This window comes from Onychomys torridus, chromosome X, assembly GCF_903995425.1.
Source record: "Onychomys torridus chromosome X, mOncTor1.1, whole genome shotgun sequence".
Taxonomy (NCBI): Eukaryota; Metazoa; Chordata; class Mammalia; order Rodentia; family Cricetidae; genus Onychomys; species Onychomys torridus.
Genome location: NC_050466.1, coordinates 2,685,818 through 2,825,896, shown reverse-complemented (window position 1 = coordinate 2,825,896; position 140,079 = coordinate 2,685,818). Strand labels below are relative to the sequence as shown.

Below are 140,079 nucleotides of genomic sequence, written 5' to 3'. Positions count from 1 at the left end.
TCTATATACCCCAGGACATGTTCAGAGTTGCCAATGTGGTTGGGAGTGATTGGCTACTCAGGGTTGGGGGAGATACACAAACTGTCAACAAGCCCAGCTGGAGTCATCTTTTTACAGGGCTGGGGAGGCACAGCTGAATGCACAGCTGAATGCACCAAGATGGCTGTTGTTTGGCTGAGAGGATAGTCACTCACAACACACTTGAACAATGTGGTGAGAATTATCTGAGAAAATGAAAAACGTAGAAAAGGGGCTTTTATTATTGACTTTTCTCACTGTTGTGAGAAAATCAACTTAAGGCAGGGCTTACTTGGGGGATGTACAGTTTATCTTATCATGGCTGAAGACATCTGAAGGGCTGAGGACATGGCTTTCACAGTCAGGAAGCAGAGAAAGAGAGATGGATGTGGGACTCCATTTGCTTTCTCCTTTTCCTTTTTATTCAGTCTGAGGCCTCATCTCATGGGGAGAATGTTATCCACACTCAGGGTGGGTCTCTCCTCCTCCTCAAACCTATCTGGAAACACCTTCACGGACAAACCCAGAGGTGTGTCCCCTAGACATTCCAAATCCCATCAAGTTGACAAAAGCAACTGCGGTGACTGAAAAGAAAATGTCCCCCAAAGGGAGTGGCCTTGTTGGAGGAAGTGTGTCACTGTGGGGGCAGGCTTTAAGGTCTCTTTTGCTCAAGCTTCCCTCAGTGTGACTGTGAATCGATTTCCCTTTGCCTGCAAGATGTAGAATTCTCAGCTCCAGCGCCATGTCTGCCTGCACACCACCATGCTCTTCATTATGATAATGGACTGGACCTCTGAACCTGTAATGGAGCCCCCCAATTAAATGTTTTCCTTATCAGAGTTGCCGTGATCATGTGTCTCTTCATAACACTAGAAACCCTAACTAAGGCTAGGCAGTGGTGGCACACGCCTTTAATCCCAGCACTTGGGAGGCAGAGATAGGTAGATCACTCTGAGTTCGAGGCCAGCCTGGTCTACAGACCGAGATCCAGAACAGGCACCAAAAGCTACACAGAGAAACCCTGTCTTGAAGAAAGAAGAAGAAAAAAAAAAAGAAACCCTAAGACACCAACCATGGGGAGAAATATTATTTATTACTAATGGCCTATGTATCCATAAAGATTATCAGGGAGGCTTGGGATGTAGCTTTGATAGAGTATTCACCTAGCAGGTATCAAGCCTTTGGTTTTATTCTTGGCACAATAAATATTAAAAATATAAATTATCTGGGAGGATAAATGTCACCTAGCATCTGAAAATTTCTTCCATAAATATGTAAATGTAACAGCAATACCATTTTGATCTATTAGATAGCCAATGATATGTTTTGTAACTCAGGATTCTTGACAAAGCTGTGGTGAAATCAGCCCTTATAGATTCATGCTCGCTCCTCCTTACTCCCTACTCATGCTCAGACCTGCTCTGCCCGTGCATGCCTCAGGGACTTTGCACTTGCTGTGCCCTCTGCTTGGAAGAGTCTTTGCCAAAACAATCATGAGGTTTACTCTTTCAATCCAAACTAGGATCCCTGCTCTCTGGCCCCTCTTGAGTGAGGCCTCCCAGACAGGCTCCTTATACAACAACTCCAAACATCACATATATAGTGGTGTTTCAGTTCAAAATGATGCTTCAGTGTTCAAAATGATCCTTGATGAGGCTGGAGAGGTGACTCAGCAGTTTAAGGGCACTGGCTGCTCTTCCCAGAGGACCTCAGTTCAATTCTCAGTGCCCACAGGACAATTCACAGCTGTCTGTAACTCCATTCCAGGGGATCCAATGCCCTCTTCTGGCTCTATAGCCACCAAGCATGAATATGGTGCACATACATACATGCGGGCATTCATATACAAAAAATAAATAAAAATAGAGTTGGGCAGTGGTGGTGCATACCTTTAATCCCAGCACTCAGGAAGCAGAGGCAGGAGGATCTCTGTGAGTTCCAGGCCAGCCTGGGCTACAGAGCGAGTTCCAGGGCAGCCAGGACTGTTACACAGAGGAAACCTTGTCTCAAACCCCTCCTCAAAAAAATTAAAAAAAAATAAAAATAAACTTTTTAAAAAGATTTATGTGTGTGTGTGTGTGTGTGTGTGTGTGTGTGTGTGTGTGTGTGCTCTTCCTGCATGTAGCACCTGCATGACAGAAGAGAGCATCAGAGAGAAGAGGGCACCAGATCTCATTACAGATGGTCGTGAGCCATCACATGGGTGCTGGGAATTGAACTCAGGACTTCTGGAAGAGCAGCCAGTGCTCTTAACCTCTAAGACATCTCTCCAGCCCCTAAATATTTTTAAAAGTCTAGTCATGGTGGAATATGCTTTTAATCCCAACACTTGGGAGGCATAGATAGAGGCAGGTGGATCTCTGTGAGTTCCAGGCCACCCTGGTCTATACTGTTAGTTCCAGGCCAGCAAAAACAATGTAGTACAACCCTGTCTAAAACAAACAAGCAAAAAAGATGTTTTTCTTCCTTTCCATTAAGTCAGCATTCAGCTAATTTTTTTTCTGGAAAAGGCAGGTGAGTAAATAATGTAGGCATTGAAGGCCATATGGTCTCCTAAGCAACCCCTTAGTTCTGCACGAACAACCATGAGGAGTCCACAAACACACGCAACTAACCATGTTAAAAGAAAAATGTACAGGCACTGAAATGTGACTTCCCTGCAATTTTCAAGTGTCAAAAAAGCGGTGTTCATTTTTTAACATTTATTTATTCATTTGGGATGTATGCGCGCACACACACATGCATGTGCATGTATTTGCATGTGCACAAGTGCCATGACACTCAAATGTCAGTACACTCCTTCCAAATCAAACTCACTTTGTCAGGCTTGGTAGCAGGTGCGTTTTACCTGCTGAGAGATCTTGCCAAACTAGAAAATCATATTCTTCTTTCGATTTTTTTTCAATATTTTAGAAATTTGCAAAACATCCTTAGTTCAAGGGCCACCCAGAAGTACGAAATAGACCAAATTTAGCCCATTTTTCTCTCTTGTACTGAAGCACTATGATCCGCTTGATTTGTGGCTCTATCTCTGACACCTAGAACATTCACTGCTATATTCCCAAGCTCACAAACCACTGTTGAGTAAGTAAATAGGCGAGTGATTACATTGAGTGCCGAGTCACTGGAGGAATGGAGAAAAGAGAACGGTTGAGAAAGAGCACAGTTCTACTCACAGCCTCAGTTCACCCCTGCCTTAACTTGGGCAGGTTTCTTCCAATAAGTCTTTGAGAAATATCAGAAGGCTCAGACCATGGTTGCATTGAGCATCTTTATTCTTCCTTGTAGCTCCAGGATAACCCTGACAAGCAGCTTCATCCAGGAAGAAGGACTGTGTTGGGTAAAACCCTTCTAAGGCCCTGACGCCCCCGCCCCTCCTCTCATGGGAATGGCAGGGGGTATAAAGCGACACTAAGGAGAAGGAAAGGGGACTACTCTACAGCTTCTATTGTCCCCATATCTGACAGCAATGTAATAGAGACCAGCCACCTCCACATCCTGTGCAGGAAAGTGACTTGGACTCCTTCATATACATGCCTGAGAACATGGGGACTGAGTGAGGCAGGACACGCCAGGTCAGTGTCCAGACATACGGCTCTGGCCTGTGGCCCAGTTGGCAAACATAAAGCCCAGACTGATGGCCATGAAGAGGACTCCCAGGATGCCAAAACACAGGGCCTGTGGCAAGAGGAAGAAAAGGTGGAGTTGGCCAGGATCGCCTACCAAAGCATTCCAGAGAATGCTCCTTCCATTTCTGGCCCTCCTCTATTCTCCCTGTCCCTCAAAGCAAGCATCTCTTCCATCTTTTCAGAAGTCCCTCCTTTGCTTTTTCCGAGTGCCCCTGCCTCTCTCCCAGTAGTGCTCCCTCCATCTCTCAAGAATCCTCTCTCTATACTAGCCCCCTCCCCACCTTGCAGTGCTCGAGACAGACCCCAGAGATTTACAAATGCTAGGAAAGCCCGCAGCAACTGAACCACAAGCTCAGACAACCAGTCCCTTCTAGAGTGTTCTATCTCTTCCCAAATGTTGCTTGGGTTCTATCTACTCTAGCCCTTCCTAAGGCAATCACCTCCATTCTTCCTGACAATCTGTCCCTCTTCTTGGATGCTCTTTCCTCTCCCAACCCCATCTCGATAATATTCCCTTCATTTCTAGCCATCTTGGAGCAAGAGGTCCCTCTTCAGAACACTATCTCTTTCCTGAGATACTCACCTGGATCTTGGGCCAGGAAAATAAGGGTTCCACCTCAGTAGGAACAATACGCAGGTAGAAGACACTGGGAAGGATGAAGATGAGGCTAGGGGCTGAGGTAGACCCTAAAGGACAGAAAGGGACACCAATCAACCTAAGCTTGATGGCAAGCCCCATATTAGATAGGGCAAGGAACTGGGGTTGAAGATACTGACCAATAAACCCAAAGATATCTCGGATGGTTGGCACACAAATGACAAGGACATTGACCAAAATTAGCAGGATCAGGGCGATGGCCACATGCCGTGGCCAGCTGAAGGCCTTGCTTGGAAAGAGCAGCTGCTGTAGGGCTCGGCGGATCTGCAACCAAGGAAGGGCAGGGCATGGGTCAGGACTCGCATGCTGGCCCTCTGGCATGTGATCCTGTCTCTGTCTCTACCCTGTCCATAATCCTTGATTTCCTATCCCACTATCTGTCTCCAGCCTGTCTGGCCACATATCTATATGTTTCCTTCTTCCTTATGACCGTCTATTGCGGTTTCCACCACTACTGAAATCCTGTCTCTTCTATCCATTTCCTCCTCCCCATCTGACCATTACCTATCCTTTTACCCTGTCTGAAAGCCCTGACTCTATCACTGGCTACCTCTACCACCATGTCCCTCCTTTGCTTGTGGGTTTTGTTTTTGTTGTTGTTGTTGTTGTTGTTGTTTTTGAGCTGAGGATCGAACCCAGGGCCTTACGCTTGCTAGGTAAGTGCTCTACCACTGAGCTAAATCCCCAACCCCATTGTGGTTTTTTGAGATAAGATCTCATGTAGCCCAGACTGGCCTCAAACTCAATATGTAGTTAAGAATGATCTTGAACTCCTAATCCTCCTGCCTCTACCTCCAGAGTGCAAGGATTAAAGGCATGCACCACAATGTACTGTTCATTCAGTGCTGGGGATCTCACCCAGGCCTTCATGGATGTTAGGAAGTACTCTACAAACTGAGCTACATCCCTGGCCCCATGTCCCATTTTGCCTAACCATCTGTTTTTGCCTTCTCTGTTCACCAGGTCCTTTCTTGTGTGTCTATCTCTGCTTCCTCCATCTACCTGTCTATCTGCTCCTGTCTCCACCTTCTTTCAAAAGGTCCATGCTTCTTCCTTCTGCCCATCCATCCGTATCCCTTCACTACCCAGGCCCTCCTTGCCCCCACTCACAGGGAAAAGTACAACCGGCACAGTAAGGGTCACTGCAAGCAGCACAGCCAGACGCACACAAAGAATGAGCAGGTCCTCCTGGGTGTACATTTCCAGCATCTCTGCCTTCACAGTGCCTGGGCCATGGGGAGGGGACATGAGATGCAGCACCACTGGGCTCACTAGCCCAGAAACCATGACATACATACACGACGATAAAGTCTATGCACATGATGCTCACTCTCCCTTTGGAAACTGATGGGCCCAAGGTCCTGGAGGGAAAAAGCTCAGAGGCTTCTGCCCTAGTCCAGATTCAGTCTCTGCACCCAACCACAGCCCCAGCCACACTCACTGTAGAAGGTAAGGTATCCAAAGGTAGCTGTGAGTCCATACATGATGAACATAGCCCCGATGGACATGTTGGCCACAGCTTGCATCCTGCGCTGGGAGGGCCTGAAGTGTATAGATCATGGAACTGTCATGTTCATACCCCTGAATTTGTCCCAAGACCCTCAAAACTGGCTTCCACCGTCCAGAGTCTCCCTCCTCCTGGGTCTGCCAATGTTCAGCTGGTACACACTGATGTTCTATCTCTGCCTCCCTTGTGTAGCTAACCAAGCCTCCCCTATCTGTCCATCTATATCTCTGCCCATAGGACCATCTCTGCCTCTTCCTCCATCTGTCTGTCTGATCCTCCAAAACTTCCAGTCCTGCCTCCCTTCTCTTCACCTGTCCCTCTCCAGCCATCTGATCATCCTTGCTTTCTCGACCTCATCTTTGCAGATCACCTCTTCCTTCTGCTCCTCTGATTCCTGCCTCCCAACTCTGTTCATGCACATTTGTTCTGCTCGGTACAAGAGTGGACTACTTAAATCCAATCGGTGAATAGTCACTGCTCTGAATCCCTGGGGTTTCCATATCCCTCCCTTGTCACAAGCAGCCACCCTCAGGAGACCATACCAGGGTTGCTATGGAGACGGGCAGACATTATGGCTACTGCCCCATCTCGATGGCCCGCCACCATGCCTCTCTACTCTCTACTCACATGTGCCTCTCTACTCACCGGCACAGCTCTGTGTAGATGGGCAGCACCTCAGGATGGCAGACAAAGGCAAAAGCCATAATAGGGACTGTGTAAGACATCTGGGGAATGGTCCATGAACACAGAATTAGAATCCCCCAAGTACTGGTGATCCCTTTCTCCCCATTCCCTTCGAAGTAGGGCACATGACACAGCCCCCAAAGCCCAGGACTCTAATAAAAATGAAATGTTGGGATAAAACAAGAGGACCCAGTGTGGTACAAGCTTCTACCTGCCTGCATACCTACCTGTGAGTCAACTGTGAAGAGCTTGGCCTCACAGCTGCTGTTAAACCCCTGGATGGGAGGCTGCCCACCCTCCACTGCTGTGTCATTGTGGCTCACATCACAGCCAAGCTGGAATTTCTTATAGATGACCTGGGTATCCCAAGTAAGGAAGCAAAGTCACAAAGAAGGCTTTGCCTCAGTGTCTCAAACTCTCCCCCACAACCTCGCCCCCCGCCGCCCTCCCCACCTCCCCATCCCACCCCCTACCACTTCATGTCCTCTCTGACTTACCGAAACGAGGAAAAACAACATGCATGTCAGAGAGAGGCTGCTTGTATACCCCAAGTAGCCTACAGGAAGTGACAACAGAGGCTCGGAAGTCAAGGAACCCGGTACACCAAACACCAACGCTTTACTCTGTCACACATATGCCTTCTCTCTATATAGAAAACTCCTACAAACCCACTAAAACCCAAATCAAACAAGCCCTCCCCACCCTCTCAGTGTCCCATAACCCTTGAAAATGTCTTTTGTTTTTTTCAGACTGGCAATAGAGCTCAGTGGTATTGTCCTTGCCTAGCCTGTGTGTAGCCCTGGGTTCAGCCTCCAGGACTAAAATAAAAAGAAAATAAAACGTTTTTTTTTTCCTAGTTAGTTCCCATGCTCTAACCCTGTCACCCAATGACCAAGCCAGGAAGGCTCCTTACCCAGGTGTTTCATGAGAGCCAGAGGCAAGATGATTAGCATGCTGACCAGGATGATGAGGAGGTTTCCCTTCAAGAACCAGTCCCTGGGTAGAGAAGATCCCAGTACCCACATCAGATGGCTCACAAATGCCTACATTTCAGTTCTGACTTTCCCTTCTGGCATCTGGGGCCACCATATATATGTGGTACACATACATATATTCAGACAAATACATAAACTGAGTAAATAGTTTTTAAACTCAGGGCTGGGAAGATGACTCAGTGGGTAAAGGGCTTGCTATGCAAACATGAAGACCTGAGTTTGGATCCTGAGCACTCCTGCAAAATCCCTAAGTGCAACAGTGCACATCTGCAACCCCAGCACTGTGGAGGTGGAGACAGGAGCAGCCTGTGGGCTCACTGGCATACTGGTACAGCCTAATTGGTGAGTTTCGGGTTCAGTGAGAGACTCTGTGTCTCAAGAAATAAGGTACAGAGAGATAGAAGAAACACCTTACACCAATCTCTGGCCTTTACACATATGTACACACACGTGCACATGCACAAGAACACACACATACAACACATGTACCCTTTATTGACTGTCTGCTATGTTGCAGGAATTCACATATTCTCTTCCTATCACATAGACAGAATTGAATAGAATAAATCTTGGTTACATAGACAATGGGACTTAAGTATAATTGATACAGCAGGGGAATGTCTCCCACTGGTGAGGCACTTGCCTAGCATGTACAAAGGCCCCAGGTTTGAACCCCAGTGAGGTGGAGAAAAAAGAAAACTTGGACATGCCTAGTCATATCCAGTTGGTCTCAGCATCAAACCAACCATTTCACAGGATACATACAGATAATAAAAACCAAACTCTTAGTTAAAACTGTCAGGCAGGCATATAAGACTATCCCGGAGTTTAACTAACAAAACCATACATGCACATCAAAGTCCACAGGGCTAAGAGCTGGTCCCGAAACATACAAATCTGTATGTCAAAATATACAGAGGCACTGGGCAAGTGTTGCACACCTGTAATCCCAGCCCTTGAGAAGCCAAGGCAAAGTCCTGGCCAGCCAGGGCTACAGAACAAAGCCCTGTCTCAAAAAGGTATACAGAAAGCCAGACATGGTGGCACATGCCTTTAATCCCAGCACTTGAGAGGCAGGTGGATCTCTGTGAGTTCAAGGCCAGCCTGGTCTACAAAGTGAGTTCCAGGACAGTCAGGGCTACATAGACAGACCCTGTCTCGAAACAACAACAAAAAGTATACAGAGGGAGTTCTGGGGGTGGGGTTGCAGTTCAGTGACTGAGCACTTGCCTGGTACACACGAGGCCTTGGGTTCTATCCACATTAAAAAATACAAATAAGCCGGGTGGTGGTGGCGCACGCCCGTTATCCCAGCAATCAGGAGGCAGAGACAGGTGGATCTCTGTGAGTTCGAGGCCAGCCTGGTCTACAGAGCTAGTCCAGGACAGGCTCCAAAGCTACAGAGAAACCCTGTCTCGGAAAACCAAAACAAACAAACAAAAAAATACAAATACAAATAAATAGAGGCAGAAAGGTGTATGCAAATGAAGAAAAGTACAGCGTACAGCTGTGTGCACAAATGAACACACCTGGAATCTCAATGTGTATATACAGAAAATAACTGGGAGGCAGAGCCAGAAGTGTGAATCTGGATTCTAACAGTCTGAACATACACATGGTTGCAACCATAATCAAGAGGACTTGCACAGTTACAACCCGTGAGCGCACACACAAACAGCCTGAGAGGATCTGTCACAGAGTAATCACCAAAGCAAACAAGGAGATGGAGTTGACAGAGCACAAATAGTTGACACGGCGCACAAACCACTAGAGTCAGCAATGACACATTTAGAGCGAGATCGAGCCCAACAGCCTGACGGACCCGGAATCAGCTAAACAGGGACAATGAGAGTAGCCAAGTGTCAAACACATATGGTTGGGATCAATTGCAGCATACAGGAGCCAGCTGTCATCCATCACATGGCTGGCCAGAGAGAATCGGCCAGTACAACAGTCACTGAGTCCAATCCAGAGTCCACATCTACTGGATCTGTACAGTCACACACACATGGTCAGCATCAGCACGCACGAGGCATACACAGACCGCTGCCAGCCAGAATGAGCCCGAAGAAGTCTCAAAATCAGCACATGGTTTACCAGAGTCCTAGGGTGAGCTACAGTCCCATGTAATATTGACTCATAACACACAGGAATCGTAGTCAGTCTCAGTTACCTGCAGCAGTCTCAAAACAGAGCACCTGGGGCCAGGTGGACACAGAGGTGGAGATGATTCCTGGAATCCAGGTCAGCCAGGGAGATGTTGTGGACTTACCCCTCAGGGTCCATGTGCAGGAAGGTGCCAATAACCAGAGGGAGTTCAGATTTGATGATGAACAGGTAACTGGACATAGCTGGTGCAGGTAGGGGATATTTAATTAGGATTGCCCCTCCCCAACCCCCCCTGGGAAAACCGTACCTCACTCTACCCTCTCCCCCCTAGTGGACCCTCCCCAAGTCCTCACCCCCAACATTGTGCAGACAGATGATGACGGCCACCACCACTTTCCCGGCAGGTCCAAATGCTCTCTGTCCCAGCTGCTCATAAGCTCGGATGCCTGAGGAGGCGGAGGCAGGAAAGAACAGCCTGTGAGTTCGGGAAAGCCAGGCTAGATGGGAGAGGTGTAATTCAGCTGTGACTGATAGAGGCTGGAGTTGAGGACTATGCAGTTCAGGGTAGAGTTTGTGAGTAGAATCCAGGAAACGGTCTCTGAGGCCAGGGAGACGGTAAAGGCTGAAGGCAAGGTGTTGGGGTTTTAGAGGCAGGCTATGGCCTGAGATCATGGAGGGAGAGAATCTTGGGACCATGGGAATCAGGGGTCTGAGGATTTCAGAGCTAGTTTCCAGATTAAGAGGACCCAAAGGCTGAGGGATGGGAGTCAAGTAGAATGTAATAGTCTGAGAGTGGTCTGGTGGGGAAGGTCTGATGCCCAGACTAAGGGATTGTTATTGAGAATTGGGGGGGGGGGAGGTGATGATCTAGCAGCCCAGATAAAGACTGAGTGCTGGGGTTAAATATGGAATCTGTCATACAGGGAGTTGAGTGTGGGAACTGGGGTGCTGAGTTTGGAGTCTGAGGTCAGAGTAGTTATGTCCAGAGTCAGATTTGAGTTGCAATCAGACATCAGGGAAGCGGCTCTGGGTCTGGGGCTCAAGGTCCGAGTTGCAGTCTGGATGGGAATCTCGAGTCCGAGGTCCACAGAGGAAGAGATGGAAATGGGGACCTAGGATGGGAGGCTCACCTACAACACTAGCACAGGTCAGCAGCAGGTGGATCGAGTACGAGGACAAGAGGGCAATGCACAGCAGCAGGGCCCTGCAATAGACGGCATAGCTCAGACTTGGCCCAGGCCTCCCATTTAGCCCTCCACACCATTGACCACCCCGCACCCCCAAAGGCTACCTATAGACTCACAGAAAGAAGAGGACTCCCGTGTGGGCCATGGCGTAAGCCAGCCCCAGGATGCCACTCCCCATGATGGCGTTGCTGAGGTTGAACACTGACATTCCGAATGATGTCCTCCCCTCAAACTGTTGGCAAGGGGCAAAGTCCGGTACACATCGGGAGAGGGGAAATAGGACAAGAGACTAGAAGCTGGAGCCAGGGGAGGGCAGGAAAGTTAAGGCAACTGGGGACGGGACACATCCAGGAGGAGTGATGGGAAGCAAGAGGAAAGAGAAAGAGAGTTAATGGGGAGAAACTGGAAAAAGAGCTCAGAAACGGGAAACTGGGAGAAAGAACGGAGGGAGTGCCTGGAAATTCAAGGGGGCTGCTGAGGAGGAGATAAACAGTAGAGGAAGGAGTATTCAGGGCGACACTCAGTAGGCAGGGGCAATAGGTGGGAAGGGGAGTATCTGGGCAAAAAAGAGAGAGCCAGAGCGTGAGGACTTGGGGAAAGGGAGTATCTGGAGTTGGCAGCGACTGCGGAGCCAATACCTGGGGCAGGGAGATAGCTAGACAAGGGAGCAGCTAGGGAGGAGAAGGAGCTGGGATTAGATAGGGGAGGGGAGACCTGAACAGGTCCTGTGGGCTCACTTACATCCATGAACTGGACAGGTTTCCTCCCAGGAGTAGGGCCCTGGGTGGGCAGGAAGCCCTCGCGTTCCTGCCTGTAGCTGGATAGGGCAGGAAAACAGGCTGGTGAAAAGGTAACCCAGACCTCTCCCCACAAGCCTGCCTCCGTGGAGAGCCCCACTCACCCTGCGGCACCCGCAGAGAGGGCTCCGTTCATCTTTGGATCCTGCATTTCCATCCTGCTGGGGGAAAATGGGGGAAAGAGGGTCAGGAATGGAGCAAAGGGACTAGAAAGTGAAGAAGGGGAGAGGAGGCGGACAGATGGAAAGGTAGAGCGACTGGTCAGAGAGAGAGAGAGAAACCGCAACAGAGAATGAGGGGCAGCGGCGAAAATGGAGAGTTGAGAAAGGTAGGAGAGAGAGAGAGATGAAGATCAGGGGAGGAGAAACGAAAACAGCCTCTCAGAGTGACCCAGAGAAAAGAAGGCAAAGAGAGATAAATAGCGGGAGGGAGAGACACAGAAAGATACAGAGAGACCCACCCCACAGCACATGAAATGGCCATTTGGAGTAGGAAACAGACTTTCCTCCCACACGGCAGACTCTGTCTCTCACACGCTGTGTGCCTTTTTCTGTCTCTTTCTGTCCCTGATCTCCCGCCCCCCCCTCCCTCCGGCTGGCTCTTAGCAGGGACACGTGTCACCTGTGTGCCCCACCCCTCCTAACGCCGCCCTGCCCCCCAGCTTAGAGACCCCAGCCCCAGCGCTGCAAACTGCTCTTAACTCTTCCTGGGACAGAACTGACCCGTCAGTCCGTCTGTCCGTCCGTCCGTCCGTCTGTCCGCATGCGAGTGTGACTAGGTGGTGGAGCGCTTTCAATCCTCAGGACTACAAGGAAAAAAAACTGACCTAGGGACTCCCATTGGACTTTACTTCTAGGTTCTAGAGGAATTTTCTAGGAAACCCCCCCCCCCCCATCAATTCTTAAACTCTCCTCTCCTGGGAGAAAGAGTTTAGGAGATACTTCCAGACTTGAAACCCTTTCTGGGCTTGGGGTGCCTCAGAAACCAGTAAGACTTTGTTTGAACATCTCCCCACCTGATAATGAGCTGCCAACAAGCCCTGAGTCCCCTTCCCAGGTCCTCATGTGTTTCTCAGGGTGAGAGTGTCTGCAATCCCCATCCAAACCTGGGTACTCTGCCTTTTTTAATTAGCATTTATACATTGTAGGGCATAGTGGCTTTCACTATGACATTTCATATACATAGGAAGTAGGCTTTGATCGCCTCCATTCCCTATTACCATATCCTGCTCTGCTTCCCACTGTTTTCCTTCCTCTACCTCCAAGCCCTCCTTCGGCTTTCATGTGTTATCTCCACTCTTTTCCTCTAATTATTATTGTTACATGCATACATACATATATAAATACAACCTGCTGAGTCTCTGTAGTGTTGCTTGAATGTATATGTTTTTAGGACTGACCGTGGGTATTGCGTAAGTTGTTGGGGAGCTCATCCCTGAGGAATACTGATTCTCCCTCTTTCAGCAGCCATTTACTGCCAGTAGCAACTGTGACTTCATTTACACGTGAGGCCTTTTGAGAGTTTCCCCATCTATATGAACTGGTGTCATTGTATAGGCAACCATACTGTTGAGATTGTATGGGTATAGCTTCCTTGTCCTATATAGTCTCTCAGCCAATGCCCTGAACCTCTTGTTCTTACAACCTTTCTGACCTCTCTTCCATGATGTTCTCCAAGCCTTGGATGTAGAGGTTATGCTGTATGTGTATCAATTGGGAATGAACACACCACGGTCAGTTACTTGTTCTCTGCATTTTGACCGGTTATGGCTTTCTATAATGGTCTCCCTCTGCCATAAAAGAAGCTTCTTTTATGAAGGGTGAGAGTTATGCTTACCTGTGGTTATAAAGATAACTACTTAGAATGTAAATAGAAGTTATACTGGTATCAGAAATGGGCACTAGGACATTCTCCTCTAGGTTCCATGACCTTACTAGCCATGGGTAAGTTGGCTAGTTTTGCAGTACCAGGCTTGACTGAGCCTTTTAGTCTGATTAGACAGCTGTTGGTTACCCCCAAAACAGAAGTACCACTATTGCCCCTTTGGATGTATCTTGCTGCGCTGGTCATTGTGTTTCATAGTCATCACAGATGGGTAGGACTACTCCTGTCCCTCCCAGGGCAGCTTGCCTTCCAGTACTCTAGAAGTTAGTCCTCACAGACGATGACGCTTCCAGGTCAGTTCTGGCTCAGTTCCTCCAAGCCTTGTGTCCAAAGTGTGTGGTGTCTTCAGCAGCAGGGATTTACCTTCAAATTCTGGGAGGCAGCCAAGGACAATGGCAATAAGCCTATATTGTTTTAGGACTCTCTTGGACTTCCCTGAGCAATGACTTGTAAGGAAGCTTCTCATGTTTGGAACTGAGGATTTCGTTAGATTATGGCTCTTGTAAGAAGCATTATCACCCCTAATAGTGTAACTTCATTTAAATGTGTATGTGTGTATGCATGTATTTGTGTGTATATGATATATATGTAAATATATATATACATATATATATATATATATATATATATATATATATATATATCACATGTAATTTTTTTGTTTTTTTTTTTTCAAAACAGAGCTTCACTGTATAGCCCTGGCTGTCCTGGAACTCATTCTGTAGACCAGGTTGGCCTTGAACTCACAGAGATCCTCCAGAGTGCTGGGACTAAAGGCATGTGCCACTACCGTCCAGTTTATCACATGCAATATTAGGTAAATATAAAATGGCAATTCCTTATGGCTTTTTCAAACATACTTAGTGTCATTTATCCTTCCTCCCTCCCTCTCCCTCTGTGTTGCCCTCCTCCACAGTTAAAGACACCCCTTGTCCCATTTCCTCCCTCATAGCACCTATGACCTGCTATTTCCCTCTCTAGAGCTCTTCACACACACACCCTCATTCCCCTTCCTGGCCCCTCTTTTTCTTTCCTGCTTTCTTTGGTTATACTAGGTTATATACTCATATCCAAAGATTCAGAACTAGGAACCACAAATAAGAGAGAGCATGTGAAGTTTGTCTTTCTGGGTCTGGGTTACTTCACTTGGTATAGTATTTTCTGTTACCATCCATTTATCATCTGCAAGCTTCATGATTTCACTTTTCTTTGCAGCTAAATAGTATTCCATTATATATATATATCACATTTCATTAATCCGTTCATCAGTTGGAGGGCATTTAGATTGTTTCTATTTCTAGCTAGAAACAGAATTGCAAGGAGTAGTGACTAGAGTTGCAATGACCAATAAGTTGAGTGAAAAAGTCCATGCTTTGAGTTGGTGAGGAGCTTTGCCAGCTATACAAGAGTACACGGATCCTTGGGTAAGATAGACATGATAAGATACCAAGTCCTTTGCATATGCCAAGGAGTGGTTCAGCTGCATTACATGATAGATCTCTTTTTAGCTCTTTGAGAAATCAAAGATTCTGATTTCCACCAGCGCCGCCAACAATGAATAAGGGAAGTTATCGCTTACCCCCTCCAGCATTGGTTGCCTTTTTTCTTTCTTTCTTTCTTTTTTTTTTTTTTTTTTTGCAGAACAAGTTATTTTGCCAGTTTTCTTGATAGCCACTCTGACTGGGGTAAATGAAATCTCCGAGTAGTCTTAATTTCCATTTCCCTAATTGCTAAGGATGGTAAACACTTTTTGAAATATTTCTTAGCCATATTTATTTTTTCTTCTGAGAACTGTCTGATCCATACTCTTTTTCATTTTGAGACAAGGTCCTGCCTATTGAGAACTCACTCTGTAGACCAGGCTGGCCTCAAACGCACAGAGATCTGTCTGTCTCTGCCTCCCGAGTGCCACCATGACTAGCTCCCTAGTCCATTTTTTAATTGGGTCATTTGTTTTCTTGACTATCTGTTTTTGTTGTTTTGGTTTTTTTTGTTTTTTTTTTAGTTCTTTATAGTTTCTGGATATTAATCCTCGATCAGCTGTATAGCTGGCAAAGGTCTTTTCCTCATTCTGTGGACTCCATCTTCACTCAATTGTTGCCTTTGATGTATAGAAGGCTTGTAGTTTGATAAGGTCCCGCTTGTCGATTGTTGGCAAATGGAGTCCTATTCAGAAAGCCCTCTCCTACACATATATACTGTAGCATGCTGCCTGTGTTTTCTTCTAGCAGTTTCAGTGTTTCAGGTTCCACATTTAGGTCTTTGCTCCATTTGGAGTTATTTTTTCTGCGGAATGATAGATATGGATCTAATTTCATTCTTCTATATGTGGTCATAGAAATGTTTTCCAAGAACCATTTGTTGATGATGTCTTTTCCCCCAGTGTGATTTTTTTTTGGGGGGGGGCATCTTTGTCAAATATCAGATGGCTGTAGTTCATGTGCATTCATGTTTGGGTGTTCTATTTCATTCCATTGCTCTGTGTTTTTGTGCCAATACCATGTTGTTGTTGTTGTTGTTGTTGTTTAATTTTTCAGCCACCATGTGGTTGCTGGGAATTGCACTCAGGACCTTTGGAAGAACAGCCAGTGCTCTTAACCTCTGAGCCATCTCTCCAGCTCCCATGTTGTTTTATTACTATACGCTTTAATTTGCTTTCTGTTGCTATGACAAAATACCATGATCAAAAGCAACTTGGGGAGTAAAGGGCTTATTTCATATTAATTAGAACTCTCAAGTCACAGTCCATCATGAAGAGAAGTCAGAGCAGGAACTCAAGGCAGAAATCTGGAGGCAGGAACTGAAGCAAAGGCCATGAAGGGATGCTGCCCACTTGTTTGCTCCTCATGGCTTGCTCAGCTTGTTTCTTTTCTTTTCTTTTTTTTTTTTTTTTTTTTGGAGCTGAGGATTATTGAACCCAGGGCCTTGCACTTGCTAGGCAAGCGCTCTACCACTGAGCTAAATCCCCAACCCCCAGCTTGTTTCTTTATACAATCCAAAACAACTTGCTTTGTGTTGATGCCACCCACAGTGAGATGGGGCCTTCCACATCAATTATTAATTGAGAAAATGCCCTCATAGTTTTGTTTGTTTGTTTGTTTGTTTGTTTGTTTGTTTTTCAAGACAGAGTTTCCTTTGTGTAACAGCCCTGGCTGTCCTAGATCTCACTCTGTAGACCAGGCTGGCCTCGAACACACAAAGATCCACCTGCCTCTGCCTCCTGAGTGCTGGGATTAAAGGCGTACGCCACCACTGCCCGGCCTCTAAGGGAGTCATATGGAGGCACTTTCTCAATTGAAGTTCCCTCTTTCTAATTGACTCTAGCTTGTGTCAAGCTGACAAGAAAGTAACCAACACGCTATAGTGCCATGGTAGACTTTGAGAACTGAAAAGGTAATCCCTCCAGCTCTTTTTGCTCAGGAATGCTTTGGCTGTCTAGTGTCTTTGTGTTTCCATAAGAATATTGCTTTGGCCAGACGGTGGTGGCACACACCTGTAATCCCAGCACTCGGGAGGCAGAGGAGGTGGATCTCTGTGAGTTCGAGGCCAGCCTGGTCTACAGAGCTAGTCCAGGACAGACTCCAAAGCTACAGAGAAAACCTGTCTCAAAAAAAATGCTTTGAATCTATACGTTGCTTTTGGTAAAATGGTCTTTTTCACGGCCGGGCAGTGGTGGCACACTTATTGGAAAGATGGGGAGATGGTGGCCAGCCCTGTCCCCTTCCTGATCTTAATGAGATTGCTTTGAGTTTTTACCATTTAGGATGATGTTGCCTGTGGATTTTTCATACATGGCCTTATTGTGTTGGGGTATGTTCCCTCCAGTCCTGCTCTCTAGGGCTTATCATAAAGACATGTTGGGTTTTGCCAAAGATTTTTTTTTCTGCATCTCTTGAGATTATCATGTGTTTCTTTGTTGTTGTTGTTGTTGTTGTTGTTGTTGTTCCTAAGTCCATTTTCATGGATTATTACATTTATTGACTTAGGTATTTTGAAGCATCCCTGTATCTCCAGGATAAAGCCCACTTAATTATGGTGGATGACCTTTTTGATATATGCCTACATTCGGCTTGCAAGTATTTTATTGAGGATTTTTACATCTCCATTCATCAGGAGTATTAGCCTATAGTTTCTTCCTTTCTTTTGTCTTTACCTGGTTTGTATATTAGAATTATACTGGCTTCATAGAGTTTGGAACTGCTCCTTTTTGGTTTGGTTTTGTTATTTTTTGGTTTTATTTGTTTTTGGTTTTTTTGAGTCAGGGTTTCTGTAACAGTCCTGACTGTCCTGGAACTCTCTGTAGCCCAGGCTGGCCTCAAACTCACAGAGATCTGCCTGCCTCTGCCTCCCAAGTGCTGGGATTAAAGGCGTGTGCCACTACCATCTGGATTTTCTTTCTTTTTTTAAAATAATTTAAGAAATATTGGTTGTAGATCTTCTTTGAAAATCTGGTAGAATTCTGCTGTGAATTGATCTGGGCCTGGATTTTCTTTAGTCAGAAGGCTTCTTTATCACTGTTTCAATCTCTTTATTTGTTATAAGTCTGTTTAAATTGTCAGTCTCTCCTGGGTTAATTTTGGTGGTTAGGATGAATGTAGGAATTTGTCCCTTTCTTTTGTTTTCCAACTTAATGGAGAATATATTTTTAAAGTACTCCCTTATAATATTCTGAATTTCAAAGTGTCTTTTTTGGCCTGCAGTTGTCCATTACTAGGTGTAAACAGTGAGTACTCAGTTAAAGAATGTTAGGTGGCCTGTCATGGTGGTGCACACCTTTAATCCCAGCATTCAGGATACAGTGGCAAGCAGATCTCTTGTGAGTTTGAGGCCAGCCTCACACTCCACACAGTGAGTGTCAGGCCAAACAAACCAAACAAACCATTAAACAGTGGCGCCAGCATCTTCATTTTCTCACCTGAGGAAGTTGCATACAGCTGGGGAAACCTCTTAAGTGTCTTTTAGAATCCAGAAGCTACATTCTGTAAAAAAAAAAAAAAAAAAAACTACCTCAAAACCCAAAGAAATTAACTATAAAAAGAGATCTATAACAAACCGATTAAAACTATCTATACTTGCACCACGTGTAGTGGCACATGCTTTTAATTCCAGCACTCTGGAGGCAGAGACAGGAGGATCTCTGTGAGTTCGAGGTCAGCCTAGTCTACAGAGTGAGTTCCAGGACAGCCAGGACTACACAGAGAAACCCTATCTAAAAGAGTAAAAAAATAAAACTATCTGTACTCTATGATACCTTTTCATGGAGGTCTGGTATTACCTCTTTAGCCTGATACCAAAACAAACAAACAAACAAAACGTGTATTGACCTTATAAGGTCAGTAAGAGACACCCAGAAACATTATGTAAGTACAGAACCAGACAATCAAGGGAAGAAGCCTTGGATGGGCAAGATTGAATGGGGCCCATTATGGAGGGAGTATTTGTTTGGTAAGTCAAGTGAATTCAGAACAGGGAAAGGGCAGACTCACATCTTTGTGTGCCTCAGTTTACCTGCACAATGAGATCAGCACCGTGAACAGGTGTCCAGAGTAACTCAGGAGCTAATCAGGGAGAAGGAAAGGATGAACAGGAGTTCTTGATGAGCCAGGAAAGGTAGGGGCCAGAACCCCAGGAGTAAGTTAAAGAGCCCAGCAAAGAAGACGGGCCATTAGGACCCTGAGAGCAGGACAAAAGTGCAGAAGAGCCACCAGGACCCTGACAGTAGGGTAAAGTACAGGGGGGCCACCAGGATGCTGCTCTGAGGGAAAAGCTGGGAGGGGCCCCTAGCACTCCACCAGAATGTAAAGTTGATGAGAGAAAAGGGCACCTGAGGGTGGGAAGAGACACAGTGGGCGCGAGCTGAGCATCCTAAAGATGTAGAGAACAAATGGAAAAGTTAAGATTTGAGGAGTGTTTTATTATTGTTATTTTAGAGGCAGTTGTAGAAAAGGCATCATTTTAATAGAGGATTAAACATCTCTTTAAAGTTAATCCCATTTTGAGTTTTGATCACAAAAATGTTATCACAGGGACTGGAAAAATGCTGCGGCTAAGAGCAGGGCCTGCACTTCCAGAGGACCCTTGTTAGATTGCCAGCACCCACACGGCAGATCTTAAATGGTTTCTGCTGTAACCCAGTCTGGCCACCATACCCCTCCGACAAGGGTTACGACTGGCCAGAGAGCAGCAAGCTTTTGACTTCCAAATTCAAGGACTGGAATACTGTCTAAAGCCTCCTGCATTCAGCCTCTTCCTCAGCTTCTGCCTTTCTCTCTGCTCCTCCTGATCTGCCTTTGAGGTTCTACAAATGTCCTAGGTCAGGTCCCACTCCCAATGTGTGATGAGTATGTTTTCACTTGCCAAAAAGGCCACCTCTTCTATCAGTTGTATAGAGCCTGTTACTAAAGCTCTACTTCTCCAAACAACCTTTCGTCCTGACTGAGGGGCAACTGCCCAGCAAAACCTGCTTCCTAACCAAACTCCTGCTCTAATCAGATAACGAGGCTCAGCCAGGCTCACTTTGTGCTCTGTCCTCTTCCCCCACTCTGATATACTTCAGCAGCTACCCACCCCTCCTCTGAGAGTTTCTCTGCCAAATCTCCTCATTTCTGTCTGCTTCCCACTCATTTTTTCCCCCTATCTGGTCTGAAACTGGAACGGGCAATTCATCTCCATGTGGGCATCTCGCCCACATCTGCCTGCAGGGATCAGGATCGTTCAGTGAGAAACCCCATGATGTTTACACCTGCAGTTTCTCTAGCTAGACTGATAGATCAAAGCAAGCACCAAATTCTCTAAACTGGCAAGTCTGTCTTCACCCACCTGGCTGGCTGCCCTGGAGAGAGCAACTGGAGGCTCCCCTCTTGCTCACCTTCTGAGTTACAGTTCAGAATTCTATTTCCAACATTTTATTACATTTTTATTTATTTACTGTGCTGGGGGGGGGGGCTGGTGGAGGCCCAAGGACAACTTGCAGGAGCCAATTCTCTCCTTCCATTATGTGGATCCCAGGGGTAGAACTCAGGTCCTCAGACACCGCAACAAGTATCTCCCTGCTGAGCCATCGACGAGCCCCTACATTCATTGTTTTGGGGGGAAAAAAAGCTAAAATAGTTCAATCTGCAGACTTCTCTAGCCTGCAGGGGTGCGTCGCACCTCTTTCTCTTTCTGACCATACCCTAGCTTCCTGCCCCACCCCGGCCTGCAATACATCTCTCAGCCAAGCTGCAGTAGATAAGATGTTCCAGGAGAAGTGGGGGTTAAACTGCTCAAACTAACTCCCAGCTCTACTTCTGTTTCCCAAAAGCCCACAGTCTGCCCAGATATAAAAGTTTTACACTATTTTTGCCCTTCATTGATTAAATGTGATCATGTTATTTTAAGGTGTTATCATTTTTTTTTTCAAGATAGGGTTTCTCTGTGTAGCCCTGTCTGTACTGGAACTCACTCTGTAGATCAGGCTGGCCTCGAACTCACAGAGATCTGCCTGCCTCTGCCTCCTGAGTGCTAGGATTAAAGGTGTGTGCCACCACCGTCCAGCTAATGTGTTATATCATTTGTGTATGTCTACAGCTGTGTGTTATCTATGTTCATAGTGTTCTGTGTTACATGCGTATAAATTGTCTTTATGTTTCATAAAACCAGTGGCCACTGTTAAGAGTGCTGGCTGGGCAGTGGTAGCGCATGCCTTTAATCCCAACACTCAGGAAGCAGAGGCAGGCGGATCTCTGTGAGTTCGAGGCCAGCCTGGTCTACAGAGTGAGTTCCAGGAAAAGGCGCAAAGCTACACAGAGAAACCCTGTCTCAAAAAACCAAAAAAGGGTGTTGGGGATTTAGCTCAGTGCTAGAGCGCTTGCCTAGCAAGCACAAGGCCCTGGGTTCAATCCTCGGCTCAAAAAAAAAAAAAAAAAAAAAAACCAAATAAATAAATAAATAAATAGATTATTAGAGAGTGCTATATACCTGATTTAAAGATGTGTCTTGAAAAACAAAAAAAAAAAAAAAGATGTGTACACATAGGAGGTGGGGCTGGAAGAAGTAGTTTGGTGATTAAAAGCACCCACAGCTCTTCCAGAGGACCTTAGTTCGGTTCTCAGCACCCACCTCAGTTGGCTCACAGCCATCTATAACCACTAGCTACAGCTTCAGGGGATCCCACACCTTTGGCCTCCATGGTCACCTGCATTATTCATAATGCACTCATTTGCACACACACACACACACACACACACAATTACAGACAATAAAAATAAATCTTAAAAAAGAGGTGTGTATATGGGGCTGGAAAGATGGATGGCTCAGCTGTTAAAGGATTGGTGCTCATGCAGAGGACCTGGGTTCAATTTCTAGCTCACAACTGTCTGTAACTATACTTCTAAGAGATTGGATGAGCTCTTCAAGTCTCCACAAGCACCAGGCATGCATGTGGTAAACACATATGCATGCCAGCAAACACACACATAAAATGAAAAAACCTTTTTTTAAAGGGTGTGATTGTGTATGGACATGTATGACTAGATACATATGTAAACAAATTAAGGTGACTTAATTTTAAAACTGCATATAAAGTTTTCCTATTCAGTATATTTAAAATGATTACTATATTCTTCTTGTACTGTTAATGTATTTTCTAGTCTCAAATAAAATTGATTGTATGTGGTTGGGTGCTTTGCCTGCATGTATGTCTGCACACTACATGTGTCCATTGCCCATGGAGGGGAGAAAAGGGCAGTGGATCCTTTGGAACTAGAAACTAGAATTACAGAAAGGTTTTAGCTGATATGTGAGTGCTGGGACCTGAACTAGAGTTTTCTACAAACATAAACATAAAATACAATTGTTTTTTAAAAGCTGTTACATTTAAACAGATACAAAATATAAAGTACATAATTGATAGAAATATTTTTAAAAGATTTCTTTATTCATGTATTTTATGTATAAGAGTGCCCTACCTTCATGCATGCCAGAAGAGGTCATCAGATCCCATTATAGATGGCTGTGAGTCACCGTGTGGTTGCTGGGAATTGAACTCAGGACCTCTGGAAGAACAGCCAGTGCTCTTAACTGCTGAGCCATCTCTCCAGCCCCCATAAAAAGGGGAAGTTGGGTTGGGGATTTAGCTCAGTGGTAGAGCACTTGCCTAGCAAGCACAAGGCCTGGGGTTCGATCCTCAGCTCAAAAAAAAAAAAAATCTGGTATATCCATATAAAACTGAAGCCTGATTCACTGTTTACAATAAGGTTAAGTACTGATCTGCTCTTACTAATGTTTATCAAATCTTAGTAGTTAGTGTTTACAAAAACTGTCTTGCAAAACCATAGATTTTAGGGCTGGAGCTTAGGCTCAGTGGTTGGGAGCACTTACTCTTGCAGAGGACCCAGGTATGTGCTTAGTGTGCACAGGGGTCAGAAGAGAGCATCAGATCCCACTAGGACTGGAGTTACAGATGGTTGTGGATCATTATGTGTGTGCTGGGAATGAAACCTGGTATAATCTTGTTTACCCAGATTCCTATCTTATTTGGGGGGTACTTATACTTGAATTCTTCTAAGTTAGAATGTCTGTCTCCATCTGCTATCTTTGTTTTTAAAATATACTATATTTTATTATTTCCATATTAAATATAGTACTTCTATGCTACATCTATGCTAAAATGTCGACATAAGTATAAAGAGTTAAATGTTAAAATGTTACAAGTACAAAGCCAAAATTATCTTAGACTATCTTAGCCTTTTTGTTTGTTTTTGTTTGGTTTTTCAAGACAGGGTTTCTCTTTGAAATAGTCCAGGCTGTCCTAGAGCTCACTCACAGAGATCCGCCTGACTCTGCCTCTCAAGTGCTGGGATCAAAGGCGTGCACCCACTGTAGATGAATCTTAAAAGGTCTTATTAATAAAAATAAACCCAGAGCCAGGTATTGGGGTGAACGCTGAAAGATCAGAGAGACAGAACAAACCACAGCTACCTCACCTTGCCAGTTCCTCAGCTGATCCTGTTTCCTCACACTGGAAGCCTCTGAGTCCTCATCCGAATGAATCTCAGCTGAACTTCTGCTAAAAGCCTAAAAGTTTAAAAAGCTAAAGTTCCTGGTCCTCAAGCCTTATATACCCTTCTGCTTCCTGCCATCACTTCCTGGGATTAAAGGTGTGTGTCACCATGCCTGGCTGTTTCCAGTGTGGCCTTGAACTCACAGAGATCTGGATGGATCTCTGCCTCTCAAATGATAGAATTAAAGGCGTGTGTGCCTCCGTTTTCTGGCCTCTATGTGGCTGTTCTGTTCTCTGACCCCAGATAAGTTTATTAGGGTGCACACAATATACTGGGGGACACAGTATCACCACACACCACTGCTGGGGCTATCTAAGCCTTTTAAATAGTCGATCTAGTACCTTCCTGTTTATATAACAACATTTTGTTTTTTAGATTTATTTATTTTTACTTCATGTGTCTGGGTGTTTTGCTAGTATGTATGCTCCTGCAGCATGTGTGAGCACTGTGGAGCCAGAATGGGGAGCTGGATCTCCTAGACGGTCCCTGGAGAAAGGAAGGGTATGAGGGCTTGGAGAGGGACCCTATGGGAGAGCTCACAGACATTCACTCCCCATATGGGACACCAAATGAAAGGTCAGTGAGAAGGACAAACAGACAAGGGAAAAGTGACTTAAGACACCGCTGGCTTTCATGGCAGGGAGAAACCTTCAGAGGGGCCTCTGTTAGATGCAGAGTCCACTGTCCCCTTATAAGCTGGGTTAGTAATAGAGGAGAAGCCGGAAGGAAAGAAGGTTAAAAGGTTTCCATTTGGACCTGCAGTTGACCATTGCTAGGGGCAACCACTGAGTAGTCAAAGGATGTTAGGTGATCCGTAAACATCTGTCCTAGCTGGCCGTTGGTTACCTGGGGGTCCATGGAGTGAGGCAGTGAAAATCTAGAAAAACAAGTTAATTTACTTCTGAAAAACCAATTACTGTAGTTCCTGGAATTCTCACAGCTCAACCCAAATGGAATTTTACAGAATGGTGTACCCTGGCAAACATCCTGAATCCCTCTCCTCCCCAGCCATGAGTACCCTTTGGAGGTTCCCACCACTTCTAAATTCGATTCCTGTGCGGAAGGAACCAAAAGGACACCCTCTTTTCATTCAAAATGCCCCCAAGGAACCCCTGAAACACCCATCTATCCCCACAGTTTCTAGGGCCACCATCTGCATACCTTGCCCTCCTCCTTCACCTTCATGCTTCTCTCAAATCAGACTTGGACTGTGGGACCTCAGTGCCAGGTTGGCTCCCTACCGGGGTGACTCCTGCCTCTATCTTGTCCCATATCAGCCTGCTTCCCAAGTGCCATCACACCAGAGAAATTTTTTTTGGTTAGCTGGCTGGTTGGTTCGGTGTTTCTGCTGTTTTGTTTTGCTTGGAGGAGAGGGAAGAAGTGCTGATTTTAATTGAGTTTCACATCTTTGAACAAGGGGGAGTAGCCCATTTGGACCTATGCGAAGGAAAATGAAGGTATTAGGTGTGTGTGTGTGTGTGTGTGTGTGTGTGTGTGTGTGTGTGTGTGTCTTGGGGTGCACTGAATGGATAGACTGAATGATTGAAGGAGTGGAGCCACATCCAGAGACAGGGACAGGCAGAAAGAGGGAACAGACTCAGACAGCAGAGGAGAAGACAAAAGAGAGTGTCTCAGACCAAAAGGAAGAGAAGAGACAGAGCACCAGGGCAGAAAGGCCGTGGATCAGAAAGACAGATGGGGTAGGCACAGGGAACGAGGCAAACATTTGGAAGGATAGGAATGGAAGAAAATACCATAGAGGCAAACTCTGACAGGTAGAAATGGGTTCATACCGTAACCAGGTGGAATGCCAAAGGCAACCAGAGCCAGTCACAGGACATATATATGTACAGCTAAATGCGTCCCGAACACATGTGGCTCAGACACATCACCCCAAAGAGACAAAGGGTCAGGGGTGATAGTAGATGGGTAAGCCTTAGGACAGAAGCACAGTTAGATACAGCCAGGTCACTAGAGGCCAATCTAAGGCAGCCTAGCCTGAAAAAGACCCTAGGTAGGGAGAGCATTGGTAATTGAGTAAAGAGTATGGACGGTATCTGCAGATTGGGTGTGTCTCAGAGTCTTGGAGCCTAGCCTAGGCATTGGGTGGGGCCTGTCCATACCCTAATTGAAGAGTCTCACAGTCTATCTCACTGTCATAGATGGAGGTCTATCTGTTCTCGTCCATCCAAAGATGTGACAGGCATGTCTGGCCCAGACAAGGCATGAGTTCCTTACAGGGAGTCAGCCATGAAATCCTAGCTTAACTAGACTAGGCTGCTTGAAGCCCAGGTGGATGAGAAGCCTCTATGTGGAACCTGGTCTGCCTGCCTACCCCCTACAGGGAACATAGAATTCCCGGAAAGGCCAGAAGCTGGCTGTGCCTTCAAAGGTAGCCTAGATGCCCCCACCCCCACCTACTTCCCCACAATAGAAAAGACTCTTGCACACTCAGGGATCACAGCTGCACAACAGGCTCCTTCCTAGCTCCATCCAAAGACCTCATGATCACCCACAAATTCAGGCTGAGAGACAGGAACACGCTATGGACTCATGACTGCACATGGAGTACCTAGGCTTAATGGGACAGCCATAAACTCACAGCTGTGCCGAAGACTATTGGTTCTACAAGTGTCACCCACAGAATCAAAGCCTCACACAACACTTAAACTGACAGCAAGTTGATTCAGAGACAAAGTTGCCCATGGACTCACAGGCACACCAAAAGAACCAGCCGATTGATCCCACGCACACTTGCAGCTGCTCAGCGTGCAAAGATGGGCGCACAGATGAGTGCACAGAGCACAGTGTATTCTTACATCTTTTCTACACTTGAGGTCAGATGGTGCCAGAGGCCAGTTTCCTCATCCCAGCCTCCAAACGCTACCTCTGTGTCTGAGGGCTCTTGAGTGTGCCCTTGTGGCCACATGTAGCCACACACAGCTCTGGTCAGAGAGAAGCAGGCAGTCACAAGCAAACAAGATGGTACAGAGAAACCCAGGGCTATGCACACCCACGTATCTGCATTGAAGCACATGGTCACACACAGCCCAAGCACAAACACCGGGATTCAGAAATCAAACATCCAGTGAAACCATACAAAGGCATATAAGTGAGAGCTGCGGGAATGCAGAAAGCACGCTTATGCTGTTGCAAAGGGGAAATCAGAAAATATACCTAGTGCAAGAGGAAGAAACCAGGATCGAGATAGTAGAAATGCAATAGCTCCAAGAAATCCCCATACTACACACACCTGTAGCCACTCACCAAAGAAAGGCATAACCACAGCCACACGGAGAAAATACACATGGGAAATGCACCCACATGTCTTACAAAGAACACACATAAACACCTAAGCCACACATACCTCCCTCCATACAGATGAACAGCACAAGTAGATGGCACTGCACATTGGCTGCCAGAAAAGAACTACGTTCAATTGGGGAGGTGGCGTAGAAGGAAGAAGACACACCAGGCACTAAATAGGAAGGCACGCATGCAGCTTGTATCCTTGTGGTCATGGCTGAAAACATGACCAGACACATAAGATACCCCCACAATATTCACACACACACACACACACACACACACACACCTCATATCACACATGGGGCACGTGGGGTGGGGTGGGGGGCGCACTCCAGTAGCTGTCTCCTTCACTTTTATTCAGGCCTACTCAGATTTCTCTCTCCTCTGATACCCTCCCCCACCTAGACTCATTACACATCTGTACTTCAGGCTGGCCAGGGAAAAAGACACCTGTCAGCAGAAGCCTTGGCCCATGTGACTAAGTGGGAGAGAGGCAAGTATTTACACTTCAAGAAAAACCTAAAGTCTCTTGTCTAAAGAATTAATGTACTTTGGGGGGAAAAATAGACACCCTCACCCACCCATGCAACTATCCATTTCTCAGCCACAGCCTATTGCTCTGATCACTCATCTCCCTTGCCAGAACCTTGGTCAGCTCTTCAGTATTGCCCACCACAGAGCTACCAGGCATACACAAAGAGTCAAAAAATTCCAAACATCAAGTGCAATATTTATTATTATTATTATTATTATTATTATTATTATTATTATTAATCTGTCAAAGGAGCCAGAATGGGGCAGTGAACCATCAGCTAGCCAGTCAGCTCCATTTTTAGCCTCTCAAAGTTTCAAGAGCACTGTACACATCAGAAGCGCAACATATATTGGCACAAACCCAGCAAAGGGCGAGTGGGATCTGGCTGTGTAGGACAAGCTGTGATAGAAGGAAAAGATTGTGCCAGAGAGCAGGACACTTTGTTAGTTCGTCAGAGTGGGGCTCCTACTCAAGGTCATTTAAGGATCGGCTGCTTCAGTAAAGCAGGGCTTTTTGTGACATTTGCCATTCCTATTTTGACAAATAAAAGTCATTTTGGTAAGCACGGTATGGCGACCCATGCCTGGTCACAATGGAGGCTGAGACAAGATCTTGAGTTACAGACATCTTGTGCTATATGATAAGACTGTCTCAAAATAAATTAGAGCAACAGAAAGAGTACCAGTTCTTCAAGAAGAGCCCCAATTTTCATTCAAGAATCCAGGAGCAGGGACAACATAGTGGAGCATCTCTTTGGCGAAGCTTTCTCTGCTCAGCCACTCCTTAGCTCTGTGGACATGAGAAAGTCCTGAATTTTGCCTTGCCTCAGCTTTCTCAAGAGCAAGACAATGCCTAATTTAGGAAGTTATAGGGGAGATACATTTCTTTCTTTCTCTCTTTTTTTTTAACATCAAAACTCTTTATAAAGTACATGTGACACCTTCCATAAAGATGGGTGTTATACATTGACTACATACGACACCTTCCATCAGGATAGGTTCTATAATCTGATAAAACTTATAACAACGCTCAGCCCATCTTACTTGCTTGATTATATATTTTTGAAATGAATGAATGGTCTGTAAAGCAAAACACACACACACACACACACACACACACACACACACACACACACACTCTTCTGCATTGAGGATTTTAATCTGTCCTTTCATGCAGGCACCCCACTGGGGAACTCTTTTCAATCCTTTCCTGTCCCTCAAAGTTGTCCCCTGCTTTCCCCACCCCACCCCTGCCCTCAGCACAGTGATTGAAGCTGGTCTAGGCCCAGGCTTCCTCTTCCCCTCATGCTCTTCCAATGCCCTCTCTGGGAAAGAGTTGGTCTGGCAGCTGCACCCCTCCTTGACCTCTTCAGGAGGTGGTGGGGAGGACACCTTTACACTCAGTGGGGTGCTGGGTGGGAGCCTCTGGCTCCGGGAAGAGCCTGGGTGGAACTGGCTTGCCTGGCGGGAAGGAGGATATTCCAAAGAGACACTTGTGTCCTTTCCCTGGGCTATTAGACGATTGAAACAATGCACCCCAAGAAATTGGAATTTCCCCAGGAACCTCATGCTGGGTAAAGAAAAAGGCTGAAATCTGGGGCCAGCCAGGGGGAAAACTTGTCTCGAGGAAAGAGGTTTCCTAACTTGTCAAGCTACCTTGCTGGAGAGCCTGGAGAAGACAAGCGAAGGTCTGACGAAGCCGCTGAAGCACACCTTGACTGGGACTGCACAGCTATCCATAGCTCTGACCCCCTTCTTAAACCTGAACCCTATGTCAGGTCACCTAGGCTAGACTGGGTGGAAGATTGCCACTGATCTCTTTGTTCTTCTTTCTGAAGTGCCCATGGTGATTAAATCTCCTTTTCCTGCTTTGTCCTGTCACTTTGTCTCTTTCATTGGCTTATTGAGGACAGGTGGCCCAGTGTGTCTTGTTAGGAGACACTAGTTACTCCAGTGGCATGAGGAATTCAGAGCCTGGCTCCTGCCCCCCAAACCCTGAGCCCTGCTGGAGGAAGCAAGTTTCTTTGCTAAAAATTAAACATCCTCTTTGTGACCCACAAGAAAACAGGACATAGGAAGGCATCCAACAGGATGGGACATGGCCCCCGATGCCTGGCACCTCCTCCTCACTTGTGGAGCAGTGGCCTGTTGGAACCCTTCCTGCCTCAATCTTGTTTACTGTAGCGTGGGAGCCAGCTTCCTGTACCACCAGACTCTTGTGCTCCGCTGACGACACTGTTGCTTTGCCTTTTCATTTCATGCAACATTTGTTTCTTTTGTGGTGATAGGGCTCCACTGAGAACCCCGGTCCTAGACCCTCACACACACCGGGCAAGTGCTCGACCACTGAGCTGCATCTCAAGCTGTCCCTCCTTCCTTGGCTCTCAGGTACCTTGAGTGGTTGCCACACAACAGGGCCCCATCACAGCCCTATCCAGGGAACTAAAAAAAAAAAAAAAAAATTCTCCTTCAGGAATCTTTCTGTCCTTAGGACCTCTCAAGAATGTAGAATAGAGTCTGGGACATGGTTCAGTGCATAAAAAGCACTAGCCACACAAGTGAGATGACCCAAGATCGATCTCCAAAACTCATGTAAAAAGCTGCATGCAGTGGTATTCATCTGGTATCCCCATATAGTGCGACAGGAGAATAGCCCAGGAGTTAACATGCCAGCTTCCTGGGCTACGTAGAACAGCAGTAAGAGGACCTACCTCGACAAAGTAGAAAGCAGCAACAAATTCCCTAAAGTTGTCCTCTGACCTCCAGACAAGCACCATAGAAATGTGTGCGTGGGCAGGGCGGTGGTGGTTCACGCCTTTAATCCCAGCACTCAGAGGCAGAGGCAGGCGGATCTCTGTGAGTTCGAGGCCAACCTGGTCTACATAGTAAGGTCCAGGAAAGGCACAAAGCTACACAGAGAAACCCTGTCTTGAAAAACCAAAAATCTGTGCATGTACACACACACACACACACACACACACACACACACACACACACACACACACTTTTTTTTCTGAGACACGACCTTGCTTTGTAGCCTTGACTGGCATGGAAAGCACTCTGTAGACCAGGCTGGCCTCAAACCTCAAATTCACAGAGATCCTCTTGCCTCTGCCTCCAGAGTGCAGAGATTAAAGGCGTGCCACCAAGCCCTGCCTTTAAAAAAAAAAAAAAATTAATCCAGAAAGCCAGGCTGGGGATGCAGCTCAAAGGTAGACTGTTTACCTTATTTGCATAAGACCCCACCTGGCGGGGGGACGAAAACAGACCATACTGAGAAGAAAATGAAGGAATAAAGCCACAAAAAGACAGTTTCAATAAACAGCTGTGAGCAGGCTCTGTTTTAGGCAGTGGGAAGGAGCAGAGAAGATGACTAAAGGAACCTCTCTCCACCCGATGAACCTCACCTTCAAAGGCACGAAGAGTCCATCTTTCAGTTCTCGTACTGAGTACTCTCCAAACTCCTTCCCACTCTGCTTTCTGGATCTGTTCTTCCCTCTTCCTGCAATGCACTTCCTCCAGATATTCCTTCTGCAGGTCTTAGCTCGGGAGAAGCCTTACCCAGCAGCTGACTGTCCATATAAAATAATGACATAGCTCCGTACCACAGTGCAAACTACATATAGTCCAAGCTCCTCTGAAGGCTGAGGCAGAAAAATGGACTGAGCCCACCAGGTGGAGGGCATCAGCTCAAGATCTCATCTAGAAAGGAAGGAAAAGGCGCAGGGTGGTGGCGCACGCCTTTAATCTCAGCACTTGGGAGGCAGAGCCAGGAGGGTCTCTGTGAGTTCGAGGCCAGCCTGGTCTACAGAGCGAGATCCAGAACAGGCACAAAGCTACACAGAGAAACCCTGTCTCGAAAAAGAAAGGGAGAAAAGGCAACGTAACCCTTTCTTCACTGCCTGTTCTTCTCATCCTCCTGAATCACCACCTGACAAAGCATCATACATTTGCCTAGGCATCAAATGTCACACTTGTTATCTCAACAGTTGGGAGACTGAGGCTCAAGGACAGCCTGAGTTGTATAGCAAGACCTTATCTCAAAAATAAAATAAAACAGTTTTGTATCTATTTATTTAGTAGCATATCTGTATTCAATGCAGTTTACTTTACTAAATGTACAGAAACAGTACCATATTTGTATTATCAAATACATTGTATATGTGTAGAATGATACAAAATATATAAAATATTACAATTATATATTTTTATTTACATGTGACCTGTTTTTACTGTTTGTTTAATGTATGTTTAGACACTTCCCATAATATGTATCCTTTCCTTGCCTCAGTCTCCTCCTTGTAAATTAAGGATAATTAGCTCCTGTGTCGTAAGAATTAAATTGAATTGGGGGGGGGGGATTCAGGAGGCTGGCGAGATGGCTGAGCTATGAAGGACACTTTTGGTCTTCCAGAGGACCCTGGTTTGATTCCCTGCAGCTGCAAGGTAGCTCACACTCATCTGAAACTCCAGTCCCAGGGAGTCCAGTGCCCTCATAACCAGGCATGCAATGACTCACATACATACATGCAGGCAAAACATGAACACACATAAAATAAATCTAAAAATAACATTTTAAGAATTCAGTTGTTTAACTGGAAACAACTTTATAGGTTTTCACAAGTAAGCTAGTTCAATTTTCAGGGATTTTGTAAAGTGATTGTTAAATAACTATTGTTAAAAATGAAACAACGGGGCTGGACAGATGGCTCCATGGTTAAGAAGATTTGTTGCTCTTACAGAAGACCAAGTTCAGTTCCAGCACCCACATGATGGCTCACAACCATCCATAACTCTACTTCCAGGATCTGACACCTTCTGACTCCCTTGGGCAGCAAGCATGAGGGTTTTCTTCACATACATGCAGACAAAACACTTATACACACAAAATAAAAATGAATTAATCTTTAAAAAACCAAAATAGTGATTAACCTCAGCATTCAGGGGGCAGAGGCAGGTGGATCTCTGTGAATTTGAGGCCAGCCTGGTCTATGTATTGAGTTCCAGGACAGCCAGTGCTACATAATGAGACCCTGTCTTAAGGAAATAAAATATGAAATACTGAACAGTATATGAGGGGTGGGGGAGCACCTCAAACTTCAGCACTTGGAAGATGGGGAGTGGTTCATGAGTTGGAGGCCTGCTTGACCTACACTGAAACCATGGAGAAAGAAAGAAAGAGACAGGGAGAGACAGAAAAGAAAATATAATACTGTGAACTTACCAATGAAGTGGATTGGATTTTTAAAGGTAATAGATATTTAACACTTATCACTTCTTAATTCTCTTACTGTATCTCGTTCATTTTCTATGCTTTTGAAGTCATTTCTCCTATTGTACGGTCCAGTTAATACATAATGTGTTCAGACTACACATGGATGACTTAAAATCTGACCAGATGATGGATAATACATAAACCATGGAAACTAACAAATGCTACAAACAGACCCAACTCCCTACCCTGCCAAAAGCCAGTTAACCATTTACCAGCATATCACTGACAGCACTTAGTGTCTAATACACGGAAAATGCTGTTTATCTTTTGCACTAGGTCATGACATATGAGCAAACACACACTAATATATGCACAGACACATATGCTTTAAGCTTTTTTTTTTTTTTTTTTTTTCGAGACAGGGTTTCTCTGTAGCTTTGGAGCCTGTCCTGGAGCTCGCTTTGTAGCCCAGGCTGGCCTCAAACTCACAGAGATCCACATGGCTCTGCCTCCCGAGTGCTGGGATTACAGGTGTGCGCCACCACCACCCGGCTGCTTTAAACTTTTATTCATTCATGCTTACTTATTAATTAATTTATTTATTTGGGGAAGGGCACGTGTCACAGTGTGCATGTAGGGGTGGGAGTCCCGTGAATCAACTCAGGTGGTCAGATTTAGCAGCGAGAGCCTTTACCCAATGTGCCGCGTCACATTCATAGATATGCTTTTTAGTGGTGCGTGGGGGTTAAAATGTTTCCCAAAAAGTTGGAAAGTATATATAATTAGGAAAGGATGTACATCTTCCTAACTCTCCAATTAACACTGTGAATTTTTTAAGAAAAACTTTTTTTTCAAACACCGTGAATCTTCATCAGTAATTATCTACATTTCTCAGATGGGGAAACTAAGGTTCTCAGATGGCAAAACTGAAAACACTGCAATCAACCAGTACAAGTGGAATTCAAAATTGCACGCGGTAGCTTCTCCTTAAGCGTACTTTCGCAACAAGCTTTCCTGCGCCGCCTAGTGACGCGCCACCACCTTGCGTAATTTCCCTTCCCGCCAGACTTAAAGAGAATAGGCGTGGTCATGTCTCTGAATTCTGGGAAATGTAGTACATAGGCTTAATGACCACCAAGATGTAAAAAGAAGCGGCTAAGTAAGTTATCTTGGCCCCCTTTTTCTTGCTTTTTTTTTTTTTTTTTGTGTGTGTGTGTGTGTGTGCGAGTGCGTGGAGCGATGTGGGGGTTTCCCATTCCAAGGTCTCTCTATATAGGTCAGATAAGCCGAGAACTAGCGATCTTGCTGCCTCGCCCTCATGAGCGCCGCTAAACGACCTTGGCCTTGAAAGAAAGAACAAAGAGCGGGTTCAGTTGCCTTGCAACACTATTGGCTAATCAATGTCAGTTGCATTCTGGGAATAGAAGTTCCTGTGGCCCGGATATGTCGACAAATGATGACGAGACTAACGTCATACGTTCTGCTCTGGTCTGGACCTCCGTGGAGCTTAACTGTTTCACAATGCTAAGTTTGCCACGTTGCGACAACCTCTAGGTATGTGCAACAGGCCTTCGGGTCAACTCCGAACACCAACTGAAGCCCTACCTTTTCTCACCGGTTTGCACACTCTTCTTGAAGCTCGTGATCCAGCCTCCCACCCTATCCGAGAGCTAAAGTAGGTCCTGGGGCACCGAGTTCAAACTAGGACCAAGACTGTAGGCATGCCTACCCTGTTGGGATGGGGGAGGTTCATTCTCGATGGTGCAGCTGCATAGTTCAGTCAAGCCCTGGGAAGTTCACCTAGAGCAGGAAACTAGAATGCTGGGTGAACTCAAGGGGGTGCAACATGTAGCTACACCACTGATCTACTAACCGCTGGACCACCTTGAAGGATGTCTGGTGATCCTGATAGGGTGATGATCTATGAGGTCATGAAGATGGACTTAGGGCTGTTAATAGAAGAGTCTTTAAGGCATTAGACGTGCGGTGCTGTGTCCACCAGAAAATTAATGAAGGCTGATGATATTTTAGTTGAGTTGTTCATGGAGACCGATAGAGTGCACTCACTGGTTGGCTAATGAAGGAACTACTAATGAGAGTGTGAGAGTTCTGGATAGTCAGCAGTCTACATAATAATCGATGACGGTGAGGCTATGGAGAGAATAACAGATGGGCAGGCAGAGTGACAGAAGGACTCGTAGGGGAAGTGAAGGAAGAGGAAACAGAAGCTGGGTGAGCATTCGGGGTAATGTGTGTGTTGATGAAAAGGATACTGAGGGCCACTAACTCGTGCGATCTTTGAGAGGTGGGTTGGAGAGCTGAGTTAATGGAGCTAATAAATGCGCATAATAGAGACCTAAGAGGTCATGATTCTCTAGGCACTAGTGGAGATTGAGGTGGCAGTAATTTAATGGCTGGAGGCCTGATCTTTTAAGGGATTGATGGACTGCAGAATGGAGAGAGAGATTAGGCTGTGGGAGGTGGAATAAGGTTGTGTTGAGGTATTAGGTGTGAAAAGCATGGGATTAATGGTGGGTAATAGGGTTCTGTGAATCTAGAGCTACTGGAAATAACTAGAAGATGGCTGGGTGTTAATAGAGATAAAATGAGCAGAGAAAATAGTTCAGAGAGAGGTTACTTGTGTAGAGTGTCAGTGAGAGTAGGAGGTCATTAACTGTGGAGTCTGTGGTACCCACAGCGATGGGAGCCTGTGTGATGAGCAAAGGGGCCTGAGAGCCCTGTCCAGGCTTCGGTCTCCATGTGTTGAATGAGCTGTCAGATGGGTCACATGAACTCAATTAAGTGTACTTTGTTTTCTCTGCCCCGTGCAGGTAGGTGGTATCCTATTACCTACCCTGTTTACTCCTACAGGACAGTGTCAGCTCACCGCCTACCAGCAGAGTAAGATGGGACGGACATCAAAGGATAAACGGGATGTCTACTACCGCCTGGCCAAGGAGAATGGCTGGCGGGCCAGGAGCGCCTTCAAGCTACTTCAACTTGATGAGGAATTCCAACTCTTCCAAGGTGCCTAACTTGGTGGCCAAGTGACCTAGGAGTGAAGAGAAAGCTGCTTTTCTGCAGAGGTTGCGGTAGCAGGGTCCTCAGGTGAGAAAGGTCTATGCTGCTGACAAAGTATGTTTTCACTGTGTATGCGCAGGTGTGAAACGAGCAGTTGACCTGTGTGCAGCCCCAGGCAGCTGGAGCCAGGTGCTGAGCCAGAAGGTCGGGTGAGTGGAGGTCTGGGAGGGTGAAGCAGTGGGAAGCAGGAGGGGCTGGGGGTAAAGAGTGTGCTGACAGGGACTGTGCTGTCCACAGGGGCCAGAGTTCCGGTCAGGTGGTGGCTGTGGACTTGCAGGCTATGGCTCCACTGGCAGGCGTCATACAGATACAGGGGGACATCACTCAGGTGAGCGCATGATAGAGTTATCCTGGGAGAAGGCTCTACTTGGGGCCTATGGAAACTGGAAGAGAAACAAGGAAATAAAAACAGTGGAAGTGGGCTGGAGAGGTGGCTCAGAGGACTGCAAGGTGTCTTGAGTAGGTAAGGGTGCTTGCCGACAAACCAGGTGACCAAGTTCAATCCTGAAAGTTGTCCTCTGACCTCCGTGTGCATACAGTTGTACATGGACCTAAACTTTACACACACAATAAATAAATAAATAGATGCAGTTTTTAAAATATTTTAGGGGCTGAAGAGATGGATGGTTCAGCAGTCAAGAGCACTGGTTGCTCTTGCAAAGGACCCAGGTTCAATTCCCAGCACCCACACAATGGCTCACAACTGTCTGTAACTCCAGTCCCAGAGATTGCCATGCCATCTTCTGGCCTGTCCGGCACCAGACATACATGTGGGGCACAAACATACATACAGACAAAACACCTATATACGTTTTTAAAAAAGAAAGAGGAAGGGAGAGGAAAATACAATATTTTTAATGAGTTGATTAATTTTGGTTATTATTTGTCGTGTGTATGTATGTGGGTGCTTGTGTGCTATAGTGTGCATATAGAGGTCAAAGAACAGCTTGGAGGAGTCAGTTCTGCCCTTCTGTTATGGGAGTTCTAGGAATGGAACTCTGGGTCACCACGCCTGGCAGCGAGGACCTTTACCTGCTAAGCCATTTCAACAGCCCCTTAAGATTTTTTTAAATAATAAAGAAAGAGGAGCTGGGCGGTGGTGGCGCACACCTTTAATCCCAGCACTCGGGAGGCAGAGGCAGGCGGATCTTCGTGAGTTCGAGGCCAGCCTCGTCTATAGAGCAAGCTCCAGGACAGGCTCCAAAACCACACCGAGAAACCCTGTCTCGGAAAAAAAAAAAAGAAAGAAAGAAAAAAAGAAAGGAAGGAAGGAAGGAGGAAAGGGAAGGAAAAGAAAGAGGAAGGAGATTGGAGGTGTAGCTTAGCACTCGAACACACATGAGTAAAGCATACTGAGTTCTTCCCTGTATCCGAGACAGAAACTGAGAAAGACAGATTAGCAGCAGACAGCCAGTAGATCATATCACAGAGACACCAAAAGATGGTGAGGATGGGTCGCTAGAGATGGAACCTGGTCTTGGGCAGGCAAGGCCTAAGAACACGGCCGTCTCAGAGGCTAGGGCTGTGGGCAGGTGGGCTTTGAAGGTGAGGGCAGCAGAGGAGCACCGAGGTCACTCATCCCTTCTCTCCATAGCTTTCCACTGCCAAGGAGATCATCCAGCACTTTGAGGGCTGCCCTGCTGACCTGGTAGTGTGTGACGGGGCTCCTGATGGTAAACAGGGTGTGGGGGGACCTCTCCCTCTTCCCCTCTGCTTTCAGCATTTCCTCCCTTCTGTCAGTCTCCCTACCTCTGCTCCCTGCCCTCATTCTCCAGCTTTCTTCTCACTGCCTTTCAAGTTTTTTGTTTTGTTTTTAACTATTTCATGGTGATGGAAATGGAGGGACCCTCACGTATGCTAGGCAAGTGTTCTGCCCGCTATGAAGGCATACCTCTTGCCCTCCAGCTTTGTGCTTTTTGTCCACCCACCCTTCTGCCTTTTCATACGACTGCCTGTCCCATCTTATGTTCTTTGTTTTCAGCCAGCTGTCTATTCAAATCATTTTCTAAGCACGTGCTGTGTTGGGAAAGTGCGCATAAATAAATTCCACTGACCTCTGGCCTTGTGAAGTCAATGTTTTAGTGGGAATACATAGAAAAGAAACAGCTGAGCTGGCGGGTCAGTGCCTCTACTTCCAGCTCTTAGGAGACTGAGGCGGGAAGATCACTAGAGTTCAAGGTCAGCCTGGACTAAAGAGAACTAAAAATAGGTGGGTGGGGAGCTGGCTTAGTGGTTAAGAATGCATGCTGCTCTTCCAGGGACCCCAGTTCATTTGTGAGCCATCCATGCCTGGTGGCTCACAACTTCCTATAACTTCAGCTCCAGGGGGGATCTGACACCCTCTCCTGGCCTCCATGGGCACACACATGTGACAAACACAGACACACATCCACATAAATTTTAAAAATTTAAGTTTTAGAAATATATAAAAACTAATAGCAATTTACAATTTTTAATATCCAGATAATTAAATAAACTAAAAATGGTAATAGGTACTATAGGGAAGTCACTGAAACAGGCCAAGGAAGTAAACACTACCTGTTGGGATTTTAAATAAGTAGACTTGACAGCCAGGAGAGCTGATAGGGCATGTGCTGATGAGCCATCAGTTAGGGTATTGCTCTTCATACTGAGAACTTGCAGCAAACCCTGAGGGTTGGGGACCAAGGAAGCCTGCCTGGCTGGGATGGTGATTGTATCCCTCAGGCTGCTTGAACAGTGTGAGGAGGGGCAGAGGTGGAAGCAGGGACACCAGGAGGCAATGGGCACTGCAGTTGTGCAAAGGAGTGAATGATACCAGAGGTGGTTCCAGCGACAGGCGAGGAGAGTCACATTTGGAAAACCGAGCTGGCTGGATTTGCTAACGTGTGGCGTGTGAGGATGACGGGGGCCAGAGCTGGTCACGGGACTAAGGTTTTTGACACAGACAACTGGAAGGATCAGAGGAGCCTGTAGAGGAGGAAGAGCAGTGGAAAATTGGCTTTGGACTTGTTGAGCCTACAAGGCCAATCTAAATGAAGCTCAGAGGAGCCATCTGGGCTAGAGGTCGAAATGCCAGTACTGCTTGTGGGATAAGTAGTTTCCAGAATTGGAGTGACTTCCCAGGTGCTAGGGGTCAGAGTTCAAATCCAGTTGGTTCTGTTTTCAGAACCTTAGCAATAAGAAATGTCTGTAGTGTTCTAATCTCTGGTACAAGAAGACATATCAAATCAGAGGGTCCTCTAATGCTGTTCCTCTCTGTACAGTCACTGGCCTCCATGATGTCGATGAGTACATGCAGGCCCAGCTTCTGCTAGCTGTGAGTAAAACTGGTGGCCGCCCCTGCCCCCCTTTAGCCCTCTCTTGGCTGCCTCTGCCTCAGCCTCCACTGTACCCCTCTGTCCTTCCCACAGGCTCTCAACATTGCTACGCATGTCTTGAAGCTAGGGGGCTGCTTTGTAGCCAAGGTGAGCCTTGGGGGACCTGGGGAGAGTTGAGAAAGGTTCCTGGGAGGGGGGCACCCTTACCTCTCCATCTTGCCTCCCACACCCTACAGATATTCCGAGGCCGGGATGTAAGTCTTCTCTACAGCCAGCTCCGTGTCTTCTTCTCCAGTGTGCTCTGTGCCAAGCCCAAGAGCAGCCGGAACTCCAGCATTGGTCAGTGGCGTGGAGGCCTGATAGGCAAGGGGGTGACTGGCATGTGTTCACATAAGGTTGAGGTGACAGAGAGTCACCTCTCACTCCAGATTCTCCCCCACAGAGGCCTTTGCTGTTTGTCAGGGTTATGACCCTCCTGAGGGCTTCATTCCAGACCTGAGCAAACCCCTGCTGGACCACTCATATGGTGAGAGCCAGAGCTGGTGGCCCGTGCCTGGGGAAACTGCACTGCCCACATGCACCTAATACCTCTTGAGGGCCCTCAGCCTCCCGCCCTGATGGCAGTTCTACCCGCTTAGGGATAGTTTGTACTAAAGGGAGCTTCAGATAGTCCTCCAGTGGTAGCTCTTGGTCCTGGTGGAAATTCTGTTGCCGCAAACTCCTAAGCATTCACCCAGGGAAGATCCTACCTGTCTATCTTAGGAAAACTCTCAGTCACTGCCCTCAGGTGGAAACATCTTCCCTGTCCAGGTCTGATGGGCAAAGGCAGATCCCATTTGAGTGAGACATGGTCCTGATAGGATGTGCTGGTCAAATGCTGGGTGGGCATAGTCCGGTGAAAAGCCAGACCAAGGGCTCAGACAAGCCCCTATGTAGGTGATCTGCACTAGAGGGATAGTTGATGATGGACCAGTGGGGCTGGGTGGGGGTGGGGGACTTAATGCTCTTATAGCCTGTGTCATAACTGGCTTTGCCCTCAGTCTTCACTCTGCCTCTTTTTTTTTTTATTATATTTGTGTTTTAATTTTACACTCTGCCTCTTTTTAAGACTTAGATTTCAACCAGCTGGATGGTCCCACCCGTATAATTGTGCCCTTTGTGACCTGTGGGGACCTCAGCGCCTACGATTCAGATCGCAGTTACCCTCTGCATGTGAGTGTCCGATCATCAGGACATGGGTCAGGAGACCATCTCGGATTCTCATCTCATCATCTCCCTGCCTCTTGTGTCCTCCAGCTAGAAGATGGCTCCGAGTACAAATATACTCCGCCCACACAGCCCCCCATCTCACCCCCATACCAGGAGGCCTGCAAGTTGAAGAAGAATGGACAGCTGGCTAAGGAGGTCCTCCCGCAAGACTGCTCCATCAACAGAATAGACAAGTTGCCCCAGCCTCTGACCGTTCCTCATTGTCTAACTCTGCTAGCCCCCAAGGTATGGCTAGTCACTTCTGAGCCTACCATGACCTCTTCCCAATATGCATGTTTCTGTCCTGACTCACGTGGTTCTTTCCTGCCTTGCAACAACTGTAAGAATCAGTAGGTCAGCCCACTGGCAAATGGGAAAATGTAACCAAAAAGCTGAGTCCCTTTTCTTTTTCTTCGGCAGGTGGAAAACAATGAAATGAATTGTTTGCCTTAACACATTAAGGTAAATTTGCCTTTTTTTTCCTGAAGTTCAAATAAAGGGCACCTTTAAGAAAAAACTGACTGCAAGCTGGCTCACTAGCTAAGAGTAAGAGTAGGCACTGCTCTTGCAGAGGATCCCAGTTTCGTTCCCAGCACCCATGTCCGGCAGCTCACAACTGCCTGTGACCCCACCTCCATGGGATTGGACATATCTGGCCTGCCCGGGCACCTACATTCACAAGCACAGACCCAGGACACACATACACAATTAAAAATTATAAAAATAGTTGGGCATGGCGGCACTCACCTTTAATCCCAGCACTTCGAGGGGTGGACAGGAAGTAGGCAGGTCTCTACAAGTTTGAGGCTAGCCTGGGTCTGAACAGTTCGGAGGTCAGCCAAGGATACATAATGAGACCCTATCTTTAAAAATCCTTCAGTGGGTTGGAGATGAGCTCAGTGTGTAGAGCGCTGCTTAGAATGCACAAAGGTTCAATCTCAAAAAACCAGGCAGGCCAGGTAGTGGAGGTACACGCCTTTAGTCCCAACACTCGGGAGGCAGAGGCAGATCTCTGTGAGTTCAAGGCCTGGTCTACAGAGAAACCCTGTCTCAGAAACCAATAAAATAAAAGGCCTAGGAGTACAAGACAAGGATCAGAACATCCTCAGATACATAGCAGGTTTGAAACCAGCTTGAGCTACATGAAAACCTGTCTCAAAAGATGGAAGACCTCAATAAATTTGGACTTTAAAAAATTTTTTGTTTTCCTGAGACAAGAGTTTCTCTGTGTAGCTTTGGAGCCTGTCCTAGAATTCACTCTAGCCCAGGCTGGCCTCGAACTCACAGAGATCTGCCTGCCTCTGCCTCCCGAGTGCTGGGATTAAAGGCGTGTGCCACCACTGCCCCGCTTTTTTGTTTGTTTTTCTCTAATTTTTTAAAATTGAAACACAGGGATTAGAGAGAGAGATGACTCAGTGGTTAAGAGCACTTGTTGACCATTCAGAGGACCAGGGTTTAGTACCCAACACCCATATGGCAGCTAACAACCATCTGTAACTCCAGTTCCAGGGGATCTGATGGCCTCCATATTTACCAAACATGCACGCAAGCTATTTTATTTACATACATGCAGGCAGGCAAAACAGTCATACACATAAAATGAAAATAAATCTCCTTTTTTTAAAAAAAATTGGCTCTTAGCGACCAGCAGACAGCAAAGATCTGCCCAGTGGAGGACAGCAGACATCATGGACCTCTCCACCCTTTCCTCAAGCCTCTGAATAAAGTGTTTTGACTCTTTAAAAAAAAAAATTGCCGGGCCATGGTGGCGAACACCTATAAATCCCAGCACTCGGGAGGCAGAGGCAGGTGGATCTCTGTGAGTTCGAGGCCAGCCTGGTCTACAAAGCGAGTTCCAGGACAGCCTCCTAAGCTACACAGAAACCCTGTCTTGAAAAAACAAAAAAAAAAAAAAAAAAAAAATTGAATGGTTGGGGACTTAGTTCAGTGGTAGAGCGCTTGCACGCAAGACCCTGGGTTCGATCCTCAGCTAAAAAAAAAAAAAATTGCAGGCCAGGCGTGGTGGCATAGGCTTTTAATCCTAGCACACGAGAGGGAGTCCAACCTAAGCTACATAGTGAGACCCTGTCTTAATAAGAACAAAACAAACACAAAACAAAACACCAAACCAGGCAGTGGTGGTGGTGCACACCTTTAATCCCAGCACTCGGGAGGCAGAGGCAGATGGATCTCTGTGAGTTTAATGTCAGCCTGGTTTACAGAGCGAGTTCTAGGACAGCCAGGACTACACAGAGAAACTGTCTCAAAACAAAACAACAATAACAACAACAACAACAACCCAAACAGTTCTGGGGTACAGGTCAGTGATAGGGCTTGCCTGGCATATATGAGACCCTGGGTTGCTGGGTTATAAAGATGTGCACTATCATACTCAGCCCCAATTATACGTCTAAGAAATTAGTTCTAGGGCTGGAGAGGTGGCTCAGAGGTTAAGAGCACTGACTGCTTTTCCAGAGGTCCTGAGTTCAATACCCAGCAACCACATGGTGGCTCACAACCACCTGTAATGAGATCTGGTGCCCTCTTCTGGCCTGCAGTCATACATGCTGTATACATAATAAATAAATAAATCTTAAAAAATCAGTTCTAGGGATGGTGGGATGGCTAAGCCTGAGAATCAGAGTTAAACCCTTGTAACCCACAGGATAGAAGGAAAGAATTGACCCTTTTTTTTTTTTTTTTTTTTTGCTTTTGAGACAGGGTTTCTCTGTAGCTTTGGAGCCTGTCCTTGAACTCGCTCTATAGACCAGGCTGGTCTTGAACTCACAGAGATCCACCTGCCTCTGTCTCCTCAGTGCTGAGATTAAAGGCATACACTTGAATGTTTGTAGCACCCCTGTTAAATCAGACTGTTCACAGTGGGGAGCTTCATAGCACTTTGGAGTTAATCTTGACAGACTTTTTTATGCATTGTCCTTTATGTTGGGATTTTCAATTAAAGTCCAAATAATACAACTCAGAAGCTGCTGCCTGTCAGGAAAACCAGAAGCCGGCTTGAGGATCTGTAGCAACTCCATAACAACAAAGAAACTGAGGAAGTCTGCCGACCTGCAGGAGGAATTTCTGGAGACGGAACACACGCCTCTTCTTTCAGCCTCTCCTGGGGTGTCCTGAATAGGTTCAGGATTTCCTCCCCTGCAAAGCGGGGGTTCTTACCATGGCTACATATCAGGGACCTCCAGCAACTTGATTGAGGAAAGTGTTCCACCCTCAGTCTACCTGAAGTTCAGCTTTATCCCCAGTCAGTGAACATCGGCAACCAATCAGCGGTAAAAGCCCTACCTATGCAAGCCCCTCCCTTTTTACAGGCATCTGAAATACTGCTCGTGTTCCTCACTGCTCTGGATAATAGCAGATTTTATACATCAGTCCTATCATTAAACATCCCATCTATTACTGCATCCCAATTTTTACTGATTGGTTGGTCGGGTATTTTTAAGACAGTATCTTCCTATATAGCCTAGACTGCCCTCAAACTCAAGATCCTCCTGCTTCGGTCCCCTGAGTGCTGAGATTACAGGCCTGTGTCCCCAAACCTGGCTACTGTATCCCAGTTTTACTTCAATTAAATAGACGGTGATAACTGTATTTCAGTGTAATTGGCTTTCATGATTATTCATATGCATTTGTAAACATATGCAGATGTGCTTTCGAACATTTCTAGTGATGGGCTGAGGATGTGGCAGAGTGTGTGCCTCGTATGCACAAGGCCCTGGGTTCTGTCTCCACTACCACACACACAAGAAGAAATTCTGTTAGCTGGGTGATGGGCTACCACCTCCTGTAGTCCTAGCTACTCAGGTGCCCAAAATACGAACATTCAAGCCCAGAAGTTCAAGGTCAACCTGGGCAACATAGCTAGGCCCCATTTCAAAAAGAAAGAAAATGTGAAGCCAAATGTAGTACACACCTATAATCCCAGAATGTGGAAGACTGAGGGGGTTGTGAATTTGAGGCCAGCTTGGGATGCATAGTGAGACCCTGGTTCAAAAAACAAAGCCAAAAAAATCTATGAAAGAGTCCACAGGTATAAGCAAGTTTTCAAAGGAATTCTCAAACAATTTTTTTGTTGTTTTGTTTTATTTTTTTGAAAAAGAGTCTCATGCCAGATGGCAGTGGCACAAACCTTTAATTCCAGCACTTGGGAGGCATAAGCAGATGGATCTCTGTGAGTTCAAGGCCAGCCTGATCTACAGAGTGAGATCCAAGATGGCCAAGGCTGTTACACAAAGAAATCCTGTCTCAAAAAAAAAAAAAAGAAAGAAAAGGAGGAAGGTGTCATGTAGCCAAGGCTGGCCTCAAACTTGCTGTATACCCAAGGATGATCTTGAAATACTGACTACCTCCTAAGTACCGGCCTTAAAGGTATGTTTCACCATGCCTAATTTTACTGGAACAAGCTTCAGGTTGAGAGTCTTTCCTTTACGCTTAGCTAACATGTACAAGTTCTTGAATTATATCTCAGCACCACCCACGAGAAGGTATGGGAGGGAAACCTGTTTCCTTTTTTTTTTCTTTTTTTTTTTTCCTTTGAGCTGAGGATCAAACCCAGGGCCTTGTGCTTGCCAGGCAAGCTCTACCACTGAGCTAAATCCCAACCCACCTGTTTTCTAAAGAAGTGTCAGAAAGTCTTCCTTGACTGCCGTCCTGAATTTCTACAGCCCAACAGGCAGGAGCTGACATGAGCTCCCTAAACTGTACAGTGCGGTCTTCAGTGGCTCTATCCTGTGTCTTTACAAACCCACGACCATAGGTGCATCTGCACTTCAGTCTGACCGCAGGAATGAATAGCCACGCCTCTCTGTGTGATTCCAGGAATGCCTGCACCCCACTCAGTCTCAAGGTGTTCACACCACAGTGATTTAATACGCGATGAGTCTTCTCATTCAAATCAATGTGACCACAGGAATGTCCACAACCCAGGCTATCTGACTCCAGGAATGCATGGCAGGAGTGTCCACACAAAAGGTGGTGGATCATAGGTGTTTCCACACCCATTACAGCATAAACTCCGCAGTGCCCAGGAAAGGAAGCCGAGAGACATCACGAGTACCTCTGTGCCAGGCTGTGAATCTTAGGAGGGCTATGGCTGGAGCAAGTCATCCAGGCAAAGGGGAAAGCCTGTGCTTGGCCCATTCCCTGAGCAGCAGGAAAAGAAGAGGAATGGAGCTGGAATAGAGTCAGCCAGAGGACCAGTAAGTAGTGGGACATGACATCAGAGATGGTCTATAGGAGCAAGAAACACCTGAATAGAATCAAATAGCACCAAAAATAGCCCGAGAATGGAGGCTGGAGAGCTGGCTCAGCTGTTAAGAGCATTCATTGCTGACCTGGGTTCAGTTTCCAACACCCAGAAGGTGGCCAAAAAATATCCATAACTCCAGTTTCAGAGGATTTGATGTTCTCTTCTGATCGCTACAGGTACCAGGCACTGCATGTAGTATACAGACAGAAAGAAAAACCACACAGATGTGTAAAATAAAATAAATATTTAAAGAAAAGATTTGGGGGCTGGAGGGATGGCTCAGAGGTTAAGAGCACTGACTGCTCTTCCAGAGGTCCTGAGTTCAATTCCCAGCAACCACATGGTGGCTCACAACCATCTGTAATGAGATCTGGCGCCCTCTTCTGGCCTGCAGGCATACATGTAGGCAGAACACTGTATACATAATAAATAAATTTTTTAAAAATGTTTTTAAAAAAGAGTTGTCACCGGGCGGTGGTGGCGCACGCCTTTAATCCCAGCACTCGGGAGGCAGAGGCAGGCGGATCTCTGTGAGTTCGAGGCCAGCCTGGTCTACATAGTGAGTTCCAGGACAGGCGCAAAGCTACACAGAGAAACCCTGTCTTGAAAAAAAAAAGAGTTGGCAAATGGGATGTTCTGCCTGCTGTACTTCAGATAAAGAGTTCATATCTACAATATATAAAGAACTGCAAAAATTAGGGACCAGAAAACCTTGCCAATCAATCAATAGGCCAAATGAACCAAACAGGTAATTCTCAAAAAATAAAAAGGAAATACAGACGGCTGATTTTTTGTTGTTGTTTTTCGAGGCAGAGGCAGGGTTTCTCTGTGTAGCCTGGGCTGTCCTGGAACTCACTTTGTAGACCAGGCTGTCCTTGAACTCATGGAGGTCCTCTGGCCTCTGCCTCCCAAGTGCTGAGACTAAAGGCTGGTTCATTGCCATCACCTGGCCTCAGATGGCCAACAATTTGTTTTTGTTTTTTAAAACAGGGTTTCTCTGTGTAACAGCCCTGGCTGTCCTGAAAAATCTCTGTAAACCAGGCTGGCCTTGGTACTGCCAAGTGCTGAGAATAAAGGTGTGTGCCACCACACCCAGCTGCCATAAATACTTTTTAAAGTATTCAACATCCTTAGTCATCAGAGAAATGCAAATTAAACTACTTTGGGGGCTGACAGGATGGCTCTATAGGCAACGGTTGCCAACACTAACACCCTGAGTGCAGTGCCCAGGGCCCACATGGAAGAGAGAGAACCAACTCCTGCAAGCTGTCTTCTAATCTACACATGCACGTTGTAGCATAAGCACCCCCACACACATACAAAAATAAATAAATAAATGGAAACTCTGAAGGACTAGGAACTTGGCTCCTTTGGGTAGGTTTCCCTGGCATGCACAAAGTCCTGTGTTCAACTCCTCAGGCCTGCTTAAACCAGCCATTGGGGCACACGGCTATAACCCCAGCACAGCGTGGGTAGCAGTTCAAGATCATCTTTAGCTACAGTTCGAGTTAGAGGCCAGCCCAGGCTACATGGGACCTTGCCTCAAAAAATCCAGATAAACTACTTTGAGATTCCATCTCACCCCAGCCAAAATCTCACCATCAAAAAACCAAATGCTAATAAGGAAGTGTGGAAAGAAGGACCTTTATTATTGCTAGGAGTGTAAACTGATGCAGTTGCTATGGAAATCAGCAGGCTTCTCAAACACCTAAAAATAGAACTGCCGTATGATCTAGCACTCCTGAGCTTATTCCCAAGGGACTTTTCAGTCCTACCACAGAGATAACACAGATACCCCCTTTACTGTTCCAGGATAGTATATTGCATTGGACTGCTGATTTTGTTTGTTTGTTTTGTTTTTCGAGACAGGGTTTCTCTGTGTAGTTTTGGTACCTGTCCTGGATCTCACTCTGTAGACCTGGCTGGCCTCGAACTCACAGAGTTCTGCCTCCTGAGTGCTGGGATGAAAGGTGTGTGCCACTGCTGCTGCTGCCTCCGTCACCCATCATACATCCTATTTGTTGCTGCTATATTCATAATGTCGAGGAAATGAAGTCAGCCTAGATGCTCAACGTGTGAATAGAGAAGGAAAATTTGGTATATTTACACGCTAGAATTTTATTCAGCTGTAAAGAAGAATGAAATTTGCAAGAAATGATGGCACTGGAAAACATTAAGCCAGCCTATCTCAGAAAGACAAATACCACACGTTGACACTCATATATGAATCCTAGCTTTCATCGTTAAGCGTGTGTTTCTACGTTAGCTTAAATGTAGACAAAGGCCATAAAAGTGGAAAGGTGCCCATGAGACAGGATAAAGCGCTTTAAAGGCAGAGGAGGGGTGTGTGATAGAACACAGGAGATAGAAAAGTAGAAAAGGGGACTACTTGGGGTAAAGGGGAACAGTGAAAAGGAGAGGCAACAAGATGCAAGAGGGGCTGGAAATCTGGCAATCAACCCAAACTAAACATGTATGAAAATACCACAAACAAACCTGTTACTTTGTAAGCTAATTTTCAAAGGTGGTGGGGTGGCCAAAGAGAGGACTTTGACTTTTTCTCTGACACAGAGCCACTCAGGGCAGAGCTATGTGCACAGGGATCATTTAGGTCATAACAGGATTCCTCTGGCTGCTGTGATAGTGGTTACCCAACTTTATTTATTTTTTTTTTTTGGATAAAAACTCAGAACTGGTCTAGGTATAGTAGCACACATCTGCAGTTCTAGCCAGTCAGGAGGCCAGAGCGGAATGATGACATCAGCACATGTTACATAGTGAGACCCTGTCTGAAAAAAATAAGCACAACTGCCGGGCTGTGGTGGCGCACGCCTTTAATGCCAGCACTCAGGAGGCAGAGACAGGTGGGTCTCTGTGAGTTCGAGGCCACCCTGGGCTACCAAGTGAGCTCCAGGAAAGGAGCAAAGCTACACAGAGAAACCCTGTCTCAAAAAACTAAAAAAAAAAAAAAAAAAAAAAAAAAGCACAAAATCATGAACACAAAAACACCAACAGGTCTGGGGATGTTGCTCAGTTGATAGGATGTTGTCAAACACGCATGAAGCCTAGATTCAATCTCCAGCATGGCATGAACTTAGCATAGTAGCACATACATACCTATGTAATCTCAGCCCTTGGAAGTGGAAGCAGAAGTCTATGGACAGCCTGGACTATATGTGACACTATCTTCAATACGTATGACATTCACTGAATATAAATTCCTTAAAATTAGAACATTTTTTATTTATATAAAAGAAAGAATCCAGGGTTGGGGATTTAGCTCAGTGGTAGAGAGCTTGTCTAGGAAGCCCAAGGCCCTGGGTTCGATCCTCAGCTCCAAAATAAATAAATAAACAAATAAATAATTAAATAAATAAATAAATAATAAAATAAATAAAAAATAAACAAAGAATCCTTGCATGTTTCAGAGGTGGTTTGGTAATTAAAATCACTTGCTGATGCTCTTCCAGAGGACCTGAGTTCAGTTCCCAGCACTTATGAGCTGCTCAAACCTTCCAGTAACTCCAGCTCCAGGAAATCAAATCCTTTTTTGTTTTTTTAAGAATTTTTAGCCGGGTGGTGGTGGTGCACGCCTTTAATCCCAGCACTCGGGAGGCAGAGGCAGGTGGATCTCTGTGAGTTCAAGGCCAGCCTGGTCTACAGAGCGAAATCCAGGACAGAGGACAGGCACCAAAACTACATAGAGAAACCCTGACTCAAAAAAAAAGAAAAAAAAAATTAAATGTATGTGCCTGTGTGCACATCACATATATACAAGTGCACTCAAGAGACAAGAAGTGGGGGGACATCCGGTATCCTGATCTAGAGATAGAGAACTGTAGTTACAGATGGTCTAGCACTGCCTTATGCGGATAGGTCCTCTGCAAGAGCAGTAAGTACTTTTTGTTTTTCAAGACAGGGTTTCTCTGTGTAGCTTTGCGCCTTTCCTGGAGCTCACTTTGTAGATCAGGCTGGCTTCGAACTCACAGAGATCTGCCTGCCTCTGCCTCCCAAGTGCTGGGATTAAAGGCCTGTGCCGCCAACGCCCAGCAGCATAACTATTTCTAGGCTAGCCAGAGTTACACAGTGATACCCTTTCTCAGCATAAAATTCATCTTTAAAAATAGAATTCCTGGCTGGCCAGACAGCTCAGTGGTCTGGGTGTTCTTTCAGAATCAGGGCTGGAGAGATGGCTCAGAAATTAAGAGTTGACTGCACTTCCAGAGGTCCTGAGTTCAATTCCCAGCAACCATCTGTAATGAGATCTGACGCCCTCTTCTGGCCTGCAGGCATATATGCAGACAGAATGTTGTATACATAAAAATAAATAAATCTTTTTTTTTTTTCTCTTTTGTTTTGTTTTGGTTTGGTTTGGTTTGTTTTGGTTTGGTTTGGTTTTTCGAGACAGGGTTTCTCTGTGTAGCTTTGGTGCCTGCCTGTCCTGGAACTCACTTGGTAGCCCAGGCTGGCCTCAAACTCACAGAGATCGCCTGGCTCTGCCTCCCGAGTGCCACCACCACCTGGCAAAAAATCAATAAATCTAAAAAAAGAAAAGAATTCCTGAGTGATGAGTCATTTGGAGTCATTAGGAATCGTTTATTGCTATGTTCATTTAACACAAGAATAGTAGTAGGTTTTTCCCTGCGTCCCATGAGCTATCTATCTAGTCACAGGTTCCTAGTCACTTTAGTAGCCATTATGAGTCCCATCTCCTGGACTGGGCCTTAAATCCAATAAAAAAAAAAAAAGATGGCTAATTAGTCCCCCAAAATCCATGTCATCATTGCACCATTGGACATACCTTATTCTAGCATATATTATAGCGCACAGAGTTTGTAACCAGGTGATGCTGATGCTTTCTTTTCTCTGCTAGTAGCATGTGTAGCATCTTCTAGCACTATGAACTCTAGCCAGTAGGGGTGATGCTTCCAGTTGAGTACCAGCTCCATTCTCCATGTTCTGTACCATAAGTATGTGGTATCTTCAGCAATGGAGCCTTACATTAACTTGTGGAGGGTAACAAATAGCGTTGACAATAACCTATAGTGTTTCAAGTAAGATCCCTTTGGCCAATGACCCATGAGGTAGCCCATTCTTGGCACTGGAAGTTTTACTTGGTGTTATAAGATGTCTGGTTGGGATATTGTTTCTGTTATTTGGTGACTCCATTTAAATTCCTTTGGTTTATGTATATATTTTAGGAAGCTTCTACAGACACCTTACCTGAAACCAACCCTTGTGATTGCCTTCATTTTAGACTTTAATCTTCTAGAACTATGAAGAAAAGAAATGCATACTGTCTTAATCAATCTTGTATTGCTATGAAGAGACATCATGACCATGGAAGTTCTTTTTTTTTTTAATTTATCTTTTATTATTTATTTCTGTATATGAGTGCTCTATCTGCATGAACAACTTAATTTTATTATTTTTTGTTTGTTTGTTTGTTTTGTTTTTCGAGACAGGGTTTCTCTGTAGCTTTGGAGGCTGTCCTAGAACTCGCTTTGTAGACCAGGCTGGCCTCGAACTCACAGAGATCCACCTGCCTCTGCCTCCTGAGTGCTGGGATTACAGGCGTGCACCACCACTGTCCGGTTGCACAAACAACTTTATTCCAGAAGAGGGCATCAGATCCCACTAGAGATGGTTATGAGCCACCATGTAGTTGCTGGAAGTTGAACTCGGGACCTCTGGAAGAGCAGGCAGTGCTCTTAACTATTGAGCCATCTCTCCAGCCTGGAAATTCTTTTTGTTTGTTTGTTTGTTTTTGTTTTTCGAGACAGGGTTTCTCTGTGTGGCTTTGCGCCTTTCCTGGAACTCCCTTTGGAGACCAGGTTGGCCTCGAACTCACAGAGATCTGCCAGCCTCTGCTTCCCAAGTGCTTTTTTTATTGTTGTTTTTGTTTTTTGAGACAGGGTTTCTCTGTGTAGCTTTGCACCTTTCCTGGAACTCACTTGGTAGCCCAGGCTGACCTCGAACTCACAGATCTGCCTGGCTCTGCCTCCTAAGTGCTGGGATTAAAGGCGTGCGCCACCACCACCCGGCTTCTATTTTTACATAAACAGTGCATTGCTAACTTTTTAATTCCTTCCTACACGTTGGATGGGGTCTTTTCCTTGGGTCACCAATCCTATTATTCTATTCAGCACCAGGCCTTTCTTTAAACTTTTTCTCTCGTACTGGGCTTAGCTCCATTCCACTTCCTGGTGCTCTTTTTTCCTCAATCTGTACATTTTGTATTTTTCCTTGCTCAGCTTGCTCTTTTTTGTTATAGATTTGCATAAGCATAGGCACTAATAACCAAGCAACACAATCAATCTTAGGCTGTCTTGGAATCTCCTCTGCCAAATCTATGAATCCATAACTCTTCAATTTAGCCCCAGGCAGATTTTATGAAGAACAGAAAGCAGTCACGTTCTTTGCCAAAATATGAAAGGAACAGTCTCAGGTTGGGGATTTAGCTCAGTGGTAGAGCACTTGCCTAGCTAGCACAAGGCCCTGGGTTCAATCCTCAGCTCAAAAAAAAAAAAGAAAGAAAAGAAAAGAAAAAAGAACAGTCTCTGGATCACTTACTAATGTCCCTCTCTGAAACCTCTTGGACTAGGCCATCACAATTCAAGTCACCCTGAGCACCACTGTCTTCCATGCTCCTACTAGGATGGCCCATTAAGCCCCACTTAAAGCATTCCACTGCTTTCCTTAATCATAGCCCCCAAGTCCACATTTCTCCAAACAAAAGTATGGTCAGGCCTATTACAGCAATAAATACCCTGCTCCCTGGGATCAACTTCTTCCTTAGTCAGTGTTCTGTTGCTGTGAACAGACACCATGACCATGGCAACTCTTACAAGAGAAAGCATTTAATTGGGGCTGGCTTACAGGTTCAGAGGTTTAGTTCATTGACATCATGGCAGGGAGCATGCAGGCAGACATGGTACTGGAGATCCCATCCAGCAGAAAGAGATCTACTTCCAGATCCCAGGCAACAGAAAGAGTAGCACAGGCCCTGGCTTGGGGTTTTGAAACCTCAAAGCCCACCCCCAGTGCCACTCCTATGGACCAAGCACTCAAACACCTGAGTCTATGGGGCCGTTCCTATTCAAACCAGCCTGTTAGCCACCTGTGCTGCCTGAGTGTTCAGTCTGTATGTGTACATGTTCCAGCCAAAGTGCTTACAGCTGTGTGTGAATTCAGAGGAGTCCACTGACCAAGGCTGGGGTGTCTAGTATATGTGTGGACATACCTTTGGGTGCCTATGTATGTGCAAGTGTGAGTGAACAGGTACACAAACAAGCTTGGACCTGGATGTCCATGCTTATGTATCTCTGGAAATTTGCATAAAGACATGGGCATGACAGAGAGACACAGGGATTTCCATCCTCCTAAGACTGAGTGCATGTGTACTCCAAGTGCCCATAAATATGTATGTGTACACAAATGAATTTGTCCATAGGCCTGTGATTAGGTGTTTGTACATATATACCTCATGTGAATGCATGCATATATGAGAGTGATGGCATATGTACATGAACCTAGCCCTTAGTATCTGTACACATCTCTGGATACCCATACATGTGTGTGTGTGTGTGTGTGTGTGTGTGTGTGTGTGTGTGTGTGTGTGTAGACTAGGTATACATAGGTATACCCACAGACTAGGCCTATATATCTACATATGTAACTCTAGGGACTCATGTTTGTATGTGTGTATGTGTCAGGTATACTAGGTCTGGACATGAACATCATACACATGCCCCTAGGATCTCTACATGTGTCCAGCTGTACCTATGGGATCTTGGCTCTTGGTGTCTATGGGAATGTACCCCTGGAAACCAAGACCACATGGGAAAATAGTTACTTCCGACTATACTTAGCTGAGGATTGTCAGGGAAAGCAAGGAATGCCCCTCCCCTGAGAATCTAGGTTTTGGCAGAGCCACAGGAGTAAAATTTGAAAGCATTTTGTTTGTCCCAAACCTTATCATTTGGAACAAGGATAGAGCCTGAGAAACATTGCTTTCTTCCTTCAGCCACTTCCCCTAGTGTTGAGCAATTCTGAGAGCTCTGTGGTAACCCTGAGACAAATGTAGTTAGGTGAGACAGCTTGTAAGCTACTAGGTAGGGTATGGGTATGAGGCAGAGGTGCCAGGAAGCCAGCCTTTCAGAGTATGGAGAAGACAATGGTGCATGATACTTATGAGAAACTTCTTGGGGGTAGAAAGAAAAGGATGCAGCAAATGGACCACAGCAATGGGGAGAAGCTGGGGTCTGGAGACCAACACTAAGTCAGACGGTACTCAGACAGCTCAGGTCTTGGGAAAGCAGTTTGTCCAGGAGACTGTGCCAGGCTTGCTTATCACTTGTGCTAAACCAACTGCCCAAGCCTAGAAGGGGCCCAGACCCAAGGAGGCTTTGAGGGGGTGGGTGGAAGGCAGCCCCCTTTTTTCTTAAAGAACTTCTTAAAGGATTCCACAAGCCCCTGGTGCCTACTGTATGTTGCCTGCTTTTTCTGACCCTGAGCGTTCTAAATTGCCAAATGGTCAGCCTGTCTGCTCCCAAGGCAAGCATTTAGCCTGGAAGAACGGTCCATGGGCAGTACACAGGCCAAGTGGATGCTCCCTAAACCCAGCCTCACTCCTGCTCTCCTGCCATTCCATGACCTATCCTCAAGGACATGGCTTGGAAGTAGACTGGGGTAGTCATAGCCTCCCCTGTCCCCACCAGCCCATAATGGGAGAAACCAAGCCTGAAGGGACTGTAACCCCGGGTTAAAAGAGGAACATCCATTGCTAGTCCTGCACCACACAGACCCACTTGGCTGCTGCCTCTAAATTCCCAAACTGGCTCAGAGAGAGAACAGGTTCAGAGAGGGCAAAGGGATCTCCCCATCTGATCTTGACATCTCATCCCTCCCCACCCCCTAGCCCCCACACATATCTGCTTACCAAAAGCCCTCAAGTGCAGTGTTAAGACCTCCCAGTGCTTCGACCTCAACCCTAAGACAACAGCTTGCCTCCAGATCCTTGAAAGGATGGCTAATACTGAGTATGGAGTGTCAGGAAGCAGTAGACGATGATGATACACAGCTACGCAAGATATGCCCTAACAAAAGACGCCAGGCCAGGGAAGAAAAGCAGGCATACATGGGCTCCTCTAGGGTCCCAGCTTTGCTTTGTGGCCGTAAGAAGAATGGGTATTCTACTAAGTTTCCAAGGCACTACACAAACAACTGATTCCCTTCTGTATCCAGGTCTTTAGAAGCTTTAAAAAAAAAACAAAAAAACAAAACAAAACAAAAAAAAAACACATTTATCTATCTATTTGTTTGTTTGTTTGTTTTAGGAAAGGGGCACCTGGAGATCAGAGGGCCAGGAGTCAGGTCCCTCCTTGTACCTCGTAAGTTCAAGGGATCAAATTCAGATCATCAGGCTTAGCAACAAGCACCTTTACCTGCTGAATCATCTCCAAGACCAGCATCCAGATCTTTGAAGACAGATGAAGTCTGGAGATAAGGCACAGTGGACATAGCCTGAGGGATGGGCAGACGTCAGCCTGGAGGTAGCTCTGAAGTGGAAAAACTGCACAGCCATTGTCTAGTACAGTATTAAAAATTGGGGAAAGCTTTTCAATGGACAAAATCTTTTCCAGGGGCCTTTTAAAAATAATATTTTGCAGCCGGGCGGTGGTGGTGCACGCCTAGAATCCCAGCACTCGGGAGGCAGAGGCAGGTGGAACTCTGTGAGTTCGAGGCCAGCCTGGGCTACAGAGTGAGTTCCAGGACAGGCACCAAAGCTACACAGAGAAACCCTGTCTTGAAAGACATAATAGTAATAATAATAATAATAATAATAATTTAAAATTTCCTACAATGTGTTTTGAGCCTATTCCTTGACCCAACTTCTCCCAGATCCACTCCTCCCTCCCTACCCACCCAATTTTGTGTTTTCTCTCTTGTTTTAACCTGTTAAGCCCAATTTGTGTTGCCCAAATACTCTTGAGCATGGAGGTCAGTCAACCCAGCTGCCTTTTCGAGGGGATGCTCTGTAGGATCTAGCTGACCCTTAACACTTATCTAATTCTTTTTGAGATTTGGTGTCACTATATGGGCTGGGCTGGCCACTTCTTGCCCCATCTTCCCACATGTGCAAGACCACTGTGGACTTAAAGCTGGTTCTTTTTCACTCCCAAGACTAGCAAGTGTCTTACCCCCAAATCCCCAGCCAAGGTGGATTGTGCCTTTATCTTTGATACAGAGTTAGAGGTCCACCCTGCTGCAGTGCTAATGGTAGCCACTTACACAAATGCAAAGCCAAGGGGTTGGGGATTCAGCTCAGTGGTAGAGCATTTGCCTAGCAAGCCGCAAGGCCCTAGGTTCGGTCCTCAGCTCCGGAAAAAGAAAAAAAATGCAAATCCACAAAAGTAGAGATGCACAGGATAGGTACCTATAAGGTGGCCGGGACATCACCTCTAGGACCTTGATTTCCACGTTTCTATAGTAGGCTCTTTGGAGCTGTGAGCTGGTGAGGACCTTTGTAGCCATCTTTTCAGGGAAGAAGAGTTGGTCTCAAAGGACCAAGATTCAAACAGCTAGAGGCTGAGGCTCCCTTAGCCCAGGTCCTACTCTTTTATATATACATATACATTTTTTTTCATTTTATATACCAAACGCAGTTCCCCCTCCCTCCCCTTCTCCCGCCTCCTCACCTCCTTCCCACTCTACCCCATCCACTCCTCAGAGTGGGTAAGCAGGCCCTACTCTTGAAGACCAAGTCCACCAGACAAGTGGGTAAGACATTCATGAAAACTTCCACAGCAGGAAAGTGGCCCAGCAGATTGAGCAACAGAAACTATTCCTGAGTCTTGCCTGCCAATCGTGACTGAGAATGGACTCTGTGGCTTAAGGAATCTTAGCCATAACCCCTGTCTATGGCATTAACATGCCCTAGCGTTAGAGGCTCAATCTGGGAAATGGAGCGACACCCTTACCTGGCCTGACTGGGCAGGAAGGCAAATGTACTCTTTGGGGAATGTGTGGGTGGCAAGTGGCAGGAACCCAAGTAAAAGCAGCTTAAGGTAAAAGGGAATTACAAGATAATGGGAGAGGCCTGAGCCAAGTGAGCTCTACATGTGAGCAGCTAGTCCCAAAACTACCTGCTCCAGCAAAGGGGATCTGCTTTGTCTGGGACTCCTCGGCCCTCAGCAGGATCTCCCCAAAGGTAACCTCAGCAACTTACACACAGGCAGTGAGGAGCCTCAGGCCGTGGGCAAGCTTGGCTCCTTTTGTTCCAGCTTTAGGCCAAGTGGCCTGACTTGGATCAGTCATCTGTTTCCAAGTTTCACCTTCAACCCTTTGAGTTGATGGGAAAGTGGGGGATAGGAAGAAAGAGGACCGCAGTGTTCAATGGGAGGGAGCAATGCTGATTTGAATTGGCAAACGAAACGTATGCCTGCTGCAATATGCCACCAATGAATCCTTCAGGAACCCCGTGAGACCTCTCTACTACACCAGTCAGAAGTCCTCAGTTTTACGCCACAAGTTGCCTTGTCTCTCTTTGCCACCAGAAATTCTATCACCCATGACAGATGGCAATAAATATGTATTAAAATGGCAAGGATTCTCAAAATCAGAAACCACATTTGTGGTAGAGACTGTCTACAAAAAGAAGGACGTTGGTCTTCTAGCAGAATGTAGGGCAATGCAGAAAGGATGGGGACGGGGGAATCTCTTGGGGAACTTCCAGTTACTCAGAAGACCTAGTCTCAAAGGCAACAGAAGAGGAAAAAGCAGCCTCCTTACTAGTTCATGTTTCCATGTAGAGCAGATGGCCCTCCCTTCCTCTGAGGAATCCATCTGTCCCTCTGTGAGCCTGGCAGCTTGATCCTGCCCTGAAGCTCTTGTGCTATGTGGATTTCCATTGCTATGGCAAACATCATGACAAAAAGCAACCCGAGGAGGAAAGGGTTTATTTCAGCTTACAGCTTACATCACTGAGAGGAAGGAAGCCAGGCACGAGCTGAAGCAGAGGCCAAGGAGGAACAATGCTTACTGGCTTGCTCGGTTTGCATTTTTCTAAAACCCAGGATCACCTGCCCAGATGTGGCACCGCCCACAGTGGGCTGGGCTCTCCCACCTCAATCATCAACCTAGGTATAGTGGTGCACATCTTTAGTCCCAGCACTCAGGAGGCAGAGGCAGGCAAATCTCTGAGTTCGAGCTAGCCTGGTCTACAGAGTGACATCCAGGACAGCCAGGGCTACACAAAGAAATTCTGTCTCAAAAAAAAAAAAACAAAAACAAAAAAAAAAAAAAAAAAGGAAAGGAAGGAAGGGAGGGAAGGAGGGAGGGAGGGAGTTAGGAAGGAAAGGAAAAATGAGTCAGGTGTGGTGGCACACACCTTTAATCCCAGCACTAGGGTGACAGGGGCTAGCCTGGTCTACAGAGTGAGTTCCAGGACAGCCAGGGCTACACAGAGAAACCCTGCCTCAGAAGGAGGAGGAGTGAAGGGTAGGGAGAACAGGAGGAGGAGGAAATGTCCCACAAACATGCATACAGGCAATCTGATGGAGACATTTTCTTAATTGCAATTCCTTCTTCCCAGATGACCCTGTCTGTGTTGACTAAAAAAAAAAAAAAAAAAAAAAAAAAAACCAAGAAACAACATTTTGCGCTCTTCTTCCAGCTCGGGCTCTAAGGATTTCCTTGAGGGAAGCAGTTTCAGAATTCCCCTGAATGCAGCTAGCTTAGTTTTACAGGGTGGTGTGTGGTGGCTCATGTCTTTAATCCTAGCACTCTGGAGGTTCAGGCAGGAGGATCACTATGAGTTCAAGGCAAGCCACAGTTACATAGTGAAACCCCATCTTTAGGTGGGGCGGGGGAGGGGAACAGGACTAGAGAAATGGCTGAGGGGTTCAGATTTCATTCTTGTCTTGTCGAGAACCCAAGTTTGGTCCCCCACCCCCCCCCCCATACCACATCAGGCATCTCACAACCACCTTAACTAACTCCAGCACCAAAAAGATCTGACACCTCTGACCTCCACATGTGTGCTGTGGCACGCTCGTACTCACACACAAATCAAGTGTGGTGGTAATGTCTGATCCCAGCCCTTGGGTGGTTGCTGTACGAACTGACTGGGAAAGGTTTTATTGTAGATATGAGGAAGATATGGCCAGAGGCATCTGGAGGAGTTCCCCAAGTAGGGAGAGAAAGTAGCAGATTGAACAAGGCCAGCGGACTAGAACAGGTCAGGAGGGGTGGGGGAGAGCAAGATAGGAAGACAAAGAGCTTGTGGGCAAAGGAGACCAAGAGAGAAGGGTGAGAAAGAGAGAGAGAAATAACAGCGTTAGGAGAAGAATGGGAAGCTGGAGCCCTGGCAGCTTCCAAGCTAGGAACTTGTGAAACTGACCGAGCCTGCAGGCTAGCATGCCCTTTGGTATGCTAATAGGCACCACAGGTGCCTATTGTCCCGTCTGCCAGTGATAAGGAAACAGCTCCTTTGGTAGAGGGGAGAGGAGTTTCATTTGGACCTGGTAATTGGAAGCCGAGAAGCAGAAAGATGGCTGGTTTAGGGCCATGACACAGTATGTTGGAGGGCAACCTAGATTCCATGAAACTTTGTTTCCAACAACACCAAAAATCACCATCTTAGACCTGGGTCAGGGGCACCAGGCACTGTTGGCTCCACAGAAAGTGAGAACTGGAATGGCCATGTCTTCTAGAAATTACACCCTGACAGGAGATAAGGCTCATTGCAGAGGTCCCCCTGGCTCAGAAAACAGGGCAGCAGCATGAAGATGGAGTGAAATAGAAAGCCAAAGGCAATGGGGTGACAGGGAGAAAAGAGGCCTCTACCCCAAAGCCACCGAGTCGTGCTGCAGTTCATCCCCACGGGGGCTCACCAGGCAGAAAGAGGTCAGATGGAGGGAGTCCTGGCCTGGGAAAAAAGCCCAGTGGAGGCACTGGGACTCAAGCTGAGACAGAGATGGGGTACTGCTTGGGGAGATGGTCAGGCCGGAGGAGAAGGAGAAGAAAGCCTATACATAATAGAAGGGGATCTGTCCATGGTGAGGGTGTTCAGAAATAGGAAGTGATGAAAGCCTTCTTTATCTCAGAGGTTTGATGGAGCTGGGTCACGGCAGAAAAGGCCGAAAAGGCCTGAGCTCCTGGTGAGAAGGGAAGAGAGGGCCTTCCACAGCCAAAGGCTGGGAGGGGTTAGAAGTAAATCAAGGCAAGGAATGAGGTCTCTTCCACCCAGGCCTGGTGACACTTAACAACAGAACAGATGGGTACAGAAGATAAGCATCCTTTGATCTGAGACTTCGCTGCCTCCCTGGGTCTCCTTGAGGCTTCCCACTTAGGAGTCTCACTGTCATATGGAACAGAAACTGGCCGGGCTGAGGATAAAGCCAGGGAGGTCTGTGGCCCATTCTTGGCCAGGATAGAATTGGGGACAGGACCCATGTCTGTTGGACATACATACCTCCCCCTTGGGTCAGTATCTGTAGTTTCTAGACCCCACACAGCTACGACTTTACAGTGGGACTTGAGTAAGTCATTTAAGAGCTGGTGATGTACACCTGTAATCCCACCACTCAAGATGCTTAGGAAGGACCAATATGAGTTCAAGAACAACCTGGGATACAATGGGAGCTGCCTAGACCTCAGTTTTTCCACCCGATTCATAGCACTCTTTCTTTAAAAATGTTCATTACATTATTTAGCTATCCCCCCCCAACACACATGCACCTCTGTGCCTGTGGGTGTGTTTGTGTATTGCTATGGAATTGGAACCCAAGGCCTAACACACACCAAGCAAGTACTTGACCACTTAGGCACATACCCAGCTCTCTGGGGGTGGTGGTAGGGTTTGTTTACTTTCTTGGTTTAATTGTTTGGTAAATTGGTTTCTTTCTTTTTTTTTTTTTTCTTTTCTTTTTCTTGGTTTTTCAAGACAGAGTTTCTCTGTGTAGCTTTTGCGCCTTTCTGGGAACTCACTTGGTAGACCAGGCTGGCCTCGAACTCACAAAGATCCACCTGGCTCTGCCTCCCGAGTGCTGGGATTAATGGCATGCACCACCACCACCCGGCTCTTTCTTTCTTAATAACACTTATTTTTACTTTATTTGAATTGGTATTTTGCCTGCATGTATGTCTGTGTGAAGATGTCAGATCTTGGAGTTACAGACAGTTGTTAGCTGCCTTGTGTTGTTCGAATCTTCAATGGTCTTTTAATTAAAAAAAAAAAAAAAAAAAAACAGAGCCAGATATCTGGGTGAAAGCTGAAAGATCAGAGAAGCAGAACAACCAGCCACTAGTTCTTACTTCTACAAAATCTTCAGTCTAAAGAGAGTGAGTTCTTGTTTCCTCACGCCTTACATACCTTTCTCTGTCCAGACATCACTTCCTGGGATTAAAGGCCTGTGTGTTTCTCAGTACTGGGATTAAAGGTGTGTGTCAACATTGCCTGGCTCTGTTTCTAGTGTGGCCTTGAACTCACATAGATCCAGTTGGATCTCTGCCTCCTGAGTGATAGGATGAAGGGTATGTGCCACCACTGCCTGACCTCTATGTCCAATCTAGTGGCTGGCTCTGCCCTCTGATCCTCAGGCAAGTTTTTTAGGGTACACAATATATCACCAAACTTGTGGGTTCTGGGAATTGATCCTAGGTCCTCTGGAAGAGCAGCCAGTGCTCTTAACCACTGAGTCATCTCTCCAGCCCCTGGTAGGTTGGTTTCTTAAGTGTTGGGATTACAGAAATTTGCTGCCACACCTGACTAATTCTTTTTGTTTGTTTGGTTTTTTTTTTTTCGAGACAGCGTTTCTCTGTGTAGCTTTGCACCTTTCCTGGATCTCACTCTAAACCAGGCTGGCCTTGAACTCACAAAGATCCACCTGGCTCTGCCTCCCCAGTGCTGGGATTAAAGGCATTTGCCACCACCACCTAAAGATAAGGTCTTCCTGTGTTTTTCAGGCACTGGTTCTGAGCTCAAGAGATTCCCCCTTATAAGAGCATGGTGATACATGCTACATGCGTCGTCTCAGCACTTGGGAGGCTGAGGCAGGTTGATCACTGTTGAGTTTGATATCAGCCTGGGCTATATTACAAGACCCTGTGTGTGTGTGTGTGTGAGAGAGAGAGAGAGAGAGAGAGACAGAGAGAGAGAGAGAGAGAGAGACAGAGAGACAGAGAGACAGAGAGAGACAGAGAGAGAGAGATTCCTGAGTTCCTGGCACCATGACAGTCTAGGTGAGCATGTTTAAAGATTTGCTCTGAATAGGATGTAGTGGTAAATCTATGCCTCATAAGTCATGCCAAAGAAATAGAGTAGAGCAGAGGTTAAAGCTGTAATTGGTAGTAGAATGCTTATTAGCCAAGGTGGGGGGACTGGGCATAGAGCTTAGTGGTAGAGCATTTGTCAAGCATAAACAAGGCCCTGTGTTCCATCCCCAGCACTGCAGGAGAAATGAAACAAAGTTCATAAGCAGGATTAGGGGATATTCGGTCATTTATTCTATTTGGACAACATTCATTTATCTGAACTACAGTTGGCTTTAGAGATTAAGCATTTGTTTCTCTACAGGATCCCAGATTTCCCAAGACTTCCCTTGGACTATGGACAAATTGTGACAAAAACAAGATCTGTCTGTAATCTTGTCTGAGAACAGATAGGCAAGTGGTAATCTAGGTAGAGCCTCAGTTCCTAAGCAGGCTTCAAGTCACGTATGTCTATGTACAGATGGCCACTTGGATTGTTCACCATATCAGAACTTAAGGTGTTGCCTCTGTGGGTGGCTATGTGGGAGGGTGTAGCCACCAGCCAAGTCTTCAACAAGGTGATAATCACTCTGTAAAAACAAGTCTTTGTGAAGTTAAATCTCTCCATCTTAAAACCAACACGGACTATTAAATGGCAACAAGAAAGACTGGTTTTGAGCTGGTGAGATAGTTCAGCAGGTAAATGCATTTACCATGCAATGCCTGGTAACCTGAGTTTAATCCCTGAAACTCACATAAAGATGGAAGGAGAGAACTGACTCCACAAAGTTATCCTGACCTCCACACATGTGTCATGGCATATGTGCCTACCCATCATGCATACACATAAAAAATTTAAAAATATTATTATTATTAAAAATAATAAACTTGTTTCTGTTGGACATAGTGGCAAGCACCTGTACCATCAACATAATCGGGCAGAGGCAGAAAGATCTCAACCTTAATACCTGGCTGGACTCCAGAGAAAGACATTGTGTCAAGAAACCAGGGCTAGGGATGTGGCTGAAGGTTAGAGAGCTTGCCAGGCGTTTTCAAGGCTCTGGGTTTAATTCGCAACAACAACAACAACAAAAGCCAAGTGCAAAATGCATGCAGTAGTATGCACCTGTGTTCATCTACTTGGAAGACTGAAGCAGGACAGTCTCTTCACCTTAAGGGTTCAAAGCCAGCTTAAATAGCATAGATGCTTTCTCCCAGAAACACAAATAAATAAATGAATAAACAAACGAACGGAAGTGATGGCTGGGTGTGGTGGCAAAAGCCACCACAGGTGGATCGTGTTGGCTTTGGGGTTGGCCTGATCTACATAGCTACATAGCAAGTTTCACACCAGCCAGGGCTATATAGTGAGACTACCTCAACAAATTTTTAAAAAGAAATTAAAAAACCACAACCAACTAGATAAGCAAATAAAGAGAGAGAGAGGACAGGATCCCATGGCATATATCTGTATTCTCAATACTGAGGAGGCAGAGGCAGGAGGATCACTACAACTTCCAGGGCAGTCAGGGCTACACAGCAAGGCACTATCTTTTTTCTCTGTAGCTTTGGAGCCTGTCCTGGACTAGCTTTGTAGACCAGGTTGGCCTCAAACTCAGAGATCTGCCTGCCTCTGCCTCCCGAATGCTGGGATTAGCCACTGCCCTGCTCAAGGCACTATCTTTTTTTTTTCAGAGCTGAGGATCGAACCCAGGGCCTTGTGCTTGATAGGCAAGCGCTCTACCACTGAGCTAAATCCCCAACCCGGCACTATCTTTAAAAAAAAAAAAAAAAAAAAAAAACCAGTAAGAAAATTATGTGTGTAGGAGCTAGGTTCAGTAATCCCAGTACTAGAAGGAGACAGAAGGCTCAGGAGAGCAAGGTCATCTTTGGATACATAGAAACTTTGAGGCCAGCCTCAACTATATAAGACATTGTCTCAAAAACCCACTAGGTGGTGGTGGTGCACGCCTTTAATCCCAGTACTCAGAGGCAGAGCCAGGTGGATCTCTCTGAGTTTGAGGCCAGCCTGGTCTACAGAGCGAAATCCAGGGCAGCCAGGACTACACAGAGAAACCCTGTCTGTGGGGGGAGGACACAGAGCAGGAGGAAGAGACAGATAATACTTGATTTTTGGTCTAATTTTGCCTTTTGCCACCATCTGAATGTTTCACATACTTTATAAGTAAACAAAATAACCAGAGTTGAACGGTGAAGGGAAGTTGTTATTAATGAGAATATAAAATGGTGCAACAGCTGTGGAAAACATTATGGAGCTTCCTGAAAAATTGAAAATAGAACTGTTGTGCGACCCAGCAATCCCACTCCCATACATTTCCAATGGTGTCCATAAAGGATTCTCAACGTCATCTTCATAGCAACAGTTTTCACAATGTCCATAAAGTAGAAACAACTCAAATGCCCTTTGATGGATGAGTAAGTAAAGCAAACGTGGTAGAGGTCTATGATGGCATACAGTCCAGCTTTGAAAATGCATATCTGTGTGAGGGTGTCGTATCCCGTGGAACTGGAGTTACAGACAGCTGTGAGCTGCCATGTGGGTCCTGAAACTTGAACCCAGGTCCTCTGGAAGAGCAGCCAGTGCTCTTAACCATTGAGCCTTCACTCCAGCCCTGCAGTACTATTTCTTTCTCAGACCTCTTTTTTTTTTTGAGACAGGGTTTCTCTGTGTAGCTTTGAGCCTTTCCTGGAACTCGCTTTGGAGACCAGGCTGGCCTCGAACTCACAGAGATCTGCCTGCCTCTGCCTCTGGAGTGCTGGGATTAAAGAGGTGCACCACCACCGCCCGGCTCAGACCTCTTTTTATCTGGTCTGCCCCACTGGGTACCCACTGCAGGAAAGACCCTTTCCCACAAACTTAATACCATCTGTTGTAGGAATGTAATTGAGCTCCATAAGATTATAGGGAGAGGCACTATTAGGAGGTGTGGCCTTGTTGGAGTAAGTAGGGTACTGTTGGAGGAAGTATGTCTTAGTTCACTTCCTGTTGCCTGCGGAACAAGGTGTAGAACTCTCAGCTCCTTCTCCAGCACCATGTCTGCCTGCACGCCACCATGCCTGGCAATGGACTGAACCTCTGAAACTGTAAGCAAGCCATCCAAATTAAATGTTTTCCTTTATAAGAGTTTCGGTGCTCATGCTATCTCTTCACAGGAATAGAAACCCTAACTAAGACACCCTCACAGACACACCTAGGGGATTACCTCTTATTTGATCCAAGATCACTCAAGTTAAAAAACAAGATAAACTATAACAACTCCCTTATATAAAATACACAGAATACAAATCCATTGCCTGGCATGGTGACACATACCTTTAATCTCAGCATTTGAGAGGTGGAGGCAGGCTGATCTCTGTGAGTTTGAGGCTAACTTGGTCTACATGTTGAGTTCCAGGACAGCCAAGACTGTCTCAAATTTTAACAAAGGAATAAACAAATTTTTAGATAGCTAGTGATTAATAGTGGCAGGTGTTGTCAGTAGGAGATGGGAATTGACTACTAATGGGCATGAAGTTTCTATTGCAAGCAACTGAAATAACCTAAAATTAGACTATTTAAAAAAATCTTTTTGGTTCTTTTCGAGACAGGGTTTCTCTGTATAATTTTGGTACCTGTCCTAGATCTCGCTCCGGAGACCAGGCTGTCCTCAAACTCACAGAGATCCGCCTGGCTCTGCCTCTGGAGTGCTGGGATTAAAGGCGTGCGCCACCACCACCCGGCAACTTTTTTCTTTTAATCTAAAACAAACAAACAAACAAAAAATACCAAGCTGCACAATGGCAGCATATGTTTGTGGCCACAGATACTTGGGAAGCCAAGGAAGAAAGAGCCTGAGCCTGGGAACTTGGGGCCAATTTAGCAAGATCTTATCTTTAAGAAGAAATAAATACTAGTTTTGACCTGTCAATTAAAATAAGATTTATGAGTACTATACAGAAAGACAGTAAAAACCCAGCTATTCCAAGTATAAGAAAGCTAAGGTCAGTCAGGCAGTGGGAGTACATGTCTTTTTTTTTGTCTTGTTTTGTTTTTTTGTTTTTCGAGACAGGGTTTCTCTGTAGCTTTGGAGCCTGTCCTGGACTGGCTCTGTAGACCAGGCTGGCCTCGAACTCACAGAGATCCACATGCCTCTGCGTCCCGAATGCTGGGATTACAGGCGTGCACCACCAACGCCCGGCGATGGTGGTGGTACACGTCTTTAATCCCAGCACTTGAGAGGCAGAAGCAGGCGGAACTGTGAACTCTGGTCTGGTCTACAGAGCGACTTTCAGGCCAGACAGGGCTACACAGAGAAACCCTGTCTGGGGACAAAAAAAAAAAAAGAAAAGAAAAGAAAAAAAGAAAGCAAACAAACCATCATTTGGTCACCATCAGATTAGTAATCACCTCAGGCAAAAATCACCAATAGACACTAAATTTGAGTGTCTACTCTGGGATTGAGAAACAATTACACAATCTCCATTATCTCTGATGGTTGGATAACTCCAAGGCAAGATAAGGAAACCCTTTCTAAAAAAACCTCTCCCAGTGAAGGACTAGGGACATGGAAAAGCATGTAGGGAAACCCAGACACCTTAATCAACTGACCAAACCAAACACCAAGAGCTTTGAGGCTAATCATTATCTCCTGTCTCCTGATAACTGAGCAGGCAGCATCACCTCTCTGGAAGTCTTGCCCAAAGACATAATCACATCAGATAAATCCACTACAAAGGACTTTCTTCCCAAGGACTGGCCTGCATTCTTCACGAACATCAAGCAAACTGAAAAAGTTAAGAAAACACTGAAGCATGTCTCCTTTAAAAAGGAGCCCAAAACGTTAACAGCTTAGATGCAAGATTAGAAAACATCGGTAGTGAATTTCTGCCCTCCAGGGTTCTCCCATTGTTCTGTAAGCCTGTATTTAAGACCTCCTCCCTCCTTCAATAAAAGGCATTCCGCATTTAAAAAACAAAAAAAAAGAGGGGAGTCTCTTTTATCAAGACACAACTTGAGGGGGGGAATAAAATTACTCATAGTACAACACAGATCACAACCTAGGCTTTCCCTTTTCCTTATTCAAGCACTTGAGCGGTGCAGGAGACATGACCATAAATTCAAGTTTATTTTCAGCTCCATATTGCATCCAGGCTGGGATCCATGAGACTCATTTTTTTAAAAAGGTAGGGGTGGGGCAGCTGGGCATGGTGGCACAATCCTTTAATCCCAGCACTCAGGAAGCAAGCCTTGGGAGGCTGGTGGATTTCTGTGAGTTCGAGGCCAGCCTGGTCTACAGAGCGAGTTCCAGGACACCAGGGCTGTTACATAGAGAAATCCTGTCTCAAAAAAAAAAAAAAAGGCAGGGCGGCTGGCAAAATGACTCAGAGGATAAAGGCACTAGCTGCCAAGCCTGATGATCTGAGTTCAATCCCTAGGACCCACGTGGTGGAAGTCAAGAACCAACTCTTGCAAGTTGGCCTCTGACTTCCATACATTTGGTGTGGCATGTGTGTACCCATCTTCCCCTCAACAAAAGGTAATACAATTTCTAATAAATTAAATGAAAAGGGAGGTTGGAGAGATATGGCAGTAGTTAAGAGTGGCTGCTATTCCAGAGGACCTGGATTCAGTTTCCAGCACCCAGATAACGGCTCACAGCACTCTTCTGATCTGGCCTACTTGGGCATCAGGTACACATGTGATACGCAGACATTCATGGAGGCAAAACACCCATACACATAAAAAAGTAAATGAATAAAATAAAATAAAATGGAGACGGTCCCAATGGCGCACGTCTTTAATCCCAGGCAGAGGCAGGCAGACCTCTGTGAATTCAAGGCCACCCTGTTCTACACAGCCAGAACAGCAGGGTTACATAGTGAGACCCTGCCTCAAAACAAATAAATCCCTGAATAAAAGGGGCCAGGTGTGGTAGCACTCACCTTTAGCCCCAGAATTCAGGAGGCAGGGACAGATGAATCCCTGTGAATTTAATGCCAGCCTGGTCTACATAAGTGAGTTCCAAAGTTGCCAGGGCTAGTGACTCCTTACCCCCACACCCAAAAAGGCATCTAGTTCATCTAGTACATCATCTAGTGAATCTAGTTCAAATGTACAGACTTCCTAGCACAGGCTGCTATGCTCCATCCCTAGCACTGAAGGAAGGAAACACCACATATTCTATATGTGAAATAGCTCACTGGTGTACTGTTTTTTCATTTCTCTAAAAAGTAAAGAGATCAAGTTGTCAATATATATCTTCTGCTATGAATGACCTGTTTGTATTCACTGTCCATGGTATTCTCCTTTTCTTATTGATTTGTACATGTTCATTATATGGCCCAAAATAAAGATATTAGTTTTTTTTCTTTTTTGATACTGGGTCTCACTATGTAGTCCTGGAACTCAGTATGTAGACCAGGCTGACCTGAAACTCAACATGTGAATCAGACTGGCCTCAAACTCACAGAGAGCCACCTGCCTCTGCCTCCCGAGTGCTGAGATGGCATGTGCCACCACACCAGCTGTTTTCTACTGGTTTTAGATATATTTTATATATGAATACACACCACAAGAGTACCTGGAAGTTACAGAGAGTTGTGAGTCACCTGTATGGGTGCTGGGAATCCAACCTAGGTCCTCTGGAAGAGCAAGAAATACTCCTTACCACTGAGACATCCAGCCCCGTATTATATATATACCTTTGAGGAAATGACTTAATATTTGTACTTCTGGTTGGTGTAAGTATTCAGTTTATATGTACAGATACACATACCCACAGTATTAAATACTTTTCACTTGTAAACGTGACTATTAATTTATTCCATTTAAAAATTACTGTTAAAAAGCTCAACGGCTGAGCATTTACCTAGAGAAAGCACAGGGCCCTAGGTTGCATCCTCAGACTGCAGGGACAGAGACAGGCAAAGAGTTTCTCCAGGCCAAGAACTGCTAATCCCGCCCTTTTGTTTAACAGAAAGGGACACCGCCCAGAGTGAATGGGCACAACTTCCTTAACTCCATACAGCCAGGCATTAATCTTATTAGAACCTGTTTTCCTTAGGTCCTGGGGTCAGGATGAGGTCAAGATTGACCTGGGCATGCTTCTCTGTTCACATTCACATTTGGAGCTAAGCCCCTTAATGCCCTATAAGTGCGCCTTAGGAAAAAAAAAAATGGGCTCTTCTTGGGGAGTTTGAGGTTTCATTAGCCTAGGAATAGAACTGAATGCCCACAAAGGCAGCGTAGTTACCGTAGAGAACAGTGCTGCACAAGCCTTTTGTGTTGGTACAGAGAGCAATACAGATCTTTGTCAAGGTCAATTTTTTAAACGTTCGTTCTTAGCCTTCGTCTAATTTAAGTGAACACTTAATATCAGCTGAGGTCACCTTCTTTGCAGGGTCTAGACTGGTGGGGGAATTAAGCAGGCTAATCGGTTAATGATAAACCAAATGCCCACAGCTAGCCCTTAGGGGGTCGATAAGGCATCGGGTGAGTGCTCCTAGGTGACATAGTCATTACCTACAAAAGCTCCTGGCTGGTCCCTGAGGCTAACGAAGGGACTGGGAATTCTTTCAGATCCCTTAAGAGACAGGAAAAGAGGAACCTGGGCCTAATTTTTCAATATAACTAGAGTCATACTAGTATTTATACTAGAGGAACCGCAGGGGTGAGCTTTTTGGCCGAGAAAGGGCTAGCCTCTTCCGTTGCCTTATCTTTTTCCATCTTGGTTCTCAAGGATTACAAAATAGTCACTAGGAAGCGTTTTCTTGGAAATTGAGAAATTCTTGCGCCGGGAACGTCTTGAACGTTCCAGAGCTGAAATGGCAATTGGCCTGAAAAGGGCACCCGCGAACCCTCCGTGCGCCGACGTGCTCCAGCGCCCCGCGCCCCTCAACCCTGGGGCTCCTCCTCGCGATGCTCTGGCTCACTCCTCCCGGTCCCCGCCCCGCTCCCGCTCTCCGATTGGAGGAACTCAGCCGCTGGCCCGCCCCGGGATTTAAAGGGCCCGCTCCGCTGCGCCGCCCTGGGAGCCACTGCTGGTCCCGGCCTTGCGGCCTGCGGGGGAGGCTGCCCGGAGGAGGTGGCGACGGTGGCAGCATTGCGCGTCCCCGGCCCCCAGGACCACGGCTTCCTTTCTGCCAGGTAGGTCTCCAGTAGTGTGCGCGCGGCTCGGCTCCCACGTTCCCATCCTTAAGCTGGCCTCCCGGGAGCGGATCTGTACCTCCTGTCCTGGGACCTCGTCCGCATCACCTATAGGACTACCTCCCTGCTATGTCCCCTGCAACACTTCCACTTTCCTGCAGCCCCTCGACCAGGTCAGGGCTTTGTTGGCGGCTTTTCGCTGAGTGGGGTGAGATGAAGCTCACGGAGGAGACATCCATACAAGGAGAGATGCACACGGCCCCTAAGTGTCACAGACTCCCCCCTTTCTGCTCTCCACACTGAGTGACTACCTTGGAAACCATGGAGCTCACTTCTTCTGATCCATTTGATATATAGGTCTAGAATTCATACCATTCTATCTTCATTAGACCGGACTGTTCACAGCATTCAAGATACACAGGTCCTTCATCCTCTGTGGGTCACAGTGCATCCAGAACACCTACTGATAGCACAGTTGGTGGCTCAGCCTGATGTACCTGATTCACACCCTCCCCCAAGCCTTCCAATATCACGCTGGGGGGTTTGGCAGCCCCAAGCTGAAGTCCCGAGTGCTCAACTCCAAACCTGGATTGTGAGCAGCCCCACGTACATCTTACCCCCTCTGTGCCCTCCCTTTGGCAGATCCATCTGTCCATCCATTTGTGTGGGTCCACAATGGCCACCTTCAGCCGCCAGGAATTTTTCCAGCAGCTACTGCAGGGCTGTCTCCTGCCTACTGTCCAACAGGGCCTTGACCAGATCTGGCTGCTCCTTACCATCTGCTTCGCCTGCCGCCTCCTTTGGAGGCTGGGTAAGTGCCTGCCACACTGTTCCACCACATCAGATTTTATCTTATCTGCCACATTCATGGATACCAAGCTATATCTTACCCTGCCACATCCTAACATGGCACATCCTGCCATGCCAAACCAGACCCCCACAGGTCCTAGCCCCACCACATCCCATTAAGCTAAGCGCCATTCCACTACAACACATCCTTTATGTACAGCCACCTCAAGCCACACCATGTCAAGCCACATCCTGTGAAACCAAAACATGACCTTCAGCATTCCTCGCTCTGGGATTGTGGGAGCCTCAACTGTCTTGTCTATATTCTAAGGTTATCAACCAGATGCTGGAATGCTGATGTTACAAGTATCATATCCCAAAGTATCATAGTTACGAGGTTTGAAGAGTCTGCCAAGTTGAAATTTTTACATGCTGGGCTTCCAAAATGTTGACACTATGAATTTCTATAATCAGGACATGATGAAATTTCCGGGTTCTTAGATGCTATAGTTTCCACAATCATAGCAAGTCAATATCCAAATGAGAAAGTTCTGACTCCCCGGGATTCCTCTAGGATACAGGGACTTCTGAAAACCAAAGGTCCTCCTCATTGTTTTTCCTTTTCATCTTAAGTGGCAGTTTTCTTTTTTTCCAGTTTTATTATTTTGGTACATATCAAAGCTACTGACAAGCTGAAAGAATAGTAAGTAACACACACACACACACACACACACACACACACACACACACACACCCCAATCCACGGTTCTCCAGAGTTCATATTTTGCCACAACAGCTTGCTGTCTTCCTACCTGTCCATCCAGCTGTCATCTTCCTGAATCATTTCAATGACCTAATGGTAGCATGACATTTCACCCCAAGTCCTTCAGTATATGGTCCGTGAGAACAAAAACACACCCTGCCCCCCCCCCCCACACACAGTGGTAGCTTCAACCATCATCCCCATCCCTGCAAAATTTCAATCTGGGTGCAATACTGTCCAACATAAATTGGTAGTTTTTCTTTCAGGGTCTCTGAAATGTCCTTAGTAGATGTTCCTTTTTAAACCCAGACCTGGCCACACTTGCTAGCTCTCCAGTACCAGCTTTGGGTCCCCTTCAACCCCATCACATTCTAGGTCTTTGCCCAGGCGGGACCCTGTCACCCGAGTCCTCCTTCCTTTCTTGCCAGCCCACCAACCTCCTCGCGTCTTGTTTTCCCTCCCTGTCTCTGTTTCTGTCGCCCTCTCACCCCAAGGGTTGCCGTCTTACCTGAAGCATGCAAGCACCGTGGCAGGTGGCTTCTTCAGCCTCTACCACTTCTTCCAGCTGCACATGGTTTGGGTCGTGCTACTGAGTCTCCTGTGCTACCTCGTGCTGTTCCTCTGCCGACACTCCTCCCACCGAGGCGTCTTCCTCTCCATCACCATCCTCATCTACCTGCTCATGGGGTATGGGTGTGCGTCCTCACCCTCACCCTGAAGGCGGGCGGCTCCCCCAAGGTCTTGATGAAGTGGTCCAAGATAGGATGGCATGGGATTCTAAAGAGAAAGAGAGGCGTCAGGGAGCATCATTCTACAGAGAGATACCAGAGAGAGAGAGAGAGAGAGAGAGAGAGAGAGAGAGAGAGAGAGAGAGAGGAGTGTTCCTGAAGAACCCTTGTCCTTTCATGAGGCTGTACAAGACCGGTTGATCAGGGGCTTCCCCTGGAGGAGGGAGGCCTGGGAATTTTTTCCTTAGTGTATAATATGGGTCAGGAAGGCAGAACCCCTTTAATACCTTGATGCCCCCCTGTAGTGTCCAAAGCCCTAGGAGGCATAGGGCCAAGACCACCACCTTTTTTTCCCCTCAGTGAGATGCACATGGTGGACACCGTGACATGGCACAAGATGCGAGGTGGGTAGCTCCGCTCCCCTTTCCCTCCTCATCTCCTCAGAGCCCCCACGCTGATTCTTTCCTCCCTGACTCTCCCCCTTCATAAACCACATGCAGCACAGGTCCCCCTCTCCCCTGGCATCTGCGTCTGTGTATCTCTTTCTCTTTATCATTGTGTCTCCCTTTCCTGTCAATTCACACCCAATACACCTTATCTTTCATTGTGACAAGCTTTCTTGTCCATACACTTGACCATGGGCCCCACACATAGGGGCCCAGATGATCGTGGCCATGAAGGCGGTGTCTCTGGGCTTCGACCTGGACCGGGGCGAGGTGGGTGCAGTGCCCTCACCTGTGGAGTTCATGGGCTACCTCTACTTTGTGGGCACCATCGTCTTTGGGCCCTGGATATCCTTCCACAGCTACCTACAGGCTGTCCAAGGCCGCCCACTGGTGAGCTCCTGGGTGACCAGGTGGGCAGGGACTGTGGGAGCCGTCATGGGGCAGTGTTCATGGATCCTTGATCCCACAGAGCCGCCGATGGCTGAAGAAGGTGGCCCGGAGCCTGGCGCTGGCCCTGCTGTGCCTTGTACTGTCCACTTGTGTGGGCCCCTACCTCTTCCCCTACTTCATCCCCCTCGACGGTGATCGACTCCTTCGCAAGTGAGCACAGCCTTCAAGGCCCCTGTGTAACAGAGGTTGGGGAGGAGCCTGGGGTCTTCCCAATTCTGAGCCTGTCTCTTAATGCTTCTATCTGTCTTCTGTTACTACAGCAAGAAACGCAAAGCCAGGTAAATGAGGGCAGATGCTGAGGGCAAGTGGGATGACCAGGGCTGGGCCAGAGCCTTGGACCATTTGGCACCAGACATCTGAATCTGACTGACCATCTACCCCATTACTGCACAGAGACCAAGTGTCTGTCTGTGGATGTCTGTGTGACCAAGATTGGCTCAGTGACTCCATGTATGGCTGACACTCCAACACTACTGTGTCTGGATGTCCTTCTGTTGTACCAATAGAAACAAGTTATGTGACTGTAATGGAAAGTGGCAAGTGTGTATTAGTTGGTGACTCTAAACTGTCTGTGACTCCAGATAACAGAGTTGAATTGTTTGCCTGTGGCCACTGACTCCATGAGTGTGGAACTGAGAATCCTGACTGGCTGGCTGTGCGTTGTCAGTGGTGGGCTTGTGTGGCTATCACTGGCTAGGGTAAACCTGGGTCGGTGATTCTGGCTTATCCGTAACTCTGGTCTGCCTGTACAGCATGCTTGACGTTGACCCTGCTGGTTTGTCTGCCCTCTCAGACTGCTTGGTGCCATCTGCCTAAAGGATTATGACAAGCTATGAGCCTGTACCTGTTTGACCAGGACTGGCTGCTTGCTAGCCGTTTGATTGTATGACTCGCTACCCTTACTCAGTAGCTCCTGGTTATGTCTGATCCTGAATGAGACTCCAAAAAGTGGCCGGGCATGGTGGCGCACGCCTTTAGTCCAAGCACTCAGGAGGCAGAGCCAGGCGGATGTCTGTAAGTTCGAGGCCAGCCTGGTCTACAGAGCGAGATCCAGGATAGCCAAGGCTACACAGAGAAACCCTGTCTTGAAAAACAAAATGAAACAAAATAAAACAAAAAAGAGTGAGAGAATCTCAAAAAAAGTGAAGTCACTTGACCAGTGTTAACAGCGGAACACAAAGCCCAGGCCTAATTGAAGTACCTATATGTTTTGCAATGCAGGACACTATTCTGCTTTTGACATTGTCTGTGAAATTGACAGTGTATGTGTGCATAGCGGGCATTTAACTGTCTCTGTGTCTCACTACGGTTTTATTTTATTGTCTTATAAGGTGACTAAATCTGGTTAGAGAGCTGAGAAGCTGAGAACATTTTTGCCTGGCTGTATGGCCATTTTAGTGTCATAGCCGGGCTATGTCATATGCCAGCTCATGCATTCATTTGAGCCATGTGAAATCAATCAATCACTTGACCATGTATGTGTGTGACCCTCAGAGTCTGCCTCTTTTGCTACCATGTTTCTGTCTTATCTCTGAAGAACTCGGGCCAATTTCCAGGGCCTCTCTGACTCTCTTTTCTCTCTTCTCTGCTGCATTCCTGACCCCTGGGGGCCCTAGGGGCACCATGGTAAGGTGAGTTCACAAAGCCGGGATGCTGAAACATGGAGGGGGGTGTCGTGTCGGAGCCTGGATGTAACCCCTCTCTTCCTGGCCCTCACAGGTGGTTACGAGCCTACGAGAGTGCTGTCTCCTTCCACTTCAGCAACTATTTTGTGGGCTTTCTGTCTGAGGCCACAGCCACATTGGCTGGGGCTGGCTTCACGGAGGAGAAGGACCACCTGGAATGGTGGGGAGGGTTTGGGGGCCCCTTCTCCCACAGGGTGCTGCCTGGAGGAAGTGTAGGGTGGTGGGAGGTACTCCTGGGAAGGGACCAGTCAAGACAAAAGCATAGCAACCAGATAGCTCAACATACCAACTGTAATAGAACATCTGTTTTGCCCACAGGGACCTGACAGTCTCTAGACCATTGAATGTGGAGCTGCCCCGGTCCATGGTGGAAGTTGTCACAAGCTGGAACCTGCCCATGTCTTATTGGTTAAATAACTGTGAGTCACCAAGTCAGCACTCCAGAAAAGTTGGTAACCCAGACCCTTTCATACATTTGTACAGCAAACATTTACTGAGCAACTACTGTGTGATGGGCACTGAAGACACAGCAGGGGCTGTTAGTAGTATCCCAGTTTGTAGAGGGCTTGCCTAGCATTCATGAAGCCCAAGGTTTTGATCCCCAGCACCACATAAAAACTGGGTATGTGATGCAGGGCGGTGGTGGCGAAGGCCTTTAATCCCAGCACTCGGGAGGCAGAGGCAGGTGGATCTCTGTGTGTTCAAGGCCAGCCTGGTGTACAGAGCTAGTCCAGGACAGGCTTCAAAGCTACAGAGAAACCCTGTCTCGAAAAAAATAAAAATAAAAACTAGGTGTGTGGTACCTGCCTGTAATCCCAGGAGGCTGGAGGATTGGAGGTTCAAGGTCATCCTCAGCTACCTTGTCTCAAAAACAAGGTATATTAGGAACAGGAACAACAACATCAAACCCTACGATACTTGCTAACCTGGTAACGCTGGCAGTTTGGAGGGTGGATAATTAGGAAAAAATGTGCAGTAAGTCGGGCAGTGTTAAATGCCGAAGTAAATAGTAATTAATGATGTTGAAACAGGAAGGAAGGAATAGGGAGTGGTCTGGAAATTTTAAGTAATTTATCCAGGGCAAGTTTCACTCACATGTTAGCAAATCTCTAAGGAAAGTGAAGGAGCAAGGAATACAGATATGTGGGGGAGGAATGTGACAGATGGAGGGAACAGCAGGTGCAAAGGCCCTGAGGTGGGAGTTGGCCTGGTGTGTATGAGAAACAGCAAGAAAGTTGCTGGAGGGATGGAAATGTGACGCCATGGTCAGACATGTGCAAGCCTCTGAGTTGCATCCCCAGAACTGGAAGAACAAAGGTCACTGGGTAGTCTCAGTGAGCAAGGTCGGGGTAGTGGTAGGACATGAGATCAGAGAGATCCTCAAGAGGCTCCTGGACCATTGAGAAGCCTTTGGCTTTTTCTCTGAGAGACAGTCTCTCTGGGCAGGGCTGGGATCAGAGGCTAGTCATTTGGGTTGTAACTGGATCCCTTTGGCTAGATGAAGGAAAGTGGGGTGAAGGAGGATGATAGCAGTGAGGGGGCCACTGTAGACACTCAGATCAGCAACAGTGGTGGCAACAGAGCACATGGGGAGAGGTGGGATTCTGGCATATTCTGAAGAAAGAACTGATGGGATTTGCTAAGAGTGTGGGTGTGTTGGGAAGGTAGAATTTTCCCCTAAGGCCCTGCAGGGATGGAGGGTTGGCACTGACTAGCCTTGGAAGTCTGGCTGATGCAGGATGGAGGGAAGACTGGCAGTTACTTTTCAGACTTGTGACAGTTGAGGACATCAGAAAGACTTTATCCCGGGGGCCCCCAACAGATTATGGTTATCATCCTACCACTCCCTGGTAGGGCTGGTGGAAGTTTCTGGCAATCTGGACCTGTATCTCTCTTACCTGCAGATGTTTTCAAGAATGCTCTCCGCCTGGGGACCTTCTCAGCCGTGCTGGTCACCTATGCTGCCAGTGCCCTCCTGCATGTGAGCAAGACAGACCTGGATCTAGGGAAGCTGTGGGGGGGGGGTATCAGAGCCTCCTTTTCATTCTCACTGTCCCCTTCCCCGGGTCTCCAGGGCTTCAGTTTCCACCTGGCTGCTGTCCTGCTGTCCCTGGCATTTATCACATATGTGGAACACGGTGAGTGCAGAGCCTGGTACAGGACAGGTGGAAGGTTCATGGGAGGCTGGATCCAGTGTTCCCTAAGGCTAACCTCACTGCCTACCATTCATTCCACCTTGTCCAGTCCTCCGAAAGCGCCTGGCTCACATCCTCAGTGCCTGCATCTTGTCGAAGCGATGCCTGCCAGACTGTTCACATCGGCATCGCTTGGTGAGAGTTCATCATGGGTAACCTTGTCCTCAACACTGCCCTTCCAAAATGTCACTTCTGTCTCCATCTTGTATCTGTCTCCGGGTACCCAGCCTCCTCTTCTGGTGCCTGAGCCATCCCTAAAACCTCGCCTCTATTCACTGGCATCTGTTTCTCTAACAGGCATTTATTGAGCACCTGCTGTATACACACCTGGCATTCGTTCCCCCACTGAACATTTATTGAGCACCTGCTGGTTCTAGGTGCTGGAGACAAAGTGGTGAACAAAGCAGGCCAAAGTCCTGGCCCCGTGGGACAAAGATTTTAAGTGGGGAGACAGTAAAGTCAGTTAAGGCCAATACTAGTTTGTCAGGTTGTGAGTAGCATTTAGCATAAGGGAAAGGGGATGGGAATTATGGCGGTGGTGGTTTCCCTTTTCCTTGGGAAGATCAGGAAAGCCTCCATGGCTGAGGCAACTTGTGAGTTCTTTAAGGAAAGGAGGTAAGGGAGGGGAGTATCTCAGGAAAAGGGGATACCCAGTGTAAAGTCCCATGCCAACATGGGAATCTTGGAGCAACCGTGAGGAGGCCAGTGTGGCTTGAGCAGAGACTGATGGGGAGAGGGAAAGACGGGCCCTGTAGGTCAGGGCGGGATTTGTTTGGGTTGTGTTGTTGTTTTCATTCTGTTTGCCATAAGAAATGCAGACAACCTCATATTTGTCTCCCACCCGGCAACGATGCTCATCACCATAACCCCATCATTCTTGCTCCTCTGCCTGAACGCTCGCATCTCCCCCAACCTGGACGCCCTCGTGGTTACCAACACCCTCGTCCTTGGATACCTCTGAGCTCCCATAAGAGGCTCCTTGAACCATCTCTTTCCTATCTCGGGGTACCCTGGGCATCCTCATTCCCGGGACCCATAGTGCCTTGTGTCCCCCCCTGGGCTTCCCTGCACAGGTGGTGGTGGGGGACAGTGGGCAGGTCCAGCTGCCAAATATATTCATCTGTCCCCCACAGGGCCTGGGGGTACGAGCCTTAAACTTGCTCTTTGGGGCCCTGGCTATCTTCCACCTGGCCTACCTGGGCTCCCTGTTTGATGTCGATGTGGACGACACCACAGAGGAGCAGGTGAGGCGGGGCCCTGGGCTGGGAGGTGGACCAGGGACGGTAGTTGGGAGAACACTGAAGACCAAGGCCAAGTGTTTTAGCTTGCCCACTGTCCCTCAAATTTAGTAACACTGCCGCCTCTTTTCTTTGAGTAAGCTGCAATATTTACTTGTTTACCCTCTAAAATCCATTCTTTTGAGATAGACTACAAAATCCAGGCTTTTCTCTCTCTCTCTTTTTTTTTTTTTTAACTGTTAGGAACTGAAACCAGGTCCTTCCTCATGTTATACACACCTCCTAGCCCCAGGTTTTATTTTTGTTTGTAGCTTTGTTTGTGACATGGTTTCGTGTATTTTAGGCAGGCCTCAAACTCACTGTTTACTTCCTAGGGGCTGGGATTACACGCATGCACCGCCACACCCAGTTTTATGGGCTTCTAGAGATCAAACTAAGGGCTTCATGCAAGATGCACGCTCTATGTGCGTGCGTGCGTGCGTGCGTGCGTGCGTGAGAGAGAGAGAGAGAGAGAGAGAGAGAGAGAGGAGGGCAGTTGGTGGAGAGAGAGACTCATATAGCCCAGGAGAGACAGAGACACTCATGTAGCCGAGGCTAGCCTCAAGTTCATTATTAGCCAAAGACAACTTTGAACTTCTAATCGTCCTGCAGCCACCTCCCATGTGCTAGATTATAGACATGTGCCTTCAGGCCCAGTTTATGCTGGGGATGGAGTCCAGGGTTTCCTGTGTGCTACCAATTAAGCTACAGCCCATCCCTGGATTCTGCTTTGAAATTTATACTCCTTGGAATGATGATGCACACCTACAGGTGCCAGCTACTTGGGACGCTGAGGCAGGAATGTCATGTGAGTCCAGGAATGCTGTCACCCTGACAACATAATTGAGATCCTACTTTAAAAAAACTTCACTTTCAAATGTCTATAATTTTTTTTGAGACAGGGTCTCTACATAGCTCTGGCTGTCCTGGAACTCCCTATAGATCAGGGTGGCATTACTCACAAGATCCACCGGTCTCTGCCTCCTGAGTGCTGGGATTAAAGGCGTGCGCCACCATACCCAGCTCTATGCTATTTTTATTTGTGTGAAGTATACAAATTCTAGGTATATTCATTTTACAATTGACAATTTGAAAATTAATTCATATGGTTTTTGAAGAATCTAAATTTTGCTTTTCTTTTGGTTAAGTTTTACTTTTTCTCACTCTTTTTCTTTCTTTTTTTTTAAATTTTTTTTTGGGGGGGGGGTTGGAGCTGAGGATTGAACCCAGGGCCTTGCATTTGCTAGGCAAGCACTCTACCACTGAGCTAAATCCCCAACCCCCACAAGGCTAGTTTCAAACTCCACATCCTGCCTTAGCCTCTCTAGTAGTTAGATTTTTAAATTCTTTTGTTGTTATTTTCAAAACAGGGCTTCTCTGTGTAACCCTGGCTGTCCTAGAACTTGCTCTGTAGGTCAAGCTAGCCTTGAACTATTTCTAAAATTCTTTTTTAAATATTTATGTATTTTATGTGTATGGATATTTTGTCTGCATGTATTCATACCAGACGAGAGCATCAGATTGCAGGGGATTGCAGTTACAGAAGACTGAGCTATCATTTCAGTGCTGGAAGAGCAGCCAGTGTTCCTAACTGCCGAGCCATCTCTCCAGCCCGTATTTTTAAGTTCTTAACTAAAAATAAATTTTCATGGTTTTCTCCTAATTAAAAACATTTTAAAATTTTCATTCAAATTGAGAAAATCTTGGGTTTGCAGCCTGGCATGGTGGCGCACACCTTTAGTTCCAGCACTCAGGAGGCAGAGACAGGTGGGGCTCTGTGAGTTCAAGGCCAGCCTGATCTGGATTTCATAGTGAGTTCCAGGCCAACCAGGGTTACACAGAGAAATCTTGTCTTTAAAAAAAAAAAAAAAAAAAGCGAGGCGTTGGTGGCGCATGCCTGTAATCCCAGCACTCGGGAGGCAGAGCCAGGCGGATCTCTGTGAGTTCGAGGCCAGCCTGGTTTACAGAATGAGTTCCAGGACAGGCACCAAAACTGCACAGAGAAACCCTGTCTTGAAAAACCAAAGGAAAAAAAAATCTGGGTCTATTTGGCTCTGTTTTCTTTTTGTTGTTTCACTCATGGATTAGTATTAGTATTAGTCCAGGCTGGTTTGAAACTTGTTTCTCTAATCTCAGCCTTCCTAGTGCCAAGATTACATGTGTCACTAGTGCCTTTAATCCCAGCACTTGGAAGGCAGAGGCTGGGGGATCTCTGTGAGTTTGAGGCCAGCCTGGGCTGCACAGAGAAACTGTCTGGAAAAGAAAAAGATGACATATATCAGCCATCACGCCTACTTTGGTTTCTTCTTAGATAAAAAAGATCCTCCTGTTTTCAGCCTCTAAATACATGAGATTACAAGGCATGCACCACCATGCCAGCTTGCTTTAAAACATTTTAGGGACGGGTGTGGTGATACATGCTTTTAGTACCAGCACTCAGGGGGCAGAGGCAGGTGAATTTCTATGAGTCTGAAGCCAGCCTGGTCTACAGAGTGAGTTCAAGGCCAGCCAGGGCTATGTAGAGAGACCAACTAAACAAAAAATACTTTAGGGCCAGGACTGTAGAGCCCTCAGTTGGTAGAGCCCCTGTGTACCATGCTTGGAATGTGATCCTTGGCACTCAAAAACAAACAAAAAAGTAAGCATTGTGGATATTCACTGCAAAATGCACAAGCAATCATTTTCGATTCATTTTTTTTTAACTTCCTCACAGCATATCAAACATATACACAATATATTTTATTTTCTTTCCTCCAGGTTATTTTCCCCAGAGATGGGGCTTCTTTATATAATAGTCCTGGCTGTCCTGGAACTCACTCTGTAGACCAGGCTGGCCTTGAATTCAGAGATCTGCCTGCCTCTGCTTCTTGAGTGCTGGGATCAAAGGCGTGTGCCACCGCCCCTGACTTCCCCCAGATTTTAAGCACACAGTGTCTTCATTCTTTTTTTTTCCATTGCAAGAGTTTGACATGGTTTGTCCCTTATTGGTACCCACTCAGGTTTCCAATGGTTTCCTATTGCAAATGACTTAGATGACAAGTGTAACCCACCACATCCAGCACATCATCTTATTTTGAAACTGACTTTTTGTTGCTGCAGGAAATCAAAACCCAAGGCCTCCTGCCTGTAAACACACACCTTCCCATCAAGCTATACACTCAGCCCCTTAAAATGACCTTTAAAGAATAATTTTAAAAAGCTATATCTGGTTAACCTTCATAAGTACTTCAACCCTTCTGGTCACTTAGTGATACAAGGAAGTACCAAACATCCCTGGGCAAAGGATGGGTTTCTCTGAGAGAATCTGTCCTTGAATTTCAGAACCATGACCTCTTTCTCTCCTACAGGGCTACGGCATGGCATACACTGTCCACAAGTGGTCAGAGCTCAGCTGGGCCAGTCACTGGGTCACTTTTGGATGCTGGATCTTCTACCGTCTCATAGGCTGAGGCATATGACCCTCATAATCCCCTTCAAGACCCCTCCTTAGGGTACCATCCCTGATGGGTGATGAGGGAAGACCCTTTCTCAACTCCTTGACACCCCTCTCCATTCTTGAGCCCCAACACCCCTACACACAACACACAAACACAGCCTTCCCATGCCTGTCAAATCCCCACCCCACCACCAGGCGGGAAGGGGGTGGTCCTCGTTGGGGCCTAGGAGTGGTGGATACTTGGGGAAGCAGAGAGGAGCAGATCTAGGGCCTCCCCGCCTGCCTTCTCCCTTTTTATATGCAGTTTGTTATTGTCAAATAAAAGTAGAAATACACAATAGACTCGTTCTTCACTGATCAGAGGGCAAGAGGAGGAAGCACCAAAGGTACATTACTGATAAGGATTTGGAAACTGAAAGCTATGAAGTGGGAACGAATTGGGAACTGATTGCAGTGAATTTTTCACGATCGGCTAATGAGCCCAGGATGGCAGGGTCCTGGTCCTGTTTATGTGGAGCAGGAACAGATGAAGGAGGGGGCGGGTAATAAGTGATAGAGAATTGAGGGGTCCCTATTCTGATTGGTTGCTCGGATTAGGACAGAGAGCGGGGAGGGCAAGACATATGAAGGGTTGATGTGTATTGGTCTTTAGAACTAAGGGTTGTAGGTTATAATACAACTGAGTCTGAGATGGGTCTGTTTACTGACTGAATGCTGGCGAGGTGTGGTTGCTCACTGGTTTAGCATCTGTTTGGCTCTTAAGAACTGGCACGTTTGAGAGTCTCCACACCAATTGGCCAGCAGGGTTCTGAATAGTTTCGATTTGAAGTGGCCACTGCTGTTAGGGAGTTCAGAGCTCAGGTGGGCGTTAAGTTGGTGCGGTATGCGACCTACCTGTCATATTTTCTTTGCATTCCGACCGAGGATGGGCCTGGGAACTGATGGGTTGCCTAGAAAAGTAAGAGACACAGAGGGCCACGCAATGCCGATTCATTAGCATACGTTGAGGATTTACCATTTCATTATCCTCACCTCCGCGATTGATAAGGGGGCGGGGAAATTGAAGCCCAGACTAGCGTAGATTTCCTACTGGCAGAAAACGCCCACCGACCTTGGAGGGTCCGGGTCTCCACCCCACTCCTGACTTAGTCTCAGCCAACAGGGAGGATAGCACCGCGCGAGGACAGGGCCTGAGACATACGGAGGACTCCTATTGGCAGGAACCACCTTCTCCACTTCACTATTGGTCCGCTCCATTAGGCGGGGAAGCCGCGAGGGCTGGGCGGAACTGGGGCTGTTTGGGAGCCCTCAGGTCTGCTTGGAAAGTCGCGAGCCTGTGCTAAGAAGTATCCCTGCGATCGCGCCGCCTAGGTGAGTGCCCTCCACCAGCCAGCGTACCCCACTCCCCACACATGCCCAGGCCCTCCCAGCCACCTGCATGCGAGCCCTGTCCTACCCCGCGCCTGCGCGGGACCTGGGCCCTAAAGCAGTTGTCTAGACGACTGAAGACTCGCCCTCTCTCATTAGGCAGCTGCAGTGGAAGGTTCGGGTTGTGATTGGTGGTCTCTGGCCTCGGTTTCCCTTTCTCCTGGTTAGCGCCGCCCGGGAGACCGTGCCTTTGCTATTCCTTCAGGCTTGTTGACGGCATGGTACATTAATTTCCTGAAGTTGGCTTTTGGTGCTTGGGGCTGTAGCTCTGATGGGTCATCTCTGCAGCCCCCCCCCAACTGCATTTCCTGGTCCCCGATGGTAGGAGTAGCTTCCAGTTGAATGATCCCATCCACTGTCTCCCGCAGTGGACCCAGGCTGTCCATGAACCTGTGTCTTTCCACCAAACTGAGCCCTAAGTGCTGGGGCCTGGCTTGGTGACAGTGACTCTCCCACCAGACTGTGACCAATGCGGGCAGTGGCCAGGACTGATCCCTGTGTGTCCTTCACTAGCTTGTGACCCCTGAGGGCTGAGATCAAGGCCTTTGGTTCTTGTCACCTCCACCAGACTGTGACCAATGAGGACTGGGACCAGGACTTGTACGTGTGTCCTTTACCACATTGTGACCCCCTGAGGGCTGAGTCTGTCACTAGTAACAGGAAATCCAATTCTATATGTAGCTGGCAGTGCATCCTGATGTTTCCCACGCGGAGCCTAGGGGCCTCTGTGTAGGTTCACCGGAGGCCTGGAAGCCTGCTGTGAAAGAAAAAGTTAGGGTATATCACAGTGAAGCAAAGTTAGCGAGTTTATTAAAACAGAAAACTGCACTTGAAGAGTGTGTTAGGAGAGGAATGTACCTAGGTGCCCAGCAGAAGCTATATATGTAATTTGGGGGTCTCGGGAAGCTACTTAATCTCTAAATTTGTTTATTTGTTTGAATAGAGGCTCTTGCTATGCAGTTCTGGCTACCCTGGAACTTTCTATATAGACCAGGCTAGCCAGGAACTCGTGGTAATCCTTCAGAACATTGTTATACGTAACTTTGAATATTAGAGAAAGTATGTGCTTGTGAACTTACTTTTTTAATCCACTGCCTTGAAGACCAGATTTCAGTATAGTATACAGACTTGCTGGTGAAGAAGGTAGAGGAAACATGTTGATCGAAGGAATCCTCACACACGTTTGACAAGGACACTGGACTTAAGTCCATTAGCCTGTTTTGACAGTTTTGGTTTTGCTGTCTCCCAGAAACAGGATATAATTCTTTTACAGGTAGACTGGTTAAGTATGTCAACATCCCTGGCATCATTACCAAGATACTGAGGAGGACCTTTGCCCTGCCCTGCCCAGGCCCACTTGATTTCCTAACTAGCTCTCTGGTCTCACCAGTCTCAAACCAGGCCCATTTCTTATTGCTCTGCCTTTATTATTTATGCAGAATCGTATTTTAGTTATATTCTCTCTCTCTCTCTCTGGTTTTTCGAGACAGGGTTTCTCTGTGTAGTTTTGGTACCTCCTGTCCTGAATCTCGCTCCGTAGAGCCTAGCTCTGCCTCCCGAATGCTGGGATTAAAGGTGTACGCCATCACCGCCTGGCTGTTACATTCTTTTTTTTTTTTTTAAGATTAATTTTATTTTATATGTATGAGTATTTTGCCTACATACATGTATGTATCCACAGAAGACAGAAGAAGGTGTTGGATCCCCTGGAACTGGAGTTACAGATGGTTGTGAGCCACCATGCGGGTGCTGGGAATTGAACCCAGGTCCCCTACAAGAACAGCAAGTGCTCTAAACCACTGAGCCATCTCTCTAGTCCCAGTTATATTCTTCAAATGGTTCAAAATTAGGGGTTTTTTCTTTTTCTTTTTCTTTTCTCTCTCTCTCCTTCCCCACCCCTCCCTCTGAGACAGGGTATTGTTGTGTAGCCCTGGGCGACCTGGAACTCACTATGTAGGCCAGGCTAGCTTCAAACTCACAGAGATCTACATGCCTTCGAGCGCTGGGTCTAAATGCCTGTGACACCAGGTCCAGCGTGCTTGGTCTGCTTTTAATCCAGTCTTAACAATAATTCTGTCAAATAATAGATCCAATTCATTGACATTTCTTGTTGTAAACTATTGGATTTGGTTTAATTATGTGCTTTCTGTTTGTCCAGGTTTTTCTGTTCCTTTTTTCTCCGTTTATCTCCAGGCAGAGGGCAGCCCATAGAAACATGACCACCAATATGGGCCCCTTACACCCATACTGGCCCAGGCACCTGAGGCTGGACAACTATGTGCCTAATGACCTCCCAACCTGGCATATCCTAGTTGGCCTGTTCTCCGTCTCTGGGGTCCTAATTGTGAGCACATGGCTGTTGTCTCATCGAGCATCCGTTGTCCCCCTTGGGACTTGGCGTCGACTGGCCCTGTGCTGGTTTGCTGTGTGTGCATTCATTCACCTTGTGATTGAGGGCTGGTTCTCTTTCTACCATGACATCCTTCTTGAAGACCAAGCCATCTTATCCCAGCTCTGTGAGTTCTGACTTCTTGTACTGTGGGAGGGAATTTTCTGGGTAGAGATGGGCTTTGATAGTTACCATCCCGCTCCCAATGCATGCTTGCTTGCTTTATCTTTTTTCTTCCTTCCTCCCTCCCTTCCTTCCTCCCTCCCTCCCTCCCTCCATTCTTCCTTCCTTCCTTTTTAAATTCTTTTTAAATTCTTTTAACTTCTTTTTTTATTTATTTTTTATTTGAGCTGAGGATTGAACCCAGGGCCTTGTCCTTACTAGGCAAGCGCTCTACCACTGAGCTAAATCCTCAACCCTTAACTTCTTTTTAAAGCCTAAGCAGTTGTTATCTGTGCTGGGATTCTTCCCCCCCCCCCCCACCCAGACAGGGTTTACCTGTATGTCTGTATACTACATGTATGCAATACCTGCAAAGGCCAAAAGAGGGAATTGGGACCCCTCCAGGACTGGAGTTAAAGTGGATTGTGAGCCACATGTGAGTGTCCTGTCTTCTAGAAGAGCAGCCAGTGCTCTTAATGATGAACCGTCTCTCCAGCCCAAAATCCACATGACATTCATAGGCTTTTGATTTTGAGTATCATGTAGACCTGGCTGGCCTTGAACTCACACAAATCAACTGCTTCTGCTTCCCAAGTGCTTGCGTAAAGGGTATGATACCATGCCCCACCCAGTTAGGGACACTTGTAAGCTTCCATGGAGACACTGAAGCCAGGTCTTCTGCAAGAGCTGCAAGTACTTTACTTTCTACTGAGTTGTCTCTCCACCTCCTCAACTTATTTGTTTGGCTTATTTATTTTTTATTTTCATTTTCATTTTTATGTTCATTGGTATTTTGTCTGCACGCATGTCTGTGTGAGGGTGTCAGGTCCTCTGGAACTGGAGTTACAGACAGTTGTGAGCTACCATGTGGGTGCTGGGAATTGAACCCAGGCAGGTCCTTTGGAAGAGCAGTCAGCCCCTACTTGTTTGTTTTTGTGACACATCTCACTGAATAGCTTTGGCTGGCTTGGAAATCCCTGTGTAGCCCAGGCTGGTCTTGAACCCACAGAAATTCTCCTGCCTCTGCCTCCCAAGTGCTGAGATTAAAGGTCTTTGCCACCAAACCCAGCCTGTTACCTTTTTGATTGCACATATATTCACGAGTCAATATCAAACCATTTAAAGAAACATGCAGTGAAAATCTACCTTCTGTCTACCATGTTTCTCCAAAACTCCAATAATTATTTAAGGAGCAAGGGGTAGCTCTGTTGTAGAGCATGTGTGTAGCATGGACAAGACCTTGAGTTCCATCCCTAACACCAAAAACGTTATAGTTCTTTTCAGAGTTTATTTGTGTATAAGCTATACACATAAGCCTCAGTTTACCTGGCTGTGAAATGAGACAACAGTAAATACCATACTTATATAAGGCACTTAGAACTGTGGTAAGCAGGAAGTGCTCTCTAGTGATTCATGTTTATTCTTTTTTTTGGGGGGGGGGCGTGTTTCTCTGTGTAGCAGCTCTAGCTATCTTGGAACTCACTCCGTAGATCAGGCTGGCCTCGAACTCACAGAGATCCGCCTGCTTCTGCTTCCCAAGTGCTGGGATTAAAGGTGTGCGCCACCACTGCCTGGCAGCCATCTTCTTTTTTTTTCCAGACAATATCTCATGCAGTCTGTGCTGGCGTCTAAATATCTATGTAGTTAAAGGATGAACTTGAACTTCTCTTCCTCCTGCCTCTGTCTCTCAAGTGCTGAGATTACAAACGTGTGCCATCACCCCTGACTCTCACACTATCGTCTATGCCTCCTTTTATACCATATGCCTTGAGTGTCATGCACTCATAGCACCATTGTTGTGTATCAGTCTTTACACATGTTCTTTAAACACACAAAACCTTAGAATCGAAACTACTACCTCCATTGTACAGTTGAATAAACTGAGGCATGGGGATACTGTAAAGTTTGTTGTCATATAGTGGTTATCACTAATATGAGTTCCTTTTCCTGACTTGATTCTTCATGTATCTCTGTTTCCCTCAGGGAAAGAGTATTCCAAGGGAGACAGCCGATATATCCTGTAAGTATTTTGCCTCTGTCAGTGGAAATCTGTATTGGTTTGGGGCCGTGGTGAGTTGGGGCACTAGCGAGTTGTTCTGTGGGCAGAGCACAATGATGCCAGTGTCCATCTTCTCTTGCAGTAATGATGGCTTCATCATCTGTATGGAGACTATCACAGCTTGTCTCTGGGGACCACTCAGCCTGTGGGTAGTGATTGCCTTTCTCCGCCAGCAACCCTTCCGATTTGTCCTACAGCTTGTGGTCTCTGTGGGTAAGGAGAAAACCTATACTGGCACTACAAGGGTTAATGGGGGAATCTATAGATACAGGCACATCCCTGCGGGTGAGATCTCATAAGTATCCATTCAGGGGTGAGACATGCTGAATTATAAACTCCTCAGTATTCTGAAACATCCAAATCTCTTTCTTTCTGAGCCTGCCTCTCCAGCAGGAATGTACATTTCTCTTCTTTCTCCATCAGAGTTTCCTATGAAGGTTACTTGATATAGTCCATGTTGCCCAAAGTCCCTGGGTCCTCCAGGATCAGGACCTAAAGTGTTAGCTTTTTTTTTATTTGCATATATGAGCTCTCTTTAGTCCTGAAATCCCAAGTTGTCATGAATACTAGGATTGATTGATTGATAGGTTGGTTGGTTGGTTTTTTTTCCGAGACAGGGTTTCTCTGTGTAGTTTTGGTGTGTGTCCTACAGCTTGCTCTGTAGACCAGGCTGGCCTCGAACTCACAGAGATCTGCCTGGCTCTGCCTCCCGAGTGCTGGGATTAAAGGCATGCGCCCTCACTGCCTGGTGAATTCTAGGATTTTAAACTGCCTTTAATTCTCGATCTTTGAGGTCTCCTAGTTGAATTGTCTATGTTCTTGCTGGGTGTGAAGGTACATGCTTGTAATTCTAGCATTCAGAAGGTTGAGGCAAGAGGGATTGGGAGTTTGAGGTCAACCTAGGCTACATACCAAGACCCCCCCCCACACACACACACACGGGAGGAAGGGAGGGGAGGTTGAAGGGAAGAAAGGAAAAAAAAATTCCCCTAACTCTGATTTTTGCAATTTGTACTTTTGTTATCTCACATTTCCAGCTTAGGTTTCAGAATTTGGGTTGAGCTGAGTCCTTGAAGAATGACTTGGCAAATGCCATGGGAGAGTCTGACTTAGCTTCATTGTCCTCACAAGGGTTTTCTCTTCTTTTGCCTCCCACAGGCCAGATATACGGGGATGTGCTGTACTTCCTGACAGAGCAGTGGGATGGATTCCAGCATGGGGAGCTAGGCCATCCCCTTTATTTCTGGTTTTACTTTGTTATCTTGAATGGCATATGGCTGGTGGTACCTGGAGTCCTCGTGCTTGATTCCATAAAGCATCTCACTCACGCCCAGAGCGTGCTGGATAGCAAGGCCATGAAAAGTAAGAGCAAGCGTAACTGAAGAGCAGTAGAGTGGGCCGGAACAGCGCTGATGAGGCGCTCTGCCCACCTCCCAGAAGACTCTACTCCTCCTCGAAGAACTACCTGATGTGTCACACTCAGGCTGATGAGTGGGCACAAAAAGGGCCATAGTCAGGAAAGGTAGGGACTGTGTGGAGCTATTTCTAGGAACCATTGGGGAAAAGATGTGAGAGAAGGTTGGGGGGTGGGGAGTCCATGATGGTGGCTATTTTCAAAACTGGGAAATAAAATATCTTTAATTATAATACTGAGAGATATTTAATTCCTAATCCTAGTAATGTCATGTTACTAACCCCACATCCCTAGGCCTCCGTCGTCACATAGATAGCCCATGTCTGGCCTTACAAACCCTCATCGTTTACTCCAAAGACTCCCATGATTCACCCTGTAGAACCTAGAACTCACTACCACACACCTCCCTTCAAGATCACCCTGTCACTTAGCCCATAAATCCTGCTAGTAACCCTGTAGTTCCCTTTCGTAGCTTGGGCTGTCATAACAAAATGGTATGGATTGAGCAGTAAATAGCAGAATGGAATTCTTGGTACTGGAGCTGGTCAGTCAAAAAGTGTTGGAAGGTTTGGCTTGTTTTTTTGTTTTGTTTTTGTTTTTGCTGTTTTTTTTTCCCCTGAAACCTCTTTCCTAGCACTGAATTCTGTGTTCTCACATTCCCCGTGTGCTCAGCTTCTGCTGTGTGTACTCTTAGATTGGATTAGGGCCCATTGTACCAGCCTCATTTTTAACTTCATCACATCTTTTTGTTTGTTGTTTTTTGAGACAGGGTTTCTCTGAGTAGCTTTGGAGCCTGTCCTGGAACTCACTCTATAGACCAGGCTGGCCTCGAACTCACAGAGATCTGCCTGCCTCTGCCTCCCGAGTGCTGGGATTAAAGGCGTGTGCCACCACCGCCCAGCTCATCACCTCTTTTAAAGACTCTTATCTCCAAACTAGCCACTTTCTAAGGTTCTTGGAGTAACGACTTCAATATATGAACTTGAGGAGGACACAATCCATAACATTCTGGCCCTCTGGACTTCCTAAATCACATCCTTCTTGCATGCAAACTTTCTTTATTCCCATTCCTCATCCTCAAATCCTTAACTCATTCTTGAGACACATTCATCACTCATGAATTAACTTTGTTTGGTTGGATGGTTGTTTTTTGTTTTTTTTCGAGACAAGGTTTCTCTGTGTAATAGGTTTCTCTGTGTAATAGTCCTGGCTATTATGGAACTCATACTAGACCAGGTTGGCCTCGAACTCACAGATTTCTGCTTGTTTCTGGGATTAAAGATGTGCGCTGCTGCCACCATCTGGTGAATTTTGTTTTTTAATTTTTTGTTTTTTGTTTTTTTTTAATCCTTCCATTGTGCATTTCTTTTTTTTAAATTTCTCTTCTTTTTTTTTTTTTTTTTAGATTTATTTATTAATACAGAAGAGGGCACCAGATCTCATTACAGATGGTTGTGAGCCACCATGTGGTTGCTGGGAATTGAACTCAGGACCTCTGGAAAAGCAGTCGGTGCTCTTCACCTCTGAGCCATCTCTCCAGCCCCTCTGTTTTGTTTTTTGAGTCATGGTCACCTTATATAAGCTAAGCTAGCGTGGAACTCACTATGTAGCTCAGGCTGGCAGCCTTTTAAATGCTAGCTAGCATTGTAGGTTTGTGCCACCAAGTCTGGCTTTTATGATTGATTGATTGATTGATTTGGAGACAAGGAATTACTGTGTATTCCAGGCTAGCCTTACCAAGAAGCCCAGGCTGAAGTTGAACTGGTAATCCTCCTGACCCCTCTGGCTCAGCCTCTCTAGTGGTGAGAGTGCTGCCATGTGCTGTCATGCCCAGCTCCTAGTATGGATTTTTTTAAAATTTACGTTGATCTTATTGAGTTTGGCTGTTTTCTGTGCACCATCTGTGTAGCACCTGTGGAGGCCAGAAGGAGCATCAGATCCCCTGGGACGGGAGTTAGAGACGGTTGTGAGCCACCGTATAGGTGCTAGAAGAGTAGCTGGTGCTCTTAACCCCTGAGCCATCTCTCCCCTAAATATAAGGATAAGACTTAGGGCTGGAGAGATGGCTCAGAGGTGAAGAGCACCGACTGCTCTTCCAGAGGTCCTGAGTTCAATTCCCAGTCAACCACATGGTGGCTCACAACCATCTGTAATAAATCTGGCACCCTCTTCTGTGTACATAATAAATAAATAAATCTTTTTTTTTAAGAAAAGGATAAGACTTGAGGTATGACTTATCCTTAGGCAAGAACTCCTTACTTTGCTGTGAACCTGTAAAATCAGGTGAGTTTTCTGTTTACAAAATGCAGTGCCAAAGTTGGGAAGTGGTGATGCCTTTAATCCTAGCACTTGAGAGGCAGAGGCCAACCCGGTCTACACAGTGAATTCCAAAACAGCCAGAGCTACATAGTGAGAGCCCGCCTTGAAAAACAAATCCAGTGGCAGGCAGGACAGGTAGGTCCTATTCCACAATGGAGAACTTGAAAAGAGGGACGGGCTCACAGAATCCAAGTAAGTTAAATTTCAGGGTTAAATCCCCTTGGTTTGATGCTATGTCTTCCAGTTAGGGGTCCTGCCTCTGAACCTGCTGGGGCCCAAACGTTACTCTTGTTTTGTTTTGTTTTTTCTTGGAGACAGGGTTTCTCTGTGTAGCTTTGCGCCTGTCCTGGAACTCACTCTGTAGACCAGGCTGGCCTCGAACTCACAAAGATCCGCCTGCCTCTGCCTCCTGAGTGCTGGGATTAAAGGCAAGTGCCACCACCGCCCAGCCCACTTGTTTTTCAATTGCTCTGTTCCCAATCATATTTTTCTGTTAAGCAGCAAAGAGAAACCAGGTTACAACATCTTTTCATTTTTCTTTCTTTCTCTTTCTTCTTTCTTTTTGTTTGCTTGTTTTCTTTTGTTTTTCAGATAAATTCTCATGCTGTAGTCCAGGCTGGCCTGGAACTAATTATATAGCCAGAACTGCTTAAAACTCATGGCAATCCTCCTGCTTCCACCTCTTTTGAGTGATGGGATTACAGGTTTGAGCCACCACCACCCCCCAGTAATCTTCAGTGCATTTTTTAGAAATCTCAACTGAAAATCCAAGTTTACCGCTCCTGAGTTCTATCTTTAGTAGAATAAACTCAGTCCAGTTTCCATTTCCACGTGAGATCTCAACAGAAGCATCTAGAATGTCCATATTTTTGTAATAGTGAAAGGACAGGAAAAAGATATATTAAATGTGGTCACTTGGAGAAGGGAAGGAAATAAAAGGGTCTGGGGACCCCAATTCTGTCTTTGGGGTGTTCTAGGTTTAAATGGAGGGGAAATGGTGCAGGGATCAGGAGCTGTGCATAACTAGGCAGTCCTGGGTGAGGGATGGTCCGGTTTGTCATTATCTCCCTCCCAGGTCTGTATGGGGGTCTGGAGAAGTCAGGTGTCAATTTAGGAAGGCTACCTGGTTCAGTGAGCTGATTACGTCTACTCCTACGGCCTTGCCATCATGGATAACTGCCCCCCTGTGGATGTAGTCTGCTCAGCAGGCTTGCCTATTGCTCAGGAGTAGTTTAAGTCCCATGTTATATGGATGTTAGGTGCAGGCTGTGCCTTGCTCTACAGCACTTGATGCTTTGTGAAACAGTAGCTTTTCAGGCTGTCTTGCTTTGAAAGACTCCACTTCAGAAGCAGCATTTGATAGCATTTTGAGTGTAATCCCAGAGGCAGGATGACGCTGCACCTTGGTGGACACATAAATAATACCATCTGTCCAGTGCCACCTACAGGACACAGACTGATAAATTACTTATTTCTGAAAGGAAGCCCCTCTAAATTTACCCAAGTAAGCCGGACCATATGAGCACATTAGTATACTTAAAATTGTATCAGGAAAACCAGGACCAAACAATTATCAAACACTCCAGATCACAGAAGGGATGTAGTACCCTCACCTGGACCCCATAAGGAGGAAGACATTGAGATGCTGATGCTCCCCACCCCCACCAACCTGTCAGCTGACCCCTTAGGGTGTATGTCAATTGACAGACAGGCAGAGAAATCCCGACTGTCCCAGGAATTTCAGCTTGACTCAGTCACCGCTGTTGATGTGACCTGTTCTAGTTTCTGCCACTTGTCCGCCTGTCTGCCCACCTGGAATCTGTTCTGTACTTTGTTTATATGGACGTCACAGTCTTTCATCCTGTCAGGACAGGACGACCCTGAGGCCCAACTGAATTCTGATTCTGTGGCTTGACTCTACAGTGGGTCCTCCAGCAGACCGCCATTAGGGTGGGTTACCTAATGCCTGAAGAAACTTGCCTTGCATTTCTGTCAGCCTCCTGAATGTCCATATTTTTACTGTCTTTTTTCTTTTTGGATTAGTTTTATTTTATTATGTTATGTGTATGGGCATTTTGCTTGCATGTATGTCTGTGCACCAATTATTCGAGTAGGGCCCATTGAGGTCAGAAGAGGGCATTGGATGCCCTGGAACTGGAGTTAGAGACAGTTGTAAGCTGTCGTGTGGTTGCTGGGAATTGAACCTGGATCCCCTGAAAGAGCAGCCAGTGTTCTTAACCGCTAAGTTGCTGAGCTATCTCTCCATCCCAGCCAACAGTCTCTTAAGGCAGTTCCCTTAGTCTGCCTGGGCTGCTATAACAAAATACTCTGTAAACTGGGTGTCTTATAAACAACAGAAACTTCTTTAGCACAGTTCTAGAAGCTAGTCCTAACAGATTGGTCATCAAATGAGGGCCACTTTTTCACTGTGTCCTTACATAGTTGAAGGTTTGGAACTCTTCTCTCTCTCTCTCTCTCTCTCTCTCTCTCTCTCTCTCTCTCTCTCTCTCTCTCAGACAGGGTTTCTCTGTTTAACAGCTCTGGCTGGCCTCAAACTATCTCTGTAGACCAGACTGGCTTCGAACTCTCACAGAGATCCACCTGCCTCTGCCTCCCGAGTGCTGGGATTAAAGGCGTGTGCCACCACCACCCAGTTGCTCTGGTCTCTTATTTGGCCACTAAATCATATATCCACCTCTTAATATTGTCAGACTGAAGATTAGGTTTCAGTATAGTAATGGGGTGACACAATGTTGAGACTATAAAAATCAAGGCTTTTTAAAGCTTGTACCTCAAAACTCTTCCTCCACCCATTATCCAGTTACAAAACTACTTCCACATCTTTAGATGTTATTTACAGTAGCATCCATCCTACTCAATATCAAGTCTGTACTAACACTATGCCATAGATCAAGAGGCTGTGGGGAGGACCTGAGCTTGTTTCCCAGTAGCCACTTAGGGCAGCTCACAGTTGCCTGTAACTCCAGGGAGATCTCATGTCACTGGCCTCCATGGGCACTGCACTCATGTACATACATAATTAAAAATAAATAAGTATTTTTAAAAAAAGAAAAAAAAAAAGAAGCTGTGGGATGAGGGTGTAGACATTTTTTTGTTTGTTTGTTTTTCGAGACAGGGTTTCTCTGTAGCTTTGGAGCCTGTCCTGGACTAGCTCTGTAGACCAGGCTGGTCTCGAACTCACAGAGATCCACCTGCCTCTGCCTCCCGAGTGCTGGGATTACAGGCGTGTGCCACCACCGCCCGGCTGGGTGTAGACATTTGTTCATATAACTGAGACTGACCTTGAACTCCTGATCTCTTGCCTCTATTTCTTTTTTTTTTTTTCCCAGAACTGAGGACCGAACCCAGGGCCTTGCACTTGCTAGGCAAGCGCTCTACCACTGAGCTAAATCCCTAGCCCCTCTATTTCTTAAATACTGGGGTTACAGGTGTTGTGTCTGGCTTCCATATGATTAAGACAACAGGAATTTCCTGGGTCTGGTAGGGTAAGCTGATAGGCCAAGGCAAGAGAATCTCAAGTTCAGCACCAGTCTTGGTAACTTGGTGAGACCCTGTCTGAAAAAGTCAAAAGAGTCAGGCATGTCCTACCACTCAGGAGGCAGAGGCAAGCAGATCTTTGGGTCTTGAGGCCAGCCTGATCTACATAGTGAGTTCCAGAACAGCCACGGCTTTATGGAAGGACCCTGTCTCCCCAAACCACAAAACAAAAACAAACAAACAAACAAACAAACAAAACAAAAACCCCAAACAAACAAAATGAGGGCTGGGGACACAAATCCATGGTAGATTACTTAGCTAGCTTGTGCAAGGTCCTCTGTTTATTCCACAGAACAAAAGCCATAGCTTCTCAGCTCTGGAGGCTGAATGTTCACCTTTCTTTGATCAGATTTGATTGGCATTGTCGTGAGGCTGCTCTCCTTGGCTTGCAGGTGACTATGACTCACTGTATCTTCATAGGGTCTCACCTCTTTGTAAACCATGTCCTAATTGCTTCTTATCAGGACACCGGCCAGGTTTTCATTAGAGCTCAACCTACCGGCCTCATTTTAACTTAATCATCTCTTTAAAGGCCCTACCTCCAAATATAGCCACGATATAAGTTACAAGGAATGAGAACTTCAACATGAATGTTTTTGGACCTGCATTACCCTGATTACTTATCCTATATATCCCCCAGCACTACATAGAGCCAAAGAAATGCCCAGTACTCACTGTAAAAATCCCCACCACAAAGTGTAAAGATCCCCAATCTCTAGCTCTACAGACCACTCACTCACAGACCTCATCACACCCCCATGGGCCCCATCACTAACTACATAATTCATAGCACTCCACAGACTCCCCCCATCACCTCACAGACCTTTCCCAGAATCATTTAGTTCCCTGGCCCCTAATCACTCATTCCACAGACTCACCCATCATGAACCCTACAAAACTCTCATTCCATAGGGCTTTCCATTCACCCCACAGATACCTTATTGTAATTCACTCAGCTGCACCATTATTCCCCAAGCCCCAATCTCTCACAACATAATACCCCACCACTTACCTTACAGGCCAGCACAACAGTGTCTGCAGATCCCTATCACTCTAAACAGCTCATGTCACCTGACAGCACCTCATCAGTCACCTACAGATCCCTAACCACTCACTCTAAAAACCAACTACAGCCCCCTACAGACTCATTCATTATTTGCCCCATAGGCTCCATCATTAACCCTGTCCCTTACCTCTCAATGCCTTACCATTATTCACTGCAAAGACTCTCCACCAAAGAACTTACCCATCACCACCCCACAAGTCCTCATCACTCAGCTTGTGTTCTTGACCCCACAGACCCTTGTTATGCCCTGTCTGAGTAAAGCCGGACTTCAGGCTCTCACTGTATAGTTGGGGAAACGGCTTTTTGAGTAAGTGCATTTCAAGAGGAAGCAGGTATGGCAGTCAAGGAATGTCTGGCCAGGCAAATGTTAAGCCCAAAGTCCTGCACAATCTCACTTCTGTTCTTCCATTTCATATGCTGCTGCCACTCAGTCCCTGGCACTCTCTAAAGACATGCTGACTTGGCTTTGCCGCCCACCCTAGGCACAGCCTCAATTTCTGACCACTGTACTACCTACTCTTCCTGGTACTTTGCCTTCTGCCCTTGAACTTGTTTCTCCATAGCCTTTAATACTAACACTCACTTCTCACTGGTGAGGGATACGTAAATTACTATTAGTAAGGTCTACCTCATTGAGTTTTGAATACAGGTAAAATGAATTGATATATGAAGTCTGTCTAGCATATATACTTTGTATTTGTTGACTAGAAGAATGAATAAACAAATGAAAGGGAAGATTCTCCCCACAAGGGTAACAAGGACCTCCTGTTTTATCTCCTTGCTTCCAATATCTTTCTGTCTAAGCCCTCTGCACACTCTAGACATCTTACCCAATACTGGCCTTCAGTGCTAATGGGTTGATCATTCCACTCTAACATAACTGACATGAGAGGCAGACTGTCAAATTCTTTCCCAGCAGAAAAATCCAGTAGTCATCTGGGGATGGTGGCGCACGCCTTTAATCCCAGCACTCGGGAGGCAGAGGCAGGGGGATCTCTGTAAGTTCAAAGCCAGCCTGGTCTACAGAGGGAGATCCAGGACTGCCAGGACTACACAGAGAAACCTTGTCTCAAAAAACCAGAGAGAGAGAAAAGGAGAGAGAGGGGGAGAGAGAGAAAAAAATCCAGTAGTACATGTAGAGCAGGAGAGACATACTAATAACCCTAGCTGGCTTCCGAAGAAAAGTCCCTGTTATTTATAGCTTCTGAAAAGTGGGAGATATATATATATATATTGAATGTGTAATACCAAGGCAACACATTATTTTAAAGTATGCCAAATTGAAATTGCAAACTTGTCTAGAGAAGTTAACCGGGGATATAAATCAGAATCAGTGATAGAGTGATGGCTAGCATGTACAAAGCCCTGAGTCTGATCTCTAACAACTCATGAAACCAGGCATGGTAGCACAACCATGGGTCAGAAGCTCAAGGTTTTCTCCAGCTACAGGGCAAGTTCAAGGGCAGCCTGGGCTACATGAGACCAGCTTAAAAAAAAAAAAGTTAAGGCCCTATGAGATGGCTCCATGGGTAAAAGTGCTTGCTGCTAGGCCTGATGATCTGATTTGATCCACAGTATCGACACAGTGGAAGGAGAGAACTGGCTCCTAAAAGTTGGTCTCTGACTATTTCATGCATGCTGTGGCACATGCACACACACAATAAAGTGTAATATAATTGTTTAACTTTTCTACTGCACACGGTGCTACATGCCTTTAATCTCAGTACTCAGGAGGTAGAGAGACAGGTATTCAGGCTAGTTTGGTCTACATGGAGAGTCTCAGGATAGCCAGGGATACACAGTGAGAACCTATCTCATTTTTTTTTTCTCAAAAGAGCCTAAAATGCCAGGAGGTGGTGGCACACGCCTTTAATCCCAGCACTCGGGAGGCAGAGGCAGGCGGATCTCTGTGAGTTCAAGGCAAGACTGGTCTACAGAGTGAGTACCAGGACTGCCAGGGCTACTCAGATAAACCCTGTCTCGAAAAATCAAGGAAGAAAAGTGCCTAAGATGTGTTTAACATCTAACTCATATTTAATAGACACACATTTTATTGTGATTGCAGTGCTATGGGTCTCCTGTATGCTAGACATATGTTCTACCAATGAGGTAAACCCCAGACAGAGTTTATAACAGGGCTAACCTCAACAAGTTGTAAGGATTAAATCAAATAAAGACAATATAGGGCCAGCAATTTCAGGATGGAGTCTGAAGGATCAGGACAGCCAGGGCTACATTAAAATGTCTCAAAAATGAAATAAAACCTGGAAAGAAAACTTTTGGAGAAAAGTAGGACCTCCAGAAAGCATAATATGTCTACTTTTGGTAAATTACTTAATGAAGTATAACAAGAGTTCAGAGTTTATAAAACTCTTTATGTACAATTCCTTGAGGTTTTCTTTTGCTTTCAAGACAGGATTTCTCTGTGTAGCCCTGGCTGGCCTTGACCTTGGATTTGCCTGCCTCTGCCTCCTGTGTGCTTGTATTAAAGGCATGCCAGTTCCTTGAATTTAAGTGTAAATTATTTATTAAGAGATTATGGGACAGGCGGTGGTGGCACACGCCTTTAATCCCAGCACTCAGGAGGCAGAGGCAGGTAGAGCTCTGTGAACTCGAGGCCAGCCTGGTCTACAGAGTTCCAGGACAGGCACCCAAACTACACAGAGAAACCCTGTCTCGAAAAACAAACACCCCGCCCCCTAAAAAAAGAGAAGAGAGAGATTTTGGAAGGTGGGCACGGGGAAGGCGGTTCACATCTAATAAGCCCTTGGAAGTCTGAGGTTAAAACAAAACACCCTGAAGTTCCAATTAACCAGGTAAAACTAGCGGGATTCTGTAAAAACACACAGAAAACTAAATACAAAATTCTTTGAAGAATTTTTTTATTTTTTATTTTTTTTATTTTTTTGCCCCTTCAGGGTATTCATTTGAAGGGAAGTGTTTGAAACCGATGACATAATCTGTCACCCGAGGCACGTGGCAATTCCGACCCGGTCCTGGAACGTTGATGTCACCACGCTGTGGCTTCCTCCCCGCCCTCTTCTCTTTCTTGAACCCGTCGTCAGTTTAACACGCCGGTTCATGAAACCGGAAGTAGACTGCCAAAACAACCGCGCCACGGGACCAGGACAGGCGGGACCTAAGCAGGCACTTGCACATAAGCAATAAAAAGCAAAATTCATGTCTTTGGGGGGCGGGGTTCCTGGCATGAGCACTCTAGGCGCATGCTCAGAGGCGACCTCCAGGCCAGGTGGGAGGGGCAGGGTCGTACGGTACCCTGTGCGCCTGCGCAAGGTGGGGCCGCGGGCGCCCGCACAGTATAGAGTGTTCGTTGGGGAAGGGGGCAACTGTCCGCTGTCACCAGGACAGCGAGGACAGTAGCGGCGGGATGGCAACAACCTCCCCGGCCTCAGACATGGCAGGCTCTGCAGCGCCCCCACCCGTCGGGGGTGCCCAGGCGGCAGCGGCGGCTGAGGAGGAGGAGCGAGAGGTGGTACGGGTCCGAGTCAAGGTGAGGCTGGCGGCTGGTCGGCCAGCCTGCCTGGGCACCCAGTGGACGAAAAGATGGTGGCTGTCATAGGATAGAGGGCAGGACCTGAAATTTGGGGTGTTACTTGGTGACGGGGCCGAGGTTTGAGAGCAGAATGATGGGGGGATGAAGACATGGGTCTTGGGGACATATCCTTGGGTGTATAACGAAATAGAGGGGACTGGGGCTGATGGAGTGGAGGGATGGAGCCTGCGGGTAGAGAGATAGTTTGTAGGGTTAGAGGAGGGGCCTCTGGAGTCCAGAGGAATAAGGGAGGTGCTGTTGCTGTCAGAAGAGGGAGTCCTGAAGTCAGTCAACATTTGGGAGAGTGAATGTCCCCACCCCTGAGCCCACGTGCTTGTGGGAGGGGGGACAAAAACAGTTAAATGATATGTTTTGGACACCAGCAAGTTTCATGAGAAAATAATAGGAAAGGTTAGGATCTTTACCCAAAGTCGTAAGGGAAAATCCCCCAATGAGGATTGAAGTCACAGAGATCCGAATAAAGAGTCAGCTATGTGCATCTAAGGTGGGAGAAGAGTTCTAGGTAGAAGGAACAGCAAGAGTAAAGGCTGGAAGGTGGGGATGAGTTTGGTATGTTCCTGTAGGTTCCCATAATGTTGGAGAAGGGCAGGTGGTCAGTCTGTGATGCATAGTCTGAGGAAGGAACTTGTTGCAATAATTCGAGCAAGCTCAGACTGTAGTGGTGGCACTGGCAGTGATGAAAAGGTCAACAGATCCCTTCAGTGTAATAACACTCTAAGGCAAAGATTTAGAGAGAGTTCAGACCAAGGGTGATCAGCAGACACAAACCTTTGGAAGAAGGATGTAGTCAAGGTAACTCCCAACAGTTTGGTACTACTAGAACATAAAGTTCAAAATAAATCTGAGTGGAGACAGGGCTAGCTTGGTACCCTCATTTTGCCGTTGAAAAGATTTAAGCGTTGGAGTGTTACAGGTAGATTTGCTTGATTGATTGCAGTATGGGGGACCGATGTTATTGTGATCAGACTGGACATGATGATTCTGGCAACCATATTTAAGGGAATCTAGAAAGATTGGACATCTGGACTATTGCAGTAGGCTTCGTTCCTGCTTGTCTGTTTTGCAGAGCAGACATACGGACTCTGTAAAATTCTAAGGACATCCATTCTTTCTTTGCCCAGAAGCTGCCTGTGCCTTCCCCTCACAGAGAACAAAAGCCAAGAGCATCCCATCTAAATCTTGGTCCCTGCCACCCCTTTGACCCTGCCTTCTACTGCTCTGTACCTTACCCACTCTTCCAAATGGGAATGGGGATGTGGCCCCTCATGGCCTACCCCTTGTCTTCTTTCTCTAGAAATGTGAGAGCTTCTTGTCACCTGAGTTCCGCTCTTTTGCTGTGGATCCTCAGATCACCTCACTGGACGTGTTGCAGCACATCCTCATCCGAGCCTTTGACTTGAATGGGTGAGTGGGAGGATGAAGCAGGCCGTTCATCTCAACAGCATCTGCCTGGCATTTGTGCTTTGGTTTTGTTGTTCATTTGTTTTTCTTCAAATAATTCCACAGTGAATATATGTATCTTGCTTGGAGTATTTGGGAAATGTCATAAGATAAACTAGCAGAAGTACTTTGGGCTACAGGGTGTATGTTTTTCAAACTTTCAACAAATGTTTCCAAAATGGCTCTCCAGACAAGTTTCACCAATACAGCCTCAGCAGCAGCATAGAAAATGTTTTGCTGGATGTGGTGGTCCACACCCTTAGTCTTAGCACTCTGGAGGCAAAGACAGGCAGATCTCTGACAGTTCAAGGCCAGCCTACTTACATGATGAGTTCCAAGACAGCTAGGGATACACAAACCTTCTTTCAAAAAAGCAAAATAAAATAAAAGGTTTGTTTCACCAAGCACTCTGAACACTGAGACAGGAGATGCAAGGCCACCCTAGGCTACATAATGAAACTCTCTCAAAAGGAAGAAAGAAAATAATAATAATAAAAATTGTTAGGTCCTCACAAACAGTGCTTTTTATAAGACAGTGCAAAATTTGTCAATTTGATAGCTGAGAGTTGATATCTCTTGGGGGCAGATGTTATGGTTATCTTATGGTGATAGGTTATTCTGGAGGAATATATGACTGTGGTAACAAATTTTTAAAAATTTATTTAACATATATATTTTATGTGCATTGGTGTAAGGTGTCAGATCCCCTGGAACTGGAGTTACAGACAGTTGTGAGCTGCCATGTGGGTGCTGGGAATTGAACCTGGGTCCTCTGGAAGAGCAGCCAATGCTCTTAACCACTGTGTCATCTCTCCAGCCCTGTGGTAACTAATTTAAATAGTATGAAATTAAGCGGGATGTGGTAGTCCATCCCTCTAATCCGGGCACTCAGGCAGATCTCTGTGAGTTTGAGGCCAGCCTGGTCTACAAATCAAGTTCCAGGACAGGCAGGGTTGTTACACAGAGAAACCCTGTTTCGAAAAAAACAAAAACAAAAGTATGAAGTTGATGGATATTTAGGATGATCCTTGGTTTACAGTGATCATCACACAAAATACTTCTTTTTATAGTTGCACAAGTAAAGAGTAAATTCTTAGTTGCTATTGTACATTTGTGCATTAACATTCTGTTGAGAAAAATAACAAACATACGGACTGCTCTTTTTTTTAATGTAGTAAAAAGGCTGCTTTCTTCCCACTTCTGTCCCTCAACTACACTGTTACCATCCCCAGAGGGACCAACATTTTACCAGTTTTCAGTGTGCCCTCCATATATCAGCAGGTGTGTATCTGTTTCTGTGTTTGTGTAACAAAGTGGATATTCATGACCTAACCTCAGGCTACCCATAATCCTTAGCATAGTCCCCAGCAAATAGAAGGAAGTTGTTTTCAGTACTTTTCACATTACCTTCCTCGTTTTGTAAACTGTTCCTGAAGCTGCTGGGGAACTGGGGATCCCAAGAGCTCCCTCATATCCTTTGTCCAGGAAGAAGAACTTTGGCATCAGCTACCTGGCGCGAGACCGTCTAGGACAGGAAGTTTTCCTCTCCCTCCTTTCTGATTGGGACCTCAGCACAGCTTTCGCCACTGCCTCCAAACCTTACCTGCAGTTGCGTGTAGACATTCGGCCCTCAGAGGACAGTGAGTACCCGGTGCCTGAGGGCTACTGCTTGGAGATCCAGTGTTTCCCACATATGATAATTCAGCCCCTTACAGGACACTCTTGGTAAACCACAGGGACTTGGTTTTTTAAAAATTGTATCTGAAGATCTGGGTTCGATCATCAGTAATCCCCCCCAAATTTTTTATAATAATGGTAGTTATGTATTTTAAACTCAAGTTCAAGGCTAGCCTTAGCTACAAAGGCAACCCTGTCTCAAAACAAAACTACAAAATAATTCAAGTTTGGGGTTTTGAATTTTCAAATGAGGAATATTCAACCTATCTTATCACATTGGCAATTCATTTGAAAACATAGCAATATAGTAATGTTTTCAGGGCTGTTGAAGGAAAATATCGGTGCTCCTGGGGAAAACCCATTTAAGTATGAAGGGGTAAAATTTATGGTGTTTCCAAATAATTTTATGAAAACGTGTTCACATGCAGAAGGAGTAAAATAAAGCAAATATGACAGAAAAGGGTTCTGGATGACGGCTGCCAGACTTGAAAGATAGGCTTTGCTCACTCGCATTAGGCAAACTCTGTGTCATGGAGCTACACATCAGCTCAGTGCATTCTGGTAGTGTTTTGGTGGTGGTAGTGGGTTTTTGTTTTTGTTTTTGTTTTACATATAGGATGCTTTGCCTGCATGTGTCCCTGTGCACTACATGCATGCTTGGTACCTGAGGAGGACGCAAGAGGGCATAGGATGCCCTGAACTGAAATTACAGGTGGTGGTGAGTCACCTCCTGCATGCTGGGAATGAAACCCTGGTGCTCTAGAAAAGCAGCCGGTTTCTTTTGTACTGTCTCTCCAGCGCCACCCAGTGAATTCTGTTTTGAACATTATGAGTTGGAATTTGGCTTTGGTTTTGGCATTTTTTTTTAAGCAGTTGTGGAATATAGCCCTGGCTGGCATCAAACTTACCGTGATCCTCCTGTCTAGATAGGACCCACCTATATTGTTGGATTGTTTGTTTTGTTTTGGTTTGTTACTAAGAATCTGCTACCAGGCCATATGTTTGCTAGGCAAGTGTCATACCACTGAACTGCACTTTACCCCTTTTAAGATAGGTCTCACTAAGTTTCCTAGACTGACCTAAAGCGTAGTAGTTTTTCCCCTCAGCCTTATGAATAACTGGGAATACAAGCACTCCACACTCAGCAAATGTTTTTGGTTTGGTTTTTTTTTTGGGAGGGGGTTGATTTTTCAAGACAGGGTTTCTCTGTGTATCCCTGCCTGTCCTGGAACTCACTCTGTAGACCAGGCTGACCTCGAACTCACAGAGGTCCGCCTGCCTCTGCCTCCCAAGTGCTGGGATTAAAGACATGCTTTGGTGTGTGTGTGTCTGTGTGTATGTGTTTGTATACATGTGCACACTTGCACATGTATGCCATAATACATATGTGGAGGTTAGAGTACAACTTGTAGTCAGTCAGTTCTCACCTATCAGGTGAATCCTGGGGATCATACTCAGGCTTAGCAGCAAGTATCTTCACCCACTGAACCATCTTGCCAACTCGGGCAAGTTTTTTGTTTTGTTTTGTTTTAAGTTTTTTTGTTTTGTTTTGTTTAAGATGTATTTATTATGTATACAGCATGTATGACTGCAGGCCAGAAGAGGGCACAAGATCTCATTACAGATGGTTGTGAGCCATGTGGTTGCTGGGAATCGAACTCAGGACCTCTGGAAGAGCAGTCAATGCTCTTCACCTCTGAGCCATCTCTCCAGCTCTTGTTTTGTTTTTTAATAAAATGTTATGGAGTCATATAGTTCTCAGCCTTAGAGAACTATTGTACACATTTGGATGACTGAGGGATTTTATTGACATTGTGGTCATCATAAATAGCTACATGGAATACCTGGGCCATTTAATGAACATAGTTAATTGTCAAGATAATCTACAGAGCTGGGATGGTGCACACCTTTAATCCCAGCACTCCTGAGGCAGAGACAGGCAGATCTATGTGAGTTTGAAGCCAGCCTGGTCTCTTACAGAAGAGGGATTATTATTTTTCCAGAAAATAGATGAAGAAACAGGCCTAGAGAGGTCTAAGATTTGTCCATGTTACATAGATCACAGTGGAAGAGCAAAATTTGAACTCAGGCAGTTGATGATGTGGTCCCAGGGTCTTTTCAGAACAGTTTGCCTCTGTGATGTTTTGGGTTTGTTTAGACTGGCAGGGGTCAGGCCTGATGGCACATGCCTTTTTTATCCCAGCACTTGGGAGGCAGAGGCAGTCAGATCTCTGTGAGTTCGAGGCCAGCCTGGTCTCCAAAGGGAGTTCCAGGAAAGTCGCAAAGCTACACAGAGAAACCCTGTCTCCAAGAACAAAAAACAGAAACAAAAAAAATTCTTGACAGCTTTAAATAGAGAAAGAGGGAGAGAAGGATAAAGAAAGAAAAGCAGGAGGAAATAGAGGAAGAAGAAGAAAGAATTGAGAGAAAAGTCAGCCAGTCATTTCCCAGGCCTCGGTTCCCTCACCTCTAAAGTGGAAACAGTAGTAGTGTTGAAACAATAAAGTCTTTCTGACTAAGTAAGCACAAGGAAAGCCAACTGCATAAGAACTGAGAAGGTGCCAATAGAGCATAGAGTCATTGGACCTCTCTCACAGAAGCATTCCCCGCCCCCAGATGAGGACCAAACCCAGGGCCTTGCGCTTGGGCGCTTGCTAGGCAAGCGCTCTACCACTGAGCTAAATTCCCAACCCCCAGAAGCACATTTTGAAAAGCTTCTCCCCTCCACCCCCGACAGGGTTTCTTTGTGTAGCTTTGGAGCCTGTCCTGGACTAGCTCTGTAGACCAGGCTGGCTTCAAACTCATAGAGATCCACCTGCCTCTGCCTCCCTAGTGCTGGGATTACAGGAGTGCACCATCACCGACCCGCCCTTGAAAAGCTTCTTTTTCTGCTTCTGTGTTCATGTGTGGGTGCGTGTGTGGGAGTGCAGGGTGCATTGAGTTTCTCCATTACATCCATCTTATTTTTGAAATAGATTTCTCACTGAATACGGAGATCACTAGTTGGCTACATTGGCTGGTCAGCAAGCCCTTGGACCTTCCTGCCCTACTCCCCAGGAGCTGGGATTATAGGCATATATCACTGTGCCTCTCATTTAATGTGGGGTCTAGGGATTACCAGGGATCCGCACTCAGGGCCTCATGATTATGTGACAGTCACTTTACCAACTGAGTTATCTCCCTAACCCAAAAGTTATCTTTAGCTGGGCAGTGGTGGCACATGCCTTTAATCCCAGCACTCCGGAGGCAGAGGCAGGTGGATCTGACTTCAGGCCAACCTGGTCTATAAAGTGAATTCCAGGACAGCCAGGGATGTTACTCAGAGAAACCCTGTTAATCCCACTGATTAAGAATAAACCCGCTGGGCCGTGGTAGTTCATGCCTTTAATCCCAGCACTTGGGAGGCAGAGCCAGACGGATCTCTGTGAGTTCCAGGCCAGCCTGGTCTACAGAGTGAGATCCAGGACAGACACCAAAACTATACAGAGAAACCCTGTCTTGAAAAACCAAAAAAAAAAAAAAAAAAAAGCCCACTGTCACAGTTTAAAACTAAAACCAAATTCAAAGCAAGATTTAAATACTGGCCAGGTGGATGGGCTCTGGCCAGGTCAATACCCAGGTTCCCAGGAAATAGCCCAGAAGCACAGTTTGCAGCAGTTTAAGAAGAAAAACCCCTAATTCACTAATTCATTGGATTTCCTATCAGGTCCAGTCAGAGGCAAGTGTACATCCTGATGTGTTTTCTGCCTGTGAACTTCCCGCCCACGAGGGATCAAGCACAGCCAGTGCAGATAAATCAAACAGACTTGTTTAGAGGAATAAAAACATGGGGCTTGTTATCTCCCCTAAACCACAGCCTCCAGCATTTCAGGAGCTCTCTGTCCTTGGGCAAGGGGCTTGCAGATCAGAGGCATTTTTGTTTCAGGGATCTCTTAGAGATAGTGATTACAACTTAAAATGTAACTTTGGCTCTCACAACCCTGTTTCAAAAAGCCAAACAAAATATTTTTTTCAAGCTGGGTGGTGGAGGCGGCACATGCCTTTAATTGCAGCACTTGAGTGGTAGAGGCAGGTGGATCTCCTGGTTCTAAGTCAGCGTGGTCTACAGAGCAAGTTCCAGGACAAGGGCTACACAGAGAAACTGTCTCGGAGGGAAAAAAGTTTTCCATGGGCTAGAGAGATGGCTCATCAGTTAAGAGTACAGGCTGTTCTTCCATAGAACCTGGGTTCAGTTCTCAGGACCCACATGGCAGTTTGGAACACTTTAACTCCAGTTCCAGGGGATCCTGACATTATCTTCTGGTCTCCAAGGGTACTACTGCATGCACAGACATACATGCAAATAAGCCACTCATAAAATAATTTTTGTAAGATCTTTATTGACAGATAATTCATATAGTATACAATTCCTGCTTGCACAATTTGATAAACTTTAGTCCAGCATCCTCATAGGCCCATGACACTATCACCACTTCCTGTTTTAGAACATCGCTGTCTTCAATTTCTTTCCTTCCTTCTTTCTTTCCTTCTTTCCTTCCTTCTTCCTTCCTTCCTTTCTTTCTTTCCCTCCCTCCCTCCCTCCTTTCTTTCTTTCCTTCCTTCTTTCTTTCCTTTCCTTCCTTCCTTCTTTCCTTCTTTCTTTCTTTTCTTTTCTTTTCTTTCCCTCCCTCCCTCCCTCCCTCCCTCCTTTCTTTCTTTCTTTCTTTCTTTCTTTCTTTCTTTCTTTCTTTCTGTCTGTCTTTCTTCCTTTCCTTTCCTTTCCTTTCCTTTATTCCTTCCTTCCTTTCTTTCTTTTTTCTTTCTTTCCTTTGTTTTGAATGCCATTTATTGAAGGAGGGAGGAGGTCTTAACTACAGGCTTACAGCACAATGGGAGAACCCCGGAGGGCAGAAGTTCCTTTCTGATGTTTTACAATCTTGCATCAACACAGACAAGGCACAAATTAAAGAGTTAATTAACTGTTGCCAGGCGGTGGTGCTGTGCACCTTTAATCCCAGCATTCCGGAGGCAGAGGCAGGCGGGCCTCTGTGAGTTAGAGGCTAACCTGGTCTAGGACCAGGCACCAAAGCAACACAGAGAACTCCTGTCTTGAAAAACAAAAACAAACAAACAAACAAACAAACAAAATTAACTCTTGGGCTGGACAGATAGTGAAGGGGTTAATAGTTCTGAATGCTGCTCTTGCAGAGGACTCAGGTTCGATCCCAGCACCCATGGAGGCTAACTATAACTCCAGTTTCAGGGAATCATATCCCCTCTTCTGCATGCAAGCAAAACATCCATCCACATTAAAAAATAATAAAATAAATGTCCAGGAATGAACCCTCCTGTTATTGCTGAATCACTCCTTTTCTTTCCTCATTGTTTCCAATATTAGTTGCCAGGTTCCTGTGTGTGCATGGTCTGTTTCTGGAGTCTTGAGTTTCTTACTGTGATCTCTTTATTTACAAACCTTTTTTTTTTTTTTTTTTTTTTTTGGTTTTTCAAGACAGGGTTTCTCTGTGTGGCTTTGTGCCTTTCCTGGAACTCACTTTGGAGATCAGGTTGACCTCAAACTCACAGAGATCCGCCTGCCTCTGCCTCCCGAGTGTTGGGATTAAAGGCGTGCATTACCACTGCCCGGCTTATTTACAAACATTTTTAAAAGGACTAAGCAAGCAAAGTTTATTGAGAAAGAAACAGCTCCCTGAAGCTACAAGAGGAATAAAAAATGAGTTGCCTTAAATTTACATTATATTTTATGTATTTTGTTTGTGTGTTTAGATGTATGTATATGCTTACAAACATACCACAGAGAGTGCATGTGGAAGTCGGGACAACTTCCAGAAGTCAGTTCTCTCTTTCTATCATTGTGAGTTTTGGAGGTTGAATTTAGGTCATCTACCTACTGAGCCATCTTCCATGAACGAGTACACACATGCATGCCATGGCATTCATGGTACATAGAGGACAACTTGTGGGACTTTGTCCTTCTACCATGTGGGTTCTGGGGGTTGAACCGGGTCCCCAGACTTGGTGACAAGCCCCTCTGCCTGTTGACCCATCTCATTGGCTGTATGTTGGACTTGGTGTGTGTTCCTTTTTGTTTCTTGGAGACAGGTCTCTCACTGTGTAGTTCAGGCTAGCCTTAAACTAAGATCTTCCTGCCTCAGCTTCCAAGTGCTAAGGTTACAGGTATAGACCACCACATTCAGGTTATGATAGACTTAGTGTTTTCTTTCGTAAAAATGTTATTTTCTGGGTTTTTTCTTTTTGAGATTTATTTATTTATTATGTATACAGCATGTATGCCTGCAGGCCAGAAGAGGGCACCAGATCTCATTACAGATGGTTGTGAACCACCATGTGGTTGCTGGGAATTGAACTCAGGACCTCTAGAAGGACAGCCAGTGCTCTTAACCACTGAGCCATCTCTCCAGCCCTTCTGGGTTTTTTGTTTGTTTGTTTGTTTTGTTTTGTTTTGTTTTGTTTTGTTTTGTTTTTTCAGTGCTGGGAATGGAACCTAGGGCCTTGCACATGGTAGACAAGCACTGTTCCACTGAGGTATCTTCCCAGCCCTACATGAAGATCTTACAAATGTATTCTTCTTGTATGTGTTCATGTGTGTATTTGTGTAGATACGTGCAAGCTCGTTTGCATATGTTTGGAGGCCAGAGGTCAATGTTGCTTGTTTTCCTCAATAACTCCCCCACCTTACTTTTTCAGACAGGGTCTCTTAATAAACCTGGTACTCACTGATGGGCTAGGTGGCTGGCCAGCAAGTCCTGTGGATACTTCTGGTTTTGTTTCTCCAGTGTTGTGATTACCTAGCTCTGTGTGTGTGTGTGTGTGTGTGTGTGTGTGTGTACCATGACACACACGGGAAAGCCAGAGGATGGTTTTTTAAGAAAAGGTCTCTCCTTCCACTTCATTGAGGCAGGGTCTTTTTTTCTCTTGCTGTGCTGCATACCCCAGGCTAGCTGGCCCATGACCTTCCAGGCAATTCTCCTTTTTTCTACCATCCATCTAGTCCTAGGAGTGCTGGGATTACAGATGTGTACCACAACATCTGGCTTTTTGAGGCTAGAACTCAGGTCATCAGACTTTACTGAGCCATCTCCCTAACCTAGCCCTGGCTTATTATGCCAGTGGCAGAGAGCCAAACTTGTCCAGCCCTTCACCAATTAATTGAGCCATCTTCCCAGCCCCTGTTCTTATTTAACAGCACTAGGTGCAGTAGCACATGCCTCTAATTCAAGCTTGGGGAAGCCAGCCTTGGTCTACATACCGGTTTATTTTGGTGGTGGTGTTTTTGTTTTTGTTTTTGTTTTTGTTTTTGTTTTTGTTTTTGTTTTAGACAAGGTTTCTCTGTGTAGCTCTGGCTGTCCTGGAACTCACTCTGTAGCCCAGGCTGGCCTTAAACTCACAGAGATCCACCTGCCTCTGCCTCCCAAGTGATGGGATTAAAGGCACGCCACCACTGCTGCCCAGTGTCTACATACTAATTTTACACCAACTGTGGCTACATAATGAGACTTTGTTTTTTAAAAAAAATCCTGTTGGCATGGTGGGGCATGGCTTTAAATCCCAACACTAGGCAGGCAGACAGATTTCTGTGCGTTCAAGGTCCACCCAGTGAGATCCAGGACAGGCAGTGTTAGGTAGAGAGACTCTGGATCAAAAAAAAAAAAAAATCTTGATGACAATTTTATTGGAGTTACATTTGGGAGTGGGGGGTTGTTGAGACAGGGTCTCTCTATATAGCCCAGGCTGGCCTGAAACTCAGAGATCTGCTTTCCTGCCTCTGCCTCCCAAGTGCTGGGATCAAAAGCCTTGGAGTTATTTTTTTTTTCACGAGACAGGGTTTCTCTGTAGCTTTGGAGCCTGTCCTGGACTAGCTCTGTAGCCCAGGCTGGTCTCAAACTCACAGAGATCCGCCTGCCTCTGCCTCCAGAGTGCTGGTTTACAGGTATGCGCCACCACTGCCCGGCTAAAATTTTTTAAAGAAACAATTTAGGGGCTAGAAAAATGGCTTAGTGATTAAGAGAGTGTACTTCTTTAGCAGAGGACTCAAGTTGGGTTCCCAGCACCCATGTCGGGTGGCTCACAACTGTCTATAGCCCCAGCTTCATTGCCATCTGAAGCCTCTGGCCTCAGTTGGCACTGGCATCCACACAGAGACACTCAATTAAAAAAATTTAAATTTTTAAAAGAGAAATGAATGGGATACAGCAAAGAAACCCAAATAACTATACTGTGGATGAAAAGGGAAAGTTTTTTTCCCAAACTGCCAAGGCTGTCTTGGAAAAGCAGAGAGAAGCAATTGTGGTAGGGTTGGGGGGTTCTCCTGGGTTAAATTTGACCAGGTACCTGCGGAAAAAAGGAGCCAGTGAGTTGAGGGTATGGGCTTGTGAATAGGGACTGAGGGAGCCTAGAGGCTTGACGTGCTAGTAGGCACCACAGTCATATGTTAATGGGGGAGCTTGAATGATTTCCTTTTAAGCTGTGGGAGCTATCTTCAAGCCCCTGAGGAAATACTTTGTCTAAATGCCTGACCTTGGGAAAAGGAATTTCTTGAAGGACCTGCAAGAAACTGTTTAGTAAACACATTCACCTTATTTAAAATAAAAATGAGGCTCCGAAGGCTTAAGGTTTGCAAGATCAGACCTTCCTAGGCGATAGTTGAGTTCAGGGCCAGCCTGAGCAAGTAAAAAGTGGGGGTGGGGTGTTGGGCTTGGGATGTAGCTTAATAGTTGAGCGTTTGCCTAGCATTTGCTAGCCCCTGAATTCAATGCGTAGTACTAAAATCATAATAAAAAGTGAACATGAAGGCCATTGATATAGCTTAGTGGTAGAGTAGCCTAGCATGCTTGAGAACCTGGGTTTGATTCTCATTCTCAGTATCACATAAATGAAAATGGTTTTTAAAAAAGCTAGAGTCAGCTGGGCAGTGGTGGCACGCGCCTTTAATCCCAGCACTGGGGAGGCAGAGCCAGGCGGATCTCTGTGAGTTCGAGGCCAACCTGGTCTCCAAAGGGAGTTCCAGGACAGTCCAGGATACACAGAGAAACCCTGTTTGGTGGGGGATAAAAAACTGTGGGGAACAAAAATTTCTAGCTAGCCAGGACCACAGAAAATTATTTGGTTCTGTGACCCCAAGAAGGGGCCTTAAACATCTTTTTATAGAGAAGGACCAGTGCAGGGGGTACAGCCTCTGGGAAGTATGGCGCCTGGAGTTGTGGTTTATGACCTAGGAAAAGAACATTTCTCTGGAGAGTGCAATTCTCTTTAGATTTACAACCCCTTGGGGAGTGCATTCCAAGGGCTGGTGTTTACAACCTCTGATTACAGGGTGTTAATTCAAGATTCCTTTAAATTTCTTTCTCCTTACCTGGGAGAATGCAGGGCAAAGGGTCAAAGTGGCTACCGGCCCTAATACATTCAGAAATATGTGTCTAGGTTGTAAGCGTACAATTTTTCATATTTCTGGGTTCTTCATTTACAAACAAATGTACAAATTTATTCATATGTAGGAACATGACAGTATATTCATATTTATATCCAACTGGTTTATGCTCTATGTGTTATACTATTAATACTGTCCAGTGGGGTTGGGGATTTAGCTCAGTGGTAGAGCGCTTGCCTGGCAAGCACAAGGCCCTGGGTTCGATCCTCAGCTCAAAAAAAATACTGTCCAGTATATGGACCTTGTAGTATGAATGTTAATGTCATTCTTGAGATTGTTTTTCTTTTCTTATTTATTTTCTGTGTATGGGTTTTTGCCTGCATGTATACATGTGTACCATGTGCATGTCCACTGCCCAGGGAGGACAGCAGAGAGCATTGGATCCCTTGGGACTGGAGTTATAGATGGTTGTAAGCTGCCATGTAGGTGCTGGGAATTGAACTCAGGTCCTCTGGGAGCATAGCTGGTGCTCAGAAAAGCTGAGCCATCTCTCCAGCCCCTTGATCATTTTCATGTTTCTGAAAGCAACAATCATGTTGTGAGCATGTGGGAGACCGACTATCTGAGAAGCCCACTTTTGTCACCTTGACATCATGGTAGATTATCAAGCTAAGACCCAGAACCAATTTGGACATTTGTGATAGCAATTTTCTCTGCATTATAATTACAGGGTTTCTCTGTGTAACAGTCCTGGCTGTCCTGGAACTCACTCTGTAGACCAGGCTGTCCCCCAACTCAAAGATCTGCCTGCCTCTGCCTCCCGAGTGCTGGGAGTAAAGGTGTGTGCCACCACTACCTGGCAAATAATATTTTTTAAAAAGAAAGAAAAAGTATGGGGGTTGAGGGTTTAGCTCAGTGGTAGAGCGCTTGCCTAGCAAGTGCAAGGCCCTGGGTTCGGTCCTCAGCTCTGGCAAAAAAGAAAAAAAAAAGAAAAGTTCTCACTATACATCCTATGCCAGCTTTGGATTCATTATGTAGCCCATGTTGGCCTCAAACTTGTGATAGTCTTCCTAAGTTCATCCTGCCAAGTACTGGGGTCACAAGCATGAGCCACTACACCCAGCTTAATTTTTATATGAATTTGTTTATTTATTTGTTTTACATCCTGGCTGAAGTTTTCCCTCCCTCCTCTCCTCTCAGTCCCTCCCTTGTGACCCCCTTCTGTTCCCACCCTCACCCCACTCCCATCTACTTATTCCTCTGCTTCTGTTTAGGAAAAAAGCAAGTCTCCCATGAGTATCAACAAAACGTGCAATATCAACTTACAGTAAGACTAAGTAAAAGAGTCGCAGACAGCCCCTGTTCCTGTTAGGAGTCCCACAGGAGGACCAAGCTCCACAACTGTCACATACAGAGAGAGGGTTTAGGTCAGTCCCAGGCAGCCTCCCTGGTTGTCGGTTCAGTCTCTGTGAGCCCCTGTGAGCCCAGGTCAGTTGATGCTGTGAGGGTTTTTTGTTGTTGTTTTTTAAGATTTATTTATTTATTATGTATACAGAAGAGGGCGCCAGATCTCATTACAGATGGTTGTGAGCCACCATGTGGTTGCTGGGAATTGAACCCAGGACCTCTGGAAGAGCAGTCAGCTCTTAACCTCTGAGCCATCTCTCCAGCCCCGATTCTGTGAGTTTTCTTGTGCTGTCCTTGACCCCTCTGGTTCCTACAATCCGTTCTCCTCCTCTTCTGCAGGACTCCCTGAACTCTGCCTAATGTTAGGCTGTGGGTCTGCATCTCTTTCCATCAGTTGCTGGATGAAGCCTCTCTGAGGACAGTTGGGCCAGGCACCAATCTGGTCACAGGAGAGGCCAGTTCAGGCTATGTATCCCCTATTGCTAGGAGTCTTAGCTGGGGTCATCCTTGTAGATTCCTGGGAAATTCCCTTGCCCCAGGTTTTTACCTGACCCTGAAATGCCCCTCCTTCCCAGGAGTCTCCTTTCAGTACTCTCCCCTCCATCTGCCCCACCTGATCGCTCCTGTTCCCATCCCCACCCGCCCTCAGGCCACTTCTGAGATCTCTTCGATCTCCCCTTCCCAGGGAGATATGGGTGTCCCCCCATGAACCCTTCTTGTTACCTAGTCTCTCTGGGTCTGTGGATTATAGCATAGTTATCCTTTATTTTTATTTTATTTTATTTTATTTATTTGTTTGTTTGTTTTTTTGAGACAGGGTTTCTCTGTGTAGTTTTGGAGCCTGTCCTAGACTAGCTCTGTAGACCAGGCTGGCCTCGAACTCACCGAGATCTACCTGCCTCTGCCTCCCGAGTACTGGGATTAAAGGGTGTGCCACCACTGCCCGGCTCGTTATCCTTTATTTTTACAGCTAATACCCACTTATGAGTGAGTACATACCATGTTTGTCTTTCTGTGTCTGGGTTACCCCACTCAGGATGATTTTTTTCTAGTTCTATCCATTTGCCTGCAAATTTCCTGATGTCATTGTTTTTAACAGCTGAGCAATACTCCATTGTGTAAATTACCACACTTTCTTTATCCATTTCTTGGTTGAGGGGCATCTAGGTTGTTTCCAGGTTCTGGCTATTATGAGTAATGCTGCTATGAACATAGTTGAGCAAGTGTCCTTGTGGTATGATTGAGCATCCATTGGGTATATGCCCGAGGGTGATGTAGCTGGGTCTTGAGGTAGATGATTCCCAGCTTTCTGAGAAACCATAACACTGATTTCCAAAGTGGCTGTACAAGTTTGACTCCCACCAGCAATGGAGGAGTGTTCCCCTTGCTCCACATCCTCTCCAGCATAAGCTGTCTTCTGTGGTTTTGGTCTTAGCCATTCTGACAGTAGTAAGATAGAATCTCAGGGTCATTTTGACTTGCATTTCCCTGATAGCTAAGGATGTTGAACATCTTAAGTGTTTCTGGGACATTTGAGATTCTTCTGTTGAGAATTCTCTTTTTAGGTCTGTAGCCCATTTTTAAAACTGGATTATTTGGTATTTTGATGTCTAGTTTCTTGAGTTCTTTATATATTTTGGAGATCAGGCCTCTGTCAGATGTGGAGTTGTTGAAGATCTTTTCCCATTCTGTAGGCTGCTGTTTTGTCCTATTGACAGTGTCCTTTGCCTTACAGAAACTTTTCAGTTTCATGAGATCCCATATATTAATTGTCAATTTGAGTTCATGTGCTATTGGTGTTCTGTTCAGGAAGTTGTCTCCTGTGCCAGTGTGTTTGAGATTATTTCCGACTTCCTCTTTTTTTTTTTTTTTAAGCTGAGGACCGAACCCAGGGTCTTGTGCTTGCTAGGCAAGCGCTCTACCACTGAGCTAAATCCCCAACCCCGACTTCCTCTTCTATCAGGTTCAGTGCATCTGGATTATGTTGAGGTCTTTTGTTCTACTTGGACTTGAGTTTTAAACCCAGCTTAGTTTTAAGCCTTTTATTTTAAAATAGATTTAAAATAGTTATTATTTTATAAGTCAGGTAGTGGTGGCTCACACCTTTAATTCTAGCACTCAGAAGGCAGAAGCAGGCAGATCTATGTGAGTTCTAGGCCAGCCTGATCTACTGAGTGAGTTCTAGGACTGCCAGGGATATACAGAGAAACCCTGTCTGAAAAAAAAAACAAACTCAAAATATTTATTATTTTATGTGACTGTATATATGCTTTGAGTGTATGTATGTGTACCATCTGCATGCAGGTACCTGGGATGGCTGGAAGATGGCCCTGGAACTAGAATTACAGGTGGTTATAAAAAGGAAAGTAGTCTCAAAAAAACAAAAAAAAATATTAGGTACTTACAGTTTCAGAGAATTAGAATCCATGACTATCATGGTTGCAGGCAGGATTGGTGCTGAAGCAGTAGCTGAGAGCTCCCATCTTGGTTGGTTTTTTGAGACAGGGTTTCTCTGTGTCGCCCTGGCTGTCCTGGAACTCACTCTGTAGACCAGGCTGGTCTCAAACTCATAGAGGTCCTCCTGCCTCTGTCTCCCTAGTGCTGGGATTAAACATGTGTACTACTATACCCAGGTTAATTTATGCATTTTTAAAGGTTTTAATTTTCCGTGTCTGTGTGCCTGCTTGTATGTATGTGAACCATGTGCATGCCTGGTGTCCAAGGAAGGCAGAAGAGTGTGTTGGGTTCCCTAGAAGCAGAGAACCGAGTCCCAGCAAGTTTTTAGATGCTTAACAGTGACTTTCTTTTTGTTGTTTTGAAACAGGGTTTTACCATATATCTTAGGCTGGCTGGCCTTTAATTTACTGTGTAGCCCAAACTCAAAGCAGTCATCCTGTTTCAGTCTCCTGAGTGTTGTGATTACAGATATATGCCACTATGCATGGTGGTTGCTACACTTTGATTTGTTGTTGTTGTTGTTTGGTTTTTCAAGACAGGGTTTCTCTGTGTAGTTTTGATGCCTGTCCTGGAACACTCTCTGTAGACCAGGCTGGTCTTGAACTCACAGAGATCCGCCTGGCTCTGCCTCCTGAGTGCTGGGATTAAAGGCATGCGCCACTGCCACCTGGCTACTTTGATTTTAAATAAATAGAAATGCACTTTAATGTAGTATAATATGCCTGATTTGGTAGTACATGTCTTTAATCCCAGCAGTCAAGAGGTAGAAGCAGGCAGCTTCTGTGAGTTTGAAGCCAGCCTAGTGTATATAACAAGTTCTAAACCAACCAGGGCTACAGCCCCGGTTGTCCTCACTATGTAGACCATGCTGGTCTTGAACTCAGTGAACTGCTTGCCTCTGCCTCCCAAGTGCAGAGATTAAAGGCATCTGACAGCACACCTGGCCTAAAATGGTCTTAGGTTATTTTTAAGTTTTTGAGATTTATTTATTTTATGTGTATGGGTGTTTTGTCTGCATATATGTGTTTGTTTGTTTGTTGTTTGTTTGTTTTTGTTTTTGTTTTTCAAGACAGGGTTTCTCTGTGTACTTTTGTGCCTTTCCTGGAACTCCCTTTGTAGACCAGGCTGGCCTCAAACTCACAGAGATCTGCCTGCCTCTGCCTCCCAGTGCTGGGATTAAAGGCGTGTGCCATCACCGCCTGGCCTTGTCTGCATGCATCTATGTTCCGTGTATATGCAGTGTCTGTAGAAGCCAGAAGAAAGGGTCAGATTACTTGGAACTAGAGTTACTGGTAGTTGTGAGCTGCCATCTGGGTGTTGGGAGTTGAACCTGAGTCCTTTAGAACAACCGATAATCTTAACCATTGAGCCATCTCTCCAGTCCCTTGGTGAGCCATTTCTTTAACTTCAGAAAAATTTCTGTCATACTTGTTGCCCAATTCTAAGATCTTTACCTGATCTTTTTACTCTCTTCATTTTTTTTTTTTTTTTTTTTTTTTTTTTTTTTTTTTTTTTTTGAGACAGGGTTTCTCTGTATGGCTTTGCGCCTTTTCTGGAACTCGAGTGCTGGGACTAAAGGTGTGTGCCACCACTGCCCGGCAAAGACAGATGGAGATTTGTTAGAGCGGCTTTTGTTTTTTTGTTTTGTTTTGATTTTTTTTGAGCTGAGGATCGAACCAGGGCCTTGTGCTTGCTAGGCAAGTGCTCTACCACTGAGCTAAATCCCCAACCCCTAAATGCAACTTTAAATTAAAAAAAAAAAAAAAAGAGGCTGGGGCTGGTGAGACAGCTCAGAGGTTAAGAGCATTCACTGGCTGTTCTTCCAGAGGTTCCAAGTTCAATTCCCAGCAACCACATGGTGGCTTATACCCATCTATAAAGAGATCTGGTGCCCTCTTGTGGCATGCAGGCATGCTTGCAGACAGAAGTACTGTATTCATAGTAAAAAAATAAATCTTTAAAAAATGAGGCTAGCCAGGAGGTGGTGGCGCATGCCTTTAATCCTAGCACTCACTCGGGAAACACAGGCAGGCAAATCTCTCTGAGTTCGAGGCCACCTGGTCTATAGAGTGAGTTCCAGGACAGCCAGGACACTGTTTCACAGAGAAACCCTGTCTCGAAGAAGGAAAAAAAAAAAAAGTCTAGAGAGATGGCTAACTGGTTAAGAGCAGCATATTGCTCTTCCAGAGGCCCCAAGTTCGGTTCCTAGCACCCTTTGACTGATGGCTCATGACTGATGATAATTCTAGCTCCAGAGGATAGGAGACCATCTCCTAAATTCCAGGTGTATCTCCACTTTCACATGCACATACCCTAACACATGCACACATATATACACACATAATTCAAAAGAAAATAAGCCCTTTAAAAAAGAGTACAAACCAGGCAGTGGTGGCACACACCTTTAGTCAAAGTACTCTGGAGGCAGAGCGGATCTCTGTGTCCAAGATCCAGGACAGGCACCAAAACTACACAGAGAAACCTTGTCTCAAAAAACCAAACAAGGAGCTGGAGAGATGGCTCAGAGGTGAAGAGCACTGGCTGCTCTTCCAGAGGTCCTGAGTTCAATTCCCAGCAACCACATGGTGGCTCACAACCATCTGTAATAAGATCTGGTGCCCTCTTCTGGCCTGCAGTCATACATACTGTATACATAATAAATAAATAAATCCTTAAAAAAAATCCAAACAAACAAAAGCCATGAAAAAAAAGAGAGTTTGCTATTCTTTCAGGGGATCTGAGTTCGGTTCCCAGCACCCATATATGGTGGCTCACCACCTCTAGCCCCAGGAGAATCCAAGACTTCTAACTTTGCAGGCATCTACACTCACCTGTATATACCTCCATAAAGACACATCCTCATACACATAATTAAAAGTAAAAGAAAATCTTGGAGCCACCGGTTACTGTTCCGACAAGTCCAAGAACCACACCACACACAACCAATCTTGAAAATGGCACAAAAATGGTATCAAGAAACCCCAGTTGCAAAGATACGAATCTCTCAAGGGGGTGGACCCCAAATTCCTGAGGAACATGTGCATTGCCAAGAAGTACAACAACAAAGGCCTGAAGAAGATGCAGGCCAACAACACAAAGGCAGTGAGTGTGCATGCAGAGACCATCAAGGCCCTCGTGAAGCCCGAGGTGGTTAAGCCCAAGATGCCGAAGGGCCCCAGCCGCAAGCTCAGCCGCCTTGCTTTCATCGCTCACCCCAAGCTCGGGAAGCAGATTAGAAGCTCCATGGCCAAGGGTCGTAGGCTCTGCCAACCAAAGCCCAAGGCTCAAACCAAGGCAGAGGCCTCAGCTCCAGCTCATGCTCCCAAAGGTGCCCAGGCCCCTGTGAAGGCCCCATAGAAAAGGTTTCTGTCTGCCAGACAGATGGACTGGTTTGACACACCTACACACTATTTGCAGATGATCAAGATCCCATGCTGTTTTTACAGATAAACTTGAGGCAGGATCTGTTAAAAAAAAAAAAGAAAGAAAGAAAGAAAGAAAGAAAATCTTGCTGGGCTGCAGTCATGGCTCAGCAGTTAAGAGCACTGGCTGCTCTTCCAGAGGACCCAGGTTCAATTCCCAACACCTACATGGCAGCTTACCACTGTCTATAACTCCAGTCCCAAGAGATGTGATGTCCTCTCTGGCCTCCCCAGGTACCAGGCGTGTATGCATACATGCAGGCAAAAACCTATGCACATATAAAAGTTCTCTTTAATTTTAAATTTAAAAAGGGTTCTTGAACTTATTGAACTTATTGCTGCTGCAGCCACATCATATTTGAAGTGAGAAGAGAGATGAGGAAGTGCTCTTAAGGGAAGGGGGCGAGGATAACAAAGTGCCTGTGCCATGAAACAGGAGAGCAGCAAGAAGAGGCAAGGTGGATGGGATGGCAAGAGTGAGGGAGAAGAGGAATGCAGCATGTTTATGTGTGTTTATGGAGATGTCATCATGAAGCCCATCACTTTGTATGCTAACTTAGAAAACTTCGTTTCCAAAAGAACAAAACTAAACCAAAAGGATGCAAGGGGGACCTAAGATAGAGAAGGAAGAAAGCTCTGCTGATGTTTCATGAGCTGGGGCAGCTAGGGTCAAGCCTAGAATGGTTTCCTTTGTCTAACGTGCACAACATACCTCTCCACTAACACTCGTTCTAAGGTATCTGGGCTCTGGGGTAAGCTAGATGAGACTATGATCCTAGGAATAGGAATCTACCATTGCCTTGCTCTAGACTCTTGGTCACCACCCAGTTGATGCAGACCCTTTTGGTCATTTTCTGTAAAATGGGAATGCTAATAGCACCTTTATCACTTTGCTGGGAGAACTATATGAATTTGAGATGAGGAGTGTAGGCTCTCAGACTTGGGCCTGGACTTCACATTCGACTTCTTTCAGTCACTAGGTACGGGGCCTTGATCCAATATCTGTAGACCCATTTCCTCATCAAAAAGAATGATAATTCCAAGGGAGGTGGCACACACCTATAGTCCTTTAATTCCAGGTATTTGGGATGCTGAGGCATAGGTTGGTTCAAGGCCTACCTGGTCTAGAATAAGTTCAGGGCTGGCTTGGGTAACTTAGAGACACGTTTCAAAACAAGTTTTTTAAAAGGCCTCCTAATGTTGCTCAGCAATGGAGCCCTTGCATAGAACATGCAATGTCCTGGTTTTGATTCCCCAGGATTGTCCCCTCCACACACACACAAATATATTTTAAAAAGAATACTAGCTGGGGCTGGAGAGATGGCTCAGAGGTTAAGAGCACTGACTGCTCTTCCAGAGGTCCTGAGTTCAATTCCCAGCACCCACATGGTGGCTCACCATCATCTGTAATGAGATTTGGCGCCCTCTTCTGTATGCATAATAAATAAATCTTTAAAAAAGAAAAGCATGCTAGCTAGTACTCCATAGAACCAAGTATAAGGAACTGATTTATTTTCTTTTTATTGGGTGGGTAATGGGTATGTGCATGTCACAGTGTGTATGAAGGTCAGAGGACAACTTCTACCATGTGGGTTCCAGAGACTGAACTCTGCTTATCAGGCTTGGTGGCAAGTGCCTTTACACACTGAGCCATCTCATTGGCCCTCAAGTTTGTTTGTTTGTTTGTATTTGTTTGTTTGTTTTGAGACAGGGTTTCTCTGTTTAGCTCTGGCTGTCCTGGAACTCACTCTGTAGCCCAGGCTGGCCTCGAACTCACCTGCCTCTGCCTCCCAAGTGCTAGGATTAAAGACATGCACCACCAGGCCCTCAAGTGTTTTTTAAAAATGAGATAGAGTCTCATATAGCCCAGGCACTGGTCTTGAACTTTGCCTCTTCCTACCTCAGCCTCCAGAGTAACTGAGATTACAGGCCTGCACTACCAGGCTCAATGGACATTATTTGTTAAGGTTAATCTCTTGCTTGGTGCCTTGCAATAAATATTATTTAAATCATTAAAATATTAAAGGCTTCCCTGCCATTTTGTGAAACATCTCCCACATAAGAACTATTCCTGTCTGATTTTTTTTTAAGATTTGGATGATGCAGGGAAGAGGGAATAGACATCGTTTCTGCCCTGCGGGTAGCTGGGCTTTAGAAAAGGAACCCAGCCGTGTGATCTGGGTTCACATCCCTGTTCTCATGGCGCTTCACTCTGTGTGCTCAGGCCCATTGCTGGAAGACTGGGATATAATTAGCCCCAAAGATGTCATTGGATCCGATGTGCTACTGGCTGAGAAGCGTTCCTCACTGACGACAGCTGCCTTGCCTTTTACACAATCCATCCTCTCTCAGGTGATTTCAGGAGACTGGGGGGCTCCAGCTGTGCTTGGAGGGAAGGGCCTATCTAGAACTCCCATTCCAGAGCTTGCTGATTGGCCTCTGCCCTATCCTGCACAGGGACCTGCAGCTTCTTTGTTTGTTTGTTCTGTTTTGGTTTTGTTTTATTTTATTTTATTTTATTTTTATTTTTGACCTGTAGCTTCTCTTCCTCCTTCCTTCCCAGGTGGGCCGTACGTTGTCTAAGGTCCAGCAGGTGCTGAGTTGGTCATATGGAGAAGATATCAAGCCTTTCAAACCACCTCTGAGTGATGCTGAGTTTCACACATACCTGAATCATGAAGGCCAGCTCTCCCGTCCTGAGGAGCTGCGATTGCGGATCTATCACGGCGGTGTGGAGCCTTCGCTTCGAAAAGTGAGCCCCTCAGTCACTCACTGTACCCGTCACTCTGTGGTCAGTGGTAGCGCATGAGATACATTCAGTGGAACACACTGTCATAGGTAGGGTAGAAAGATTCCAAGGAAGGAGGTTCTATTTTAGGTAGTTCGGTGGCAGGAAGGCAGGCAGAAGCCACGAGAGACAGGGGGCGGGTGACTAATTGGCCTGGTATGAAGCTCAGCCTCATTTCCTGTTGTCCCTGGCCAGGTGGTCTGGCGCTACCTCCTGAATGTGTACCCAGATGGGCTGACAGGCCGGGAGCGGATGGACTACATGAAACGCAAGAGTCGAGAGTACGAGCAGCTCAAAAGTGAGTGGGCCCAGCGAGCGGACCCCGAGGACCTGGAATTCATCCGCAGCACAGTCCTCAAGGATGTGCTTCGTACGGACCGAGCCCATCCCTACTATGCGGGGCCTGAGGATGGCCCACACCTACGGGCCCTCCATGACCTGCTCACTACCTATGCTGTTACCCATCCACAAGTTTCCTACTGCCAGGGCATGAGCGACCTGGCGTCGCCCATCCTTGCTGTCATGGACCATGAGGGCCATGCCTTTGTGTGTTTTTGTGGCATCATGAAGCGCCTGGCTGCCAACTTCCATCCTGATTGTCGTGCCATGGCCACCAAGTTTGCCCACCTCAAGCTGCTTTTGAGACATGCTGACCCAGACTTCTACCAGTATCTGCAAGAAGCGGGTGCTGATGACCTCTTTTTCTGTTACCGCTGGCTGCTGCTGGAGCTTAAGCGTGAGTTTGCCTTCGATGATGCTCTCCGAATGCTAGAGGTCACCTGGAGTTCACTGCCCCCTGACCCTCCTGAACATGAAGTGGAGCTTGTTGGACCTCCCAGCCAAGTGGCAGACACTGGCTTTGGTAGCCACAGGGGACGGCCAGTACGTCAGAGGCACATGCTGAGGCCTGCTGGTGGAGGAGGAGGCAGTGCTTTTGAAGATGCTGTTGTCCACTTAGCGACATCTAGCCAGGGACCTAGTGGTGGGGGACGCCTCCTGAGACAAGCCAGCCTGGATGGTCTCCAGCAACTCAGGGATAACATGGGCCCCAAGAAGGACTTTTTAGTCCAACTTGCCCACCCAGCTACCCTCATTAGCTCCAAATCCCTCTCTGAGCCCTTGCTGAACTCCTCAGACCCGCTCCTCTCCTCCTCTTCTCGGCCTGACTCCCCATCTTCTTCATCTCCTCCATCTACCCAGGAGGCTTCTCCTTCTGCTGACCTAGCTGTAGGATCCCCCTTGATGCAAGATATTGGTTCTCCCAGAGATCCAGGGAAGGCCCTACCCCCACCTCCAGTGGGCCTTCCCCCACCCCAGGAGTTTGGCCGAGGGAACCCGTTCATGCTCTTCCTCTGCCTGGCTATCCTCCTGGAACACCGTGACCACATCATGCGCAATGGGCTGGATTACAACGAGCTAGCCATGCATTTTGACCGCCTGGTGCGTAAACACCACCTAGGGCGTGTCTTGCGCAGGGCCAAGGCTCTCTTCGCTGATTACCTGCAGTCTGAAGTGTGGGACTCTGAGGAGGGGGCCGAGGCCACAGCTCCATCTTGACTGTAACCCTTCCAGCTTTCCAACCCCAGTGGTACTCCATTCTTTGCATTGAGGGCCTACACACAAGACATTATTCCCTGCCTGCCATCCCTAGACATGTTGGAGCCTGGGACTCTCTCTCCCTGGGTTTGTGTGTGTGTGACTCACTGTTGGCACTGCCCACAGAGGCATGACCTCTTTTCTGGTTTTGTTTTGTTTCTAAACCTATTATTCTTTGCACACACAAAGGTCACTGTGGCATGTGTATTTCTTTACTTCCTGGATGTTGTAGAAGTTACTGTGGGCTCTTTAGTTGATGGGACTGAAATAACTCAGTTGGTTTAGGGTGGCGCCTGCTTTCTCTGCCACAAGGAGAGTGGCTGTTGAAAACCAGTTATTGGTGAACCCGGCCCAGGGACTGCTCTAGAAAAGGCTAAATCTGTTTGTTTGGTTGCTTGGTTGGTTTTTTTTTTGGGGGGGGGGGGTATATCTGTCTACCTGGAATATAAAGGTCTATTTGATAGCTGTGGATGTTATTTCAGGACAGGCACAAAAAGATGAGGAAGAGAGCGTTTCTAGCCCAAAAAAGGCAAGATTTGTGCCAGATGTGGCACAAGCCTCTAATCCCAGCACTCGGAAGGCAGAGGCAGAAGAATCTCTGAGTTCAAGGCCAGCCTGGTCTACAGAGTAAGTTCCAGGACAGCCAGAGCTGTTATACCAAGAAACTCTGTCTCAAAAAAAAGAAAGAAAAAGAAAAGAGCCTTTAATCCCAGCACTCAGGAGGCAGAGCCAGGTGGATATTTATGAGTGTGAGGCCAGCCTGGTCTACAGAGTGAGATCCAGGACAGGCACCAAAACTACACAGAGCAACCCTGTCCCAGGAAGAAAAAAGAAAAAGAAAAGAAAGAGGCAATATTTATTACAAAAACTGTGAGTTTATGGCCTAAAGAGAAAAACATTTAGGCCACTCATCATTTCTAGGATCTAGACTCTTTGTGGACCTTCCAGAGCATGATGCTGGCAGCCCTAAGCAGGGCTCTAAGGTTTCTTGCTTTCCACATGCTTTGGAACCAGCTTGTGGGACTATGCCATGCCATGCTTAGAGCCCTAAGCTAGGTTTCCAGCTGATGGACGCCTGTCTTAACCATTTCAGCATATTGCCACTAATATGGATAAGAAAAATCAAACACTGATAAAACTTGAACCCTAAAAGTATTTGCAAGATAATGATAAAAATAAGGTCCTTGGGGCTGAGTGATGGCTCAGTGGCTAACTATTCATTACTCTTACAGAGGACCTGCATTTAGTTCCCAGCACCAACATGGTGGCCCAGAACGATCCATAACTCCAGTACTAGAGGATCTAACTCCCTTCTGACCTCTGTGGCCACTAAGCATGCACATGGCATACATATATGCATACAAGAAAAACACACATTCATATAAAATAAAATGAAACTAAAAAAAAAAATCAGGTCCTTGATCAGACTGCAGTGGCGTGCACATAATTCCCAGCTACCTGGGAGATTAAAGGAGAGTCACCAGTTCAAGTCTAGCTTGGGCCACAGAGGGAAAAAGCTGTCTCTAAAAAAGACAATCACTATTCCCTACTTACCTAATCAGAATGTGGAGGAGCTTTCTCACAAGGAAACTGTCCCATGCTAAGGATATATGATAGATAGTAGATGAGCTAACTGGGCTCACCAAGTCATGACCTAGCTGTGCAAGGTCTGACTAGAAGTTATGTTAGCAGAGATGATGGGACATCAAGGAAAAGATCTTATCTGTCCCCTCCCCCACATCACCATGTAACACTGAGGGTGACCCTTAAAAGGTTCTTATCACCCCCCAGTATTGGTGGGGAAGGATTAGTCACTTGGAGAGCAGGAGCATGCTATCTTTTTGTGTCCAGGGTATTTGAACACTGTGAATGTACCAAGTGTACACTGTGAATAAGGGGCTTGGAGAGGCCGTACATAAGGGTTCAAGGGCTTTCTGGGGGCTTCATGTGTTCCTTTCATCAGGACACAGCTGACACCCTACGGGGTATGTTCTATTATTAATGTATTCTGATTTATTATTTCAAGCTGTCCTGGAACTCACTCTGTAGACCAGGCTGGCCTCGAACTCACAGAGATCCGCCTGCCTTTGCCTCCTGAGTGCTGGGATTAAAGGCTTGTGCCACCATGATTGGCTTTAATGTTAATTTTATGTGTATGGTTGTTTTGCCTACATGTATGCCTTTGTACCACTATATGCAAGATGCTTGCAGAGTCCAGAAAATGGTATCAGATCCCCTGGAACTGGAGCTACAGACAGTTGTGAGCTCCCATTTGGGTGCTGGGAACCAAACTTGGGTCTTCTTAAAACTAATGAGCCATCTCTCCAGCTCCAAGTACTGATATTTAAGGGGTCATACAAGTCAGTTCTGTGTATGGACCTTTAAAATGCCAATGAATCCATTCTGTGAACAGGAGGCTTGGGCTCTGAAAGGCAGAAACCTTTACTTTTTTTCTAGGATACTTGGACCTTCTGGTTCATTCCAAGATGACAAGAGATATAAGCTGCTGAAACCACTGGAGAAACTCCAGAGGAAAACACAGGCTCCAGGGCTGACAAGAGGGCTCAGTGGGTAAAGGTGCTTGCCACCAAGCCTGAGAAGCTGAATTTGAACCCTGGGACCCACATGGTAGAAAGAGAACTGATTCCTGTAAATTTTCCTCTGACCTCCACATGTACTCGCCACCCCTTCCCTGATACACAAAATGAATAGTGTAATAAAAATTAGTTTTCTTAGAGCCAGGCAGTGGTGGTGCATACTCAGGAGACAGAGGCAGGCAGATCTCTGAGTTTGAGGCTACCTTGGTCTACAGAGTGAGTTCCAGGACAGCCAGGACTACACAGAGAAACCCTGTCTCAGAAAACCAAAAATGTGTGTGTGTATGTGTATTATATATATATATATATATATATATATATATATATATATATATGTATATGTATGTATATAAGTGTATAAAATATATAAATACACACACACACACACACACACATATATATATATAGACCTCATAGACCAAGCTGGCCTCAAACTCACAGAGATCTGCCTGCCTCCTGAGTGCTGGGATTAAAGGCATGTGCTGCCACAATTTAGTTATATATTTATTTATTTTTCTAAAGAAAACATGGGTTCCAGAAATTGTAGCACAGCTCTGAGACCCATGAGGGCATAGAAAGCCATCTTTTTTTTCTTTTTAATATTAGCCCTTTTTCTTTTATTCATCTTAAAAAATGTATTTGCTTTTGGTTTTTTCGAGACAGGGTTTCTTTGTGTAGCTTTGCGCCTTTCCTGGAACTCGCTTTGGAGACCAGGCTGGCCTCGAACTCAGACATCCGCCTGCCTCTGCCTCCCGAGTGCTAGGATTAAATGTATTTGCTTTTAATGCATTGGTGTTTTCCCTGCATGCATGTCTGTGTGAGGGCATTGGATCCCCTGGAACTGGAGTTACAGACAGTTGTGAGCTGCCATGCGGGTGCTGGGAATTGAACCTGGGTCCTCTGGGAAGAGCAGCCTGTGCTCTTAACCACTGAGCCCTCTCTGGTATGTTTTGAGAGACAGATAGCCAGAGGCAGCAAATACAGTCTAGATTAGGGGGGAATGCAGGTTGTTATGGCTCTATCCTTTTCTCCACATTGCTTTGGAAGTTTTTGCCTGCTCTCTTACTGAGGAAATCATCCAGACATACAGGTGTCTAGATGGCTGGTGTGAAGGCAGCAGCTATCCTAGGGGAAGAAACGGGCAGCCAGTGGCCATGAGTCTCCCAGGTGCCAGGACTGCTGGATACTCTGGGGGAGACCACCTCTTTTCCCCCTCCCCTCCAGAACAGGGTTTCTCTGTGTGTAGCCCAGGCTGGCCTCGAACTCAGAGATCTGCCTACCTCTGCCTTCCAAGTGCTGGGATGAAAGGCATGCGCCACCACCGCCCAGCCGACACTATGTCCTTTTAAAGAGATTTTTCCTCTGAGGGTTTGACGACTCCTTCCGAGAACATTTGCAGGTGTCAGGAAGGCAAGTGGGAGTGATGACACTGTGGTGCCAGGGGCCATACGGTCTGCCTCATCCCTCACAGCTCTCTTCACCCCTCACAGTCCAGGTGGAGTGTGCTCTCCACTTTCCTCACTGCATTTGGCCAGCTGAAGCAGCAAGTGACTTGAGTTCAGTATGAGTTCCAAACATGGAAGCCCAAAACAACAAGGATTTCTTTGTCTTGCCCTTTCCAAGGGTCAGGAATCTGGAAGGAGCTAAGTGGTGGCTTTGTCCCAGGGTTCTTTCTGAGTTTCAGTTGTCGACTTGTCAACCAGGACACCTGACTCAGCTAATGGCTTCACTTGCATCATAGGGCTCTTGGCAAGTGCTTTCAGTTCTTAGCACCTGAGCCTTCTGGTGAGGTTTCTCACAACATGGGACTCAAGCAAGCAGACGAGACCGTGACCGAGAGGCTCGTTACAGGTTACAATGCCTGTTCAACTCTGAGAAATGAAAAAATGCGCAGACACACATGCACACACAGACTCTTCACCTCATCATGTAGCAGGCTGGGATTACAGGTGGGTCTGGACCACCACCACACCCAACATTTTGCAGTGCTAAGGATTGAATGCACATTTTTGTGGATGATATGTAGACATTCTACCAACTGAGTTAACCCCCAGCCCTCCAAATATATATTGTAAGTACAGAAAATGAAATATTAGGACTAAGTCCTGATATAATACTAGTTACCAAAAAATATTTAAAACAGACTCTCAGAGCTGGAGAGATAGCTTAATAGTTTAGAACACCGGCTGCTCTTCCAGAAGACCTGGGTTCAATTCCCAGCTCCCACATGGTAGCTCACAACTGTCTGTAACTGTAGTCCCAGGGAATCTGACCCCCTCTTCTGGCCTCCTGGGACACTAGGCATACACATTATACACAGTCATACACACAGGCAAAACACCCAAACACTTAAATTTAAAAAAGAAACAGACCCTAACTACAATTTTTTAAAGTCCAAGCGAGGGAGGCATGGTGGCGTACACTTGTAACCCTAGCACTTAAGCAACACAATCAGATCCTGTCCACAAAATTGGTAGGGGTGGGTCAGAGTGAGATGCTTCAGTGGATAAAGGCACTTGCTGCCAAGCCTGAGGACCAGACTTCTATCCCCAAGACCCACACGGTAGGAGAGAACGTACTTCCTGAAAGTTGTCCTCTGATCTCAACATGTGAGCGCTCTCTTTCTCCGCACCCCCCCATTACACACACAAGATTACAAAAGATAGAAAAGATTCATACAGATGGATAAGGAAGATATGTCTACCACAAATACATTTTAAGCTTGAGATAGGTATAGAGTAATATTGGTATAATATATGTATCATTTCTATCTTAATTTGCTTTCTATTGCTATTGCTAAAGACCATGGCCAAAAGCAACTTGGGGAGGAAAGGGTTTATTTCACCTTCCAGCTCACATCATGAAGGGAAATCAAAAGCAGGAACTTGGAGGCAAGACCTGAAGTAGAGCTTCTATGGAGGAATGCTGCTGTATTAGGGTTCTCTGGAGTAATAGAACTTATAGAATGAATATATATATATATATATATATATATATATATATATATATATATATATATACATATGATTAGAATGACTTACAGGCTGCAGTCCAGCTACTCCAACAATGGCTGGCTGTGAATAGAAATTTCAAGAATCCAGAAGTTGCTCAGTGCACAAGGCTGGAAGTCTCAGCGGGTCTTCAAAATGTGCTGGAATCCTGAAGAAGCAGGCTCTAACGTCAGTGAAGGAATCGTCTTGCCAGCAGGGTGAAGGCAGACAGGCTAAGAACAAAAACTTCCTTCTTCCATGTCCTTATATAGGCTTCCAGCAGAAGATGTGGCCCAGATTAGAGGTGTGTCTTCCCACCTCAAGACCCAGATTAAAAGCATGTATTTTAGGGTTGGGGATTTAGCTCAGTGGTAGAGCACTTGCCTAGCAAGCACAAGGCCCTGGGTTCGATCCTCAGCTTTAAAAAAAAAAAAAAAGTATGTATCTTCCAGCCTCAAGATCTAGATTAGAAGTGGATTTTCCTGGAAAAAAAAGAAAGTGGATCTTCCTACTTCAAATTAAGCAAAAATTCCCCTACTGGTGTGCCCTCCATTTTTGAATTTTAGTTAATTCCAGATGTGGTCAAGTTGTCAACCAAGAATAGCCATCACAGCTGTTTACTGGCTTGCTCTCTAACTTGTGCAGCCTGCTTATACAACCTAGAACCATCTGCCCAGGGATGACACTGCCCACAGTGGGCTGGGCCCTCTTACATCAATCTTTCTTTTTTCTTTCTTTCTTTCTTTCTTTCTTTCTTTCTTTCTTTCTTTCTTTCTTTCTTTCTTTCTTTCTTCCTTCCTTCCTTCCTTCCTTCCTTCCTTCCTTCCTCTCTCTCTCTCTCTCTCTCTCTCTCTCTCTCTCTCTTTCTTTTTGGTTTTTAGAGACAGGGTTTCTCTGTGTAGCTTTGCGCCTTTCCTGGAACTCACTCTGTAGCCCAGGCTGGCCTCAAACTCACAGAGATCTGCCTGGCTCTACCTCCCGAGTATTGGGATTAAAGGCGTGCGCCACCAACGCCTGGCCACATCTATCATTTTTCAAGAAAATGCCCCGCTACAGGCCAGCTAATGGAGGCATTTTCTCATATGGGGGTTCCCTCTGCCCAGATGTCTTTAACTTGTGTCAAGTTGACAAACAACAACCCAACACAATATCTATGTAACCTTCTACTTAAATGGGAAAAGTACATTTTATATTAGCAGTTAAGAATTTAGATACTGTTAGGGCACAAAGAGGGCCTCGGTAAACCCAAGAGCATAAATATTAAAGGCTGTACTAAGTGTTACAGTATTTGTCTAGAATGTACAAGGCCCTGGTTAGAGCCTCAACACTACAAAAAGGGAGAGGGAGAGAGAGAGAGAGAGAGAGAGAGAGAGAGTGTGTGTGTGTGTGTTCTTTGACCATATGTAATAAAATTAGCAATAACAGGAAGCTAGAAAAAAATCACTCCCAGTTTTGAGACTAATCCTTAGTGAAAAAGAAAATAAATATTTAAAATAATAAAGTATTACATGCAAAATTTGTAGAACAAAAATTTGATTAATAGAAGAAAATATATAGCTTTAAACACATTCATCAAGAAAGAAAGGAGGGCTGGAGAGATTGTTCATTGGTTGAGAGCACTGGCTGTTCTTCCAAAGTTCAATTCCCAGCACCCATGTGATGCTTCAAGCTCCTATAACTCCAGTTCTAGGGAATCCAATGCCCTCTTCCAGCCTCTACAGACACCAGATGCATATGATGCACAGATATACATGCAAACAAAACACCCACACACACAAAAATAAATTAATAGCTGGGTGGTGGTGACTCATGCCTGTAATCCCAGCACTCGGGAGGCAGAGGCAGGCGGATCTCTGTGAATTCAAGGCCAGCCTGGTCTCCAAAGCAAGTTCCAGGAAAGGCCCAAAGCCTCTGCCTCCCGAGTGCTGGAATTACAGGTGTGCGCCACCACCACCCGGCAAGATTTATTTATTTATTATGTATACAGTGTTCAGCCTGCATGTGTCCCTGCAGACCAGAAGAGGGCGCCAGATCTCATTACAGATGGTTGTGAACCACCATGTGGTTGCTGGGAATTGAACTCAGGACCTCTGGAGGAGCAACCAGTGCTCTTAACCTCTGAGCCATCTCTCCAGCCCCATAATTTTTTTCTTAATTTAATTTTTTAAAGAAGAAGCCAGCCATGGAGCCTGCGCAGGAATGGGATTACATAGCAATACATGAGGGAGGACAAGAGAAAGAAAAACAGACAATCTAAGCATTCAACTCAGGAAGTCAGGTGAAGCTTGGTGGCTTAGGCCTGGAATGCAGCACTTGGAAGGCAGGGGGATTACCATGAGTTTGAGACTGTCCTGGGCTACATGAGACCCTGTCTTAAAGAAAGGAACAATCGAGGCTAGCCTGGGCTACCAAGCGAGTTCCAGGACAGGCTCCAAAGCTACACAGGGAAACCAAAAGAAAGAAAAAAAAAGAAAAAGAAAGAAAGAAAAAGAAAAGAACAACCCAAAGCACATGTTTTTACTCTTAGCACTTAGGAAGCAGAGGCAGGCAGATGTCTGTAAGTTTGAGGCCAGCCTGGTCTATATAGCAAATTCCTAGCCAGACAGGGTTACATAGTAAGACCCTGCCTCAAAATAAAATTCATAGTGACCTCTAGTGTCACTCCAGAGGCTGAAGCAGGAAGTTGACTTGAGCCCAGGAGTTTAAGGCCCCCTTAGGAAACTTAGCAAGATCCCATTTTCAAATATAAATAAAGTTGGTCATGCACATCTGTAGTCCTAGGCAGGAGAACCGAGAGTGTAAAGCTATCCAGGGCTATGTAGTGAGTTCCAGGCCAACCTAGAATACATCAAGAGACCCTGTCTTTAAATAAAAGAAACATTTATTTCATCTTCTTTGCTGGGAAGATTCTGGTGTCGTATTAGTTGTCGATGGACAACAAATTACCACAAAGCTTACTGACTACATCGGGCATTGCAGTCTTTGTGATGCTCGACAGGCAAGGAACTAGGCTCCAATTCACAAGTTGAGCTACACAGTGAGACCTTGTCTCAAGACAAAACAAAGAAATAAACATCTCCATGGTTCTGGAAGGTCAGGATTCTGGGAGTAGCTTAGTGAGATGGTTCTGCTTCATATGCTCATAGGGTTACTGCCTGCCAGTCAGGGTGTCAGTCTAGGAAAAAAACGGTTACCTGGAGGTGTAGATCCACTTCTAAGACAGCTGTTGGCAGGAGACCTCAGATCCATGCCACCTTAGCCCCCTCTATAGGACTCCTCTTGACAAAAAACCAAACATTTCACAGAATGCTCAATCTGCATGACAGAACAGAAAACCAAACTGCCTTTTTATGAGCCTGTCTTGAAAATGACATACTAGCACTTCTGCCTCTCTTATTTGTGTGCATTACAACTGATCCACTAAGTCCAGTCCATACTCAAGGGGCAAAGGAACTAGGCTCCCTCCAGTTCTCTTGTTAGGCATTTTTCTTGGAAGGGTGTGTGTGTGTGACTGAGTAGGTAGCCTAGGCTGGCATGAATGAAAGCTCCTACTGCCTCAGCCTCCCCAAGTGCTAGGATTACTGGCTGAAGTCATCACACCCAACTAAGGTGCCAAATCTTAATGGGAGCAGCATCAGTGTGCACATACCTTCAAACCACAGGTAATGAGCCAGGCGGTAGTGGCGCATGCCTTTAACCCCAGCACTTGGGAGGCAGAGGCAGGCAGATCTCTGAGTTCGAGGCCAACCTGGTCTCCAAAGGGAGTTCCAGGAAAGGCGTAAAGCTACACAGAGAAACCTGTCTTGAAAAACCAAAAAAAAAAACAAAAACAAAAACAAAAAACAAACAAACAAAAAAATCCCCACAGGTAACATCATGATGTTATTCCCCAAATCTTTACATAAAATGCTATTCCAGGGGTTGGGGATTTAGCTCAGGGGTAGAGCGCTTGCCTAGCAAGCACAAGGCCCTGGGTTCGGCCCTCAGCTCTGAAAAAAAAAAAAGAAAGAAAAAGAAATGCAATTCCAAAAAACATCCATTTTTAAATAATAATTTATTTAACTTTATTTTATGTACATTGGTGTGAAGGTGTCAGACCCCCCAGAACTGGAGTTATAGACAGTTGTGAGCCACCATGTGGTTGCTGGGAATTGAACTCAGGACCTCTGGAAGAGCAGCCAGTGCTCTTAACCACAGAGCCATCTCTCCAGTCCCAAAACATCCAATTTTTGTTTGCTGTTCCAATACTGGGTCGCACCATGTAGTTAAAGTTAGCCTGGAACCTGTTAAAAGCCTCAACTTTACAATTCTGCTTCAGTTTCCTGGTAGATGATGGTGAGACATCTGGCCCACAGGCACAATAAAAGCAGACAGAGCTCTCCCCTGTTGGGATGTAAGTCAAGAGACTTGCACATACTAGGAAAGCACTCTAAAAGCAAAACCATAGAGCTAACAGAATAAGTTATAGAAGAGTATCTTTGGGACTTGGGGGAAAAGGCTTTCTTTAAAAATACAGACAAGTTGGTGTGACCCCAGCACTGGAGAGGCTGAAGCAAGAGGTTCATGAGTTTCAGGCTATCCTGGCCACAGTGAGGTATAGCTCATAGAGTGAGAAATGATTAAATAAAAAAAATAAATGTATTTAACTAAAGATACTACTTACAAATTTAATAACACTAAAATCCCTGAAAAATCACTGAGAAATATGGGACCATAGATGAATAGCATCTGAAGCTTAACATTGTACTAGCGTTGGGGTTGGTGGTGGAGTAGGGGACAGGCCTTTACAAAGTTGAACAAATTCATTCTATGAATGAAAAATGTGGAGTCACTGAAGGCAATCAAGTTGCTATTAGACACTGAAGGCTGGGAAAGACCAAATTGTCAGGCTGTAGATTCAAACACTGCTGCTTTGGATTTCACTATGTATCGCAAAAGTCAATCCTTTGGATCAAGAGCTATTATCCTGATGAGAGAGCAAAATTCACTCTGTGGGTTGGCTTTGCATCCTTTGACGATAAGGTACCTGTTTTGCTGAAGAAGGCATATCAGGCTTAAAGAGACTGTCAGATAAAGATGAGAGCTGACATAAAAATTGAGGAGACACCAAGAGAAAGGATCCCATAAATCGGCTAGGTGTTGGGCAGAGATGATAAAGGGGCAGGGGTTAAGCACTCAAAAAAATGTGGGGTCTGACATCAAAAACTCTGAAGGTGATGACTTTAGGGACATGGAGGGATAAAACATTGGGGCCTTACAGGATATGAGGTTAAAGGACTAGAAAGTAAGTAAGATTGATTGCTGAGGATGGTAGTTCATTGACACTGATCTACTGTTAGTCAGGATTTCCTATCGAAGGGGAAAATTGATGTCAAAAGCAGTGAAAATGACGTCAGGGAGGAAAAGGCTATAATGAACCAAACCGTTTGTAGATAGAAAAGGGGGGGTGCAATCTCATGCTTATAGTAGGATGCACGGAACTCATAAAGTTCGCCGCTATTCCCGGAAGCAGCAAAGCAAATTGCTTCCTCCGCCTTCCTCTCCCACCACCCAACCCCCGCTGGTCTTAACCAATGGGCACGCACGCCGGGGCGCGCTGGGGGACGTTCTGTGACGTAGCTGCTACGCACGCTTTATCAGGCGTCTTCCCGCGCGGCAGCCTCTCTGTTCTCCCGGTTCCTTAGAGCTCGCTGTGTCTCCAGCCTTTTGACTTTTAATTTTCCAGGTAAGCAGCGTTTGTCTCGCGCAGGGGTCGTCCCTCGCTCCCTCCCTTGCCCGCCAGGGGCGAGAGACGAGAGTAGGAAGAGTAGCGGCCGCTGACACGTAGGCTGGAGCTTCTCCGAGGAGGGCGAGTCCCAGGCTCGATGGAAAAGCTCCCAATTGCGAGACTGGCGTGCCGCATCCGAATGGGAGGAATGCCGGAAGGGACGGGCTGGGTCGGTAGCGGCAGTGACCACGCGACAACCTATACCGGCTGTCTCTTCCCACGTGACTGCCGCCATCTTGTTCTGCGGGGAAAGAGGAAATGCAATGCTGTTGTGGGCCTGCGCGACCGTACAAAATGACGGGTGTGGTGGCGTGGGATGTTGTGGGCATGCGCGGTAGTGTTCGTCAAATGGCGGACGGGCTCACTCTGGCTTGCTGGTTCCCGCCTTTTCTGTTGGGGGTTTCTTGCCATTTGATTTATTTCTCTTAACCCACTTTCTGTGTTCCCTGTAACGCTCGGTCTTCAGGTGTTTGACGTCTCGCCACTTGGCCACATTTACTATTTCCCCCAATATTCCCTGTAGGATTTGCATTCTGCCATGTCTTCTGAAGAAGGAAAGCTCTTCGTGGGAGGGCTCAACTTCAACACCGATGAGCAGGCACTCGAAGACCACTTCAGCAGCTTTGGGCCTATCTCTGAGGGTGAGCTGTGGATCAGCCCACGGGATGAGGGTTATTGGATAAAAGCTAGTTTAGTCTGGGACTTGTAACCAGAAATTCTCCATAACTGCCTATGTTTCTAAGATACAGTTAGGCTACAGGATTTGGGGCGGGAGGTGTCCATTCTCTTTTCCATTTAAATGTTAGGGTGCTAACATTTCCATTTCTGTCTCTTCCAGTGGTTGTTGTCAAGGACCGGGAGACTCAAAGATCCCGGGGTTTTGGCTTCATCACCTTCACCAACCCAGAGCATGCCTCAGATGCCATGAGAGCTATGAATGGAGAGGTGAGGCCTCCTGCCTCCAGAGGAGCCTTCTCCCTGTTTGCCACTTTCTTCGTTCTTTCTGTTTTCCCTCTATGTCTGCCAGGGGCAGCGTGGCCACAAAGCCCCACGGTGTCCACTCACAGGAGCATGACTGCCTTCTGTTCTAGGGGGTGGAGGGCAGCGGCAGACAGAGCCGGGCTGCCTGGGAGGCGACGACTGGTCCTGCATGAGGCCGAGAAGCCACCTGTGGATGGTTGACCTGCTCTGGGCTTAGGTAGTAGAGTCTGCAGACCTGTGGGCCTGGCCCGGAGAGGACCTCGTGAGTCTTCTGGGATGGACTCTGAAGCCTCAAACCAAGAGAGGTGTCTAGCCCTAATAGTCGGGCAGCTTAGGGGAGTGGGGAGGAGAACTCAGCCTGAGTTCAGTCAAGATGTAAGTAGTAGCAGGGGAGCACGGTGGATTCAGGTCATTTGTGGGATTCTGTAGCTCCTGGTGAAGCCATTCTGGTCAGAGGAGCTTGTTCTGGAACATGGCACCCAGAATTTGGTGCCCAGCAGGAATTTCTGGGCTCTTGTCCACTTGCCTGTGCCCATTCTTCTTCGTCACTGCTCTGACTGACAGAAGCCTTCCTTGTGTCTGTCTCCTTCCCGCACCTAGTCCTTGGATGGGCGCCAGATCCGTGTGGACCATGCAGGCAAGTCTGCCCGGGGAAGCAGAGGGGGTGCCTTTGGGGCCCATGGGCGTGGTCGCAGCTACTCTAGAGGTAAGTGCGGTGGTGATTTGATTCTGAGATGAGGCAGGGAGCTATTGGTTAGAGGCCTATGTCTGGAAAACTGCTATTTTTCAATATTTCTCTGTAGGTGGTGGAGACCAGGGCTATGGAGGCGGAAGGTATGACAGTCGACCTGGAGGATATGGATATGGATATGGACGGTCTAGAGACTACAGTGGCAGGTGGGTACTGAGAGGTTGGCATAATAACTCTGGTGGTATTGGTGTTCTTAATAATTCACTAGCCGAATATTTATATCTAGCTTATGCTAAAAATAGTAATTTTTACATAGTGTTTATATACTTCATGTATTCTGCTTACACTTTTAAGTTTTGTATTGTGTGGCTTGGATATATCGTAGATAAATTGCCCAGCACATGCAAGTCCGTGGGTTTAATCTCCATCACCACGAAGTAGTAGTAAAGTCTATATTGTAAATCCACTATTATGAAATTGACACGTATAATTTTTAATGTTACTGTCTGCCATGTAGACTACATTCCTGTAAAACAATTCCGCTTTTTCCCAGAAGCCAGGGTGGTTATGACCGCTACTCAGGAGGAAATTACAGAGACAATTATGACAACTGAAATGGGGCATGCACACATAATGTAGGTGAGACCTAAATATTGGCCCTGAATCAAACTGTTCACCAGACCCTCCTGGCCTGGCCCTTTTGCTTTTCTTCTGGCCACACTACCCTTTATCTCTGTTGCATTGGTAGCCTGCCCAGCCAATCTATCACACCATTTGGCTGCTCTTGCTGTTAGGTGCATGCCAGAACTTAATTGTGGGGGCTGGGGGGGAAGGGTTGGGGGTGTCCGAAAAGCAATCTTCTGCTCTATGGAGCATGGTAGAAATAAAGAGGTGGTGTGCAGCATCTTTTATCAACTCTGGGAGGTGAGCATGTTAATCAGCCTGTTTCTTCCTGACATCAAAATTCTACCCCTTCTTACCATTCTCAGATACACAAGGAATAACACTTCTGATCCAGGATCGTCCTTCCAAATTGCTGTATTTATAAAGATTTTTGGAGCTGCGTTGAAACATCTGTTTTAGTACATCAAGTTCTATTTTTGAATTGAGCTCCCAAGGTAGTTTGTTAAAGACCTTTTAGAAAGCTCCATGTGTTCTTTAAACATTTTTTTTCCCTTTTAAAGACAAATTTTAAGATGTTGGTTATGGCACCAATATTTTTTCTTTTGTCAGTTTTTGTTTAGGTTCAGGATTGTTTCTGGCCAAAAAAGTGGCCAGGCTAATGTTTTTAAAAATAATGTGTATTTAGGGACATTTGAAAAAACTTGTATACAATGTTTATCATGGCCAGAAAGTGATTTCTGAATGTACCTATGAGCAATCTGAATCAAGATCATGATTACCTAGAGATGTTTTTTATTCAAGATTACTGTCCTGATTATATAGAAGAGCTTCTTGAAAATGTTTGTGAATGTCATTTTTTTAATACTGGAAGAAAAGATATTCTGTTGTGTCTGATGTGTTTAGGATGTCCTTTATGGAGCTAATTAAAAGATGAAACCTGAACACAAATCAATACTGATAATGCTTTTTCCTTGTTCAACCCAGTTTACTCTGTAGAACTACAGGCCAGTCAGGAAGATGGAAGCTTGCAGATGTAGTGGGATGGGCAGAGGGTTGAGCCTTGAAGTTGAAATTGCTTTGTGGGCGTGTGGTGAGATGAGTTTGAACACAGATCCCTTAGTGCTAGAATTGCCTTTTCACAACTATATTTCCTTTCCTGAGCACAAAGTGGATAGATACCCTACTTGTCTGATTGTCCTGAGAGCATGAACACCTTAATCTCATGACATGACAGAATAGTGCATTTCCTTTCCTTAAGTGCTGGAGGTTGTGGGGGTAGAGATGCACTGAATGACTATGTCAGGCCAAAGGGATGGAAAGCAGGGATTAAAGGAAGTTCAGACTGGATTCAGAGTCCTGGTTTTACATGTGGGCTCCACTTCTCCCTGCTCTTTGACCTTTGGTGAGTCAGTTGACTTCTGCTTCTTTTGGTTTTTTTCCAAGACAGGGTTTCTCTGTGTAACTTTGCGCCTTTCCTGGAACTCGCTTTGTAGACCAGGCTGGCCTCGGACTCACAGAGATCCACCTGCCTCTGCCTCCCAAGTGCTGGGATTACAGGCGTGCGCCACCATCCCCGGCCGATTTTTAATAGCATAGTGTTCCACATCTGGGGAGGACAGTCAAATGACTAAATATATAAGGCCACTGAGTAGAATCACAGAGGTTGTCTTGAGTGAGAAGCCAGTCGTGGCCCTTTTGGAGGGGGGAGTCTTATCTGTGGCTGTGCAGTTCTGTGTTTAACCTTTAGTGAAGGTTCTAGTGGATGGCTTTGAGCCCCGTGGGCGTTAGTCCTCCATCAGTTCCAGTTAGAACAGAAAAAATAAGTTCTGTTCATGGTTTTCACCTGGCTAATGCTTGTCCAAATAGACCACCAGGTTGCAGACTTCAGAACATTAAACAGTTTGCTTCATCCTTGGGGCATGGAGGCCTCTCAGGTCTCCCCCAGATAACAGGGACAGGCCCCAAAGGGTCCTCCTTTCTCCCACCCAAATGGTCATGAATTTGCTTTGGCAGGTGGACGAAGACTCAAGAACTTCCCAGAATTCTGCCTCACCCACTGAGCCAGGCCCAGATTATGGGGCATTGTGGCTAACCCCACCAGGTGGGTACTTGGTCTGAGGAAGCATTCTATGCTGGGCCTTTGGGGAAGTAAGGTGGTGGGAGCTGGCAGAACCATTTACTGCCTTGAATGAAGGTGGGGGATGGGGCGGAAATATACTGTCTCCTGAGGTAGTATTTCATAATCAACCATAAATGACTACACCTGGATTATTTCTCAGGGAATGTGTGTCTAGATATGTAATGTATATATTCTATAGATGCACATTTAGGTAAATCTATAATCAACAAGAACCATAAAATAGTCTCTGATTTCTATAACAGTTGCTCCTCTTTCCAGATAATTGAAGCTGTATTGTAATAATTTAGCTGTGGAAAGTCTGTCTCTGTTTATTGTGAGGCAAAGGACCCAGAAGGCCCACTGCAGAACTTTGGTCCCACAGACCTTGGTAGGACTCATTTGAGGTTCAAAGCCTTTCCAATCACCAGTGTAAGGGATTGGACCTAGAGCCAAAATAGCAGATGCCATAGTCAAAGCATCTTGTTGCTAGAATTGCAGGAGTGTGATACCATTCTGGGAAATGAAGCAGGGCTCCAT

At 46.0% G+C, this 140,079-nt stretch overlaps 6 protein-coding genes and 1 pseudogene across 16 annotated transcripts; 6 read left to right on the top strand and 1 right to left on the bottom strand.

Moving 5' to 3' along the window:
* Window positions 1–2,796: 2,796 nt before the first annotated feature.
* Slc38a5 (solute carrier family 38 member 5) lies at window positions 2,797–12,361 on the bottom strand. Of its 3 annotated transcripts, none has more exons than XM_036174589.1 (16): window positions 12,307–12,361; window positions 11,689–11,742; window positions 11,529–11,604; window positions 10,904–11,019; window positions 10,731–10,804; window positions 9,954–10,046; window positions 9,764–9,842; window positions 7,410–7,492; window positions 6,994–7,052; window positions 6,724–6,852; window positions 6,458–6,537; window positions 5,747–5,847; window positions 5,416–5,531; window positions 4,425–4,569; window positions 4,231–4,334; window positions 2,797–3,696 (listed from the first exon to the last, which is right to left on the bottom strand). In XM_036174589.1, exons 2-16 carry the CDS (start codon window positions 11,739–11,741, stop codon window positions 3,595–3,597), a joined length of 1,410 nt encoding a protein of 469 aa, XP_036030482.1. In that variant the 5' UTR covers window position 11,742; window positions 12,307–12,361; the 3' UTR covers window positions 2,797–3,594. The 3 variants fall into 3 exon arrangements, with proteins under 3 accessions (XP_036030482.1, XP_036030481.1, XP_036030480.1); XM_036174588.1 differs by lacking the exon at window positions 12,307–12,361 and adding an exon at window positions 12,090–12,140; XM_036174587.1 differs by lacking the exon at window positions 12,307–12,361 and adding an exon at window positions 12,045–12,165 and having other exon boundaries at window positions 3,279–3,696.
* A 21,477-nt stretch (window positions 12,362–33,838) lies between these two features.
* Window positions 33,839–43,806, top strand: Ftsj1 (FtsJ RNA 2'-O-methyltransferase 1). 3 transcript variants are annotated; one of them, XM_036175685.1, is made up of 13 exons: window positions 33,839–34,244; window positions 35,441–35,596; window positions 35,730–35,799; window positions 35,888–35,978; window positions 37,245–37,323; window positions 38,896–38,948; window positions 39,043–39,096; window positions 39,186–39,288; window positions 39,392–39,475; window positions 40,058–40,161; window positions 40,246–40,443; window positions 40,618–40,659; window positions 43,160–43,806. In XM_036175685.1, the coding sequence occupies exons 2-12, from the start codon at window positions 35,476–35,478 to the stop codon at window positions 40,648–40,650; spliced, it is 990 nt and encodes a 329-aa protein (XP_036031578.1). In that variant the 5' UTR covers window positions 33,839–34,244; window positions 35,441–35,475; the 3' UTR covers window positions 40,651–40,659; window positions 43,160–43,806. The 3 variants fall into 3 exon arrangements, with proteins under 3 accessions (XP_036031578.1, XP_036031580.1, XP_036031579.1); XM_036175687.1 differs by having other exon boundaries at window positions 33,846–34,123; XM_036175686.1 differs by having other exon boundaries at window positions 33,846–34,244; window positions 43,179–43,806.
* A 25,905-nt stretch (window positions 43,807–69,711) lies between these two features.
* Window positions 69,712–81,970, top strand: Porcn (porcupine O-acyltransferase). Of its 3 annotated transcripts, none has more exons than XR_004943701.1 (15): window positions 69,712–69,863; window positions 70,506–70,674; window positions 71,910–72,102; window positions 72,504–72,547; window positions 72,798–72,979; window positions 73,059–73,189; window positions 73,300–73,317; window positions 74,656–74,670; window positions 74,759–74,884; window positions 75,043–75,143; window positions 76,629–76,705; window positions 76,799–76,862; window positions 76,969–77,054; window positions 77,217–77,924; window positions 78,053–78,119. XR_004943701.1 is itself a non-coding variant. In XM_036174949.1 (15 exons), exons 2-15 carry the CDS (start codon window positions 70,539–70,541, stop codon window positions 81,643–81,645), a joined length of 1,386 nt encoding a protein of 461 aa, XP_036030842.1. In that variant the 5' UTR covers window positions 69,712–69,863; window positions 70,506–70,538; the 3' UTR covers window positions 81,646–81,970. The 3 variants fall into 3 exon arrangements, 2 of the variants coding, with proteins under 2 accessions (XP_036030842.1, XP_036030843.1); XM_036174949.1 differs by lacking the exon at window positions 77,217–77,924 and adding an exon at window positions 81,544–81,970 and having other exon boundaries at window positions 78,053–78,163; XM_036174950.1 differs by lacking the exons at window positions 73,300–73,317; window positions 74,656–74,670; window positions 77,217–77,924 and adding an exon at window positions 81,544–81,970 and having other exon boundaries at window positions 78,053–78,163.
* A 903-nt stretch (window positions 81,971–82,873) lies between these two features.
* On the top strand, window positions 82,874–89,317 carry LOC118574095 (EBP cholestenol delta-isomerase). The gene is made up of 5 exons (XM_036174745.1): window positions 82,874–83,003; window positions 85,219–85,576; window positions 87,595–87,631; window positions 87,753–87,883; window positions 88,829–89,317. Exons 2-5 carry the CDS (start codon window positions 85,276–85,278, stop codon window positions 89,050–89,052), a joined length of 693 nt encoding a protein of 230 aa, XP_036030638.1. The 5' UTR covers window positions 82,874–83,003; window positions 85,219–85,275; the 3' UTR covers window positions 89,053–89,317.
* Window positions 89,318–99,137: 9,820 nt separating this feature from the next.
* Window positions 99,138–124,372, top strand: Tbc1d25 (TBC1 domain family member 25). Of its 2 annotated transcripts, XM_036174573.1 has the most exons (6): window positions 99,138–99,538; window positions 100,896–101,005; window positions 102,527–102,681; window positions 121,614–121,741; window positions 121,953–122,141; window positions 122,373–123,972. In XM_036174573.1, the coding sequence occupies exons 1-6, from the start codon at window positions 99,416–99,418 to the stop codon at window positions 123,732–123,734; spliced, it is 2,067 nt and encodes a 688-aa protein (XP_036030466.1). In that variant the 5' UTR covers window positions 99,138–99,415; the 3' UTR covers window positions 123,735–123,972. The 2 variants fall into 2 exon arrangements, with proteins under 2 accessions (XP_036030466.1, XP_036030467.1); XM_036174574.1 differs by lacking the exons at window positions 99,138–99,538; window positions 102,527–102,681 and having other exon boundaries at window positions 100,947–101,005; window positions 122,373–124,372.
* On the top strand, window positions 116,686–119,388 carry LOC118573910 (annotated as a pseudogene).
* A 10,486-nt stretch (window positions 124,373–134,858) lies between the features above and the next one.
* Window positions 134,859–138,375, top strand: Rbm3 (RNA binding motif protein 3). 4 transcript variants are annotated; one of them, XM_036174558.1, is made up of 7 exons: window positions 134,859–135,085; window positions 135,651–135,768; window positions 135,966–136,072; window positions 136,709–136,814; window positions 136,912–137,005; window positions 137,356–137,434; window positions 137,789–138,375. In XM_036174558.1, exons 2-6 carry the CDS (start codon window positions 135,666–135,668, stop codon window positions 137,411–137,413), a joined length of 468 nt encoding a protein of 155 aa, XP_036030451.1. In that variant the 5' UTR covers window positions 134,859–135,085; window positions 135,651–135,665; the 3' UTR covers window positions 137,414–137,434; window positions 137,789–138,375. The 4 variants fall into 4 exon arrangements, with proteins under 4 accessions (XP_036030451.1, XP_036030450.1, XP_036030449.1 ...); XM_036174557.1 differs by having other exon boundaries at window positions 137,356–137,438; XM_036174556.1 differs by having other exon boundaries at window positions 137,353–137,434.
* Window positions 138,376–140,079: the final 1,704 nt, after the last annotated feature.

Excerpts from the sequence above, each read along its gene's own strand:
- Porcn (XM_036174949.1), top strand. The coding sequence starts at position 70,539 with ATGGCCACCTTCAGCCGCCAGGAATTTTTCCAGCAGCTACTGCAGGGC. Across the intron at positions 72,548-72,797 it reads GACATGGCACAAGATGCGAG|GGGCCCAGATGATCGTGGCC; the intron begins GTGGGTAGCTCC and ends CCCCACACATAG. Across the intron at positions 75,144-76,628 it reads GTCTTATTGGTTAAATAACT|ATGTTTTCAAGAATGCTCTC; the intron begins GTGAGTCACCAA and ends TCTTACCTGCAG.
- Slc38a5 (XM_036174587.1), bottom strand. The coding sequence starts at position 12,067 with ATGGCCATTTCATGTGCTGTGGG. Across the intron at positions 11,743-12,044 it reads GCCATTTCATGTGCTGTGGG|GATGGAAATGCAGGATCCAA; the intron begins GTGGGTCTCTCT and ends TTCCCCCAGCAG. Across the intron at positions 3,697-4,230 it reads TTTCCTGGCCCAAGATCCAG|GCCCTGTGTTTTGGCATCCT; the intron begins GTGAGTATCTCA and ends CTCTTGCCACAG.
- LOC118574095 (XM_036174745.1), top strand. The coding sequence starts at position 85,276 with ATGACCACCAATATGGGCCCCTTACACCCATACTGGCCCAGGCACCTG. Across the intron at positions 85,577-87,594 it reads AGCCATCTTATCCCAGCTCT|GGAAAGAGTATTCCAAGGGA; the intron begins GTGAGTTCTGAC and ends TGTTTCCCTCAG. Across the intron at positions 87,884-88,828 it reads ACAGCTTGTGGTCTCTGTGG|GCCAGATATACGGGGATGTG; the intron begins GTAAGGAGAAAA and ends TGCCTCCCACAG.
- Rbm3 (XM_036174556.1), top strand. The coding sequence starts at position 135,666 with ATGTCTTCTGAAGAAGGAAAGCTCTTCGTGGGAGGGCTCAACTTCAAC. Across the intron at positions 135,769-135,965 it reads CTTTGGGCCTATCTCTGAGG|TGGTTGTTGTCAAGGACCGG; the intron begins GTGAGCTGTGGA and ends TGTCTCTTCCAG. Across the intron at positions 136,815-136,911 it reads TGGTCGCAGCTACTCTAGAG|GTGGTGGAGACCAGGGCTAT; the intron begins GTAAGTGCGGTG and ends ATTTCTCTGTAG.
- Tbc1d25 (XM_036174573.1), top strand. The coding sequence starts at position 99,416 with ATGGCAACAACCTCCCCGGCCTCAGACATGGCAGGCTCTGCAGCGCCC. Across the intron at positions 121,742-121,952 it reads CACAATCCATCCTCTCTCAG|GTGGGCCGTACGTTGTCTAA; the intron begins GTGATTTCAGGA and ends CTTCCTTCCCAG. Across the intron at positions 122,142-122,372 it reads TGGAGCCTTCGCTTCGAAAA|GTGGTCTGGCGCTACCTCCT; the intron begins GTGAGCCCCTCA and ends GTCCCTGGCCAG.
- Ftsj1 (XM_036175685.1), top strand. The coding sequence starts at position 35,476 with ATGGGACGGACATCAAAGGATAAACGGGATGTCTACTACCGCCTGGCC. Across the intron at positions 35,800-35,887 it reads GTGCTGAGCCAGAAGGTCGG|GGGCCAGAGTTCCGGTCAGG; the intron begins GTGAGTGGAGGT and ends TGCTGTCCACAG. Across the intron at positions 35,979-37,244 it reads TACAGGGGGACATCACTCAG|CTTTCCACTGCCAAGGAGAT; the intron begins GTGAGCGCATGA and ends TTCTCTCCATAG.